Source organism: Chelmon rostratus, chromosome 20, assembly GCF_017976325.1.
Source record: "Chelmon rostratus isolate fCheRos1 chromosome 20, fCheRos1.pri, whole genome shotgun sequence".
NCBI classification, from domain to species: Eukaryota; Metazoa; Chordata; class Actinopteri; order Chaetodontiformes; family Chaetodontidae; genus Chelmon; species Chelmon rostratus.
In genome coordinates, this window is record NC_055677.1 from 21,140,851 (window position 1) to 21,285,029 (window position 144,179).

At 42.6% G+C, this 144,179-nt stretch overlaps 1 protein-coding gene across 1 annotated transcript; it reads left to right on the plus strand.

The window, feature by feature from the left end:
* The first annotated feature begins 24,107 nt into the window (after nt 1-24,107).
* Nucleotides 24,108-103,855, plus strand: LOC121624306 (matrix metalloproteinase-16-like). The gene is made up of 10 exons (XM_041961967.1): nt 24,108-24,584; nt 41,766-41,914; nt 43,739-43,861; nt 48,726-49,030; nt 73,362-73,523; nt 77,513-77,730; nt 88,734-88,872; nt 92,979-93,129; nt 93,656-93,771; nt 98,085-103,855. Exons 1-10 carry the CDS (start codon nt 24,459-24,461, stop codon nt 98,417-98,419), a joined length of 1,824 nt encoding a protein of 607 aa, XP_041817901.1. The 5' UTR covers nt 24,108-24,458; the 3' UTR covers nt 98,420-103,855.
* Nucleotides 103,856-144,179: the final 40,324 nt, after the last annotated feature.

Genomic DNA, 144,179 nt, shown 5'->3' on the forward strand with positions numbered 1-144,179 from the left:
AGGGTTTTAAGGATGGACTGACACATGGCTACTCTCACTGAGAAGTGTTCAACATATATGAATGCTTTAACATGGCTTGATATTTGCTAACATTAGTAAGTATACATGTGCAGGCATGAGTCAATACCTGTCCTTCACTGGACTGATATAGCTGTGTGAGTTTGTGAGTTTGAGAAAGATGTTGTGCTACTTTTTTGAAGGCTAATGTTTCTACCCGCGGTCCCACCGGGGAACATCATCATTTAATGTTTTTCAGCTGAATATGGAACGACAGCAAGCAGTCGATTAGCTTAGCTTAGCATAAAGACTGCAAGCAGGGGGAAACAGCTAACCTGGCTCATCTTAGCCCAAGCTGGATCTTCTTTGTTTAATCCACGAAAAGGCTGGAATGGAAAAAGAAGTATAAGATAAGCTAATTGCGTGCTCGATCACAACATTTTGAAGAGGAGTAAGCCCATGTACACACTGGTACATGCTGAACACACATGTTCCTGTGCACAGCCCTCCTCTGCACACAGAGTGGAGGCCCAGGCTGCTGCAGAAACAGTATTTCACCAGAAATCAATGAAACAAAATGTAGTTATGAAATATTCAGGTTCAGCCCCAGCCAGCTCTGATTTACAGCAGCCTGATGAGTGATAAAGGAAGCAATCTAAAGCAGACTGCTCCCACGAAAACTAGACCACACTCACTGCTAATTTTGCAGATATTAACTGGTAGTCTATGCAGTATGTTTGCATCAAGAGAGTGATAACTTGACAGATACAAGTTCTGATACACATTGCCATTTAAAAGCATAGGAGGTGTTTTCAATATGCTCTCAAGCAATTTTTTTTTTTTAAGGTCAATGAGGAAGCTCTTATAAAGAATGTAGCTACGTCTTAATCACAGAAGTATTTTTCAATAGCATCTGTTATCTTCAGGATGTTGCTAAAATCTGTAAGTGATGTTTTCACAGCAAGTGGGTGTTCATAAGCTTTGGGAGGCTAATTCCCTTTGAATAACAACACTCGCGTCTTGAAGGCCCACTATACCAGCCTCTAGGGGCTTGATGTTCATTACACCCGATTAAAGGAAAGGTTACAAGGAAACCAAAAATGACTTGGAGCCTACAGCCATGCCGGCAGTTCTGCAATGTTGTACATACAGCAGTCTGATCAGCAAAATGCTAGAAAACCAGCCTGGCAAATTGTTCACGACAATGCTATGATTCTTGGTTTAGCGAGCTACCATGCTAACATTTGCTAATTAGCACTAAATACAAACTACAACTGGTGCTGAATTTCATGACAATCCATCCAATAGTTGTTAGTTGTTGACATATTTCTGTCTGGAAGCCATCATGGCCACCCCTGTAGTGATGTTGCCAGATTAGCTGAAAAACATTCATCCTCTGGTGAACGTGAACATCTACAGCCAATTTCACAAGAATTCATTTTCAAGAAACCCTGTAACAACCAGATTGCTGATCAAGTGGAAATTTAGCCCGATTTGATGAAGATGAAGATGAACAATCAAAATCAGGAATCAACAGGAACCATAAATCCATTGCACATTTCATGGTCATCTGGCTAGAGGCTGTCGAGAAATGTTGCACTAGAGTCTGACGTACTAGCAGATCGACTGAGTGACGTTGTCAAACGAGCTTGTTTGCTTGTCCACAGCAGCGACCTTTTCAAAGTGGGGGTGGTATCGTTTGACTTTACATAATCGAACTGCAAACAGTACAAATGAAAATCTTCCAACAGACGGACATCATTCCAGATCCCAGAACTGATCTCTAAACCAAGTTCATTTGCTTTGATCCTTGATCCTCCTCTATCCTCCCTCTCTCGCTCTCTCTCCTTCCCTCTCTTTCTTACTCGCTCCCTCTCGCTCCCTCTCTCTCTCTCTTACTCTCTGTCACTCCCTCCCTTTCCCTCTCTCTCTCTCTCTCTCTCTCTCTCTCTCTCTCTCTCTCTCTCTCTCTCTCTCTGTCCAAAAGCCCCAGAGGAGTTTGTGAAACACATCAAGGAGATCAAACAAGGACCCTTCAATACTGACAGCTACGAAGACCTTAAACAGGCCGAGCGAGAAGGGCTGTGTGTGTGTGTGTGTGTGTGTGTGTGTTTGGAAGGTGAGATCCTGAAAATATGGAGAGTCATCAATGAGTGTGTGTCCTATATTTGTGCGTGTATCCACTTTATGTGTGTAGAACTAGAACTTTCTGTATTGCATATTCTTATTCTGTGTGTGTGTGTGTGTGTTTGCACAGGACAAAGGTCCTGTGATATAGGATATGAGGAGCAGAGTGTGGGGAGAAAGAGAGAGTTGGCAAACCCACTTGGCCAAAATTGCTTCCAGCTTTAAAAGAAAAGAGGAAATACCATTCTGGGAGAGAGATCCTCTGCGTCTGTGTTAAACATCATTGCCATTGTTCATGTCTGCAGAGTTTAAGCTGAAACACCTGCTCAAAGAGGCCCTGTCAAGCTGAAAAGCCAGTTTTTCTCTGTTCATTATTGAAGTTTGTCTTTCATACAAAAAGATTTAGACTGGAAAGCTGTCATATAATTTCCTCGGTTAACCTGCCGGGACCATTAGCATTTAGTTCAGCTTAGGAAGGCAGAAATGTTCGGCAGACTAAAGCACGCTGGCAGTTTAAGCAGGAAATCACAAGGATCTGTTTGTATTAAATATGTGCTACAGTTAAAATCGTGAACATTTAGCAACTTTTTCAGGCCACTCTAGCAACTGTTGTGTTTTTACAACTCGCTGTAGAGGTGGGCATTCAACAAGCTTACATAATCCACAACTGCTGAGCCAGTTCTTTACTACTACTACAAAACAAAAAAGGCTTGAAAACTGAACCCTCAACTGGTTTAGTGGGTTTAACAGTTTGCATTATATTATAATTTGTTATGTTTTTTGAAAAGGACTATGGAAGGTAATCTTGAATCGTGAATGAATTTAGTCACTTGTGGCGCACACTTTTCAGATTCACGCGTGCAAGGCAATAGCTGCTGTAAGTGCAGTGAGGTTATGTTGTCAGTGTGTTGGTGGTTGTGGAGGTTTTTTCAACCTGCTACTATGAGTAAGATTAAATTTAGGTGGAAACTTGGTGATATTGTGAAGCATCAGCTTTTATTCAGGACTTTAGGTGTCAGGTCTCATATGTAATTTTCCTGTGATGTACACGGCCTTATAAGCATGTTCATTTTTTTTATTTTCTGTGTGTGTGTGTGTGTGTGTGCGTGTGTGAAGGAAAACCATGAGGCCATGAGCGACACACCATTAGTGTCCCTTTATAACATGAAACATTTGGGAGGACCCATCATGTTGTTTTGCATCCCACAAGGAGCGATGAACCTTATTTTCTGTCCTGTGGAATCCAGCGCTAACGTTAGCAATCCCACATACTTAGCGCTGTGTTCATCCTGCATTAAAGAAAGCAGTGGGCCTAGCTCATGAAGTAGTCTAACTTATGCACAGAGTCACGATGGCTGCTGATTAACTGACTGTATGTGTTGAAACTGAAGTGGTAGTACAAACAGATTCAGCACCCTCCAAGAATATATACTAACACCTTCCGTAAGGACTCCTGACATCTGTATTTTAACATTCCTGGCCGCAGCCCTGTGGATATGAAAGTTGAAAAGCTTTAACATTTCTGTTAAAATATTCGGCAGACATTGATTGAAAGGATCCGTGGAAGCTCAGTTTTAGAATGTGCTGCCTGATCCAAAGTACAAATGCATTTTTGTGGTGAAGCATATAGAAAGCAGCTGAAAGGCAAATCCCATTAAATAGCTCCACGTCTGCCAAGAAAGAAAAAAACTTAAGAAAAAAAACGAGACATTTCCTGAAAAGAGGCTTGTTGCTGATAAAATCAAACACATATGTTTTGTACACGATGCCAGTGATCACGAACAGATCAAAATGAGCTGAAACCATTTGGGGAAAATGTTTTTTTTTGATGCCTTTTGATGATGATCAGTGGACAGGTTGTGATGCCTTATGATGATCACTCAGTGGAGGACACAGTTCAAACAACCCACCTCTTCTTATGTGTGATTCTGCGGCTCCTCGTCTATTTCTTCCTCTCCACAGAGGGCACAGTGCACTCAGCATCTCGTCATCGGCCATTTGGGCCCAGACTGCAACACCAGATGGATAAAACAAGAACCTTTAAGCCTGTGAAGGAAAGAGAACATTTTCTAACTAGCGAGCTAAGAGGCAGGATGTTTTGACACATCCAAATACTTCACACCAAATGGCGATTTATACAATCAGCTCATTGATTATGAAAGATTCATTTTTCCACAATATCAGCAAAAGACTTTGCAAGGGAAGGACGGTAACTGCAATTTGCTGAGTTATTGATTAAATAGTATGATGAATTGATCACGATGAATGTGTGAAATGACCTTAAGAGCAGAATTTAAACTGCAAGAATTATTCTGAAAGAATTATTGAATAAGGAGGTCAATAACGTGACATCATCCTGTTTATATTGAGCTTTTCTAAGTAAATCACTGAATGTCTTCTGAAAATGTACTTTTCCTACTTGTTGTTATACAGTATATCACATATGTGACTATCCTGTGAATGCTGCCGAGAACTGCTGTATTCCGATTCAACAGCCTTCATGCATCTGCAAAATGACAGCTCGTAAACACCATTATATAACCTTGGTGCTAGCTAGTTTCAGTTTTCTCCTTCTACAAAAAGCAATTGCCATGTTGCTCTCTTTTGTGACCTTCAGCCAAAGATCCTCAGCGTGTCCTCCTGTTTACCTCTGAGTAGATGGCATTCTTCACTGTGTCACTTTGTGAGCCAATCGCTTGTACAAAGAATAAGCAGTTTGAAGGCATACCCTTGGGGGTGGGGCACAATTAACCAAGTGAGTCTGCAGTTGTAAGCAAGGATATGAGCTAGGATCCACATATGGAGGCAGCAACCTTTTGGTCGACCCAATTAGACTGTTGCATGGTGAAGGCGTCATTGATAAGCGGAGACTGTGGCGATGAGGCGTTCGCGCTGCGTTACGACGACAACACGAGGGTCAGACATTATCTGGCGAGTGGACGTTTGAAATGCTGCTTTCAGCCGGTTTACTGTGAAAGGGGAGCAGAGAGAAGAAAAGCAAAGAGTCAAGGAGAGTGAGATGAGATTGTGACGACAGGTCAATGGAAATCTCATCAAGGGTCTGTCAGATATAAGTCAAAGGCTGTTGACAAGACCGAGTGTCATACGCTGCTATCCGACCCTCCCTCTCAGATTTACAGCTTACTTGCCCTTGAGAAACTTGCCTTGAGACACACGGGGGATTGGCGGGAGCAGAGCTTGAGTCTGTACTCCAGCGTCAATGCGGTTAGACCGAACAAGACCTCTCAATGAAAGAAATTCAGAAACTTGTGCTTTCAGCTGAGGCACAGTTAACTGCACATATTGAGCTCAATTGTAAACTGTCTCAGTTGACCTCCCTCTTGAGACACAGAGTGGCATTTCCCACCCAGTGAGTGTCATGCTCGTTGAGTCAAATTCTACTCAATTACTCCCTCCTGTAAGTGCACCATGACACCATGAAAATATACAGTACTGCAGGGCTTGCAGGAGTGCAGGGAGATGGACTCACTCTGACAATATCCAGCAGAGTGTCTGGGGTTGATAACACCCATAACCCCCCAGTGTGTCCGATTTTTCAAGGTTTCACAGGGTTTGGGCGTAAAAACACTCCCCCAGGCCAATCATTCCGGCTTGATTTTTATGCCACAGTATACTCTGACTCCATAAAACCATGTCCTCTCGTAACTGGCATTGCTACACAAGCAGCAGTGTATTAGGTTTTTATTGATGATGATTAGGTGCTTTTCTTTTCCTCTAGCCACTTTCATGGCTCCTGCCTGCAGCAAGCGACTCAAACAATCGGGAGTTAATGTCTTTTTATAGTGGTGGCTTCATAACTCCTTTCTGCGTATTAAGATTAGGTTTATTATTATTGCTCTCATAGGTGCACTGTCATCGTAAAAGTTTCCCCAATTCAGTGATGCACAAGTTGCGGTGATGGCTACAGTGCAGGCTTTCAGCAAGTTCTGACAGTTTGCCTAAAGGGGAGATAAAAAATAATTGAAGAGCAACCTGTTGTTTTATGATCCTTTCATATTTGTCAGAAAAGAAACTTTGGAAGACTTTCAGCTCTCACTAATACCACGTTTTTCACTGCATAACAACTGTTTTTGGCTACTGGCAAACAGTTTGCTGGGTCATTGGATCTAATGTCTAATTTGCGACTCTGTTGGAGCTCTTGTGATGCCTGGGAAATGTAAAGATAATTGACAATCATCCTCTTGAAAACGCACTTTGAAAAGTTTGTCTTCAAAAGCAAAAATGAAAGGAAAGGACCAACTTGAGAAAGAATCCTTGAATATTCCTATAAAAACGCTCAACATTCAGCTCATTATCTGAACACCCACTTTTCCTCACTCTGGCTTCTCCTTAACTGTTTTCTTAAATTTCTGCTCACTTGGACATTATCACCTGTAAAGTTATAAAGTTAAGTTAGGAAAGTTCTGGAGAGTTCTATGATGGGTTCCTCCTTGTATTGCTGTTGAATTTTGATCCTATTCATGGGAGCAACATTTCATTGTTATTTTTGTTATATTCTTCAAAATTAACCTTATTTGCATGTAATATCTGGAGCAATAGATATGTCTTAGTGTATGGATAACCTGGGATCTGGGTTATCCATACGGTATACTAATTGGTATACCGCATGGATAACGGTTAGGATTGTTGTAAAGAGGACATTTTCCGCAGTTGTTGGATTGTCTTCTTCTGCTTTGTTTTCTTCCAGAGGACAGTTGATTACAAGCATTAAACAGGGCATAATTCAGGCCAAGACATTTCTACATTTTCTAATCTGAACCTGGTGCTTTGCCAGAGGGCATTAACTGAACGGCCTCTAAACTTTCCTCCCTGGTAAAATGCACATTTGGATGAGCCGGTGTTCGTTCGCTGACAGAGCAGGCTGAGAGCCCCTGTCCAAATATGTCATTAAATCTTCTCTCGAGCCTTTACTTCACTCGGAGGTGAAGAGGGATTTATAAAAATCATGAAATGTGCTAGTCATGACCAGGGGAGCATCATCTCAGTAAAAGGTCCCAGACTTTTCATTCTGCTCTGTTTCCAGATGATTTGTAGCAGGCTGGGCCTGCTTCCAAATTGGTAGTATTTTTGTTTATTTCCAGCTAATTTATTGGCATGTTCAGTGCAGTCAAGACTGCCGAGTTTGGACCGTCTTTCCAGTACGGAGGGCTTTTTCTCTAAGAGAGATTACTCAAAAATGAAGTAGCCTATTCAATCTTCAGTAATTGATTGTTCCTGAAACCCTCCTCCCAGCAGTGACTCACATGTTCAAGTGGTGTGCATGAGGCTGGACCAAGAGTGACACACCATACAATTCTGATACTAGCTTCCTTTTTAGCCCTTTCTGAAACCAAAAATATGAAAGCAAAAGGGATGGATTCAAATTGTTTTTTTGCGTCGTAAGCCGCAAATGTCAGCGTGATCGATTAGCTACCTACAACATTAGCCTAGACCAGCGTTAATCTCACATCTGAGCTTTTGGAAAACTTCTTCCACGGTGAAGATATTTAGAAACTCTGTTTGCAGTGTTGATGTGCAGACAGGGAAAAAAATGCTGCTAATGCTACTAATGCGAAGGCCTTCGCCATAGTAGGACCAGACCTTGCAGGTAGCCCACAGTAATAGCTTTATTTCAGGCTTCTGATTGGCCAACAGGTCTTTAGGGTTAGGGTTTTTTGTGTTTGTTTGAACAAAGGATGCCTGTGTACGTATGGACTAGGCATTAGTCCTTAGGCATTAGTATTTTTTCTTGAAGAAACAGGCCTCCATGTTGCAAGATAAATATTCAAGAAGTCTCAAGGCAACTTATTTATCCACCCATGAGCTGATAGAGCAGTATTCCTCTGTGGCCAGATGTTGGCCTTGGTTTAAGGTCACATGTTGTTGAGTGAGAAGAAAAAGCTGTATTGTACAACATTAGTTTGCAGCTGATGTCTGGACAGCATGTGAAGGAGGATATGTTTTGAAAATGACCTGTAATCCAATCCAAGCTCCCCAGTTCCTCCCTGATGGGATTCCCTCGCCGGACTCTGTTGTTTTCATTTCTGACAACATGCTGAAGCACATTTCATCTCCACAGTGAGCGACCTCCTGCACAGGATCATCCAGTGCATGTTACACTGATGTTGCTGAGCCAGGTGCCCTCGCTCAAGGGAGAACATGCATTTTTAGCACGGTTGTCTCCTGTGGTGAGCAAACCACAGGCTTTTACAATAACAAGCTTTACCAACTGAGCTGCACAGGATCATCGCTGTGTGCTCTGATTATACTGTCTCACTGTCATCAGGTTTTCATAGCAAATCATAAATGAACAGACAAACAAAAGCGGTCCTGAAGTTGTATTTATCAAGGTTATAAATGAGAAGAAAGTGCAGAACTGTATGTGGAATAGCTCAGTTGCACAGTATATTCCCGGAGTTAAAATATCCCCCGTTAGCAACCAGTTCATTATGAGTTGCAAATGTTACTGTCATGCATTCACACTAGAAGCATTTAGTCATCACATCCAATCTAAACAGCTGAATCACACAGTGCAAAGACAAGCATTGTAACTGTAACATTTAGTGCTCTGTGACGTGTGTACTTCTTTGGGTTATAACCTGCTTACAATTTAAAAGACCTAAAACAAAATATATTTTCATTAAGTGTATAAAGTACATTTTAAGCTGCATTTTAAATACAAAAACACCAGTAGCTCAGCACTGGCTGTCTACGCAATGGCATACTTCAGAAATGAAAAGTCTTAATGGGTCCAACTGAACTCGACGACCCGAGATCCTACCGGGACCCATGTGGGATCGAATCCACAATTTACATGGTCGATCGGGTCTGGGTGCCAGGAAGGGTCTCGGGACCTCAGGTCCATTTAACATTATGTGTAATACCCAAGTGGATCCGAGACAACGCTGATCATGATGGAAATGCAGTGTGTGTGTGTGTGTCTGTGTGTATGTGTGTGTGTGTGTGTGTGTTGCTGCGAAGAGTTATAGTATAGTTCAAAAGGTCAAACAGGTGAAGTTATCGTTATTAGATGCAACAAAACTGCAAAGCTGATTCTAAATGAGTCGCATTTGTCATCTGTTTTCAAATAATAGACAGGTCCGGTTTGATTTGGTTTTAGTAAATTTCTGTTTTTTTTTCCCTTGAATTTTTAGACCCATAAAGACTTAAAGGATAACTTTAGTTTTTTACAACCTGGACCTTATTTGTAGCATTAAATACGCCCATTTACTCACACAGACAACTTTGGTGGCATTTGGAGTCGTTTTGGAGAAATTAGCCCCAGAGGAGCGGCGCGTATTTCCGTGTAATGCGAGTACTCGGGGCATCCGTGCGCAGCCTCTATATAACGCATAATCTGCGGCGAAAGTCGTTCATATTCCAATATTTTGTTATGATATGCTGGTACTATTCCCCTCTGAGCTGGCGGTCGGCTAGTTTAGCTGTTGTTTGGCACAGCTATGGTTCGTTATAGGTATTCGTAGCTGACCGCCGCAGAGTCAGTCGTGTTGTGGTTGGCTGCTCGCAGCGCGCGGCGTTCGGTAATGACATCATCCACGTCAGAGGCAGTTGTCTAGAGACGCCGGATGTTGATAACATGCCACCACGGGCTTTAAGAGAATGTATTGAATGGCACCGCTCAGAGTCTACAGCCATGCTCGCAGCTCTGTGAGTTTTAGTTATCTTTTTCACAACCTTAGTTTAGCATGGTAGCATGCCAACATTTACTAATAGGCACTGACTGAACTGCAGCTGAGGCAGGCAATAACATGAAATATTGACCCGTTTTGAAGATGGTGCCAGACAAAAAAATAAAATAAAATAAAATAAACAAGGGATCATTACTAACATTCTGGGGAGAACTTGAATGTCTTCAAAGTTCATGGTAATCCATCCATTAGTCATCCAAACATATTCACTAGTCATGGATCAACAGTGTCAGCAGGCTCTGTCCTCTGGTGGCCATGTCTAGATGATAGTTCATGGCAATCTGTGTTGGACCAGCTGACCTAAACTGCCAGAACTTGCTGAAAACACATATGTGTTTTATGTGTGAATAAAACATTGTGCACACATATATATTTACAGTGTGTATTGCTGCAAGAAAACATGGCTGCCATGTTTAACTTTCAATAACAGCATCACATTTCCTTGGTGTAACTTTGCAGTTAAAGCAACTGTTTATGGTTCTGTGCCTAACTGCTTACTCTACTGGACACAGATTACAGCAGACGGTGTTCATTGATATTTTTTTCTCTTTCTGCCCTGCAGCAAATTTTTCTGTAAAAAGTAGGGTGCACAGCTAAAGCTTCCTTTGCCTGCAACGGCTCCATCTGGGCACCAAATGACGAGTGGGTGGAGAGAGGGGGAGAGAGAGGGAGTGAGAGAGAGAGAAAAGAGAGACAGAGAAAGAAGTGTGCAAAGTGACCAGAGTCCCACCCCAATGTCAGCTCTGTAATAGAGACAGATTGTGGTGGGAGGGACATGTCCCATTTCTGAGTGTGAGTAACACTGAAAGCAGATGACAGCGTGATCTCAATCAAAGAGGCTGTCAGGGATGGAGGGATGGACAGAGAGAGAAAGACACAGACACCAACGTAACACAGCACACACAAAAACAAAGACCTTTTTTAAGTGGGGCAAACCAAAAATGAACTGTGAAGTCTAACATCTGAATTTGTCTTTGACTGTGTGTAAGACAGTATAAACTACAGTAGCATGGCAGCTATTCTTCACATTTTTTCCCCCATTTTTTAAAAGAGGATAAAATTGTTTCTGGTGCGTTTCCCATGGCAGCCGCTGACTGACATCTGAGAGCTGCTGTTGCTACTGTAGGAGACCTGTTGTCAACCTCTACAGTGAGCTACTGACTGAAGCACGTCAGACTTCAAGCCTGCACACCCACATACCGTTAGCTGTCAGCCATTAGAGATCTGTCGCTACGCAACTATCAACGTTTGGTAGGACCCTTCGTTCCGTCAGGTGTGCGTTCCACCCAGAAATCTGTTTAGTTTAGCTTGTTAATGTTTGCACTGGTTCACACTACATGCTACTTTTTGTTCATGTTATCTCAACACCTGCTGAATCATTGGCAGCTCGTGCACACTTCGTGTAATGCTTGTCCAACACTGTCAAAGCTCCCTGCCACAGATATTCCTGCACAGGGTTTCAAGTTCAATTTGAGACTTTTCAGGACTTTTTTTGTACCATATAGCCAGTAATTTACTATCTGTTTCGCAATCATGCCAATCAAAGTATGAAAGTGCAATGGACAGTTTCTGCTGTCATTCACCCATCGATTCCTTGCTGCTGCAGCTAGCAGTAATAACAGTAGTAACATTGTTTGCTAAAGGTTTGATGGCAGTAACTGAAAGGACATTTTGACACAGAGCCTGTGTTGAGAGAGAGCGAGTCAGAGTGTGTGTGTGTGTGTGTGTGCGTGCGTGTGTGATTTCTTTGCAAAAATGAATTTTAATTCAAGCCCACACATTCAGAAAGTGGAACAGACTAATTTATTGACCTGCTGAAATATTCTGCTGCTCTTAGGCTGTTAGCATGTTTTGAACTTCTGTAACCACCCAGCAACCCAACACACGGACAGTCATGTGACCATGTGGCACCAGCAGAGTGATTATGCTACTCCCACTGGGAACATCTGCCCTGCAGCTGGCAACAACACTCGATACCCACCCAGACAAATGGTTAACGACCCAATCAAATAATCCAATTCCACCTGGCTGTTCAAATGAGCAGCTGAGCTGCTTGGATGGTTATTAGCCATTGATTACAGCACTCACAGATTGCCTATCATAGCTTTAGATAAAGCTCTAAGCACCCATGTGCTGCGTACCCATACTGGGTCCAATGGATAATAATGCAGATAGCAGTGTTCAGGGTTGATAGTGACATAGCAGCCGAAGCTGTTTGGCTGCCAGCGGGCCACCAGTGGAGGACAACATTCATTAGATTCATTACAAAACAGAATGGGAGCAATTGAGAATTATTACTGTCAAATATTACTGTTTGCTTTTATAATGGGGATTAATGATGACGAGCGAACACACAGAAAAGCATCCGCATACATTCACACACTCACGTACCCCAGCAAATTGATAAGGGCTGCATACTGATGAAATGAGCTCCTGCACTCAGAATAAGCAAGAAACCAAGGATAATTACAGCGTAGAATCAGAAATCTGCTATAAGCATCGTGGGAGCCTCCATCTGCATACAGACACCGGTTTGTTGATTGGTTGAACTTCTGCATCTTTGTTCATCTTCTGGACACCCTCTGGCTTCAAATTATTCAATACATAGATAACATAATATTTGCAGATATCGTCAGTTGTCTGTTTCAGACAAGCCTGACCTTTCAAATGAATATGTCCTCTTATCACGAAAACGGTTTTGATGGATGTGTTTGGACCTGTGCCGCTGCCACGCTGCATACAAACAACAGCGCTTCCTTCTGCAGCGTTTTTTCACTGCGTCGTTTTGATGTGCCTCGCTTCGCGCCAGGAGCTGCTCACCGGGGCCACCTCATCATCCCTCGGGAGGAGATTGCTGACCTGCGTTGCACACTTGAGACAGCCCAAACGGAGGATAAAAGTCTGCTCCCCCACCTGTGGTCATCAATCCTCACCTAATCCACAAACCTGTCAGGAATTACATCATGAAAGATGTACAGTCTGTCTGTGTGACACCATCGGCTGCTGTCATGCTGCTCACCTCCTCTATTTCTACCTATCTATACATCTGCTGAGGCGTTTACATGGACACGGAATGTGAGACATTGTGTCCTCAAATGTTGTAACATGACCATGTTTTTAATAATTTTATATTGTTTAATTGAGATATTTCAGTGAAAAAACAAACTAAGTTACTAACCATTCATGGATGCGTGTCGAATATAATTAAATTGTCACCTTCGAGACATTCAAAGTTCGCTATGAGTTTCATACTTTATGTACCAGAGGAAGATCACACTAACTGGATCTGACTTGCAATAAAAGGCCAACTTACAGTAAATATCAGAGGATGTGACCTATTACATCCTGCGTGCAGGGATCCAACACTGATGCAGCACACACATAAACACGTTGTACATCATCCTCACCACTGTTGGCAGTTTGGTTTATGAGTCAGGGTCACAAGCAGCAGGTGAACTTCCTGTGATGCCGTCACATGTGTTTGTAGGGGGGCCGCCAGGAAATGACACGTTGTCTAGGGGTTGATGCTGCCAGGTTTCGCTCCGACAACAAACACACACACACACACACATACTTTGTCAGCGCATGTATCTATCTGTGAGGCTCCCATATGTTTCTCTCTATCTCTGTGTTGTCGGCCCTTTAAGACACGATGCTTGATGTCATTTTATTCATGTCTTCTCCACATGGACAACATGCTCGCAGATATTTGATAAACTTGTGAAAAACAGGCAGGGCATCAAAAAAAAGTTCATCATCTGGGAACCCTGAATGTCTGTTAAAGATTTTCTGCTTATTTATAGATGTTGAGATAATTCACTGAATAGTGGGATGTTTTATGTACATTTGGGGACCATGAGGGGACCAGTGTGGCTAAACATGTCCAACTATTATTATTCGAAGAGTTACCCACTAAAGCTTGTCACAGTCGTCAGGACGGTGTGAAGTCTAGCTGCAGTGGAGTGTCTGACATCACGCTGCTCCTTTGGCACTCTCATGTTAGTTTTAAGTCTGAGCTGCAGGTGTGCTCTATAAAAGAAATATTTTCAGGATTGCACTATTTGGTGTTAACAAGCACGGCAAGCCCTCGCTCCTTTCCTCTAACTCCCAGTGGTGTTTCCACTTGCACCATCTGAACGCTGGCAGTGACTTCAGTCAGGAGTATGTTCTTGTATCTGTGTCACAGCGAGACACGGTACTAAACCCTCTGACTCCTCACCAGTGTTCCCAATTCACCCGGCTCATTAGCACGGCACATTTCCTGCAATGATCACAGTCTGGAAGTATTTCTCTTCATATCAGCAGTACATCTGCAGCATAGCCTCCTCATAAAGCGTTTCTTTACTGTTGGAGCAATTTTGAGTTAAAAAGCCCAGGGCTTTTTGCTTACAATTAACATTTTTAAAGGCCCCTAATGTCATAACACCTTTGTTTTAATGTGATCATTCATCTGAGAAGCATCTGCAGGATAATGGTTTTCCCATGGCGTATTTTCAGCTCACGATTATTCTTGGCCCAGGGCTCATTTAGCCCATTACATTTTTTACATTTACATTTTAGACGGGTAGCTAACACTTGTATCTGGAGCTGCTCGCAGTGAGCACTGGAGAAGACTTCACAGGAGATTGGAGAGCACATTACCAGCAATAAATACATCATTTGAAAATTATGTAATCATGAAGAAAACAATGTGCTGTATATGAATGCTTTTAATGAGAAGTGTGATTTAACCGATATTATTCATCACCCTTGCTGGCTCAATCCAGCACTGAACTAACAACAGTAGCTTCTGATAAGAAGTGTCTTTCAGCTCATTGTTTTGATAACTTAAGTGTTTTGGTTCACTCTTGCTGCTCTCGTCAGCGTCACTTCTCAATGCAGATGTAAGGTTTCTGTGAAAACGCTCAGACAAACCCCCTGTATGCAACCTGCCCTGCACCAAATGGCAGACAAACATTTAGCGCCTAAAAATTGGTAAGACATAATTACCTCAGGAGTTGGTGGAGACCAAACCCCGAACTAAAAGGAGAGTGAATCTTGGACTTAAATCTGTTTAAATGAGTGCAGGTTAAAAGAGGAAACCATGAGGTGAAGATGTCACACTGCCTGATTTTATGAATAATTTCTCCATCATCCAGTATATTTGATTTGTTCGGTTGTCTTTTGTTTCACGGTAGATCAGCTACAGATTAAAGGTATTTACAAGCATATTATAAGGTGACACCGTAACAAGCAAACAATGCTGAACGCTTTATTTTATGAGGACAACGTTATGGCAAGTAGTTTGAAATGGCATAAACGTGTTATTTGATCCAAATTTTTTATTTGTCCACTGCAGCTTATCAAGCTGGAGTTGTGAATATGAACTGATGCAAACTGTCAGTGCAGTCGACATCGTTGCTGAAAGTGACTGTACTTCCTGTACACTTTTTCTTTTGCTCCCTTGAGCTAAACTGACAAAAACTTTCTGTCTGCTAAGCCTTGCACTTCTTCACACTACGTGAACCTGGCCAGTCTGGGCCAACAATTCAGACACATTTCAAAAATCATATGGGGCCCCGACTGGCCTGGAGCCTGGTCTGCAGTCAGCAGGGCTACGCATTCACTCTTCAACCCATTCAGACTACAAGCTAATCTGTGCCGACAGCTGGGTTACTGCAGTGCCACTCAGCATAAGAATAAAACTCATCTGGTGTAACGTAGCATTAATTCATATGCTAACTGTGACAGGTCTAGGCTAACCCGCAGTCTGCTTTAAAATGTTCCTGTGTGAAAGGGTGCTATGCCCAGAGCCAAGAACCAATTTAGCACTCTGAGAAGATCAGTTTGAGAAACGCTTCAGGGAGCTATAATCAATCATAATTCCTAATGTATTGTGGTGAGTGCAATGCTCATCTTTCTGCTGTGGCATTCCCCTCACTGCTGAACTCGCACCATTCAGCTTTTATTCAGCAGTATTTTGAGGTGGACGACAGGCGGCGAACGGCAGCCGCGGTGCTGGAGGTGGTTGATCCATCACCGGGAGTATTCCCACCTTAACACCAGCTGCATTAAAACACATTGACCAAAGTCTTATGTCATATTACTCACACAAAGCCTGTAAGTTCCCTCTGAGTCTTAGGTCAAAGCCAACTCCTCATTTCCTCATTTCCTCACACACACACACACACACACACACACACACACACACACACACACACACACACACACACACACAGACATTTGAAGAAGATGGTGCAGATATCATTAGACCCTGACTGGTAAATTATAGATCAGTTGGCAAACACAGCACGCTCTCTCTCACTGTGCTAGAGCATTTTGAGCTTCTTTTCCACAACATTTTGAAAAAAACACTAATTATGAAAAATATATTGGCCACAGTAATTTATACTCTTCATATTTCTTGTCTTTATACAAAATACATGTGCCTCCAATATTACTGGATCTTCTTGAGTTGTATAAACAGTAATTATCACCATGTCAGGATGCAGAAAGCGATCAAATGCCATATTTTATACAAAATCTGCCTACCAGCTCCTCTAAAGCTCACTTATAAACAAATAATATCTTCTTTGTTTATCATCCATCCATTCCGCCACTCAGGATAGTGGCAGAAAGCTAAGCAAAGTAGTCCACACTTCCCCCTGTCCAGCAAGGTCTTCCAGCTCTTCCTTGGGGATCTCGAGGCTTTCTCTAGCCAGGTGAGATATATTATTATTATATTATTATATTATATATTATTACCAGTGTGCTCGGGGTCTACTCCAGGTTCTCCCAGTCGTGTGTGCCAACACACCATGAGAGGAAACTCATTTCAGCAGCTCGTATCTGCTCACGACATATATCAACAGGCAAATTGCGAGCTTCGCATTTAGGCTCAGCCACCTCTTCACCATAGCGGTCTGGTACTGGGGAACAAAACCGCAAGATAGTTAGAAGTTTTTTCACTTGTGGCACCACCTCACTCCCAGCCCAAGGGAGCAATCCACAGTTTTCCAGCAGAAAATCATGAACTCTCATCCTGATCACCTCACACTCGACTGCAAGCCTCCCCTGTGCATGCTGGAGGTCTGATGAAGCCAGCAGAGCCACATCATCTGCAACGTGCAGAGATGTAATTCTGAGGTCCCCAAACCAGACTCTGTCCTCCCCTGACTACAGCCTGAGATCCTGTGCATGAAAATTACAAAACAAAAGCAGAATCAGTGACAAGAGACAACCCGGGAAGAGCCCAACCTCCACTTAAAGAGTACTTGACCTCAGACACAGCTGTCACAGCAAAGCATAGAGAGGACATGTTGTGGTTTTACAGGGTTTTATATGCTGGACTGTTTCTCGACAGGGTGCAATAACTCCCTGTTTCCAGCCTTTATGGTAAGTTAAGCTAACCGTCTGTTGGCTGTGGCTTCATAAGCAAGTATTTCCCAAAATGTCAAACTGTTCCTTGAAGCTCACAGTATGTCTGCCATTTCAGAAAAAAAAAAAAAAAAAACACTGCAAAAGACAGACTCCATGCCTCCACGCAAACTGCATATATTTTATATCTTGTCGTTAAGTGCAGGAGACTGGAGGTAGCCATTGCCTTCTTTAGTCTTGTACTTCCCCTCCAAGTTTCTCCCACTGAAGTTATTAACAGCTCTGTTATGGCATCAGCCTGCCTTATTCCCACAAGCACAAGTTTGAAAAAAAGACCAGAGGGAGAGAGACAGAGAGAGAGAGAGAGAGGGAGAGGGAGAGAGAAGAAGGGGGATAGAGAGAGACAGAGTTTGCCAACAGCGCCAATCGACCTACTTCCGATTTTGCGGTGCGGATCAGTTTCAGGTTTTTGGCCATTGGCTGGCTGCATGGTACGAATGTTTACCCTGTACAGGAAGGGTGGAAACATTTTTGGTGCAGAGCAGAGAGTCTGGGTTTTCAGAGCCGCTGTAACCACAACCAATCACTGGGGAAAATCTCCCCAAAGCCATTTATGTGTGTGTAGGTGTGTGTGTGTGTGTGTGTGAGTGTAGTGAATTAGTTTCCATTGCCCTGACTTTGAAGCTTACAGTTTCTAATCTTATCAGATCTATGGGGAGGTACTGCACAACTATTTTTGACATTGCAGTTGCTATCTAGGAGGTAAAGTCAGTATGATACTGTATGTCGCTTGATACTATCAATATATGGTGATGGCAATTTCTCAGCTGGGTGTCCATTCAAATACACAAGTAAGACACACAGTGTGAAGGACATTGATTGACCAAACTACTTTCCTGAAGTGAGCAGTGATGTTTGCCGGTCTGAAAAGCCGATAATCTTTAATTCTTTTCTAAAAAACGACGTGTGAAGTAAGTATAAGTTTTGGGTTTATTCTCCACGGTGTGTGAATCCATCAGGCTTCCAAGTTCAAACATCTGAATCAAACATTTTCTCTGTTCCACCTTCATTTTATGGTTCAGCCCAGTCAGGAATTATGTTCCTATTGAGCAGTTTTGCACATTTACCTGCAGTGCCAGTGTTCAGTGCCAGCAATGTAAAGTATGTGTCCAGCAATTCAAGGTGATTTCAATTTGTTTGGTTTTGTGTGTGTGTGTGTGTGTGTGTGTTTTTTCCCCTTCTTTCCCAAAACCAAATTCTGGAAATTTCAACTTTTTATTGTAATTGTTGCCACTGTGACTAGCGGTCATCCTTGTAGAGTTCGGAAAAAAACACACACCAGAGCGGTCAGAGCACTGCTCCTCTCGCTGCCCTTCTCCCTGTGCCTCCATTCTTTATTTTTCCTCCCTCGTTTCATTTAGCTCCTCAAATGTACTCTCCAGTCTGAATAAATATGGTGGGCCATCAAAGTGAAATGACTCACAGCCATCATAATAACAGTCCACTTCACTTTCATCAGACCAAAGTGCTACTTCTGTAGCGTGCCCACACACTAAGACAGTGACCAACACCCTCACACATGTAAACAAACTGGCGTGTAGCAGGCGTGTAGCCGGGTCAACCCAGATGCAGATCCCTGTTCAGTTAGCTCCAGCAGCTGTCCACAGGGGCTACGCTTCAGTGTTCACTCAGGGTCAGGGACTGTAGCTCCACCATATGATAATAACTGAAGTTCAAGAGGAAGAACAACACTCGATCACACCAAGGTGGCTCCTCCAGCCTCCACTGATGAATTCCACACACAGACTACTTAGAGTGCCAACTCCACACCTCCTCTCTCTGCCTTTTTCCCTCTCCCTCTTTATCTTCCTGTCTCTCCATGCAGGCTCCTCTTGTTGGGGTTTTTGTTTTCATCAGCAAAGAGAGCGCCAGCACTCTAAAGCCAAAAAAATCCACTGTCTTCTCCGCACGCCTTCAACTAATCGACTGCCAAATCAACTGACAAACCTTGTATCTGAACAGCTCATCGTCCATCTTTTATGTGTTCTGAATAAACCAACTCAAGCTGCATGAAGTTGTTCTTGAGTCTGCCCCAGTGTGTGAAGCATGCCACACTGCTTTGTCACCTTCATATTTCTCAATGCAGATAACACGGACACTATTGCTTCTGCAGAGTGAATCTGGTTTCTTGCTGGTGTGAAACTGGCTGCACGACTAATCTTATTATGTAAATACCCAATCTGTTCACAGCGATGGCAACGTGTGGGCCGTAATCAGGTTATTTTTATACCGAGCAGACCCATTTCTGCTGTTTGTCTGTACGTCTGTGTGTCCAAAGCTTAAAAAAGCCAGTGCCCAGCTCGGATGGAGCCACGTGGCAGGGACTCGCGTCACGGCTGGGTTAACAGAGATCAACTCTCTGCCTTATGTCAGAACTTTCTAGAAGGAGGTGCAATCAAATCAGTGATGGGCTGTGATCAGAGCCAGAGATCCAGATGTGTTGATTCCCTGTGTCATTTGGTCCAGAGTGCACAGCCAAGCCATGACTCAAAATGGCAAAAGTACCGTTTTCTACGGTAGTGGACATGCAGTGCCATGGTGTGGTTGGTTTAATGTCATGTTAGAATGCATGCATGAGAAAACTGAAGTGTTTTTTTTTAACTTCAGCACGTAGCCTTGCAAGTTTCTGTTTGAAACGTGAAAGGATTCGGTGCAAGATGGGAAAAAAATGAACTAACACTCTGCATCTTTTATTGAACTGAATGACTTTGTGCACTGGCAGACTTGAAATCCAAACTTCTATAAATCCTCTCAAAGAGGAAAAATCAGAGCGCGAATGAAACACATGAAGTCAAACATTCGAGAACTTGAAATTACTTATTTTTTTAAAAACAGGTTTTCAGTGTATTCCTACAAAACCAAGAAACCTTTTTTTAATAAAAATAGTGCAATATTGGGAAAGAGACTTTTTTTAGATAAAATAGTGGCAAAGAATAACCAAAAAGTAATGCTGACAACCAGAAACTGTTCATGGTTTGGAAGGATTTCCATGTGAAAGAAAGCAGCCCTGTGAGGGTGAAAAGCACCCCGAAACAATTTTGGGTTCAGACCCAAGGAAAGTCATCCAACTGTGTAAGAGGCTCTTGCTGGAATCGAGCAGTTATTTCTTACTGGAGTGTTTTTAACTTTCAGCTGGCTTCGGCCGGCCGTACGATAACACTGCAATCAATCCGAGACCTTGTTGAGAGGGCGGCTTCTCACTGTGCTTCCAAGCCGACCCCGGAGCCTCATCTGGAGAGAGAACGTGATCTGATCCTGATCCCACCCAACCTCAGGAAGCACATTAGGAGCGAAGCAGAAGTGCACAGGAAGTATTCATCCCCCAGAACAAGTGTGCTATCAGTTTTAAAACACCTGAAATGAGACAGTCCTTTTGGGAGACCTCAGCGCTCCATTACAGATCAGTGCCCTCTCTTCATCTTCCTCTCCTTCTCTTTTCTTTATTCCTCTGCTCGGGGAAAAAGAGAGACAGACGGGAGGCTTTGGATTCATGCTGCCAGGAGATCCAGGAGGTCTGACTGGGAGCAGATGCAGCAGTTATGAGACAGAGTCGTGTTTGGAAAGAGAGGCTTTGAGGATCCTGGCAAAGCTCCGTGCTGGTGGGAGGACCAGTTGGAAAGGGCCAGAACCTTTCAGAAAGGGCATTCAGGATTATCGAGTGAGAGAGGAAATCATTAAGAAGAGGAGAGGAAGAGCGAGAGAATTAGGAAAGGAGAGGGGAAGTCCGGATGAGAAAATTATTCAACCAGCCAACAAAGTTCTGAATGAGCACAAGGCGGACAAAGAAAGGAAGTCAAACTTTCACACTGGCAAAATAATGTAAAAATGTACCACAGCTAAGAGCAGTGAAATTAATTCAATCCAAGGGACACAACTTCAGTGTCCCAGCTTAGCTGCCATGATTCCTTTTTTTGCTGTGATCATGCAGTTTACTGAGAAACGAATATACAACCAAACACAATGCACACCATCTTCGCTAACATAAAGGGCACACAGATATTGTCAGACATGTAACATGTGATAATAAAGACAAAAACTACCACATCACCTTAATAGTAACTGCTTGCTCTGTAGCTCCACAGAGCTCATGTCTGTACGCAGACAGAAAAGGATGACTCAGAGTTAATATGGAGATAAACACGAGATGGTTGCACAAACTGCAATAGTATCGAGGGGGAAATGTTCAAAACCCCAAGAAGGAATTCTACAGTAATTTTCAGATGAGTGCATAATTAGCTTTTAGCACCCAGCAATCTGGTCAGAGCCCTGGTTTTGAGTGAGGTGGTGGATATTTTTACACAGAAACCGGCGAGGAAGAAGCACCTGCTTTAAGGTAAGACAGCTCACACTGTTACTTAGTGTTTCTGGCTGTTTCATGCATGTTGCAACAGTCTGTGCGATCAGCGCTGTGGTGACCAGTTGGAAGTGAGTGGCTGTCGCTGATGGAGGTGGCAGACTGATGGCTTTGGATGGAAAATGAAAATGTGTTTCTTTTGTCGACTTACTTCATTTCTGATGAGTGAAGTTTGGCACTGAAAGAGCACACCAGGCACATATCTAGTTTCTGCATACTCTGATGTTAAACAGACGGTAAAAGCATTTTCACTCCTGTTGATGTTCTATCCAGAGCGACGGGGCTTCTGTGCTCTTACCTTGTGCAGCAGGTCAACAGCAGGAACTTCATGTATGCCGATGTAACTTTTTTAAATACTAACATCACGTGTGTGGGTGAGGCCTCTGTGTTTTAATCTGTACTGAACGTTGACGGCCTGAGACAACTGGAAGTCTTTTCTCACAATCTGTGGAGCCAACTTTGTGTGGCCTGCGGTAGCACTACTACTGCTACTATCTGCTGTTTCCTGCAAAAAATCCATGTTTCACGTTAGTGAGGCCGAGCTAAAGCCGACAGATGTCTAAAGTCTCGCACGTCACAAATGAATTCTACCTTGAAGCAGACATTTTATTGGTTTCCGGCAAGCCGTCCATCCGTTCTTGCACTATTGTGAGTGAGAGGATATTAGCAGGATCTCACCAGAGAAGAAATGAGATCTTGTCACATTAACTTGAATCATGCTGTGATTTTAGTGTCAATATTCTCATCACTTATGAGGTGAGTCAACCCTCTCTGTGTCTTTCATAAATCCCTGCAAATCTAAACAGGGGCTCAGCTGTGCAAAAGGTAAATCTACAGTTCATAAATCTGCAGTCACGCAGTGTGAACTAACGGCTGTGTGAGTCAGCAGACCTCAGAGCACAACATATCCTATATGTGCAACCCGTGATGAACTCACATGTTCACGGTGTCAGAAAAAGTTTCTCTCTTACTGTATCAAGATGTGCATCGAATTCTCTGTGTATCGTTAATAGTCCTGCTATGATTTACAGTGAGCATGATAATGTTTGTTTTTAACATGTAACAGTGCGTCCCATAGAAACAACTCATGGATCGCACAGGAGCCAAAAAGGTCATCAAGATAAGCAGTTGTCTTCCCGACCGTAATGCTGCTGGTGTTTTTCAAAACTTCAATCAGAGTTTTCTGTTCAGTGTGATCAGTGAGAATTCCTCAGAGTAAGGTGGTGAGGTCTGTGTGTATGTGCAAATTGAAACCTCATTAATGGTGTGGCTACCTAAGTTTCCTGTGGCATGCACGTGCGCGCGCACACACCACACACACACACACACACACACACACACACACACAGTGACACAGACATGCACTTGCTCTTATCCCTTGGACTTAGTCTAAATCATTGATCTGGCTCATTAGACCTGACCCTTCTCTATTATCTGAGGAGATTAGAGAAAGGCTTTTGCATTACATACAGTTTTGTTTGTGTATTATGAGAGAGCCAAGCCAATGTATCACTCTTTTACAAGTCGACAACTAGACAATAGTGTGCTCTACGCATACAAAGATGATTAGACCTTGATGAAAAGTTTGCCTGTAAAAGCAGGATCTTGAAACGTTGAAAACGTCAGATGCTCTACAGTAACTGCAATGACAGCTGACGGCATCATCGTCACCTACTGGAAACGATGCTGAAACAGAGCGGAGACTTCTGGGTACCAGAGGAGACTCACAGACACTGAGGGTCTTGGGTATTTGAATAACCTCTGGATCTATCATCGCCCTCTAGTGGTCTTAAAGATTTATAAAATAGATAAACAAAACCCACACACAGGCAGAAATACAGTAAAACAACATGCTTTGGTGTTTGTGTTAATAGAAAGTATAAAAATTACAAACCTACATCATATAACAAGAGGGAGAAAAAAACATTATTGTAAAGAAAGGATGTATACATAAAGCACCTGTTTATTTGAAAGTTCTCATAAAACTGACAGTGTTTTAAGCAACTGGCTGAACTCTTTTTTTCAGGAAAAGGGTACATTTGCAATAATAAAGCAATGCTTCAATCATTTTCCTAATTTTTAATTCTAAATAAACTCAAAATAAACCCAAAATGAGTACTTTCCTGAAACCTCTAACTTACTATTATAATGCTAGCAATGTGTTTGAAAAGTGTAGTGATGCGTATGAGCTATACTCCTCTTTTATTTCTAAAGTTATGACCGGAGGTTGTCTTTGTATTCTCTGTGACGCCGGTCCTGGGTTTTAAAAAGTATTTTAGTGTTATATTAGTGTTAATTTACATGAATAAATCAGACTATAATGCAGTGAGTGGAAAAAGCAGCGAGGCTGTAGCTTGTGAACAGAACTTGAAACAAACAGGTCCGGGCCGCGCGAGCTGCTTTTATAGGAGCATTCGGATCAGGAGCGGGATGGGGGCGCTCGTGCCAGTGCGCACATGCGCATTCGGTGGGAAACGCGATTGAAAACGGGCAGCTATGCCGCGCGGTGCAGAAAACGAGCTGGACGCGTCCGCTTGGAACAACGGCCGGCGTACCGGAGGACTCACCCGGGGACTGCAGGAGAGGGAGGCGGCTGACAGGCGTTAACAGCGAGTCTTTCCCCGGGGACAACCTCCTCAACCATCCTCAAACCGCGGCGAAGGCAGCGGCGCGAGCGGTCGACGAACCCGCTCCTTCTCCTCCTTCCCTCTCCTCTCCTCTGCTTTCGGCACCGCAAGAGAGACAGCAGCGATGTTGCCGCTAAACGTCTAGGATTTCTCCCCGTTGTCCGTTTGTTTGACGCGACTGTAAATAACACTGCTCAGAGACTAGAAGCGACAACAGCGGGTTTCACTATGGTTTTACTGGCGGTCCGCAGTAGGAGATGTGTTAATAGCTGCTGTATGGGGACGTTATGCTTGCAGTTGTTGCTGTGGATTTTATGCGCCGTGAACGGAGAGGAGCAGCCGTTCAGTGTGGAGGTAAGAGCCGGGACCGTTGTTTGTTGACATGACGGCGTTTCAATGAAGGAACAAGAAACGTGCTTCCCCCCATTAGTCTGCTAGTTTAGTCCTCTCTCCAAAGACGAGTGTTTGTGAGGCTCATTGTAGCTCATGCTCGAGTCTGTGTTGATGTTTCAGTAACAACAGGGTCTTTGTGAGATGTCCAGCTGGGTTGTTCTTCCATCCCTTTCTCCACTTTTTAATTCTCTAGGAAAGAATATTTTGTTAATTCAAACAGAATATTAATCAAAGCAAAATGATTTTATTTCCTTCCCCATCTGGGCTTCTTTATGTCCTCTATAAACAGCTGCTTAATTTCACTATAATGCAATTTGATAGAAAATGTCTCTAATAGAAGTGTAGGCAGTGAGTTTAAATGTAATTTTAGTGAACTCTAGTACTGTTATCTTCCCATGTACACTCTACACACCCATGTAATTCAATATAAAGTCAACATCTTCAGTCAGTGGGGCAAATCTTCAGAGAGGGTCTCATGGTGAGGTCTGTGTGTTTCTTGGGGGCTGTCACTTGAGAGTTTTAAGACAGAACATGAGAACCTCCACTTCAGGGCTTTCAGATAGTATCGCTTACTTGTGCCATTATAACAAAAGCTGTAAGGCTTAATTCTGCAGAAAGAGATCGTATGGGCTCACAGGCAACATTGTAGGCAGCTAGATGAGATTTTAACTGAGAAAAAAAAGCCTTCTTTTCAAAGGGAGCTTTTATTCCGATCTGATAGCCCAACTTAATGGATTGTTAAAAGCCTCCGGGCTACAAGTGTTACGCCAATAAACTTTAACACTCAATCAGCCTTTAAAAAGAATCAGTGTTTATTCTTTTTGCTTTCTTTCAAGATTCTGCAGCACTAACACGAGCTTTCCTCCTCCAAGTAAAGAGACATGTTTGGGTTTTATCAAGGGCACATCTGTCTATTTTACGTCCTCTTTTATTTCCAGAGCAAATCACTCTGCTGTTTAGCCAAAGTTGAATGCAGAAGGCTATCATAAAGTGTGAGACCGCAACCCCTCGCCGTCTCTCACACTTGGCTGCGCACACACAACAGAGAGACGCCACACAGGAACACACTGGCATGTCTACTGACAGTCATTTAAGTCCTACATCCACATACCCACATGATTTGCAAGCTTGGCGCGCCACACTGTTCTCTTTGGAAAGGCAGAAAGGCAGGGAGCAGATTTAGTCCAGATGCTACAGGTTATTCAGCTAAAATGTCCAAGCTTTCATGACAGAAAGAGGAAGAAAGTTAGCGATATGTCTTTGGTCATCTTCACTTGACCATGTTCCCCTAATGTGACCAGAATAACCTGAACTCCAGGCCAATCAGATGTGAAAAGCCACGCCGCGCTTTTCAATAAGATCCAGCCTTGCTCTCTGCAACAACGCATAATCGACAATGTAAATACGAGCAGTTATTGACTGTGGCTGGCATTATAATCACTGTCATGTTTCACATTCCCTTCTCCCACATCTCTTCTGCCCTCACTTGTTATTTTCCGCTCCCAGGCTCTGCATCCGATTTCTTCTCCGAGCTTTTCTTTGTCATGCTTACATGTGAACATACTGTAGTCAGTCTTTTCTCTGTTATGTTGGCTACTTGTACTTTAGAAATCTTAGAATTGTAAGAAATTAAGTCTGTGGCCGCCACGTGATTTGCAAATACATAAACTCTAATTCCTTTGGCTTTTAAATGCATGAGATGTGTGCTCGTCCCTGTGGAGTAAAACACAGAACCTTTGCTTTAGACCTTTCACAGAAAAAATATTGCACTACTCGTCAGCCTATGTCTGTACAAGAGTAGAAGTGTCATAAAATGAGATGTTCTGAATGTATGGTGATGGCAGCCTCGTGCTATGCCTGTCATGTAGGATGCTGCTGCGCTCACACCTGTCAGTGGATTATCATGCCAAGAGAATGTAGCTTTGAACAAATGTACTCACAGTAGTTTCATATCTGTGATGACTGTGTTTCCAGCTTCCTGACAGGATTTCAAAGCTTCCATTCTGGGCTTTTCACTGTAACGTGAGCCATTTATGGCCCCTAATTTAACCATCATTATTGTCTTGGGCATCCCAGCGGTGAGACAACTCTAAGTGCTGCCGGAGAGAGTATGATGCACATTTCATCCCTGTTATCTGCAGCGACTGAGGTGCCCTTGAGCAAACTTTAAACTACCAAACATCAGAGTGAAGCTGTGCCAGGCAGCTTCTTGGTGTAAGTGTCAGTGAGCGTAGGACGTCAGTGGACATGAAAATGCAAACTCAGTTGTCGAAAGCTCCATCCAGCAGCATTACGTTGTCGTTAGACAGCATACAGCCAGTAGCAGGGTGTCCCACTGTGTCTGTGATGACAGACTCAGGCTGAACTGAACTGGTTTCCCTGGAGCCACTTACTGGACTTGTTATGACTGTGTGTGTACCGCAGGTTACAGAAGGTAATAATGAAGAAAGAGATGAGTGTTGCCTCTAAATAGCAGGTGTGGTTTGAGGTGGGGGGTCACATAAACCTGCCCTGTAATTGCTGGTCAGTCTTGCGGTCTTTTAGAAGCTTTGCCCTTTTGAATGGCAGCTTCAGTGCTGACTTCCTGGATTTGCCTTCATGGCTGAGCTCACTGTATCGTCAATTTTCTCCCTTTCTACAATTTTCTCAGCTTTGGATGACGTTTTACAGACAGCCTTTCACCGGGTGATGAAACAAGTAGTTGATGCTTGTAACACCTCACTTTGTGCCTTGACCACACGTAGATTAGTTAGATATTAACTAGCCAGTAGTCCGCCATTGTTGTTGTTTCAGATGTGTGGTAGAGTTGATGAAATCGTCTTCTCCCAAATGCTCAGCCCAGTCGGCTTGCTGCTGAAACATTTCGGAAAAGCTCCTCAGCTTTTGTTTATCCGATTGTCTTGCCTGAAGAAGTAATTTTCTCCGCAATTTAGACAATGTCATTAAAAACAACACAGCCGCGAGTTCATTTCATTTGTCTCCTTGTGAGTATTATTTTCTCTTTCAATCCATATTGATTTTAGATGAACAAGTAATGATGCAGAGCGACAGCCAGTGAAGTCAGTCTCCGTAAGGCCACATACTGTAGGTGGGCTGTGCAAGCAGTGGAGCTATCTTGAGTTATGTGTATCATCTGTTTTTATATAACACAGAGTAATTAAAAGAGAGATAATGGATTTTTTAATCTCTTTCTACTGTCTGCGGTCTGACAGCATGGAATTTCACTTGATATTGCATAAGAGTTTTCTCCACTCAGTGCCACAAATGCATAGCTAGCCTGAAGTGTGTTCATCCATCCTCCCATTTTGTCTAAAGTGGTTGTTTTGAACTGATGCTTTAAGGCTTTCAGTTCAAGATACAGCGTCATATTTAGGAGATTCAAAGGCCCGGAGCACTGCTGAAACTCTTACCACTCAGCTGGGTCTGCATTGGATTGATGCTACCCTAAAATTTATGGTTTGAGCTTTGAATTCAGGCCCCATGTGATGTGCACATTTTAAGAATTTGCAAGCGCTGCAGCGAAACAGGAAAATATTCATCTTAAAGGCTTTTGTTTCCAAATAGTTTAGTTACATAAAATCCTTGTTGTATCACTCACAGCTGCTTCTGTGCTCTGTAGTCTACCTTCTTTTCACTCTGTTGGGATTTGTGATATTTTGACTCATGGCTGATTTTTCTCACCACAGTAGTTTTCTCTAGGAACACAACAACAACAACAACAACAACAACAACGTGGAAGTGCCAGAGCCTCATGAGCATCGCATTGCCTTGGTTACACTCAGTATTTCACAGAGAGGCATCAGGTGCAGCGCTTCGCTCTGAGTCACGTTAAGTGTTGTGAATCATGCCACTGTGCTCGCCAGAGACAAAGCAAAGTTGCATTGTCAGAGATCATCTGCTGTACAACAAAGGGGCTGCAAAGTTGCTCTGGTGTACTCCATCTGTTAACACGTCCTGTCTCAGACGGATGAATGAATTGATAAAAGCTAGTTTGCTGAGACGTCACTGACAGTCACCAATAATTATTACTAACTCCACCAAGGACTTTGTGTGTTCCCTCTGTCTGTCTGTCTGTCTGTCTGTCTGTCTGTCTGTCTGTGTGTCTGTGAGGTACCTCAAAAATCTCTGATCAGATTTCTGTGAAATGTGGTGGGCAGACCTTGTGTCAGAAACGTTAGTGAGTTTTTGACTTTTAGCCACAACTATGAAACTGATGCAAAGACAGACTTCTGATTACAGAGTCTGAAATAAGATAACATCTGTGTAACATAGAGTAAAGGAATATGAATATTTCTGTGGGTGTGACAGTTCATCAAATGCTTTTTGTTGTTGTGGATTTCAAAGCTGTATTCAGTACTTGCTGTCACAGATGCAGTGCTAACAATGCTGGTGTTGCCTCAAAATAATCACATGACCAAAATGATGGTACTGCAGTGCTAATCCAGTGTTAATGTATGTGTACTCCAGAAGGAATTGTGTTGTGATATAATTATATTGATTATATTATATAGTTCAATAAAATTCTATTCTCCAGATTAAGGATTTGATTAAGGAAGAATCAATTTGCATTATTACAGACAGTTAGATGTGCAGACCACTTTCATGTCTGTACGGTAAATTTGAAGCCACGATCCATCGGCCCATTATCTTAGCGTAAAGACTGGACACAGGTGAGAACCCACCAGTCTTGTTCTGTCCAAAGCTCAAAAATACAATCACCAGCACCTGTTAAGATCACCAATAACACATTTTATTTTGTTTATTAAGCTGTGTCTAATTAATGTGGAGTATGTTGGAACTATGTTGGAAACACGACCACAGGAACCTCAAATCACAACTTGTCATTTTCATATTGGTCAGCTTTTCCATTAATAACTCTGAGCAAATTATAGTTAAAAACGAGCCAAATTAGTTTTGAAAAGTTTCACATTTAAGTTTTGTGTGAGGTAATTTATGACAGAGGTTCATTGGCTTGAACATTAATTTAATTATTTTGTCACGCCCCATATCAGGATACACAGCATGTCGATATAATGAGCTGTTATTTTTTGAGCCGTACACCCAGCCCTCCTGCAGCCCTGTAACCACTGCGTCTGTTTTCAGCACTATGGTAATGCTAAGCACAGTCTGTCCAATGCATCCTACTTAGTCCTGTTGTCACTATGTGGGGAACGGGAAAGATTCATTCCTGTCACAGCTCACGTTACCATTTGGCATGCTCGGCCTGTGAGTGGCATCTGAATAATGGAAAGCAACTGGTGTGTGTGTGTGTGTGTGTGTGTGTGTGTGTGTGTGTGTGTGTGTGCGTGCGTGCGTGTGTGTGCAGGTGTGGCTTTTTTCACTTCCATGCATTTTTGCTCTCACTTCTCAGTGTTTGTGCATGTGTTCATACTTAAATATAACTGAATACAACTCAGACTGTGTCAGAACAATCTGAAAGATCTTATTTACTATTTTTGGAGATAAGTGTTCACTGCCGTGGTGTTTTTGTGCTGCATTTCCCAGAAATCACTTGGCAGTCAAACAGTGTACATGGTACTTTGGTGTGTTTTTACTTGAAATTTCTCTTAATGAAGTTTGAATGTTCCTTTACTTTCCTGTGCCATGATGCTCATCAGTCCTGGTATGAACTACTTAACTACTCTACACAGTGGTTCAAAATGTGAACAAAACTAAACTGTTACATCAATTAGTGACAGTCTTCTGGCTTTTATTGACATGAAAATATAGTTTTATTTTCTTAACAGTTTTCATCCTTCTCTTTAACAAAGTAGATGGTACATTATTGCTGTTTCTAGCAGCCATATTTTCCACCTACATACAGTACACTTTGCATGTACGAGCTTACCTCCTGTGTCTGAGTGCTTGCAGGCGTATTTATGGGTGTATTTATACTTGTGTGCCTTGCCCTCGTTTCTCACTGAGAAATCGTATGGATTGCAAGCACACAAACACTCACACGCCGCATTCTTGACGTCGTTTGGCTTTGATACGAGAGCAGATTTCAGAGCCACTGGGGTGTCTGTGTCAGTCTGTTCACCCAATCCTAGAGAAATACACAACACCTGCACTGACCTAAATGATTCATAATCACACACACACACATGCACGCACGCACAGACACCACACACACACAAACATACACACACAGGATTTGCTTGAGCAGCCACTGTTTTGTATTGTTCCAAATCTTTCTCCCTGTATGTCAACGCAGTCTTTCTGTCTGAAATGTATCTTTGGTCACAGCTTACTGAGCTGTTAAATCTTTAATGTGACTGACAGCTGCAACATTAGATGATGCCAATGGGGCATCACATGTAAGGCTGTCAATTAAGCTGTTGACAGAAACGCTCGGGGATGTGTGAGTGTTTCTGTGTGTATATTTTTTACGCAGCACAGTTTTGTGGAGCCACGTCAACTGTTGTGTGTCTGTGTGTATTAATGTAATTGTACAGCATCATGTTTGAATATGTGATTACTGTTCGCCCACAAATCAACACAAGTGGAAAGCTGAATATCAATCAGCTGTATGCCCTGAGATCAGCTGGTGTTAGATGTCATAATCCTCACACCATCTTTTTGTCATTTTCCAACATCTTAAGTAATCAAAATGCTTTGGAAAACCCCAAAAGATTTTCCACTAGAAAAGGCACTGTTCTGATCAGTATGTGTGATCTGACTGTGACATTTTTGGGTGACATTTTTGTGACATTTTGTCCTAATGGGGCCACTGACATGGTCAACATGGTGTGCATGGAGTCTTTTTTTCAGTGTGTGTCTGTGTTCTGTATGTGTGTAGGCGTTAGCCGCTTAATATGCAGCAGTGCCCTGTTGAGCCTTGCGTTGCATCAGGGCCGTGAGGTGCAGATGGTGGTTTCGGTATCATCATGTTTAAAAAGTTCACAGTATGATTTCAAGTAGATCAGTTAAATTATGTGTGTATGTGTGTGGGTTTGTGGTTACTGGTGTGGGCAGCAAGGCAGTGGTTGCCTTGACGACCCTGGCACACTCGCCAGTGGTTCGGCGTGTAACCGATGAATAATTCAGGGTGGTCAGAGGCGGCAGGCTTTCCCAGCGGGCCGGGATCGTGTTCCCACGAGTCACCTGTGGCGAGAGCTCGGGTCACTCCCAGCTGCTCTGTCCCAGCTCTGTTTCTGGAAAGATAAATCCACTTTTTACCCCCTCCACCTGCCGCCACCCACACGTTCTGTCCTACAGTCAGGAAGAACCGTGTCGGATTGCTTGGCATACAGATCTCTGCCACGCTGAGTGCTTAGAAATGTAGCAAGTGGCATTTTCATTTTCAAAAATAGCAAAGTAAAAATGTTGGAGAAGTGACATTTGTGGCACGAATTAGTTTTAATTTTGTCACTCTTGGTCTGTTTTTTTAATGAGCGTAACCCTGAAAATTAGATCTCATAAAGAAATATGTGATTTTTCTTATTAATCTCCATAAATACCAGGACTGGAATGAATCCAAAATGTTTTTTTCTTAACTCGGTAATAAGTGGTGGTATAAAACTTCAAGGTCTTCTCCCGCTGGTTTTCTCTGCTAGCAGGGAGCTTATTGTATTCACTCAGTATCGCTGGCTGTAAATCAGTCACTGATCAGATGAGTGGAATGAAAACCAGGAGGGCTCTAAGGTGAGCACTGACAGGAAGTTGCTCATAGCCGAGGAACTTGTTGGCATTTTGCAGCCTACAGGCAGATTTAAGGCAGCGTTTCTGTCCTGCCAACACATCACCTGTCACACAGCTGTGTCACTTGACATTTGTGAGATTGCACCGAGTGGCATATGGCTCGCAATTGGGAGCGCCGTATCTGCTGAATTAATGTGAAACATTATCCTGGAGTTGAAGTTACCATTCCCAAAATAGCCGACGCTTACTGTTAGTTTGACTATACCAGATACAAGAAAGAAAATGTGTGAAGATGCTCATACTATGATTTTAAAACAAATACATAATATGTTACCTATTTGTTTGGTAGATTTGGAGACAAAAGAGGCTAAACAGCTAAAGTAGAAGCCAGATGCACTATGGCGTTACTAATGTTGCTGTTGCATACAGTGTGTGTGTGTGTGTGTGTGTGTGTGTGTGTGTGTGTGTGTGTGTGTGTGTGTGTGTAAGTATATATGAACTCTTACAAACATTCAGAAATACTATGTGTACTCAGGGTGAGTAATACTGTTAAATATACGAGGTGCAGTTTATCTCATCTGTCCCATTCTGCCTTTAAACCTTCTCTGAGTAGCAAATGCTTGTAAACACGCTTTACTCTCATTGACGTCTGTGACAAACCTGCTCTGATCAAAAGCACAAATGAAGAGGTGTTAAAGAACGGCCTGAACCTAATTACCTCCAGTTTTGCAGTGTGTGTCACAGGACCCAGGGTGAGTGACAGAAAATGTTGCAAAAACTTAAGAAATAACGTGTGATTCCAGGCACTGTCACAGAAAATGATGCATGAACTTAAGATTTGACTGAATCAAAGGAATTATAGGCCTCTCGGTTTCTCAAAGTTTCTTTTGAGACCCAATTTATGGCAAAATTTTCCAAAAAAGGACTTAATGTCTGTGACACTAACATATTAAAGCCGTGGCCATTTCTTTAAACCTAAATCACTTGATCTCGCCCCAGTTTTCATACTTCTCATGAAATATTCAGCCTTTTTAAAGTTGCAGTAATGTCAAAAGTAGACCCTCACTGTCAGACTAAAGCTAAACATTCATGTTCACAACTTGCCATGGACCGTGTGTCAGGCCCGCACACAATTAGGACTCAGATGCAGAGACTTTAAATGATCACAGCTTTTATTAGCACGTAATTCCAAACCTCTTCGATGAGCAAAGGAACAAGGAGCTATGAAATTATATATATATATATATATATATATGTATGTGTATAAATTAAAACTAACACAAAATATACTGCTACAAACTGAAATCGCTCCCGAGGGAGGAAGAACACAACAGACTAACATAAAACAAAACCTGACTAGAAGATCTATCGAAATAAAAGTCGCTCTTAAAAAACAGAGGAATACTTACGCTAAGTATGAAAAGTCTAACAAACAAAAAACTCTGTTAATGAGGACTACAAAACGTGTTAGCTAATAAAAACGGAAAAAGTCAAAATCTGAACTACTAAACTTTACAAACAAAAACACTCACGAAGAGGACAAAGGAACACGTGGACGAGATGCTGTGACTATGGGAACGGGACAAAGACGGGCACGGGTGAATCGGCTGTCAGACTAAGACACACTGGCACAAGACAAGGGAGACACAGACTATTTAACACATGGAGGGTAATCAGGAACAGGTGGAAACAATGGGTAATCAGGACGGACACACCGATGACACAGGAGGATGGGCAAGTGCTCTGAAATGAGAGGAGAGTTAGGCTTTCAAAATAAAACAGGAAATAACTAGACAAAAACCCCAAGACGAGACAAACCTCACCACGGTGTGACACCGTCAATGCACATGTGCATGTGCTGTCTCTGCAACCTGAGGAGACTGAGCCCCTATCAGCTGATCAGTCACAAACGTCACTATCAGAAGCCACAGCACGCCGTTGGCTCGTTTCAATGCCGACACGGCTTCCTGAGGCACGTCTCATCCATAATGGAGTGATTCCATCGCCTTGCAGGTTGGCCTTTTGATGGCACCCATCGGCTAATTGGCCTGCCTTCTGTTCGTCAGGTAGCGGGCCAAGCCGGCTGGTTGAGAGGCGGTCTGAGGACATGAACGCTCCGGGTTCACCTCAGTTCAGTGCTTGTGTGAAGCATCTGGATGAGGACAAGCGCTCTGAGTCACTCCAGTACCGTAGCGCTGCTCTCCTGAAGTGTGACGTCTGTAGTAGAGTCTGAGTTTACCTGAGATGACTTTGCTGCGTCTGTTCCTGGGTTAGTCTCTCTCCTGACAGGTCTCATACAGCTATGGTTGGATAAATGTATAAATGTATAAGCGCACGTGTCTTTTTTAGGGAAGATGTGTGGGCCAAGATTTTGAACACCAGACTGTTATTTTCGTAGTGTAACAAAGGTGAAAATGAAATGTGCTCTGTGTGAAGAAGTGTGTGGAGGAGAGAGAGGTGAGGCCGGGCTCTTCCTGCATCAGCAGCATGAGAGAAATCTACTTCAAAGTGGAGTGAAATCAAGTGTGGAGAACCCAAAATAGGCACTGATGCATTTCAGACATTTTAGCCTTCATCAGGGCATGGTGGTGGACTCCTTATCTTTGCACTTCAAGAGGGCCTCGATTTCTGGAGCAGTTTAACCTCATTATGGCACTCCGTTCTTTCCGGAACACTCGCTTTTTTCTAACAGTGCAATTATTAGATTACACACGAGAGACTTATTTTTGTTTCGTGATGTGTTCGCAGTTGGCTGCTTTGATTCAGCTGCATCATGATGTGGCTTAGAGTTGAGTGAATGGATCAAACCTACACACCTAAATTATTACTGATTTGTGAAATCATTTTTATCCAACAGCGACACGTGTTTCCCCCCAACATGTTTATGACTGTGAGACGTGTCATCTGTAGCCTGTTTCCAGTGGCTATTTCTTATTTTCTGTTCAGTTTCATTCCTAAAGGCATGGATTAACATTTTGGTAAATGTGCGTGTCATTTTCTGCATTGGGTTAGCTTAGCTTAGCTTAGGTCTGCTTTTACTGTAGGCTGTGTGCTTAGCTAAAATTAGCTAAATGATGGCTGTAGCTACATATTTAACAGCCATGCAAGAGTGTGGCATCAATCTTCTCACCTAGCTCTTGCAAGAGTGTGAGTAATTTTCCAAATGTACAATTAATCCTTTAATGCTCCTATCCAACTATTTCTTTCTTAGCTCAGCTTTCATGGCTTAAATACAGAGAAAGAGATTCCCAGTCAGCTAATGTGTGGTGTTTTTTTTTTTTTTTGTTTTGGCTGAAGACAGTATGTCAACTTTAAATGGACAAGAACGTAAATGCACCAATGTATCATTTTCTGCTTTGATCCAGAGAACCGAGCTACTGATGTGAACATTCATCTTAATATCCTCTCATTAACAATTCATGAGGCTTTTCTCCTCGTTATGATCTGCTCAAAATGATGACTGTGCCCAGATGACGTTGTAGTTCCTCTCATATTTTACCTTTAGCTCTATTTGCAGTACTATTACTGTGAACTCTGGTAGACCAGTGAGCCACTTGCAATGCAGCACTAGATGAAGTATGGTTACCATTCTGAGTCGTTATTATTACAACAAGGAGTCCAAATTGCAGCTCTATTGAAAGGCACCGTCTATGCTTACAAGCTGCCTCGTTATCCTTTTGCAGAGAGAGGACTGGGAGGAATTTCTGTCTTATTGAATAAGGAGGCTGTCGAGCTGGAGCCTCCTGCTCTCAGAACTCCCTACATTGGCTGAACAGCGGGAGCCATAGATCACAGAGAAAAAGAGTGAATCAATGAGAATGAGAAGAGGCCAGCAGAGAGGGAGGATAAAGAAAGACACAAGGACAGACAGCAGTGTGAAAGGTAGAAAAAGCAACAGAGCTCAGTGCTGATTCAGCAAAACACAGTTTTAGGATCGACTCTTCTCTCTTGTATGAACAGAAGATGGGTCATCTATCGTGGAAGTAGTGAAACAGTGGGAGATGCCTGCAGTCCGTTGTGTGCTGTATTGTAGGCAGTGGAAAATATCTGCTGTAAGAAGCTCAACATCACAGACCCTTCACTCTCTTATGATCACCTTTTTTGCTTCTTCCCAAAAGAAGTTATTGTCATACTATACTAACATTGCTGCAGTCTTAATATATTTGAACTTGCAGCTTGAGGGTGTGGATTTTGACTCTGGAAGTGCAACTGTGGCAGCTTCTCGTGTTGAAAGGTTTCTGTGTGACTGATGCACTGAGGTAAAACACAAGCTTGTAAGAGAATGTGAGGAGTAGCAAAGCTGCTGCTGTGGGCTTACGTCTTGAAGTGATCTGAGATCAGTGTCGCAGAGATATTGAATGTTTGACTGAACAAGAATGGTTGTTCTAGGTTAGATGCACAGAAGCGTCAAAGAGGAGAGGTTTAACAAAAATGTGCCTATTGGTTGCATTGTGGGATATGTAGGATGTGGTGTTTTTGTACCTTGACCCACTCTCAGGACTAAAAGTCAGGTCAAAAAGTCTCCCAACTTTAGTGAAGCGCAATTCTAAATGTTAGAATTCTCCTTTAAGCATATAATCATATTCAATCAAAAAGTACTAATGACGTTTATCATTCAGGATCAGCAGCCACATTTTGTTTAATCTGCAAAATGTTGCCAAAGAGAGACCAAGACAGTGCCCAGAATGAGTCAGCTGACTCTGGCTGCTGTGATTGTACAAAGTTTAAATGAAAGTAATGGCTGCTCTGACAGCTACACCTTCCCTGTCATCTCTTTGTCTGTCCATCTCATTTTCGTATGGGACACTGAGCAACCCCTCACCTGCTGCATGCAGACACACACACACACATACACACACACACACACACACACACCATTCAATATCCTGTCAGTGTCTGACTGACGGACATTTCTGAGCTTTCTCTTTCTCTGTTGCCTCTTTTAATACATTTCTATATCTGATAATGGCACTGTGGTCTGGAAGCAAACACGTCACACCGCCCCACTTAAAGGGCCAGTTCAGGTTTTTTGAAGTTGGCTTGTATGAATTACTTATCTACAGTCAGTGTATTACCTGCAGTAGATGGCTGTCGGCACGCCCCATGTCTGTAGAAGCAGCACAGGTGTAGGAAGCTATGCAGTGTACTGCTGTGGACGGGGGCGGCAGCAAGGCATATTTTACCCCCCCTGAAAAAGGCCCACCTCAAATTATTGTCAGTTTAGTCATAAGAAGTTTGTCTGCTATATTTAGAATATTTTCACCGCTTTGCCTTGCTGTCAGAAAAGATGTTATTTTGTGATTTCAGTGAATCCAAAATGACCCTTTCAAACATCAAAGTCACACAAATGAAGTACCTGATCGAGGCAGCAGTAGACCAGAAACTCCCAGGTTTTGCAAGTAAAAAGACATCAAGGTAAAGCCCTGGGAATATTCTCAATATAATGGTCACTTAAACTTATATTTGATTTTTTTTTTTTTTTCAGCATTTCATGCACACTTATTTCTAGAAGGAAACAGCTAAAAATCTGTACATACATTTATGAATATACAGCAATGGTGCAACTATGAATGCAAATTCATTTTAAATCAGGACAAAGTTTCTGTATGCTTTTGTCTGTGCTGAAGCTTCTCTGCCGGCACAATCAGGTCATACAGTATTCTAAGGCTGCAGGGGAAAGACAGCCCCACAGCGTTTAGATTTTAGTTTGACTAAATATGCAGTGCCACGTCTGAACTGTGTACTTTTTCATCGATATGTTTTTTGTTTTTTTCCTCTTTCGCCTTAAAAGCAGCACGGTTTTCACTGGGTCAGTGGTTATAGGACAGAGCCAAACGTGGTTACACTGAAAAAGCTCCGATGTCAGAGAGGAGATGCGAGGGAGGGACAGAGATGATTACAGGACAAGACGGAGGAAAGTAGACATTAGGAGGAAAAGGAAGGGCAGTAGAGAGAGACATGGCAGAGAGGAGATGTGGGAAAAGCAAACATGAAGCATAGCAGAGAGAAGATCTTACAGCCTGTGTGATGCTTGTGATACCCGCTGGTTAATGGGATTTGAATGACTCAAGCTTCATAATGGGGCCATGAAGATGATCGTTAAGCATGCCTGTAATAGAGTGTGAATATGTAATGTAAAGGTTGTGCGAGGTATAATCAAATTAACAATCATAAAGCTGAAGATTTGGAACTTGATTTGGGAAGTTAAGAATAAGAATAACTGCTGTCTATTTGAAATGTGTGGTCCTCCCCTCTCCGAGATTCAGCACACGATTAAAACGTGGCCTTTCAGCTTTGCATGCTGGTATTTATGACACTTTTTAACAGGGGAAAGATATGAAACTGTGGGGGGAAAGTAGCTCAGACCAGACTTGGCAGAGTGCTACAGAGGCTCAATCAATCATTTGTGCTTTTCAAACCTAAATCATAGTTTCTGCTTTCTGAACCTTACTTTCAGCCTTATAAATCCTGAATTTAACTCATACATTATGGCTCTACCAAACCAGATTATCACACCATGCCAGATCACAACTGTGCCCGTGAGTGTGTTCTGGAGAGAGATTTGCTTGTTTGTGTTTGAATATGTGTGTGCAGCATGTGTGGCGATACTGAAGCATTATGTAGTGATTTTTGTCATGTTTTTTCATGGCTGAGCCCTCTGTCAGTGCCATCAGGCATCACTGTGTGTGTGTCGGCGTCCTTGTGTGTACAGCTTCTTTGCGATTGTCTCATGAATGTGTGTCCGTCTTTGCCAAAAGCTTGTGCATACTGTGTGTGTGTTTGCGTGTGTGTCAGATTTCAGATCTGTAGTTTCAGTACTTGAGCAGACGAATGGAAATCTCACCCATGCACACATCTGACACACATCATAACGTTATCACCCACTCATTGCTCATTGAGTGCGAGAGGAGGAGGTGGGGGGGGGGGGGGGGGAATAGAAAAAGAGAGGCAGTGGGGAAATCCATGAAATAGACCAGAGCACCCAGCAGAGAAAGATGGAAAATGAAAGAAAATGAGGGAGTGAACAGGTGGAGGAAAAAAATGACATATGACAAAGAGGCCGGAGTGTGCAGAAAGGTGCGAAGAAATGTGAATCATGACACGTGCATAACATTTTGACATCTGCCACAGTGATGAGAGTTGTGCATGATAAGCCGATGCGGCAGAGTGTGAATCTGTGCATGTGCCTACCTGTAGTCCTCAGGGGACAGGTAGGAGGCAGGCAGAGCAGCAGGGATTTGTCAGTGTGCCAGTCACAGCACAGATAAGCTAGAAAGAGGAAGTCTGGCTTAGATACTGTAGGTTCCTCTCTCTTTATCCCTTTTGATGGAAGCCTGAAAGATTTATGTATGAGTGCATTTGGTGTTCTTTCTGTTATATCTGCTGTGATACAAGATTCAGTTTGGTGTAGAATTTGATTATCATGTAATTTGGTACCACAGGGAATTAGGGTCCACTACTACTTAGTTGGAATGAATTAATTGAAAGTTGAACACCGTCTCCCTAACTGCCGTCATGTACCTGCCATTAGTACCATTATTTAGTCCTTTCCAGGAACCTTTTTAATGACATTGCAGTTACGTACCACTTGATTTCTTGGATATTATAGGAAGCTATTGGGACCAATCCTAATTTTTCTCTTTTCCAGATTACAATTATTTTTCATCTCTCTTGTTCAGATGAGAGTTTGATGAGAAGTTTGACACCACACACCATATCTGTGCAACAAAAATGAAGCTGGAGCCAGCAGCCGGTTGGCTTAGCTTAGCACAAAGACTGAAAACAGGAGGAAACGGTGAACCTGGCTCTGACAAGCGGGACCGAATCTGCTTACCAGCACCTGTTAAATCCAGAGAAAAACAGAGGTTTTTGTGGTTTCATGGTTATGTCCTGGACAGGAAATAGTCTAGCACATCATTCTTTGTTCTTACAGTTTGGTTTTTGTCCACATTAAACAAAGAAGATAACTGGATCTGAATTTGTGAGCTTTAAAGGTGCTGTTGGGCAGATATTATTTTTGAACAGCGCCACCATTTTATCCCCTGCTCCCAGTCTTTATGCTAAGCTAAGCTAACCATTTCCTCATTCCTTCCCTCTAGTATATGTAGACACTGCCAGAAATGAAATGTTATTTACTACTGACAGTCCCCAAGAATAACGTGACTGTTCGTCTACCGCAACCAAAAATCACAAGGATTGCCATCTTTTCCTGTTGTAACAGGCATCTTTTCTGTCCCTGTTTTTTAAATATGTGCAAACAGCCATCCAGAGAGTTTCTGAAGAGCTCATTGTTGCTGCTGACACGAGACTCGCTCACAGTGACAAAAGCTGTAGACACACAGTTGTTCCATTGTTGAATAATGGCTTGCCTTTTATTGCTTTCTCCTCACTGGCTCTCGCACCATGCTTCCCTCTTTGTGTAGTGAATTTAATTCTCAGTGCGTATGCTGTCCTGAGCAGCAAGCCTCCATAATGACTGAAGCAGCTCGACAACACTGTGTATGAGAATAGCGCTCACGTTTCACAGCGCAGCGCTGCTGAATGAAGAGTAGAAAAGGTTTGAGGCAAATACGCAGCCTGGCAGTTCAGACTTCACTGGGTCTTTATGAGTCCAGGCCAGTGTTTTTGTGTTGTGTTGGTTCCCTACACTTCAAACAATACAATTAATTTTTTATTGGTTTAATTTTCTTTTTATTGGTTGGGTGGCTTTGTGTTGCTAAATGCAGCAGTTGAAGAAATGTGTTTACTATTTTTATGATGAAGACAGAGAGAATACAGAGAGACCGGGACCATCCAAATCCCTAAATCCTCTTCTGTGGGAAAGCCCAGCCGATCCCCCCTCTTCTCTCTGGTCCGAAGATCTGAGCTGTGATTCCCTCTGGCAGCGTTTTATAGGGACACTGAAAGCTCTATTCCGCCAAAGCTTTTCCCTGACAAGCCAAATGACATGATAACAGATGACATTGTGCACTTTAAACTTGCATAGAGAGATCTCTCTTTCTACTTGTGCTCCTTTCCTGACCAAAACGTCTTGAAAAACGTGCCTGCTCTGTTACTTAAGATCTGTTATTTTCTGATCTTTTTATTATGCAGTACCTTGATGACATTTAACAGTGTTCACGTTCACGAGTTCACGTCAAGCAGGAAAATATTTTCGATTTCACTGAGTATATTGTCTGCTTAAAGGGCTTTTACTGCTCAAATACGATAAGTTTACAGCTGGCAACATGGGAACACTTACTACTGTTAGCCCTGTGCTGCTCTGCTGAACCAGGTGTGGACTCCAGGGCAGGTATTAAAAGTATAGTTCAACATTTTAGAAATATGCTAATTTGCTGTCTTGCTGGGAGTTAGCTAAGAAGATTGATACCACTCTCATGTCCGAGTGCTAAATATTTATGTAGCTCCTGTGTAGATTCTGTTAGCTTTGGAAAGACCTGTTTTATACTAAGCTAAGCTAATTATCTGCTTCTCTCTCTCTCTGCATGTGTTTGTCCACAGGCATGGCTCCAGAGGTATGGTTACCTCCCTTCTGCAGACCCCAGAATGTCAGTGCTGCGTTCTGCTCGAGTCATGCAGTCCGCTATTGCTGCCATGCAGCGCCGCTACGGCCTCAATGTCACAGGGACCCTGGACAGCAACACTATAGAGTGAGCCGCACTCCTTTAAAAATACCTCTAAAGATGCACAATATGGGACTTTGAGTGCTGAGCTGTGTTTATGATGTGTTTCCTCTTTATAAAAATTTGAACAGAAGCGAAGTCATGGCCAGTTCCACATGTGGCCTATTTTAGGAGTTGAATGTTATGACAAAGCAGCAGCAATGTTTAATTTAGTAGTGTAAATGTTCATTTCTTGTTTATTCAAGTTCATAGGTTTTCAGTGAAATACCAAGAACAGCCAAAAGATGCTGGATTGATGCATAGATGATATTTTAAGTGGAGTGAACTACATGTAGTGAAGTGATTAGGAATGGTTAAAAAATGTTGCTACGGTTGTTACAGCCACCAGTGTGTAGGATTTAGGGGGTTTTATTTGCAGAAACGTCATATTTCATTCCTAATTATGTTTTCATTAGTGTATAAACACCTGAAAAGGGAGAGGGCCTGTTGTGTTTTTCACATGTTTACCAGCCACCATCAGGGAGGGAGAGGCGAGGAGTATTCAGCAGGTCACAATCTGCTTCCTCACCGCCGGATGTCACTGAGTCCTACACACTGGACCTTTAAGACTCTCAAATTGGTCTAGACATCCTCAAAATGGGGGACAAATGCCCGACGAGTCTCTCATCCATCCCTTGTTTTGCATTCTGGAGGCGAACAGAGTCATTTTGCCAGACACAAAGTTACCCTGACCCAGATTAAGTGGGGCATTTTAAGTCGATCAAAGGAGCCCTTTACAGAGAGAACACCTCCGTTGTCAGATGAAAGGCTGCAAAATGTCAAAGTAATAATACTCAGTAGAAGAGAGCGTAGAACAGGCTCAGCGTTTGGCTGCTCCACGTACGATCAGTCCGAAGTGAATGCAGCAGCCATGAGCAGGGGTGGGTTTAGAGGACTGACTCACTCATTTGTAACTACAATGACAAGAAGAGTCTCTCTGATTGCCTGGCCTACATACACATGGATGTAGTGGAGGGTAAACCCACCCAAGGCTTGTGAGAGGTATATTTAAACTAATCTATTGCAAGTGATTTTAGTTATGTGAGGATATCAGAAATAAAACACAACTGACAATATGCAATACTCGTATTTACAGCTGTATGTTCTACTGTAGCTCAGATTTTACAGTTATAACCCCAAGGCTCTAACCGGATATCATTTTACCTGCAAATCTAAACTAAAATCAGTGTTCACTGACATTTGTCCCCACCAACACTGAAATACCATCCGCGCTACAAATAGCAATGAGCTCAAATTGGCCACTGGACTGGAACATGGCAATGTGGTGGCCAGCAGTGTGAATGCAGACTAACATCTGTCCAACCACTGGGCTGAAACAGACTGAAATGTGATAAGCTGACAGTTTGCCTGTTTTTTTTTTCTCTCTCCTCCTCTGCTTCTCTTTGTCGATGTAGCGATACCACGATAAGGTGAGGCGTCCTTTGTGTGTAATACATGAATGAATATGCACTGTTGTACAGTGGGAATTATGAGGATTTGCATGTGCTGTGTTTAGATTTTTAAATAACAGTGATGACGTGTGGTGCATTCATACATTATCACGCGTGTTTTGTATGTCTCATTGGTCTTCTGCCAACACTTACCTATTGGAATTGCTTTTACATACAAAAGCACAGAGGCCTCATCAGTAAAATCTGCCTCTGTTCCAAAGTGTAAAGAGCTCAGAACAGGTTTCTTGTCACCATGTCATCACGGTACATCACTTTTAAATTATGCTCCTGATGACACCTACAGCTGAATGATCAGTATATCCTCAGTGTTGACTGGTTGCCTCCTTCATTTTTATTGTAGGTGGATGAAGAAGCCCAGATGTGGTGTCCCTGACCAGATAGGAGGTGCAACCAAATTCAGTGTCAGGAAACGGCGGTACGCCCTTACGGGACAAAAGTGGCAACACAAACATATCACATACAGGTGGGTGGCTTTTAGATATTCAAGATTATGTTGATCAAGTTTGTCAACCTTGACGTTCCTCCAGTTCCCATAACCACCCCGATATGCACAGACATCCAGTCAACTAGATTCATCCAGTATGGGCCAACAGCCACTACGAAATAACTATGATCTGAGCACATGCAGATACACACAGGCATGTTCACACAAACAGACCTTCAGGACTTAACCAGTGTCGTTGACCTTTTCATTGAGTTACACTTTCCTTTCAGAGAGACAGAAAAAGAACCTTTTCTTATCCTCCCTATCTGCCTCTTTTAAAACCTGTGTCTTCTACCCTTGATGTGGCAGCTTGTTGTAAAACATTTGACTGTACAGGTTACTTTCTGTGAGCCTTTGTGCGCCAGCATGTCCCCATTCACACTTATGGAACAAAGGAGCAACTAATGAACACAATCAACCGTGTTTGGACTTACATAATGGACAGAGTGGTACCAAACCAAAGTTGAACATTATTTTAAGACAAACCATTACGCACAAGCCAGACCATGTTCTTCAAACCACAGACTGTAGAAGAACCAGTCAACAGAACATGAAGCGCAAATGGGAAAAAAGTGTACATGTAAGAACCATGCATGCATCAGAGATCCCATCACCGATTTCATAATTCACAGGAACATTTTCTGACATGCAGCTACATGAGTAATAATGTATAGGACAACACGCTGCGGTTATATAATATTTCTGTTGATTTAGTCAGGTCGCTAGCCCAGATTCTGTAATGTTTTCTACATAATATACTGCTGCCTGCCTCCAGCTTCATGTTTCATGGGATAATCCTTAAGAGGTGGGCTTGTTTTTTATTTTTTGCTCAGCCCTTAGGATAAATGTCGGAGCAGTATTACATGCTGAATATAATCTACAGTCGTGGGTCAGTAACCTACAGCTGAAGTAGGGCTGTATATCACTGATGGCAGAGCTGTCCATAATCACGCATTGGGCTTCATTAGTGCTTGGTTCATCATTTGAAAAGAAGAAAACGAGCAGGTGTGATGAAGAGTGGAGGGGTAGATAGGTGGAGTTGAGGCGGGAGGGAAAGAGAGCAGTGGAGGGCGGGTGCTGGAGGAGAAGCAGCTGCAGAGTGAAAGGGATGAGCTGAGGAGGAGAGGAGGAAACCCCAGTAGAAAGCAGAGGGTGCTCTCTGACAGATTAGGGTTATGTAATAGGATAGGAGCATTTTGAGAGCGCATGTGCTCATGTGTGTGCATGTATGTATGTGTGTGTGTTGCACAGGGATGTGTGCCTAGCCTCCAGTCAGTAGTCAGATGTGCCTGCAGCTGCTCCTTTTTACTCCAGTTGGTGCAGTGGAGGTAGTTGGGGAACGTAACACGTTAGACATCATTGAGAGAGCCATAATCTCCTTAGAAGAGTCTGTGTGTCACATTTCCATATCAATTACTCAGTGCCATTTCAGATGTTAGAATCAAAATGTTATCAAAAATACAAGATTTCAACTGTTTTATACTTCAAAAGAATAATGAAGCTCACAGCAACAACTTTGATTTCACAGTTAATGCACAGTTGTATGCTACTCCCATTATTCTACCAGTGTAATGTGAACCTGAAGTTATTTTTTGACCTTGTCAGAGTGTTTACTGGCTATTGAAGTATACATTGAGATGCTGATGTCTTTTGTCTTCTGGTTCTTTCAAACAGATGCATGCATATTAAATCAAGGAAGAGGAACAATCGGCAGCATCTTTGTCTCAATTAATAATAATAAATACTGCGCTGTTTCACTTCTGTTCTTGAAGCTGAAGTAAGAGTGCGCCACACTTAGTAATATAATTGAATGTGTAATTGTTCTGATAGTGGCTCGGTTGGATTAGGTGCATCTGAAAAGTTCTGGATTTGAATCCAGTTTTCAGCCTTTGACTGAGGTCATTTCAGTCTCTCTCCATCTTCTCTATTCCTCAAACTATAAGCTGACCAGTCCAAAAATAAGCGTTAAAGAAGATCGATGACATTTGAAAAGTATAACAAATGCATGGGCGCCCTCTCTGTGTGGTAGCGCCCATGTAGCCACATACACTACTTGCTGTTGGGAGGCACTAATTAGCTTTGGCATCCCTACTGTTCTCCCTGCATGCAGGTACCATTATGGCACATGAGTTGCATCCGGCATCATTATCACCTCACCACATGACGTTTAATATTTAATCTGGCTTCAGAGCAGGTTGGGATCCTTCCATGTGTTTTGCAGCTTTTCCCTGCATGTGTTTCTCTCTGTATCAATCTTGCCCTCAAAATAGGACTCACATACAGGCAAATGGGTAATAGAATCAAATGGAAACATCGCTCTATTCCTCAAGAGGCCACAGCTGTTGGGAAGGCCTTTCATTGTAACTCCAGATAGAGCAGGAAAAGGACATGCACTCATGGAGAACCCTTGTTGTGCTGCAAATTGTTTTCTTCTTTTTAATCCAAGTGAAAGCATTTGTACTTTTTGTAGACCCTCTCTGGATCAGCTGGCTTTGATTTGAAAGCAGAATTTTTTCCTTGTGTTTATCACCCTTCATAAGCACTAAAAGACAAAAGAGACATTTTGTTTTGCCTCCAAAAGTGGCCTAAAACAAGGGGGCACTGCTTACACCACAGCCAACCACTGCACACCCGTTCAATTAATGCCCAAGATTGTTTCTGTAATTCAAGAGTACTTGCAAATCTTGACATGTGAGCATTTACTAGCACTTATTGTCTGGCAATTGAGGCCACGCAATTTTCAACCAGTTATTCATCACAATTTATGTCCCTTATGACAAATCTGATCACAATCAACAACAAGCCATCAAAGCAGGGTTGTTGTTGCTTTCAGCTCGTGGCCCTGTTGATTATGACGGGGTCCCAGCTGATCAACTCTGCATCTGAAAAATGGAAAAATGACACAGCACAGTCTGAAAACATTTTGAGCGCGAGCTAGAGATGCAATTCATATGTTCATGTCAGAATATCTGCTCATCTGTCGATTTAGTGTAGCGGTACCAACTCTGAGAGATGGAAACAGCGAACATTTCAGTCGCGTAACTGATCAGCTGAAGAAGCTGTTTCTGCTGTCAAGAAAATTCCTGAAGACCCCTCCCTAGTTGTCTCTGGTTTTGTTTCTTCTGCTTTGAGGTCTATTGGTGATTGGCAAACTACAGAGACCAGTTAAATTCATTCCTCCAGGTCCTCTTTCATCTTTGCTCAACCTGCTACACTGAAAACTGCTCACTGCCACCAAAAGCTCCCTGCTCCTTTTCAACCAATACATTTCTGATGGTTTGTTTTTGTAAACTTGTCTTTTAAAATGGCATATATTCCACTTCTTCATAATACCTGCGAGTGTGTGTCTAGGGGCCTCTCAGCTCTGTCAAACCGAAAATCATTAGCTGAAAGTGAAAGTTTTCCCCAAACCTTAGAGCATAATTAAAGCAACACTTTGCTGAAGTGTTAGTCAGCTGTCAGCAAGTCACTCTTGAAGGAGCAGATAGAGAAACAGAAGCAGTTGGTGGTTTAGTCTAAGCAATTACAACATTTTAAATGAACATCGCAGGCTATTCAGTGGCACTCTATTTATATTTCATAACCATCCTTTATGCTTCCCTTTTCACTGAGTTTGAGTCAATAATTAATCTGAGCTTACATGAAATATTAATATGCAGTATATAAATGTGCCTTGCAGCAGTCTACACATCATGCAGACGAAGATGAGCAACAGTCAAAAACGAAGTACATTTAGAAAATATTATTCTTATTATGGAAGATGGCAGCCTGACAGCCAAACAGAGACGCTGTGGAGAGGTAACATGGAACGGGGAACAAAGGAGAGGAGCTGAGGAGAGTACACCAAGGAAACAGGATGGATGGGAGGAAAAAAAAGGGAATTCCTGAAACAACATGAAACACCTGAGCACGAAGACCTTAAAAACGAAATTGGCAGAGTGCTGCACACTGCAACATTAAACTTATCAACTGAACACAAGCCAACCAACTTTCCACCTAACTCCGATGCTGCACTGCGGGCATAAGAAGGCACCGAGTATTGTGTGTTTACGAGCGTCTAAGTTGGATGATGTAAACTATACCTATCCGTCTATCCCGAGAGAGGAGCCAAATTTTAATAGAGCGTGACACTGAGATATTTTTGGAGCAAATGAAGAGGAGAGAGGTTTTTCTGATTGCCCAAACCAGACTGGGGCTCTCAGCAGGCAGTGGGCTGTTGATAATCCTTAATTAGAAAATAAATTCCAGAGGCAGGAAATTGTCCCATCCTTTCCACACCTGCAGCAACTCGAAGCCGGCAGGGGAGGATTCAGCTGTTTTCTCTCACAAATCGCTCCATTTAGCTCTCTGTTGGCGAACACGATGAGCGTGAAATGGCAGCATGCAGGGAAAACAGTGATAGTGACAGATTTTTTTTTTTTTGGCATAGTGTGATCATGTAGATTGACATGCTGAAGTGTCCTCCCTTTGCAGCCCTTGTGTTGGTAACTGTTCAATTAAACTGACTGTATTGTTTTCTATTCCACCATATCTCATGATTCAGAGGAGCTGGAGGCTGTTTACGTTGCCTGATTAGATTCTAATCTTTCATTTTTCCTCTGTGTGGACATCCAGCAGAGTGAGCTAGTCGTAGGTGTGTTTGCTTTACCAAATGCGTGGAGAACCCGAGAGTCTTATCAGACCAATTTACAATAGATTTGCTCATCCTGACAGTTGAAGGAGCAATGCCAACTTGAGGCTCACTGCGGTATAATGATAAGAGAAAATGATCTGGCTGTGTGAAATGTTTAGAAAGGCTTCTAGTGTTTTCCCTGTCTAACTTTTCTGGCTGGTGTCTCTGCAGCATAAAGAACGTGACACCTAAAGTGGGTGCGGAGGAGACCCACGATGCCATTCGGCGAGCCTTTGACGTTTGGCAAAATGTGACGCCGCTGCGCTTTGAGGCTGTGCCCTACAGCGAGCTGGAGAGGACCAAGAAAGACGTGGACATCACCATTATCTTCGCTTCAGGTTTCCATGGCGATAGCTCGCCGTTTGACGGCGAGGGCGGCTTCCTGGCACACGCCTACTTTCCAGGGCCGGGAATAGGAGGCGACACACACTTTGACTCAGATGAGCCGTGGACTCTGGGAAACCCCAACCATGACGGTAAGCGTTCATTAGTACTCATGAGAAGGTTTATGATGGTTTTACACAGGCTGGTGAAGGAGATGTTTATGAAAAGAGGTCAGTCAGTCTCGCCAGGGCTCTCATTTCTAAAACAGTGGCTAGGATGGATACTAGAAGTGTATGTGCGCACGAATGTCGAAAATGGCGTAAGTAAAAAAAAATCGTATTTATAAAACTGTGCGTCCACAGACCTGCAGGCAGTGTTCCTTTTCTAAATCACAGTACCCCTGGAAATGTGCACACATGGCTCAACCTCATGTCCCGCCCTCTACACGGCCACATTCAAACATAAACGGTCACTGCAAAGCACCACATGAATGTTGATGCATATAAATGAGCCTGCTGATCAGTGATATGTTTACTGCAAGGACTGAGAGGCAGATGAAGAAAATACATTTTTCTGACACAGACATCAAGATGCTCGTGGGTGAGGTGGAGGTCAGAAAGCCACGGCAGCAGCCTCGCAAATAACAGAAAGTGGAGTGAGTAGCAACACCTTCCTGCTGCAGTTAATGCAGTCAGCGCGAGAGACGATAAAAAAAAGTGGTCAGATCTAAAGGCGGAGGCACGAAAGAATTGCATCCCACCGTCAGAGCATGTCTGCTACTGGTGGCGGCGAAAAGAGAGCTCGCACCGCTGGAACCACAGATAGCCTCAATACTCAGGGAAGTAAGGGTGTGTGGCAGCCACCGCTGTGTCTTCAGTGCACTCCGTGTTCCTGACAACCACTAACAACTAAAATCATACCTGTTGATATGCACAGTATCAGGAGATATTATTTCAAACTATTGATGCTCTGTGCTGCAATTCTTTCATGCTGTTGGATTTAATCGTGGATTTCTACACCGTTAGTCACCATACAGTCCGACCCCCTCCTCCGCACCCTGGGGTTGGAGAATATGATGGTGAGACAGCACTGATGAGATATTGAGCTGACATGATTTCTCATTTAAGTTGGCTTGTATCTTTTCAAACTGAAAGGTGCTCATGGAATAGTTACGGCCCACTGCAAGTGCACGTAAAGGTAACGCCGCTGGCTGATGGTTATGACAGCGTGGATCTATAATTAACGTTTGATATTAAGTCAAATTAAAGGTGTGAGAGGCAGCGAAAGAGTGAGTAGAGCACTGACAGCTTAAGTACACCACCAGGATGGTGAGGGTGCGTTGCATATATCATATGTTGTAGTGAGAGGAGTATGTTGTGAGTGTAGGTGCACACTCACATTGACGGTGTCAACTAGCCTACAGACTTCACTTCATTAATAAAATATTATTTGCCATTATAGCTCAAAGGTAATGCTATCACCTGTCACTCCCTGGATAGCTACAGGACATCATACAACACATTTTATTGCTGTTCCAGTAATCAGCCCCAAGGAAAACGAATAGCTGTGACACAGTATAATCCTTCTTCGTGTATTTTGTTTGTCAAGTCATTTTATTTCTGTAGTCCACACATAGTATCACATTTGCCTCAGATGGCTTTAACTCTCTTTAATGTTGTTCTGTGGCAAAATAGTCTTAACTCAATGATCCATTTATTAACTTTGATCAGGCATTTAACCACATCTCATGGTCAACAAATGGCGTGTGTGTGTGTCATGTTTGAAGATGGCAAAATTAAATTTTTTGCTCTAGTTGTCATTGGGAAGAGTGAAAACATAGCAGTGATACTTGGTAGATGTTTTTCACTAGTCGTGGTCTTTCTGCCGCCTTTAGGATTTGTATTCCAAACTGGAATTTTTCCAATTTCAGAGGAAGTCAGGGAATAATATTTAATTCAAATTCTTTGGTACATTTGAATATAGCCCATTCGATTTCACAGCTTGTGCCATGCATTTGTTGCCTTAAGTTTTCCAAATTTACAGTGCATCTGCTCTCACTAAACCACAGATCTGAGTCTGATGCATTGCAGTGTAATGCCTGCTGGTTTTGCTGGTCCATGTGCTGCAGATTGTCTGTCCGTACTGGTGCGATTAAAGTCCAATCTGTTGAGGCTTGCTCAGTCCTCACTTTCTCTAAACATCTTAGCCTGCTAGCTGTTGGTGATAATCACATCACCCCTCACTCCACAGCGACCCTGAGCTCGAGCTCGTGCCGTAGCTGAGTTCTTGTCCCCAGAGCTTTACAGCTTGTCAGGCCGTATGTAAGCCTTTAGCAGGGTCTGTTTGTCATGCTATAGTGTGGGTTGCATGATGAACAGCTGTGTTGCTGTTTAGCATTGTGATGTGGTCTAACAGATCTCGACTAGTGTGTGTGTGTGTGTGTGTGTGTGTGTGCGTGTGCGTGTGTGCATGTGCGTGCGTGGCAGCCAGCAGCCAGTCGACCTCTCAGCCCTGCACAGCCTTCAGTGTGGTAATGAAAGGGCCTTGTAAGAGAGTAGATAGAGAAACAGGTGGAGGAGAGAATAGAAGAAAGAAATAAGATATTGTAAAAGACACAGAGTACGAGTAAAGTCAGATAGATCAAAGAAAATCCACACAAGTGGTGAAAGCTAAATGGATTCTTGGTGAATATTCTTGACTGGACGCCTGTCGCAGCAGGGCAACATGCAAACATCAACATCCAAATTTGTCTCTCAGATTCTAAAAGATTGATGTTTTCATCTTTCATTGTCGTCATTAAATGGAAGGGCCAAGCCAGCCCTGCTGTCCACTGAGACGACTCAAGATGACTCTTATTGAGTCATGAGTTGAAGCAATGACAGAGACGACTGAGCGAGAGACATGGAGACGCTCTCAAGAAACAAGGACACAAATGAGAAGGGAAAGAAAGATGACTTACTAGAAGGAAGATGGCCGAGATAACAGAGAAGGAGAAGATGAGAGAGAATGGCAGAGTATCTCTAGACAAATATTGGAGGTTCAAGAGCTCACAAGAGAGACAGACGTAGAGGGAAAGACTGAGAAGGCAGCGTAGCGAGAAGTAAAGAAAACATTTGAAGAGGAAAGGGGAGAGAAGAGAGCAGAGGAGATGAGTGGGAGCTGTTGAGCACTATGTGTCAGAAATAGAAGTGAGGAAGTTGCTGTCGAAGACTGAATTTTAAGTAGGAGTGGAGGGCTTTTGTCGGCTTAGATAATGTGTTGTGAACGGCTATATTTAAGGCTTTTGAGAATGAGTACTTTGATCGAACTGACAGGAACCACTGATGCAGGTTGAATAACACAACGGAAGTGATAACAATAAGCAAGCTACTGCTGCATCTACTGTTTTATTGACCTCATGGTCCACTCATAAAAACTCATATTAAACATGTTTAAACACACATATGTAGGTGGAGATCCACCCTCAGCACGTGTATGCGCACACACACACACACACACACACACACACACACACACACACACACAGTGTTGTCATCCCAGTCTTGCAGGAGGGGTAAGAAGCTGTCATTTAAAACTATGGTTCACTCCCTTCAACACTCACAGACACACACTGTCTCTCTACCCCTCAATGCAATATTAATACAGTCCTGCTGCGGCCCACACTTCTGTGAAAACATCCCATAATGCGTGTGGTTCTACTCCGCACTTTCCAGCTGGCTTTCTTGCCAAATGTGAACATGCACTGGCTGAATCCTGACTGCTTGCCGTGGCAGGGGGGGGTCTTATTCCTGCACAGTCACTAGTGTTACGCTGAGATAGATTCCTGAAGCCTCATACAGCTTAAAGCTGCCAAAAACCTGTTTTTGTGCTGAGATGTTGAGTATCTTCAAATGTCACAATACTTATGCCAGAAAATACAGATATTAGGTACTCTGTATTCCAGCCAGATTGTTTTTTTTTTTTTTTTTTTTTGTCTTGGCACAACAGCAACACCTCTGAGGCTGTGTGACGATTTTGGCAGCCGAAAACTAAAAAACATGTAAGATAATAGTGCTGGTAGTCTTACTGTAGGTACTACTAATGATCAAGCACAGTCATGTGCCAGCCTGTGCCAATGTACCAGTGTATTAATCAGGTTAACACATCATGACACAGTCTCTTGTGATGAGATACTCTGGCTGCAGCATTTCAGAGTCAGCGACTCTTTCGTTTCTTTCAGCAAACACATTTAAGCTCAGTTTAAAGGCCAGTTTATACCTCTTTGGCATTGAGAAAAGGTGTGTGTGTTTTGTTTGTGTGTATTTTGGCACACGCTGTTTAACCTTAATTGAAAAATACATTGTAGGTTTAATTCCTGCTTTTTAAAAATGGACGTCTGTTTTTGTGTTTTTTTTAAGGCCTGATAGGAATACTTAAGTATAATATAATATATCATATATTGAACATAATATTCACTTTTGACATTGTAATATTTCACAGTAAAGATATCCCTGAATAAATATACTTTAAAGTTGAGCTATACTGTATCAGAAATGAATGAAACAGCAAATAGAAGCACAAATATTGAGCAGGAAACATCATTAAATCATTTAGAATAATATCTACAGACAAAATCACATAAAACTATAATTAGAGCCAACTTCAGCGATGAAAAAAGTCAAGTATACATTAAATGTGGCTAATAAAATAATTGAGCTTCTGCAGATTCTTTTTGCCTATAGTATGTGACAGCAGGTATATTCCCCTCATCACTTACACAGATAATCCTAATGTAATTCAATTATACAACATACCATATACTTAAAATTATATTGTGATGAATTTTGATTTCAAAATGAACACATGTTCAGATATTGTCTTTACTGCGGGCCAGGTATTGGGATAGACCTACTGTATGTGTAATCAGTGCAACTGCAGCATATCCATCAGAGGTGGATGTCACTGACCGGCCATCATCAGGTTTTTGATTGACGCCATATATCAGCCTGACCAAAAGGCTGTAACAGTGAGTGAGTTGGAAAGCAGTGGTGGGCACTGAGACCAAAACAATCCTACACTCTAGATTATGATGGTGCTGTTTTCTAATTGAATGTGCCAGAATGGAGGCAATGGAGTGAAGTTAAAGAACAGGTAGAACAGGTAGGTTGTTTGGACCAGTGGTCCTCAACCCCCGGTCAATTGGTACCGGGTCGCACAAGAAATAATTAATTATTTCCGTTTTATTTTGAAAAATCTTTTATTTTGAAAAAAAAGCGTTGACTGGTCTGAGTGATAAAAAGGCTGGGGACTACTGGTTTAGACTTTTAAATTTGTGTCCAAGACATTTTTTTTATACCTGTGCACATGTGCACAACTGTTAGAGGAAGTCAACTTGGTTATATAAATATGTAGTCAGATGAAAAGCTCCAACTCCAAAATACATTATTTTGATAAAAACAAGTATGTAGATGTTCATTTAATCTAAAAAATCTTTACAGAGGCAGATAATTCCATATATTTCCAGTGCAACTAGTTTCACGGATTTGTAATCCATCCATCATCCCTCTTGTCTCTCTGCTTGTATCCATGCTGTGGAGGGTGGAAACAGCTGGGAATGATGTAATTTCAGGTCATAATGTCTGTGTGCTTCTCTTCCTCGTCTGTCTGTCTTTTGGTCTCCCTGTCTCTCCTTCAATTTGTGTTTTAAGAGTTGCAACTACACACACACGGTCGATGAGCTCCTGTCCTGTAAGATACCCGTGCCTGTCATACCTAATCCCCGCACACTGTTGTCGAGAAGGATCAGTCATCGTGGCGACCGTTGCCAGCATCCCGTTGCAGATGTTATTTTAGTTGTTATGCATGATGACGTCACTGATGCACGCTGGAGGATTAATCCTGGTCTGCATGGAGATAAACACTTGCATACTCGTGTTTAAGCACTCACATATACACTTCCCATCTCTCTCTCACACACACACTTATGCATGCATGCGCTCACACTGTTTTGTCTGCACCTTCGCTTACTCTGCAACTCAAGCATCTGAGGATAGAGGATTACTCAGAAGTTACAGTCAGTGGCATTTTTAGCACACACAGCAGAATCAGGTTCTTATTAGGATTAGCTAATGGCATTTTAAGAGACTTGGATATACAGTATGCAGCAGCTGCTTTCTGCATGTGTGTGATTTGGATGCTTTTATCACATAGAGGAGAAAGTCTGCAAAGTCAAACTCATTGAAAAAGGCAGATAACCACACTAGCATCAAGAAAGTCAAGTAACAAATGTTAAGTAAAACAATTTGTCAAGATGTTTTAGATTTTAATTGTTTTCCACCATAGAGTGCCTCTTGGCTGTTGGAATAACTTCCTCTTGTTGACTCACTGCCTCATCACCTTCATCAAGACAATGATTTGACTGAACACATTATTATCTCAGCCAAGTAATCAGAAACAAAACCCCAATCATTATAAGCACTTTGCTTAGTCCACAGTCTTTTCCTTTGATCTTCATCTTGATCTTTTAATTTGATCTCCTTTCCTACCATATATGATATATATCTATATCAAATAAATCTGCATGAATTAGCTTCTGTCATGCAACAATCAGCTTGACATGAATATTTGAGTATTGCATGCTCCAGATAGTTGATAGTTGTTCAATCGTTTCATTTTTGGAGCCAAAATACCACAAATCCCTCCGCTCCAGCTCCTTAAATGTGAGGATATGCTACTTTTTTCCCTCTCTTTTACACCATTGGGAATTGAGTATCTTTGGTTTTTGGGCTGTTGGTCGAGCGAAACAGGCAATTTGTCAGTTTAATTGATAATGAAGATAATAATTAGTTGCACTCCTGCATGCATGTAAACACACCATGGCCGTGGCAGTTTTTTGGACTCCACTTTCATCCACTTGTTATCTCAGCTGGTTGTCCTCTAATAGCAACATCATCCAGGGTTTTGAGAAAAAAATATTCACAAATGCATTCAGTGTAAGCTGCCATGTTGCTGCAACCATACTTGCTTGGAGAAGATCCGAAGATGTAACCAAAATCACGGTGGATGACAATGTGTTGTGGGTGGGGGGTTATGCAGTTGCAGCACCTTTAATGTAACTTTGTGAAGCAGAGACTGTCAGCAGCAGTGTTATTCGTGCATCATGACCACTGAGATGAGTGAACTCTTCTTCACACTAAACACTGTCCTCTATGCTGTGTGTGTCAAACCCCTGTGCCAGAGCCTTTTTTGTGCAGCATATCATGCCTGAGCACCAGAAAGTGACGAGGGTTTGACACAGTGGTTTAGAGAAATCCTTTTCTATGAAGACTAACCGACGGATTTACCCATTTCCATCTCCACCCTCCCTCCCTCCCTCTTTACCCTTGTGCACTACAAACTGTGTGTGTCAGCCTTTGGTGCCGTTTTAAAACAACGGAGCTCGCAGTCGAGGCATTGGATTTGTTTAAGCAATATTTAAATAAACAACAGTGGATTAGAGGACCAATTTTTGCTTGAGGAGGTTGTTTGTGGGTTTCATGCCATTGTAATCTGTTCATATCAAATTGGTCTTGACACTGACAGAAATACTAAAGTGGATATCTTCAACCTGGCAGTTAGCAAACGCAGAGTTGCACTTGACATGTACATACATGTAGCTAATGTATACAAGAAAGAGCAACATCCTTGTTGATTTTTAAAAAATTGAGCAACGTCCCAGCTGATGCTGAAGGTAGATAACAACACTGTTATGGAATCTCAAACCTGTTGGCACCTTACACATCTGTGTGTCTCAATATGTCCTTTTTGAGAGATGGACAGAGTTAGATATTAAGAAAAAGCACAGCGACTGGCATGTTCTGCTCCTGTCGCTCAGTCTGTCTCATTTTATCTTTCACTGTGAGAATTCACACAGTACGTTATGTACAATGTTAGGTGCTAGCTTATTATAGCCAGGATGATGCATGACGGATGAGAGACAACAGGGAAGGAATGCACAGAGGGGGATGATCAGCCAATATCCTCATTGAGAGTGCAGCATCCCTCGGGGCAAAACAGAGAGAAGTGGTCCTGGCGCTCCTACAGATGCCCTACATTCCCAGACTGCTTGGCTTTCGAGACTGTGAGGGATCAATAGATGGAGGGGTAGATAGGCGCATGGGAGGATCAGCTAAAGACATAATAGGTTGTGATGGGGAAGGGTAGATGTCAGACAGGAAAACTATGCAGGGAAAGTAAGAAGGTGAAATGTGTTGTGGAAAATTTTTCCACAAAGGTAAAATCGGGATGCAGAGGCAGAGAGGAGCGGATTGTGGAGGGATTTAGTGTGAGCACAGGATAAGGATGAAAATAAAAGTGGAACTGGAGATCGAGATGATTAGCTTGTCTTTTCATCAGAGCTCAACGTGGCATGGCTGTTTTGAAAGGGAACGCATTTACAGGAGGCATTTTTCTTTTTTTAATTCAACAGTTTTCAATTCCTGTGCAACAAAAAGGGTGAACAAGCAGACGCTCATCCGCGCTTTACCACAAGGTCATCTTTGTGGGCTGAGGGCGCTGTGTTTTTCTTTGTGAGAAATCAAAGCGGTACACGTTGGAATAGATAAGACAGATTCCATTTTGACTTTCAGTCACACTGAGGCTGATTGGATTTTACCAAAAAAAAAAAAATAAAATAATAAATCCAAACTCGACACCAGGAAAAAAAAACTTTTATTGCCGCCACTGCATACCATGAGTGTACACAAACATCCAGTCTCACCCGCGGGTGACTTATAAGGCATGGTATGCCTTCAAGGAACTCCAGCCTCCAGGAGTGTAAGTGAAAACTATGTAACATAACACAGCATACGAACTAGACCTACACACAGGAAATGAGAGATTCCTGGGCTTTATTATTTTCTTCACCGTTGCCCCCAAAACGAACCAAAGAGGTTAGAAAAACAACAGTCACAGGAGGAAAAATACGCCAAGAATTTGTGTTTCCCGGTATTGGGATTAGATAACGGGGGCTGAGTTGGTGGGGCACTCAATAACAGAATGATGATTGGCTAAGGGAGGGGGTGTCTGTATGTGCTCGACATTGATCAGCTGATTGATTGATGGTGACAGGAGAAAGCTTGGCTCCCTGGCCTCCATTGGCAGAACGGTTTATCATTGACATCCAATCCTGTAACTTGATTGTACATACAATGGCCGTCATTCTGGGCATTTTTACCAGCAGACAATGAAAGAAGATCAATCTTCGGCCTCTTAGCACTGGACAGTGCTGGCATTGTTCGAGGACTGGCCTCCGTCGAGTCAGGTCATTGGCAGGAAAGAGAAAACATAAGAAAAGGAAAAAAAAGAGGTGTTAGAGTGAGTACAAGGGAGGAAAAAGCAAGAGAGGTTGAGGAGTAGAGGAGCATATGGTGTCCTTGCAGGTTTATTTTTAGGTTGCTACTCCAACTGGGTGATGAGGAGGAAGCAGAGGACTGTCTTTTCCGCCCTTTTTGTTCCTGCCTTGTTACTCTCGCACTCACTTTCTCCATGAAGTTCAGTGGGTGCAGTTGGCATGACACTTGATTTCTTTCCAAAACACTGTTAGAGTTAAAATATTAATGACTACACAAAAGCTGATGGCAGAACAATAAAAACAAACCTGATTCACATATGCAGGTGACTGACTAACTCACTTTATTTGATATTTCCTGCTTGCTATCCTTTTTTTTTCAGGCAGGCAGGCAGTAACATCTCTAACGGCCAGCACTAGCCCAGAGTGAACAGTCTCTTTTTCTTGCTGTCCAGACATTTAAATTACAGTGTGTAATTCCAAATGTTGGAAAGAATGTTTTAGGAAGTTAGGTTTGTCTGGAGCGTCTGGACAACCATGGCCATTCAATTTGTACGTCGTCATGGTCTTTTTTTAGGTTTCTTATCAGGTATTTTGGCCAGTTTGTCTGCCGCTGCGTGCAATTCCACTTTGTGTTTGGATTTGTTGTTCCATTCCCGCAAGTGATGTATTTTTGTTCTTCTTCAGTTATAATTTGATCTAATGTTCTGAGTGAAAGCCTCCTCAGTGGCTTGTGTGTGTTTGGCAAAGATTTGTTATGTCAAGAGGGGACTCTGTGTTCTTTGCAGGACAGGCCTCAAAAGTATTAAGAGATTGAGGCAGTAGAAAATTCTTAGAATGACAACGTTTTCTAAGAATTTCCCCTGGTAAAGATAAAGGTTCTTCACAAGCACCTTAGCCCTTAAGAGAGCTCATAAGGTGAAAAACTGTTAGGAGTAGAGAGGAGGACTTTTAACAGCCTTAACAGTTTCTTAAGCAGAGGAGAAAATGTCAGAAAGACCAAGAGGTAGAAGAAATGACTGTGAGTCAATGAAATGCCAGATGAAATGTTTGTAGTTGACATCATTCATGATGTGCTCACATCTCCCACCCAGGGCAATAACACGATAACGGAAGCAATCATGGAAGTTGACAAAAGCTGAGCCATTTTTCTTCTGTTAATGGGTCTATCAAATAGATGAAGTATTAGAATTACCATCATTGTAAATAGATAAACAAAGTAAAAAAATATAAAAACTATCAGATGTGACTGGGTTACTGTGCAAGTAGCACAGGCCTGTGTTTGTAGGTTACTTTTAAAGTCTGGCTTACAATTTATTTATTCATTCATTACATAAAATAGTATTCAAAATTACACCATTTCTTAATAGACTATATTAGGCTGCTGTCCATTCCATTCCATTATCACTAAGAGTGCACTAAGCTAGGACCCCTTGCTAGAAATTTAAGTTAGCAGCTCTCTGAGTGTGAGTATTCTCAGAATGTTTGATCCAGTAACTTTGCTGGAGATACTAGAGCGCCACGCCACGCCATGCCACGCCAAGTCCATTTCCGGTATGATTCAGTATACAGTCTCAACATTTTCTGGTGTTCTGCAATGCATTGTTAAGTGTATTGTTTTGCAGCACCTCTGTCTGAGGACCAAGTGAAGCTCTAAAATGGTTAGGAAAGCATTTATTGTTTCCTCAGAAGTGGTAAGACTGTGTGACCCATTAAATACAGTTTATGTCTAGAATCTAGAACAAGTAAAATTGTAAAACTACGCTATAGTTTTCTATTTGATTTCCAGCTCTATGAAATTATCCGTTAGTTCCTTTTTAACATAGATATTTTTAGAGAATGAGTTTTGCCTTAACATAAATTGTTGAGTTGTAAGACTGGCCGTAATAACAGAGAAGAAGGTCTCATTGAAGACCTCCTTTAGTGAAAAAGAAGCGTGTCATCTGCATGAAGAAGGACTTTGTCTTAAATTAGACAAGGTATTTTTAATTAGGGACACGGGGCAACGTCCCGAGTCACTGGCTCCTACAGCTATGAAATAGCTGCAGGAGCCAGTGACTCGGGGCGTAGCCCCGAGTCACTTATTACTATCCCGCGCGTTTCTTCTTCTTCTTCTTCTTATTATTAGGGACACGGGGCAACGTCCCGAGTCACTGGCTCCTACAGCTATGAAATAGCTGTAGGAGCCAGTGACTCGGGACGTTGCCCCGAGTCACTTATTACTATCCCGCGCGTTTCTTCTTCTTCTTCTTCTTATTATTAGGGACACGGGGCAACGTCCCGAGTCACTGGCTCCTACAGCTATTTCATAGCTGCAGGAGCCAGTGACTCGGGGCGTAGCCCCGAGTCACTTATTACTATCCCGCGCGTTTCTTCTTCTTCTTCTTATTAGGGACACGGGGCAACGTCCCGAGTCACTGGCTCCTACAGCTATTTATTATTTTTCATCTTCCTCCAAGTTTTCGTCCTCAAACTCGCCCCGCAGCTTTGAGAAAACCCTCGCAAATTATATATCAAAACGTGTGTATTGTTCGGGATCGGTGTGCTATTACTTTTCTCAAATTTATCGCAGTTTTTCGCGTCGTAAGACGCGAAAAACTGCGATAAATTTCCCATAAGAAATGAATGGGACGGGCGAAAAAAACAAGATTGAAATTGGAGTTTTTCAAACATCTGTAGCTCAGGCATACATTCACCGAGAGACTTCATTTCAACTTTAAAATGTAGACCCAAGTCTGGTCTATTGGTGTGTTCATCCACATTTTGATTGGTCCTATAGTTTTTGATCAGTCACTGTTCAATGACAGTGATCGTTTGGCGGGAAATTTTGAGATTATAATGGGTGTGTATTGCGCGGAATGTTCGTGCTAGAGTGCGTGCTAGAGTGGCACAGAGTCTAAAAACGATCTGAAAATCTTCTCTTTTTCTCGTCGCTACGGCCACAAATTACACTCTACACGCATAATTTTGGGCTCATTTTGTAGACAAACTTGTCCTCTTTCGTGTGATGTCCTCGAAAAAGCCGAGAGACTTACTGAATTTAAATAGTGAGACGTTTTGTGCAGCCAGCGCCCTCCTGTTCTCCCATTAAGTCCCATGTTAAAATTCAGAGCTGTTTTGTGAGCAAAGCAGAAATGCCTCCTGTCTTTAGATCGCCATAAAACGAAAAGTTGTTGTGTCAGGAATAAAACGAGGAGATGGCCGGACTCAGGAAGTTCTCGGGAGTCCGATGATCTATAGTACACTCTGATACGAGGTACGGTTCTCTCACCAGAGGATTTAGTTCAGGAGGTTCGCCGAACCCAAATCTCACTGCATACAATACAAACTCCTGTTCTCTGAGTCACAGAGTCTTTTTAAGTCGACCATTTTGTCATTTTTCTAAAGAATATCTGGACATAAAACACACGTACATCTGGCCCAGACTTGTCCGCATCTCACAGTGTAATCGGTTTTTTGATAGCAGCTACGGTTTTGACACAATCGCAAGTTGTTCGGAAGAAACCGACAGCGAAAAAGCCGCTTTTCAAGGGAAGAGTTTAACAGGTGCAACTGTCATTTACACACACACCGGTCAATAACCCACGCACACACATCTGCAGGACAACAAGCCTGAGAATGATTATCTTAACGAGCTCAGTCAAAACAAGGGCATTGTTTGAAAACAATCTCCATCCAACAAACAGTTAAACTCAGCTTCACCAAGCGCTTTGCCAAAAAGGTTGAGACAGTAGTCACACAAACACACACACAAGCAGGGCTAACCAACAGCTAAAAAGTGATTAAAAACAAGCACGTCAAAACTGAACAGGAACAGGTAAAAAGTGGGAGAGGTAGAGAGGTAATTATCAGCAGGTGGGGCAGAAGTTACACACGCACACAAACAAACACACACACACACACACATTCAGACACACATATACCAGACACATCTCCATGTAGGAGCTGGTTGGGCTGCTTGTGTAGTTCAAGCAGACACACACACACAAACAGACGAAGACACACACATACGCAGTCACACACAACAACAGATACATAAACACACACACACAGACAAATGCATAATGAAAACCCCATCCCCCCGCCCCCTTGTTAACGCCGTTAGCTCTGTTAGCTCTGTTAGCACAGTTAGCTCTGTTAGCGCTAGCGCCGTTAGCTATATTCGCACCGCTAGCTGTTAGCTCAGTTAGTGTTAGCTCTGTTAGCTCCGTTAGCATTAGCTCCATTCATGTTTATTGATTCAGTTCATTAATTCATGTTAACAGAGACATGAAGCAGAGGAGAGAAGCAGACACAGACAGCTGAGGTGATCAACAGAGACAGACAAGGAGAAAGCCACAGAAACACAGCTGAGAGCAATTCATTAATCAGGGACTGACTACCTCTGATATCTGCCGTTTTCTCAATTTGCAGCCTTTTTCAATTGTCCGCTGCTTCGCCATAGTTTCTCCTAGAGACTTCATTCAAACTTTAAAACGTAGATAATTTTGTCGGCTCAAAATGACCCTCGGCACATTTTGATATCTCATACGGTTTTCGAGCTATGACCATCGAAGGCCGACGTAAGACGCAAACAACTGCGATAAATTTCCCATAAGAAATGAATGGGGAAATTTCCTCAAATTTCAGCCTTTTTCAATTGTCCGCTGCTCGGCCATACTTTGTCCTAGAGACTTCATTCAAACTTTAAAACGTAGATAATTTTGTCGGCTCGAACACACCCCGTGTCCCTTTCAAAATTTCCCAGAGGGAATTTTCTAGTTTGTTTTATAATGTGTCAAAGCCAGTGATTAAAATATTTCTAGAGATAAGAACTGATATCAGATCTTGTGTTTTTGTCTCTAAGCTCTTGCTCAATTAAAGGGTAACACAGAAAAGTTAAATAATTCCACATTCTTTCAAGGTTGTTCAACTTCTCAGAAACCTTCTACAAAGATCGTTAATCTTTTCAATGTCCTTCTGTCTCTACCCTTGCCCCTCTTTCCCCCCTTCTCTCCGGCTGCCTCTCTCTAACTCGCGAAGAAAATAAATGGGGAGGATCAGATGCTTTTTCTTGCCATGGGAGCAGATTTTTATCGTTTACTAGAAGCATGTGTATGTGTGGTCCTGAGGACATCCAGCATGGTTACAGTTGAGCAGGCAGCAGAACAGTATTGATGGTTGGGTTACTGTAAGTAGAAGAATTTGTGGGAGGACACAGGCAGCAAAAAGAAAGGTACAAAAACACAGACACACACACACACACACACACACAACTAGGCAGTTTATCTCAAGGACGCAGTGTGACAGTTGACATTACATGATGTAACACTGTGATATGATACAGTGCAGTGTAATAGATCAGCAGAGGATACTGATCCAGTGTAGGATCCAGTCTAGGAGCATGATTTGATGCATCACTATATAGCACAATACAGAGACATATGTTATACAGGATAAAGCATGCTGTATATCTGTGAGATATGGTTATAGATAGCACACGGTATGTTCAAGTAGCACGTGAGTGTTCTATGAGAATTTTTTTGCCCTGGGCTTCATCTCTCAGGCAACATACAGGCTGTCCTCACCAGTGATTGGTGGAGGTTGTTGGGGCTGAACATGCCTGACAGGATGAGTGCAGATGCTATTCAGGGACTGGAAAAACACTGCCAACTGCATCTTTTTCGGAGAGAAACATGAGTAATCTTGAAAAAGAAACTACAATTTAACATCTGTCAAGTATGATGCAGTACAGGACAGTGGTCTTTTGAGTAAAAATGCGGATACAAAATTGAAACGAAATGAAACTACATGCAATTTTATGTAAGGATAGTGCTGTAAGAATACATCTTCTTTGTGTTGGATACAGCACCTTTAACACAGTTAATTTCCATCTATGAACGTTTGAAAAAGAAAAGATTTCAATCATTGCATCACACTTTCACAAAGAAAATAAAATCAGGAGAAAGAAAGCAGAGATACCACCATGTGTTCCTGCCCACCGGGCTGCCACTAGAAATAGACGGCCGCCTACTGACAGCAGCATCAACTTCCACGTGGGCGGCAGTACTCTCTTCCGCCCCCACACACGAATAAGCACACGCACACACGTACACTCTCAGAAGCACACACACGCACACAAGTCACGCACCTGGGGAGACTTGCCCTCCCACCGGTCAGTCAGATGCTCTCATAACCTCGTACCCATAATCCTTAGGAAACAAAAAGTGTAAACAGCCCTGCCCAGGGTGCGTTTCCCTCTGAGAACACACAGATATTATCACAGTTCAAGGAACATCACTTGAGTCTTTAGTGATGTGTGATATGTGCTGTGTTTTACTTTGAAAAGATGAAGGAGCCGTTATTATCAATGTTACACATCTGCGAGTGAACATTTCTAGAATCTTCGAGGATGCTTTAGCACAGCTGTGACCCACTGAAGCTCACGCTTCAATCCAAAATCTCACCCTTTGTTTCTATTTGGATCACAAAAGGAAAAGTGGTTTTATACAAACCCAGACTGTTACTTGTAACCTCAGGCTAGAAACTCTGTGACACATCCACAAAGGCAACATTTGCCTGTGAATATCAGATTTGTAGTTCTGCATTATGTAAGAAAGTCTCACATAATAATGCTCCTGTTGATGTAGTCATAAAAGCAAGAAAGGGTTTTCAAAACTGTTGTAAAGCACTGAAAATTTTCTTTTACTTCACTAGAAAAGGCTTTGTGCTCAGAAACCTGAAAGGTTTGAAGTGTCAGTCAAGGTGCAGGCATTGAAAGGAGACGTAGCAGTTAAATAGATGAGCGCAGTTAACATATCATTTGATGCATAACAACTGAAAACTGCTGAAATGTCAGTTAAAGAATAAGAGATGAAGGGAGTTGAAGTGTAAAATATGAAAGCAGTTGAAATGTCAGCTGACGTGTGAGTGGGAAAAGTAGTTCAGATTTCAGCTGAAGTGGGAGCGCTGGAAACAGTTGAAACAGACTGAAACTTCTTTCAGCGCTTCCAATTTAAATGCTGCTTCTCCTTCTTTCAGTGTTCCTATTTCGACTGCTGCTTCAACGTCGACTTTGTAGAAACAGTTGACAGGAGAAATGTCAGCTGGCAGCTTTGGAAAAGCAGTGAACGTTTCCTTTTTCCCACAAGAAGATAGAAAAAATTACACAGGACTAAGAAGCTGCAAGCCAGGCGTTTGTAGAGGCTGAGGTTTGCAGGGCGTTTGGTGGGTCATCACTTGTTCACTGAACTTACCAGAGAATCTAAATGAACTAAGGAGGGTCCAGAATGATCCTTTATAAAGTGTGTTTACCTAGACCAGATTAAAAGAGGACAAACATTGAAGAAGTATATAAGATCTGTGCTATATTTCCAGGTTTTGTAGTTTCATTAAAAATTCTCTTGCCATTATCTCTCCGTCTAGTTCACTGGTACGAGCTGAGTTTACAAAGTTTTCTCCAGCATTCTTGAGCTGAGGTAATATTGGCCTCTACTGTGTCCAGCTGCAGAAGTGTGTGCAGGCTTATGAAAAGCACACGTGAGCACCATCCTTGCTTGCGAATACATTATTAATGATTAATGATCACGATGAAAATGTACACACATCCCCGTCTCGCTCACAGGTGCTGCACAAAGATAAACATGACAAGAATAAAGGATGTCCTTTCCTTGGCAGCAGTTTTTTCCTCCTTTCTGCTGGTTTATTTACCTCGAGTCCACTGAAACGGCCAATATTTGGATCCCTGGCAACGTTCCACACACAGAATTTCAGGCTGTAGCAGTCTCTGTAAATAAATAATTACTCCAGTGTACATATGTTGCTCCCATCAGCTGGGGTTTTGTTCTCTGACAAGCTTGTGAGAATTAAGTGTAAGAGATTCAACAGCACAAGTGTTGCTCAACCAATGTCAACAGCCTAGAGCGAAGGGAAGAATGAGAGAGGGGAGGGGGGCAAGTGGAACAGAGACTGTTCTCTATAGGATAGTGTAGCTCAGACTTTGATTAACACTGGGGGTAACCATGCTAACAGTGGAATATCAAACATTCCAATAAGAAAAAGCTAGAAAATGCTAACTTTGGTGTGAAGTAATTTGATGTTATTAGATTTAATTAGATGTAAAGATGTATTGCTATTGAGTATTGTGATCCTGTTGCAAGTCAATATATGGACTTATTGTGATTTTTGTGTGCTTTTTTTTTAACACTAAACTATTGATATGAGTTGTTTTTCCAAAAGCAATGCACATCACATGTCAGTTTTTCAGCATTGTTTATATACTGCATCTAAAAGTGGTAAATTAAATACTTTTTGAAATGAACTGCTCCATGCAGCTGTTCGTCCTTATCAAGCTAATGCCATGAGAAAGAGAAATAAAATAAGATGTTAGACCGAAATGAAAACTGCACACAGCACAGATGTGAGCCTTTAAATTAACATCTTTCTCATATGGAATTGAAGAGTTTGAGTTTTGACCCTTTGAGGTTGTTGCGGCTAGTGATTAAACTGCACAGTAGCAGATTAAGTTAGCAATGTGAAGACAGCAGCTATTAATTCATTTCCACAAAGCATGTGCCGTAAAAAAAGAATCATGATACGGTGTTTTCCAGCCTAATTTATAGTGGGAACTAGATACGCATGAGGACGTTAAAAGCAGAAAGTCCAAGTCCAGACCATACTGTACATGTAATTGAAGGGGTAGCATCTTATGCAAGATTGAAATGGTCATAATTAAAAATATAGTCTTTTGCAGCTGTGATTCAAACCTTACTGATACAGAAAACCTTTCATAGCATCAGAAAACATTAGAAATTTAAACAAACATTAAAACAAGGCAATATATTTTTTTTTACAATCAAATAAAACATTCATCCTCATCCAGATGAAAAATTGAACTTCTAAGCACTAAGCAATGACAAAGACTGTTGCTACATTCAGCTAATACCATGGCTATGTAAGCTAACATAAACAAACCTGAGACATTTCTGCATAACAGACATGAACAGTCTGTTCGGTGGCTGTGTGACTTCTTCTGTTCGTCACACCATGTTTGAGCGTTATATTTTAGTGTTATCCTAATTGTTTTGTGGCTCCAGTGGCCATGAATGGGTTGAGCAAAGGTGTTCCAGTCTCACTTTAATAGCTGTGGTGGTAGCCTGTGTGATATACTGTATGAATGAATATTGGTGGTAGGGTGCCACATCTAATCCTGATGGATGGTTGCAGATGCATTATTGATCATTATCTATCTAAAACAGCATTTTAACCACAAGTCCGGCCTGCAACAAACAATAAATGAATGACAGTTTCACTCCACCTTGGATATGTTTGCACATGTGCTATTGTAGTTTGATTTGGTGAAATGCACCAAATGGCACACTGTGGGTTTCTGTTTTGTCCTGTGAGGGTATGTTGGAAGCAGAGAGATTGTGAAAGTGAAGCAAACAGAATGCACCATTGTACTTTGGCTGCATTCTTCACAATGGGTCACTCCGTCAAGTCAGGCACACGGCTCTGGTTTGACAGCCAGCAGAGCTCTGTGAGCCCAGGGCCCTCTGAGCCAGGCACTGAACCACTGGGCTGAGATCCTCTGGCAGCTTGTCAGTACAGCACAGCACAGCACAGCAGTCCTGGGCGGCCAGTGCTCTCATTGACTCACGCTCTGTTTTGCTGTCTCTGCTGCCTCTCTGGACTCTCTGCTTTTCCTTCTCACTTCACATATCTGCAGCTTCCTTCAGGGTCAAGGTTGTGCTGATTTCTGATGACGTACCGGTTCAGAGAAACATCCAGGGTCAGTGTTGTGAACTTCACCTCGGCTAGTGGATTACAGCTGATTTCCTTCCTTTTCCTTTTCCTGCTCTCCACCGTTGAGCTCTCAATCAGTGCCAGGGACAGTAAAATATCTAACAGCAGTATCACCAGCTTGCTTCACATTTGAGCTTATTAAAAACCAACGTCAACTCTTAGACTAAAGCTGGTCCCTTCTATTTAATGTTACTAAGGTTCGGCATGAAGAGTGCTTTGACATGAATGAAAGATTTTTATTGACGCGACTATAAAATAATGGGTATTCAGTCCATCTCATTCTTATGAATGTGATATCTCAGGAATGTGATATCTCAGGAAAGGATGCAGGGAATTTCTTCAAATTTAGCACAAGTTTTTGGATTCAAGGATCAGCTGATTAGAATTTTGTGGTCAAAGGTCACTGTGACCTCACAAAACACATTTTCAGCCATAACTCAAGAATTCATGCTGTTTATGACAAAGCTTCACACAAGTCTTACAGGATAAAATGAAGAAGTGATGACATTTTATATCCAGAGGGTCAAAAGGTAAATTCACTGTGACACGATAATGTTCTGCAAAAGCACTTTTCTGGCCGTTACTCAACGGACAGAAGGGAAGGTTGTGACCATATTTCACATTTGGTCAGATACTGAATTGGTGAAACTAATCTTGATACCCTTGCAGTTGCAAGGGGGTACATGGCAATGGATTAACATAAAGTAGAAGCAGTTGACTAAACTGTGTGGCAAACTTCTTAAAATCTTATCCACTTTAGCATAATTGTGTTAAATACCATCCAGTTTGTAACCAATTCAAATAAACACATTTGGACCATGATGGGTAGTGTTGAAGAAGGAGTAGATTCATCCATCAGGGCTGTCGGGGAATACCAGCCAAAGCAGGTTAGGAAACACTGCCCTACAGCCCAAAAAGGTGTTAATTGCATTTTCAGGAATGTTCCTGAAATTGCATTTAGCACCTTTTTGCATTTACTTCACCATGCTGCTCTGTTTCCGTAAGTTTTTCCAAGCCCATTCCTGAAAGTGCAGTGTCAGCCACTCAGGGACTTGCGGGAGCTGAACAATGGGAAACATTTGAGGTCCTCTGGGACAAAGAGAGTGCTTATGCTTGCTAAGACTCGGATGGCAAAACAACAGCGGCGAGATAACAGTAGTAACAGTCGCAGCTGTGTTTTCCAAATAAAGGGTGGAAAAGTTAGAAATTGTCTGTCTCTGCTGGGCATCCTCGTCTGTACAATGGGAGGGGTGAGGGTTGTTACAGCTTTGTTTGCAGGCTTTCGCTAGTTCAAGATGTTGATATGGTGTTAACGTCGCAAGGGGATGTTGTATTTTTAGAATCCTCTCTGACTGGAGAGAAAAGAACTTGTCCCTTGAAAGAGCTTTTGCTGGACAAAAAGCAGATGAACATCCGAAAGGTCGGGGAAAACTTGTGTCCGAGAAACAAACAAGTGGACGGCCTTCCGGTCACCCACATTTGTAGCCGACGCAGAATGTCATGTGTTGAGTGAAGCACGGGCGTTTCGTCAAACAGCAGGAAGCAGAGAGGGTTACAGGCCCCCGGAGGCCTGCGCTGACAACCTGAGCCATTACTGCAATTGAGTAGCGGTGTCCAGGGGCCCATATCTGATTTGTGGGCTGGTGTGTGTTTAACTCTGTCTGTTTATGTCTGAAACCTGGTATTCCCGTGTCACGTGTGCCCCCAGCCAGCAGATGGTCTGTAGCAGCGGTGGCATGTGCAGGGAGCCGGTAAATTATGGAGAAAGGGCCAGGTAGAGGTTTCTGGTTCCTAATCACAACCCCTGTTTACTTTACTGCAACCCTGTGGGGAAAGACAGAGAGAGGTACGTCTGATCATAAATCTCCAGTGACTCTCCTCCTCCACCTCTTCCACTCTATCTTTCCTCCGTTATTTTTCTGGGTGTTTTTTTTTTTTTTTGCTTCTCAGCTACACTTTCTCATTAGCAGCAACCTTGACCTATCCCGAGGAGAGTGTCGGTGAGACTGCTGCTGCCGCGGGCTGCCACTGTGATCATTGCCCACTTAACATGGAAAAAAAACCCCAAAATAATTGAACAGTGCTGGTATTTTTGGGCTTTGTTACTTGAAATGCAGATTTAATACTTTAAGTAGTTGATGGGATGAGATATTTTATGCTAAATTCCTCGCCAAACCAGTGGATGTTGCGGATGAGAGTGATGAATCACAGTGTGGCTCACTTTCTCTTCTTTTTCTCCCACAAACAAACACAAAAACTGTTGCCCTCAGTGGGTTATCACACAGGCCCTGCAGAGCTTTGTAATAAACTGGCATTGTTTTCCTCAGCTGTATCCTGCTGCTGAAGCCCGCTCGCTCCATTTTCTCCTTTATGTTTTGTGTTTGGGCCTGAGATACAGCCACTGACAGGAGGGTGACGTTACAAATGCCAAGGTCAAAGGCTACAGTTGTACAATTCATCATCTCCATCTTTTGTGATTGCTGGAACATTGGAACATCTTACAAGATAACAAGTATTTCCGAGCCTTATCATTTTTCTCGCCTCAGTTTTTCCCCTTCTCTTTATCATCCTGTTGTTTTTTTCCACTTCCCTCATGCAGCTATCACTCCAAACGCCCTTTCTCCTCAGTTTACCTCACCCTTTTTTATCTCTGTGTTTATCTACTCCTTCGTATCTGTGTCTCCCGCTCATCTCTTCCTCCCTCCTTTAACTTTGTATCTCGCCTTCACCTTGCTGCTTTTCTCTTTCTTGTACACTATCACCTCACATTACCTCTTCGTCTCTTTCATTCTTCACTCTCTGCCTCATAGCCTCCCCCGTCACTTTCCACGCTCTGCCATCCCCTGTGTAGCCTCTGTATACCATCCAGCTGATAATTAGCCAGGCAGTACAAACTGCCTCGGCTTTGTTTGCGGCCCCGGGGCCAACAGGATGTCCCGGTCTACCACAGCGTGACTTACATGAGCAGCCGACACAAAGTGACAACGCTGACCTCAAACGGCCCCAGGAAGCAGAAAGACTGACTCAAGATTGAGGAATGGACCAAGATGGAGATGGAAAAAGACAGACAGTCCTTCAATTCATTCATACAGCTGATGAGATCAGAGCAACTGTCACATGAGGATTTCAGCACTGGTACAGCTCTGATGTACTTCTTCTGTAAATGAAGAACTTAATGCACTTTAGCATTAGACATTGTAGATTTTCATAGCATTTATTTTTTTAAGAAATATTTTGCAAGCAGGCACTCTGAAAGTTTTTGTGCCACCAAAGCAGTTCATCTGTCAAACCATTTATAATGTTTTTGTGCCATAGGTGCTATTATTTTCCTCATTTATTCATACATTTATATTTATAGCTATATACTGTGATGCACTGAGGCCTAATGAAGTCTTTAAAGTCAGCCATTGCATCTCTGTCATTACATTAAGGTCAGTGAGTTTCATATGATTATAGTCATTCAAAACGTATGCCATCAGCCATATGGCTTCTGTAGCTGACTGCGTTGACAGTCCTTTGCACCAACAATGCGTCTACCAGGCAGAAGAAGAAGGAGAAAACTACCGCTTACCACAGACCAGGGTCACAATTGTGTACAATAATTGCTCTTGACATCTGTACCACAATTAAGTCGACAATGATATTTTGGTGTTTAAAACTGCTTCATTGAGCACTTTAACTCCCCTGCTCCCACTGCCATGATAGGAGATGGCCCAAAGAAGGGTGTTCAGCTGCAGAGGAGCGTGACCCCGTTTCCACCACCAGTGATTCCTAAATCACTGAGCTGTTTCTCCCTTCTCTTTATCTCCTTCTCTTCTCCGCCTCTCTTTATTTGCTATAAACTCTATCTCCAGACACTTGTTCAATATTACAAGCTTGCATAAATTTTGCCTCACTTTCTATACTTCTCCAGCTTTTACAAGCCATCTATTTTCATTGGAAAAATTTGGCTGAACACAAGAGCTTTTTCAGCAAAATCGAGGGTTTTAATGCAGTCTGCCTGTCCTTTTACACCCATGCAGTGGAGGGCTTTACATCAACTCTATAAAGGCTCACTGACATTTACACAGTCAAATATACTTCCCGAGGTTCCAATTAAGCCATTTCTCTGTGGTGGTCTGGTCTGTAAATTCTTAAGCATTGTACTGTACCTGCTAAGAAGTTATGTGAATCACCTTCTGTATCTGCTGATGCGTTATTCATGTGACAGATTTGCAGCAGATAAGTGCCTCGCTTTAGTAGGAATGGCAATGAATAAGTGATACTCGTTTTCATTCCTGTCGAGTCTCTCTGTGTGATACGAAAGAGAAAAATGTAAAACTGAAGAGAAATGGCAGCGGTGTGAGCACCAGAGGGTCGACCTTGAAACTAAGAAATTTAGATGTTGTGCAAAACATTTGACCAACTCTGTTCCAAACTCCCATTCAGAAAGGCCTATTTTTTACTAATATTTGTGTTTTTAAATTTGTGTTTAAATGCTAAAAAATCATTTTGTCACAAGATTTTATTCATGATAGAGTATGAAAACCTTTCCTTTGAAGTAAAGTAATGACATTTATTTTGATTAGATGTCTCTCTGAAATCAGGTTAATAGCTTTCCACAGTGTGGTATTATAAATTATACAGAAGACATAGCAGTCTAACCATAATTGTATACCCACGAGTTTCTCAACAATGATGATGAGTTTCTTTATGGGTCTGATTTGACATCTTGGCAACGGATCAGAGAGGAGGTTGAGGAGGAGTGGTTTTTGTTGTTGTTCTAGTTGCCAGTGACGCAAGTTAAGGAACTTCAATGGGGCACTGAGGAGCGGCTTTAAATCCCAAACATCCAAATCTAATACAGTTGGGATTGGGTCGGGGCTTGGCTGTCAGCCACAGAGGGTTTCTGAGTCAAAAGGTCAACCCAGTGTAGTCATCGGCTTACCACGGCTCGAGACTAATTACAGAGCGCAGGGTTTTCTGTGCTCTGTGAGGGAGAGTGTGTGTGTATATATGTATGTGTGAATGTGTACTTGCCTGTGTTTCTGCCTAATATGTCCAATCAGTGCCTGTTCACTACATAATCGACTCATTAGGTGCATAAGTAGTGGATTATCAATGCTCATACACACACTGACATATGTTTGGATACATATTGTTGCGAGGACCCACGTGTGAACTGTTTTATTGTCTAACCCTGATCTAACCTGAATTTTAAAGGCTTTAAATCAGCCAGCACAAAAACTTGCACAACTTGGCTTTATTTTGAAGGAACGACACTAGTGCTGCCAAGCAGAGCAGGTGCAGTTTGTGAGAGATATAAAACGCTGCAAACACATTTTACTGTTGAGCACAGCGATGACAGACTGCTCTCTCTTCTTCTCCCCCCCCCCTTTTCCTTGTGTCTGTAGGTAACGATTTGTTCCTGGTAGCGGTCCACGAGCTCGGCCACGCGCTGGGCCTTGAACACTCAAATGATCCCACGGCCATCATGGCTCCTTTCTACCAGTACATGGACACTGACAACTTCAAACTGCCCATGGACGACCTGCTGGGCATCCAGAAGATTTACGGTAAGGCCCCCTTTCAAAAAATAGTACCATTGACTTCCCCCTCATAGCTACTTGCTTTGGGTATCAGTTGGTGAGGCCAATTAAAAGTCGATGGTGCAAAACAGCTAATAAGCTACGCTAGCTTCCTCAATTTTAGTTCTCCATTCCCTCAAAAGTCTGAACTGTCAGGATGGTTTGCCGTTGAACGGTTAGACTTAAACTGATTAAATTGAAATCTATGTATTTCACCACAGTATTTGACTTTTAAATGCCGGTGAGACCGAGCCAGAAGTTAAGCATCATAACTGGGTGTCTCATGGCTGGAGTAGTGTCTGCTCTCTGTTATTCTAACCCAGTTGTATCACAGGTTTGATAACCAGATAAAGCACAGATCTAAGATCTAAATTTAAGATCGTAGGAGGTGAGAGCTTCATCATCAGAGCACCTACACATTCCTCATTGACACACATTTTCAGCTGACAGATGCCGATTGCAGTGCTTTGTCTACTCATAAAGCTGATGTAGCTCAGAGGCGGGTGTATCAGAAGTGTGAAATTCAATTTGACGGTAAGAGATTTATGTAAGCATCAGTGTAGTCTTCATTTTTTACACTCTCAGAGCTGAATTAATAGTACATTAGGAAGGATGTGGTCTTGTACGTATTGTTCCACAAAGGTTAAATAGAATTTTTATGGTGTATTTGAATGTTCACGTTGCCATCTTAACCTCAGTTCGACATTAAAGGTAAGAAACAAGTTGGTAGGAAGTGACGGTATTGTCCCTTACAGCTGTCGAGGCTGTAAACCAGTCACACTCAGCTGCAATGACTGTGGTCTGTCACATGAATGGTTGCGCATGCACACGCGCACACACACACACACACACACACACACACACACACACACACACACAAAAGAACCTGCCATCTGCTAACATGGCCAGGGCACATCCCTCTGGGAGTGACAGACCTGGGCAAGCGATCAAATCTCTCCTCATCCCTCTCGTGTTTAACTCCTCTCCACCGCTGCCCCTCCCTTCTCCTCCCTGTTGTACCAGGAGTTGAAGGGCAGGACAAGTGATGGCAGCTCCTCTCTCAGTCTCATTTTATTTTCCAGCAGCAGTTGGCCTCCTTTTCTTCCTCATGGCAACCGCGATGCTAGATGTGGAGGCTAAACGGGGACAATGGTGAGAGCTGCACGGTCTAGATGAATGAACAGGGGAAAAAAAATGTGAATGAGCTCCCATACAGGTAGAGAGGTGTAGTGAGATATACTGAAGAGAATTATGGGTGAGTTGTAGAAGAAGCTCTACATAGAGAACTGGTTTGGGGCTGGAAATGGGAAGGAGATAAGATAAGATAGAACTTTATTGATCCCACGCTGGGGAAATTATGTTGTTACAGACAGCGGTAATAGCAAGATGTTGAATTGAGGACTTTGATTTGCAGTCAGTGGGAGCCAGGCAGGATCACACAGTGAATTGTGGGGAGAAAAGGTCTGAAAGGGGTTGGATGAGCTTGATGTTGAGGATCGATTCACTTTTATAGTTCTGGACATCTAGCGACTGGTTCTGTTTCTTGCCCGTGTGCTAAGGTCATAGAGTAGAGAGGAAATGCCTGCTGGTTCTATTTATTCCTCACATCACTTCTATTCCTGTTTACAATACGTAAGAAAGTAATTCTCTTGAGTAATTAACAGATTTAAGTTAACAGGATATTTATGGGTTAACATCTAATAAAAAGTTGTAGCAGCCTGCAAGTAATAATAGATAGTAGACCGATGTAATACATGGGCAAACATATAAAAGTTGAACTACCGTTGTGTTTTATTTGAATTCCCCATGGACAAATCAGTGTTTTCTCACTGAGCTTTGAACATAATGGCTTCCCACTCTTTTGAAGGGAACAGCTGACGTCCTGTTTACACATGCAGCAGAGTAACGAAAGCCCTCACATTGCTGTATTTGATAGTGCAGCCAAACAGAGGAGAGGAAAAAGAGACAGCACTCCAAATATCACAGTCACAATTACACTGAACTTCTTCTCAACAACCTAAATATATAAAGTGAGGTATAACTAGTAATTTATTAGTCTAGTAGCACACCAAGACAAATTTATAAGTGTTCGAGTGTGAGTCAAAGTGTATATTGAGTTGCATCATTAGAATTGTAGGATGCAGTTTTTTTGGAATCTTGACCCATAATAGGGGTTAAAAGTGAGGAATGGCTGGATTACCCTTTTAAGGACACTCAGACAGGCTCTTCAGACACTTTTGTTCTTAGTGGAGACTACTGGTTTTAATCTATGCTCCAAGAAGGCCCAAGAGTCTGCACATTTCCACTGCAGCCAATCACCACACTGATTAGATTCCTGTTCTTTGGTTTAAAGTGTGCTAATCAGTGAAATGAGCTCCTGTAGAGATTGGCTGGGCCTCAGTGGCACATGGGGGACCACTGGTCTAACCCGTGGACCCCCCTGAAAAACCACCGGAAGATTGGGAACAAATGTAGTGGTTTAGTGGCTAAAATTACAATTAGACTGAAAGACCCCAAATCTGCCAAATGGCATGTTTAATTTAGTTTACCATAATGTTATTGTGTGCGTACGCATTTGCATGTTTGTCTACACGTCCATCTGACTGCGAGTCTTCCCACTGCTTACATAACAGCAGAGCGCTTTGGCTCCACTAATCTGGGATGTATTTCAGGGGATTTAATTCAGTCAGTGAATGGAATCTCTTGTGCGGACCGCTGATCAGTTCTGCAGACTGGGAGATGTCTAAATCCTCTGATCAGCTAGTGTGTCAACTAGTTTCATGGTTTATCTTCTTTATTTCTTTGTTTAATTGCTCACTATAGATGGACTTCTTCACTTAAATGAGCGGTTGCTCATTCACTTCTCTAATCCTCTCTTCGATCTGACTTTTGTTGAGTCAGTTGTTTGCAGCCACTTTCAAGGTCATTATTTATATTTGCCTACATTTCACAGTGATACTTTTTGTGAATTAGGGTGGGGAGGGGGCGGGGGTGTCGCTTGTCACATTTGCGTCTTTCCTATTGCTGGAATTTATTCCTGCATTTGTTGGCTCCAATCAACACATGGCAACTCATATCCTTGTTTCACATTACACAGTGTGTTATACATGCGTCGTCATGTGCTCAGTTATTCATGCATACAACCCAAACACCTCCACACCTCTCCTCTGTTTCTCTCTGTATGTGTCTTGCTCTCTTTCTCACCATGGAAATCGTGAATGTGAAATGACACAGAGGCATGTCTGGGCCCGCATTTGCATTTATTTTAATCTCTACAGTGTATATGTTTTTTCCATATGCAATCTATTTTCTGTTTTATTAATCTGAACATACCATATTATGCTTTGGTGAGCTGAATCCCTACACCTGGCAGTGCTGACCTCTATCCACTGATATGCACATGGCCTCATCTTGTTTTCCTCCTCACTTCTCTCCTCTTCCTTTGCATTGTGCCTCTAGTTACAAGTGGAAAAGTTAACGTTGCATAAATGTTTAGCTCTCCTACAAGCTCAGGTTGCTGGTCGCCTGTAATAATTAAAGTAATTCACACTGAATTTGCCTTTTTACATCCTTAGGAATCTTAAAGTCTTGCTCACACAAACTAGTGTTCCTGCTCACTACATCCCACCTTACTTAGGGCTAATGCAAACAGGAGAGGCTGAAATTGAGATATTAAGTCAAACTGTTTCCTAAAATGTCCAACTACACCTTTAAGAGATTTGTATAACGTTGCTGAAGGACTTTAAACTTGTGAATAGCTCATTTGATATTTTTCTCATGCATTTATTGCCATGTGTTTACAGTGCAGTATGTTGTTATTTAGTAGGGTATGACCAGGTATGGTTCAGATTGTACCACGCGCCTCCAGAAGTAATGCGGTCAAAAAAGATGGAATTTGAAATTTCTGGTTGCAAATAGTACATGTTGCGGATATTTGTATACCAACAGTTGTGATCATTTTCTCTGGCTTCCTCCAGGGCCTCCTGATAAGATTCCTCAGCCCACCAAGCCTTTGCCGACGGCGCCCCCTCCCCGCTCCCATCCTCCTTCAGACCCCCGCAAGCCAGACAGGCAGACACGACCTCCGAGGTTGCCCCCAGGAGATAGACCGTCCCACCCCAACGCTAAACCCAACATCTGCGATGGAGGTTTCAACACCCTCGCCATACTGAGGAGAGAGATGTTTGTCTTCAAGGTAAGTGTAGAGTCTTTGATATCAAAACAAACCTGAAGCATTTCCACATTTTGTTTGTTTTGAGGAGTCATTTCGAACCCTGGAGCTGTCCTACCCCAGACGTCTCTTAGTGGTGTAAGAGCACGGCAGTCAGTCTTTGCAGGACAAACAACCTTGTGAGACCCCATTGTAAGGGTAGTTTCCTCCCATATTTTCAAACCAACAATAAGTGCCTTGAGAGGAGATTTCTGGCTATAACGTAGAACTTAATCGGCTGATACATGCAACAAAAGAACAACTTCCTTGATCCCTTGATTCAGACCGATGGAAAAGGCCTGTAGGTTTGAAAACACTCTGCGACAGAGAGAGAGTGCTTGCTAAAGGATTAACTAAATATACAGAGGGTAGGAGCTTTTCCGCTAATCTGCTTCATGTTCCGTATGTGCATAATGTAAAAATGGCTCACTTGGATGTAATATAAATTATTTGGTTGGAGTTTTTTTTAAGTTTTCTACACGGTCATAGAAAAGTTGGCTGGAATTGTTAGGAGAGAAAAGTTTGACACTGTGGTTATAGCATAGTGGACTCTCCTCACTTATCTTAAAACCAGTTCTTGTGTATTTCATTGCCTAATCAAGGGACTTATTATGTCTAAAATTAGCTATTTCCATGTTACTCAGAGCCAATTGAGCAGGAATGTGGACAAAATGTATATTGTGCTCAGAAGAAACACCATGCCACACTGCAGCACAGATTTCCTTTATCCCAACAAGCTCAGCCTGGTTTTCATTCCACTGCAAGAGAAAAAGTACGCATGTCCCTTAATGCATCTTTATCCTTGGTCTAAGCTCAGGAGCACAAGACCTTGGCAACATGCAGTAAGGAATAGAGAAAAACCTTGGGGCACCACAAAGCTGTCCTGTGTTCTCCACAGAAAGGAGAAAGAGTAGCTGTGATGCTTTCTGTGAAAAACTGTATTTTTCTGGGGATATAAATAGAAAGTATTCAATGGTTAAGTAAGAGGCTTGTGGAGCTAGGGGAAAGCCCTCTCTGACCTCTCTGCCACCCCTCTCTGAGTGTGTTCTTTTAACTTCAACAAGTAAATCTTAGGACCAGAGCTGCTACCTGTGAAGGTGTTTAACCTAAATTAGACTCAAAGCTCACACTGTCTCTGTTTTTTAGTGGAAGTAACATCGGCTTGTTAGAATAGTCTAAATACAGCCCCAGTATATTTCACATGGTGTCTGCAGTTGCTCCTGACAATCACCATTGCTGTCAGCAATGGGCAGCAACCTGGTCTGCTGGAGTGATGAGGATGAGGGGATTTCAAAGTATCAGACGTACTGTGGAGACAAAAAGGACTTTTCAGCTATCAGACAACCTTAGCATGAGTATGAGGCCTGCTGGGCTCTGAAACACCTCTCATGTATCTGTGGGCGTGAATTTGAAAGTAGGGCTGATACTGACAAAAACTGACAATGCAATGTTGTTCTTACATATTGCAATCTGAAAAATGCAGCATTTTTCACCAGTTGACTTAAATAGCTCTATATGGAAAAAAATAATTATTCACCAACTTTTTGTGGCTGGTTTTTAAATGAGAGGGTTACCAATCAGAGTCCTGGTTGACAAATAATCAATATAAAATAAAAAAATTAGCTCCATCAAACAGCACAAAACAATAAAGCAAACAGGAAGTAGCAATGAACTACGCATCACCAAAACCTACACTGCAAAAACAAACAGATCACAACTTTATTCAGTTTTCAATATGTGTATTAAATCAAGCAAGAAAAGCAATATTGGTGTGGGTGGAGAAACTGGACTGGAACAAACACACAACCATTATTCCTCCTCCTGGCTCGCTACAGTGATGCTGACTGAACAATGTGATCTGAGGGTGAAGGTTAAGCTACCTCTCCTCCACCGACCAAAAAACATGGATGCAGTGTGTCTAGTGGCTGCGTGTCACTCACTAGCAACTAACTCTGCGTATCCAAGAACCCTTAAATCAGAGCAAATCATATCAGACATACTTACTTTTAGATTAGTCGTGGAGCATGACGTGTTTGAGGTAATTTGCCTTACTTGACATTGCGCATCCTGCATTGTGATCGCACCTGCACACATAATGATGTTGATGCTGATGTGATATGTTGTGCAGTTTGTCTTGGCACTGATTTTTGAAAATGAATTTCTGTCACGTGAGAACAGCAGCTGCTCTATGCCTCTTTGACATAACTAATTAAACATCCCTTTGACGTTGTTACCCTCTAACCTGTCAGATACTTTTCCTGATAACTGTGTTTGGAAGTTTATTTGTGAGGATTTGATTTTTGTTTTGTTTAATTTTTTAAGTGATGCTGGGATCCCCGGGAATCGTGTGTCAGGCATGTCTTTGTTTTGGTGCCATGCCAGTGTAGAAAAATCTTTCTCCTGCTGTACCTCCACCAAAATCTGACAGATCGTCTTACAGTGAAAGCAAAACCGGAAAAGTACGATTCTGCTGATTCTCTTCTTTCTTTTGTAATGCACATTGTATGATTATACAACACAGTAAAAGTTTTTAGAAACCTTTTGCACACACATCTAGCTGAGTTTATAGTAAAAGTGCTTTGTCTTGTGTGCAAAGTACATCTCTAAGTACTCTTTAAAAGCTGATCCTCAAAGACCACCCATGTCAAATGCTGTTCAGCATGATCAACATGCGTCCCTCTCTTTGTTTAAACTCTCCACTTACTACAGCCAGCGTTCCAATTAATACAGCAGATGAAATGTACATAATTAACCCCTAAGCAAAGGGGCGGTAAGGTATTACAGTATGCGTCTTCAGTAGTGCAGTAGTAGTGGAATGAGTTACGTGTGTTGGAAAGGCTATAACCAGACATGTCTGTAATCCATAATTTAAAACAGATTTAGAATTCTGTATAATTTGAAAACAGAAATGAAAACCGGTGACATTAGATAAGTAGGATTTCCTGTAATTGCTTGTGTTAAGTTGGCATCGTCACTGATGTGAAGAGGGGGCTTTTCGCTCCATCATTTTGAAGGCTGTGATGAATGTTCCTCTCTGTTGGCGTTTTGAAGTAGCAGCAGCTCAAACTTTTCCAGAGGCATAGAGGAGTGGAGGGGAAAGGCTGCCACAGAGAGGTGATTTGTTACAGAACACATGTAAGTGCAGCTGTAAATCCACCGTGTTCACCTCATTAGGACCACCAGTAACATTATGACTCACGAGGATTTGCTCACCCTTTTGCATGATCCACGCCAGTGATTCAAATGTGTTAAGTAAAGTGAAATCAATAAGGGATCACAGGTTTGACTTGGATTCACTCTGTAAGTGTGTTTCACAGGAGGAGCAGGTGGTCTTAATATTTCTTGATTCTCAGTGAGTGCAGTGCCAGTTTTCTCTGAGAAGGCTGAGGTATCATGTTAATGCTGTCTTTTCTCCTGGTAAATGAAGCTGCCCAACTGTAAAACGGTCGATCTGGAATCATAATTACAGCTGTTTGTGTTACTCCAGAGTTTGATATATCCCCTTCAGAGCATGCCAAGGTCTATGCATTAGACTGATGGCTGGACCGAACAGGGATGATTTACAGCTTGTGCTTACTTCTTGGTTTAGTTTTATTTGAAATTTTGACTCTTGTTTCTCTCATTTATAAGGGTGATTTCTTCTTCTTCTTTTTTTCCTTTCTTTGTTCCATTATTCGAGTGATTGTCCGCTTGGTTACTTGAGGCTGTGGCTCCGTTTAGCCTGCATGGCTTGGCTATACTCACCATCCCCACTTGATGTTTTGGAAGGGACGAGTCAAGCCGATGCCAAGTCATTATAGCAGAGATCTCAGCAGTTTCACAGCCCCCCGAGGTCCACAGGTGGTCCAGCGATGTAAAGTAGAGGGCTTTGGAGAGAAGGCGTGTTACATTTGTACGTTTACAGAAAAGCCCTCATTCATGCCACCGCTCTGAAGATTACTTCTGTCAAAACTTTGGATGTGACATTTCCTGCTTGCTTGTTTCCTCACTTTGAAAGTATATTGAACTCTGCAAATTTACAGATGGCCTCCGCAACCATTTACATGTAAATTGAACTTTTTTTCACAGTTTGCAGTAAATAGGATGAGGACGTTTGATCAAAAGTTTTTCTTCCTGTGTTAGACTTTCAGAGCTTTTTCGTAGTTGAAGTCTAGTTAGCGATGTGCATTAGGACAAGCCCCTGCACCCACAGGGCTTTTAAAAAAATGTTTTTTTCACTGTATAAAATGGTGAAACTAGCGATGTCACTTTGCCCTAAAAGGACAGTAGTAGTGCAGCTCAATAGGAACTGCTGAAAAAAGCTGTTCCCTTTGTAATTCTATGCAGTCGTGAAGGCAAATTTATTTCATATAACAGCAAGACTATGGTACGTTATTAACAGTGTCAGGTAATACAATAACAAGTAGCAACAAATTACAAATTTACCTCTATAAAGTTAGCATCTTAACTTAGTGCTTGTGCAAACTGGATCCTACACTTTCCATAATTCAACCTAATAGTGTCTTTCATCAGACCCTCTGCTTCTAAACGTCCACTTCTTTCGAAGCCCACACCTTTAATTTGTAACGCTGGCCTTCTGTTACAAAATTTAAAGCTTAAAACCCAAGCCGATGTGACCCTGATGACATCATCAGGGTTTTTATTTCAAACTTAGGAAAACAGCTTTAAGAACCACAGAAGACATGACAAGACAACTGTGTCTTTTACACGCTGGGCAATAAACCTTGTAACTCCAGTAAAGGAGGCAAAAGGTTGTACAGTAGGTTTAATAAGGTAAAATGTATCAACCGTATTGGATTTTGTAGTGTTAAGCTCAGCATTTGTCCCAACAGCAGTGAAAAGTGCCTGATTTATTGGAGCACGTTAATCTACAAAGACAGGTTAGGAGTCATGCTTGTTAAGGTGGTAGTTTTACGGTCGATCATTTTTCTCACAGTGGGGTGACAGAGGGTCGTTTAAGGTTCGCAGATGATTATGTATGGCAGTGTAGATCCAGTGTCACCAGTAAATACCTCACTGAATTACACAGCTACTGCTTTTATGATTGCAGGCTCAACTTTCTATGAACCCTCAAACCATATGGTATCCGATTGGATGTCTATGCATGTGCATGAGCATGCATTAATGCAACCAGTTTTCCCTTTCTCTTGTACCAAAAGTGTACTGGACTGTGACCTTATCCCTTACTGTCAGACAATGACCAGACAGCAAGTTATGAAGAGTCCACTCATGTCCCATTAGGCTCAAAGTGTAGTAAAACATATACTCTCAGACGTCATCCAGCAGACGTCTGGATTTGAGTTTATGGCTCGGTGCTCTCTTGTCAGTTTGTAGAGCCAAATAATCCAACAAGGGCTTTGGAGTTTTAGACCAAACATTCCCTAAAAATACCTCTCTTGAAGCCTTGATTTTTTCTTAATGGAGCAATTATTTGGAAATTCAACGGACACACTTTACAAGAAGGGAATGCAGCTACTGAGACTTACAGCCCTATTAAACCAATCAGAGGGCATTGTTTAAAGTGCATGGCACAGGTGCGTTTAGGGCACATCCAATGCCACTTTTGCTAGTTCAGCAGCACATAATCTGGGCGCAAAATAAGCCGCAAGGTGCCGCCTGCACTTGTTGAACTTCTTTTTAAATGGCGGATTCGGCAAGTTGGAAAAGCGAACAGTTTTCTGCTGAGGAAACGGGTCTGGTCTTGGGGGAGCAGACCATCTAGGAGAGCAGTAGGAATGAACCAAAGTCCCCTGGTGAAGCAGTCATAGAAGGATGTTACTATATGAATAACACCAGGTTTAAATCAAGGTTTTTGTTGATCACTTGCCTTTTGCTCCTTCAAGATAGCAATGTGCAAACAGTGAGCCTGACCACGCCTCATTGGTCAGGGGTAGTCAACTGCCCATGGGCACAAATGGGAGCAAACACATTTGCGAATTGACAATATGGGCGATGGGCTTGAACATGACAACTGCATTGGTCGGAAACTAGCAACACGTGTTTTCTAGAGAGAAGCTGAGACTTAACAGCCATTTAAAACCAGTCAAGTTCATGTAAAGGACCACTGTTTAACAAAGCTTTTATGTGACAGTGTTGAAGAATGCAAATTTTTGGAAATCGGTGGTTTAAGAATGGTTGTATCTATTGTTAGAATCAGTGGTTGAATGCTTCAAGGTCATTTTATTGAGTTTACCTCTGCTCTCATTCAATAGTGCTTAATTATGATGCATGGTTTGCCAGCCCAAAAGTTTGTAGCTGCAGACCACTGCACAGATGCTGTCAGAGCCTCTTCCACGGCCTACGGTCAGGTATAAGAGAGAGAAAAAAACCTTCCCTCATCAGGGAAGCTCTCATCATGAGACAGTCTATAATAAAAGAAACTGCCACCCTCGTGTGTCCCTCCTCCTTCCTCCTCCTCTTCACTACTTCTAAGTTCACTGAGAGACCTTACTTCCTTGATATGGACAGATTTAGAGCAGGGGATTCTGGGACACCGGAGGGTGCCTTGCTGTTCAAGATCGTCCACGTGGCTGCTGATGTTGGACACTTGCTTTGATTCCGACATCCTTTAATGAGAACACAGTGGCCAAGTGGACGGAGCTGTCCACTTCTCTCACTATCTTTCTCCTTTGCATTACTGTGAGGAAAGAGATGGATAGTCCTGCAATAGCAGGGTGTCAGAGAGGGGTCAGGAGAGTGTAAAACAAAATACATTTTTAGTGGCACCAATTACATTTTTAACCGTTCAAAAGTCAACTATAGCAAAAAAATAAAAAAAATAAAAAAAATACAATATTAAGTTAATGAATTTTAGACATTAAGGCTTTTCTTCTGGAAGGATTCTTACACACCCTACACAGAGACAGATACAGATGCAGCCAGGACACAGATAGCTTAGCTTAGCATAGCATAAAGACTGGATGCATGGGGAAACGTTTAGCCTGGCTCTGTCCAAAGGTAACAAAATCCACCTACCAGAACCTCTAAATATTACTAATCAACACGTTAAATACCATTTGTCTAATCTGTGCCCTCACAGAAATGTGAAACCAGGTTAGCTGTTTCCCCACATTTCCAGTCTTTATGTCTCCTGGCCCTATAATCTTCCTTAGGGATGAATGTTTTTTGTGGCTTTGCAAAAACATTCACGCCTAAGATAGACAAGATATATCATATAGATATATTCCTCCCAGGAATATATATCTTGTCATGAAGCCAGCATTCTTTACTGAAAGTCAAGTTTGTTTTGAACCACAGAATCCTTTTTTTATATTTCATTCTTTGGTATTAATTTTCTTTTTTTCTAAATAATAGAAATGCAGATGAAACAAAGCTTTCAGAAGGCAGCTGGCCACCCTTTTTTTAATGAGATGATTACTGTGTGCTAGGGAATTTTAAGCAGAACCGTAGCCATTCTGGCTTGCATCTCATTCATTTGTATTAGTGATATGAAGTACAGAAGCATTGTTCTACGCTGTTTTGTCGTAACATTATCAATCTGCACTTGATGTTTCACCTTTTGAACGCCCCTCTTCAAGCTTACATGTGTAATTTAGCTGCCTGCATATTGCACTCTGCTGACATTTATTAGATTGCAATATTTTGCCACACATATAAACCGTGAAAGCCATATTAGAACGAACAATAATGAAAAGAAACAGCTGCAGGTTGAAGAGTTGAACCAGTGCGGATCAAGGTCATACACCAGTATTTACAACAGTTGCAGTTATGTTAATGAGGTTTGCAGAAGTTTTGTTCCAGCCTGTGAGGTAGCTTTCACCTCATGAGAAAAGACACAAGTACACATCTGCACACACGCTAAAAAAGCCAGTTGATTTTGGTCGATTTTGGCAAGAAACCCCGATACACACTGTGATCTCAGGCTTCAACCCTAATCCTCATGCCTCTGAATTATTTACACCTGCATTCTGCTCTCAGTCAAACCAAGCCAGTGCGTGCGTCACATTAACCGAGTGAGAGGTCCACAACACTGTGATCCTAACACCGCTGCCTGTCATATTCTCACCTCTTCACTCACACACAAACACACACATGGCAGCAGCAGATGCACGTCCTAGGTTGACCTGGATGTGTGCGATGATGAGGTTTTAGGTATAACCTCATTGTTAATTTCAGGTTTGACTCTGATTTTTTTATTCCTCAGTTGGCTCTTTTTTGGCTTTTTGAAGTCTAATTCTTGGAAGTTGATAAACAGAGGTCCAGGTGTGGTGAGAGCCACTTGTTGGTGATTTGACTTAATCGAATGGAAGGTGATGAGAAGACACCAGAATCTGTCTTTTGTCCAATATCTAACTGTGAAGGTCTATGTAAGAGTGTGTATAACAGACAGTCAGTGTGCAGGGAATAAATATATTATTGCTCAACTGGAATAGTTCAGTTCGTTCAGTTTTTAACACATTTTTATTCCTGAAATAATATCTGCATTTTGGCCAAATTAGGTGACAATGACTATAAAAGCATTATAGTCAATTAGCATCTTTCTCTTTGTCTCTTTGTGTTTTTTTTCGTTTTTCTCTCTCTCTTGTCTGTTTTTTGTCTCTTTTTGGTCACTTTGCATCTCTCTGTAGTCATTTTGCCTCTTTCTTTGGTTGTTTATATCTTCCTGTAGTCATTTTGAGTCTCTTTCAGTCATTTGATTAACTTTCCAACAAGACATGTAAACAGTCACTTCAAACAGAGACTCTGACCCAGGAGAGAGGCCGTTCAATAATCCTTCCATGGCCATTATGTTTGCACAATAAACTTTGCCAGTTGTCTTTCACACTAATCTTACAGTACTCATTACTTGATCATGTACAAATATCTGTTCATTTCTGTATGAATTCAAGGCAAAGCAGTTATCGTCATTTGGCCTTTCTGAAGCTAAAAGTTGTTTGTCAGCTCCTGCAGTACAGTGATGTGTTGTACAGTTTAAACTTTGAGCTCACACAACTCTCAGGGCCATTTCTGCAGTCTGCGTTCCGCTTCACAGACTTTCCTCAACGCTGACAAAAACTCATCTATAGGGACAGTTGTTAATGCCGCTGAGCTGTCCAGAATTTATATTCCTACGAAGAGCGTATGGTAATTCAACCTTATTGCTCTGCATGCATTATCATGCGCCATGAGACAGTATGCGTGACAAACTCTGCACTGCCCTTTCTCTCAAGGCACAGAACATGAACAATTTGAGGTATAATATTTCCAACTTCTGCAAAGACTAAACTTGTTGTGATTATTCTAGACATTTCCGTAATTGCAAAGTGTCGGCTGAAATGTTCTACAAGTGTGCTCGTCTGAGCTTAATTTTCAGAGTGGGAGTGGGACGACAGGGTGGGAGAAAGAACATTTTCTCTTTTATAAAGGCAAAAGGATTCAAATGGGGTGGATTTCACAGTTTGATCTGTTTTCAATTACCGGGCCAGGCCGTGCACAGGAGAAAAGAAATGCTGAACAAATGAAATCTATGGAGGCAGTAGGTATAGAGCGAGAGAGGGAGAGGAAGAGAGGAGGAATTGGAATGAGAGACAAGGGGAAATGAAAAGAAAGAAGAGGAAGAGTCCAGGGAGAGAGGAGAGTCCCAGAGAAACAATTGGATTAGACAGAGAGAGAGAAAGAGAGCGGCAGAGAGAGTGTTTGATAAATGGGCTGTTTATTTAGCTTTCACTGTGAATGAGGCAGGGTGTGATGATGTGTTGTCTCTTCTCTCTCTGTCTCGGCGTCCCTCGCTATGAGGTCAAGTTTTTTGGCCTGAGTGTTCAGGAGACGCAATTGGCCGTTCATTGCCAAAGGGTGGGACATCTCACTGAGCCCTAATGGCTTTCGCAGCTGGGTCTCCCCCAGCCCCCCTCCCTCTGTCATCAAGTTTCATCCAACATCAAAAAGACACACCTTCCAGTTGGCCGCGCTCACGTTTCCCCACCCCCCCAAAGGAAATCAGAGACTCTTGGCTTCCCATAAAGCTCCTGGCTATCACTTTGCCCTGGTTATGTGATGGTTTCCCCAGTCTGTTCAGATTCTGCATGCGTAGCTTTCCAGCCACCCTGAGAAAGTATATGTAGATCTTTAAGGTATCTGTGCTCTCAAAGCAGCTGCTGGAGCCTGAATTCACTGCCAATTATTTACTGCCAATTATTTACTGCCAATTATCTTACAATATGCAGAATTCATTAGATATGTTTTTGTTTAAGATGCATCGCAAGTACTGTACATGTCTAAACACACATACACACATACACCATACACTAGCCCTGATTGTGACTCTCTGAAACACAAAAGCAAGGGTCAATGACTCTGTGAGGGGTGGGGGTGGAGAAGGTAACGAGAGAGGCATTTGCCAAAATCTTCATCTGTGTAGTAATAAAAAAACAACAAAATTACTCCAGCTACAGAAGTTGACAGCTGCAGTTATAGTAGGTGATTTTCCCCCCAATGAGATCATCCAGCACCAGATTGAGGTGAAGAATACGCTGCTCTTGAAAACCTCTAAAAGCGACACAAAGATGATGCCAATAAATGTTTTGGTTTTACAAGAGAACAGACTCCAGGGATGAGGACTAAGTAGCCCTTTAGCCAGATGTACATTTGCCAAACCATGCACATCTGGTTACAGTGCTGCTCCAGCGGTTTAGGATTGCACTTTTATTAAGTTGGGGGACTCAAGGGACACGTTAAAACAACAATAATCAAAAAAGAAGCAACAGAGGCCAATATAGCCAAACTTTTAGTTCCTGTTTTGTGTCGAGACAAGATCCTAGATTTTTGCAATTTTTGATCAAGCAAATCATGTCCAATTCATGGCAACCCTGATGACATCATCAGCGTGTCCAGAGTCACAGCAGATGTCATGTGACAGGCTTGCTAGTACTCCATGTGTGAGTAAGCTGAACTACATGTGTAAGTCAATGGGGTTCCCCCTTGAGTCATGTTTGACCTTGATCAGGCTTTTCTCTGTTTCCTAACAGCCTCCTTCTCTGTCTGTGTTTCAGGACCACTGGTTTTGGCGGGTGAGAGATAACTCGGTGATGCCAGGATACCCCATGCTCATCAGTGTTTTCTGGAGGGGCCTGCCGCCCAAGATAGATGCCGTCTACGAGAACAGCGAGGGCAAGTTTGTCTTTTTCAAAGGTAAGCCCACACTGCTGCTGTGTAAAGCTCTTTTCTATGTGATTCATCTTCATCCGGTCCAAATATTGTGTCTGTGCCATCCTGCTTTAATTTGCTTCTCATGTTATTCGTGCACAGTAATTTCCTAGATATGTTCTGTGTACATGGCTGTCTTTTTATATAAACTGTATGCAGATGTATTTTTAGTATTCAACATCTGCTCTCTACGTGTGTCCATACTTAGAAACAAACAGGGGGGGTTTTATCTTCAATAACTGCAGCATCTTATAATGCTCACTCAAAGAACTGCCTTGATCTTATCTGTGTGTGTGAGTTCAGTGTAAATCTGTGCAAGATTAAAGCAGTGTTTTGCCTACTTGGTTGGAAAATCCACCATAATCCACCAGTTATGACTTTTAATAATACTGGTGTTAAGTTCAGTGGTGGGGGTAGCTACATTTTTTAATTTAAATCTTCATCTGTAGCTAAACATAATTACTTTTCATAATTCTTGGGAATCACAGCTCTTGTGACAAAGAGCTTCAATACATGCTGTCAGTGTGTGATGGTCTCAAATTCAGATTTTGTACCTTTCTGAGGAGACTTGTCTCATATTCAAATCTAGACTGAGCCAGCCCCAAAACACTGAGACTCAAAGCTAATTATGTCTAAAGCCGAAAAGCCACTTAAAAGAAACAGCAAACAAACAAAGCGGCCCTGTAAACTCCTGTTTATACTCCAGAGAGGACAGACAGAGGGAGGGGGTGCTGGTGAAAGGACACGTAGGTAAGCAGTGAAAGTCTGCTGAGATAAAAACTACAAATCTTTACTCAAAGACATTTCTATTTTCAACACCAAACAATTCCTGGAAATGCAGACTGCTGGCCCCACAAGCTCTGGATGTTTGATTTCAGTGCTTCATCCTCCAGCCTGCTCTCTTTCTGGGCCGGGTAGAAACGGGATTCCACACAGATTTAGAAAATTCATACTAGCGGACTACCATTTTTCATTTGAACATGCACAGCTGATTTCCCAGAAGGCCTTATTCTGTCTGTCCCCATTTGGAATAAAAAATTAGGAAGAAAGTCGGTCAGAAAACAAAATGCAGCACTCCAGGTCCTTGTCTAACCAGCCGGTTTGAATATTCTCTAACAGCGCCTCGTCTGATGAATTCTCCGAAAATAAATGCACATATGGAGGCTTTAGAGTCTAGTTTGCACTGAAGTCATGGCTGAGACACTGATTAGCTCGGTGCTGTAATGGCCTCGCAGAGCAGGTCAGTAAGCAGACACCGCTGGTCTACATTAGAGATAGATTCAGCATGTGTTCTTCATTCCTACAGTGCAGTTTTGTGCCAAGTTTAAGTCCCTGTTTCCATTCATCTGAGACACTGGGTATGCAAGTCAAGAATATGTAGTCCGCTGATTGTGTGACAAGTATATGCAACAGTAGAATCAAGCCTATTGTCAGCTTTGCTAATCAAACTCACAGTGTCTTTACAGAATCCTCAGTCACAGCTGGATGAGAGCATGCAGACAGATTTTGAAGAATTACACTAAAATGTTGTATATATGTATAAATATGACTATTTGATTAGCCTAAATCGCAAGATAAGAGGTTGCATTATAAATTCAAATTAAATTCATCAAGTTAAACTTTGGGAGTAGCGAGGTCACACGAAGACACCCTACGCATGCAGAAAGATCCATACGTCAATATGCATTTTCCTCCCGGGAGGCAGGATCCAATCAGAGCTTGATTGGTGCTGAGGACAGACAGAGCTGCTTGCTTCATTTACCTCATGCAGACATGTCTGAGAGCGTGTTATTGTAGATTACAGCTAGACCAGTGAATCAGCCGGCCCAATATGTCTGTCAATATAAGCGTATTGCAGATATGCCAGCACGTGTATGGACATAATGCCAGTGCAGAAATACCAAAGATGTGTTTGATGTACGTTTGTAACAGTGTCACCATCACCCAGTCTGACCTGCAAAGAGTAGTGACAAGTTTATTTTACCTGGTAAATGTCCTGGTCATATCTTCTTCCCCCTTCGTCAGTATTTGTACGTCTGTCAGGTATTTTATACTTGACTGTGACTTATACCTGAAAGTGTACTGATCATTACATTTGAGGGTTTTCACCCCCTCTGTTCAGTTTTAAACAGGATACATTCAATCGCAGTCACTCTGGTGTGTGTCCGTATGACTGTGCATAATAATTCCAGTCCTCGTATGTGTGGCTCACTTGGTTGTACAGTATATGTTTGCGTGTGGCCTGTTTTATGGAGGAGGGGTCTCTTTTTGGAACACATCTTCATCCTATATAACACTCCTCATACACTGTTGAGGGCAAGCAGGGGATTAGTCGTGACAGTGCAGCAGATGCCGGAGCCGCCACTACATCAAAGCAGCTCTCACAGCTCTGAAGATGGAGCCAGACTTTTATGTGGAGGGCTATGCAAGTCGAGTCCAATTTAAAAAAAAGAAAAGAAAGGAGAATCCCATTTTATGTAGGATAGAGAGAGAAGAGTTTTTTTTCGCAGCTCTATTAATAATATGTGTGTGTGTGTGTGTCAGGGCCAGAGGAAGTGTGACCCAGAACGAGTGGAGCACTGTAAGAGAAAGAGGTGAAATGACAGGAATTTCCTTTCCAAAAAGAGGCCACTACACTCCCATTTACATTCAGCCAGCACTTTGTCCTACTGTTCCTTCCTCCACCTCTGCTGCATACTGTCAATGCTTCTTTCAGGTTAAATGTCAGATGCGTGGCCTTTAAGACGCAGGAGAGTGAGCGTAAATCTCGCAGAGATCGTGTCTGCTTTATTTCACACCCACTTCCTGTGCTTGTGAAAGAAAAAGGGTGCAGGTCATCTTAAAGCTGACTTTGCAACAGTTCCTTATTGGGCAGGAGGGAGTGTGAATCCAGCTTCAGTTCAGCTCAAACTGTCCAAATGAATAAAAGCCAATGTATTTTTGTGTCGGCCAGGGTTTATCTACCATTTAAATAGAGAGAAATGGAGCATATTGTTTATCCATCTTCTGATTGTTTCCTCCACTAGGAAGAGTCAGACATACACATACACACCCTCTATATTTTCTCTTCCTTGTCAGCCTCTTCATGTTTTCTCTTCTTAGTTTCCATCTTTACCCCAACACCTCTCTACCGGAGGGGTTTAGATCCCAAAGAGAGACACATTTATTTTTGTGAGTTTGTTAGAAAAGCTTTTCTGTTGTACAGATATTATCATATTCATAGTCTTTGTGATGAACATTATTTCCTCTGCATGGAATGTTGAATTTTGTCAGCTTACAGCCTCATTCTAATGATTGATCAAGTGGCAGTGATCTGAAAGGTGAATGATAAGATGAAGTAAAAGCTGTATGTGACATGAGAAAGTAAAGAATTAGAAGCCAAAATATTTGGTATCTTTTGTTTCTTCTTCCTTCGTCACTCCACCTCTTTCCTTTCCCTCTCTTGTTACGTATTACCCCTCCACCCACCCACCTCCCACTTCATCCTGGTACAGCCTCCACCTCTACCAGTGACAAAGAAAAGCACTTCCTGGGGTCACACTGTCAGAAACGTGCTGTTTAACCCAATTACTCCATAGGAAGGAGGGGTGAAAGGGAAAGGAGACGAGGGACAAACAAGAAAATGATCATAAAAAACATGACATGATTTAAATTTTTCAACATTGTCATCAAACTCCTCCCAAAAAATATCCTAATGTTAAGGTATTTGCTGGGCTCCTTGAGGCGAGGAAACCTTTAAAAAATGTTTAAATGTGGCTCTGTGGCCGCCAGTTTTCCCACAAGGGTCGTTGCTGTTTCTCTTTATCTCAGCTGAGCAGTTACTGGCTCAGTTTTCCAGCGCTGAAAAGTTCCCAGAGTACCTCTAAGCAAGGGCAAGGAGAACTTGTCACCATGTCTGTGTCCTATTTTAAATTAGGGAAACGTCAACATCAAATACAGTAATAGAAGGCAACAGGTTATTGCCTGCCATTTGTTGCAAGGCTTGTATCTGTCTGTGTAAATCTGCCCTTCTCGCGTGTCTCTCCTGGAGGGTAATCCCAGCTGTTGCTTGTCCTTCTAATTTATTTCTCCCCGTCTTTCTTGATGTGCAGGCAAGCAGTTCTGGGTGTTTAAGGACACAGTGTTGCAGTCTGGATACCCCAAGGACATCGCCCAGTTCGGCCACGGCATGCCGGCTCAGAGCATCGAGGCGGCCGTGTGGTGGGAGGACGTGGCCAAGACCTACTTCTTTAAAGGCGACAGGTGGGCACAACAATGTTTGTTTTCACAAGCAATAAGGAACCTTTAAAAAATGTCTTGAATTCAGATGTTTAGCAGCTGCAAGTCCCTCAAAAATGTCTATCCAAAAAAAATGCCAAAAAAATATTCTGTCTGTCTGTACAGCCAAAGGAGCAGGAACAATATTAAGCATAAATATTACCATTTCACCTTAAGTTTTAGTATTTTTTAATTAGTGACATTCCTCCAAAATCCCTCAAAGGTGATTTAATGTTTTCAGTCTTCAAACAAGCACACAGTGTGTAGTTGTCACTACAAAGATGTTTCTGTAGGTCATGATTAACATCACATTTCTGTTATTAAAATACATGCCAAGACCCCACGGTGAACTTTGACCCCAGCCTGGGAAACCCTTTTGATTTTGACCAAGACAGTTACACCCTTTCAATTGAAGTCAGCTGACACAAAACCTGTGCCAAATTAAAGCAGAAGTTGACTTGAAGCATCTTAGTAACGTGTTTGGTGACCATGTCTTCCTGTGGCTCTTTAGGTACTGGCGCTACAATGAGGAAATGAGAACCATGGACCCTGGTTATCCCAAGCCAATCACAGTGTGGAGAGGTGTGCCTGATTCGCCGCAGGGGGCCTTCGTCGACAAAGCCAATGGTACGATTTGTCCTGCCCGATAGTCTGATTTGGCAATAACAGCGCGGTTCATGTGCCAGACAGCATTGATTTCAGCTGGTCACTGGCACATGCTGTGCAGGAGGTAAAGCAGAGTAGCATTGATTGAAATTTGCCCCAGTTATTACACTGAGTCTCAGTAAGTGGCACACTTCCATACATGCAATATCAGGGCGAAAAGCCTGATGGAGTGTTTGTGTATGGTGAATGAAAGATGACAAGAGGTCAGTTTATCCAGAAACGCCTTTTTTTTTTAGTTATTTTGAATTGTTTCACAAGCAGAATGTTCCATAATCAGTCCATCCTGCTCAGTGTGCCATAAGACCCAGTTGGAGCAAGATTGTGGAAAGCAGAAAGGACAAGACCACCGCTGGGCACTCATTCCGGTTTAAGCCAGTTGGCCGTCGCCAAGGGTGGGAAGGCGGGTTTTAGAACACTCAAAGAGCTCCCCCATTGGCTCGTGCGATAGTGTGAAGAGAGAAAATGCTTTTCCCATTGGATGTATTATGCCAGGTGGGTTCGGGCCTGGTCTTGGCATCGCCTGGGTTGGAAAAAGCAGGGCAGGTGGTGCTGAATGCTCAGGCCATCTGTGCTGCAGATCCGCTGCCAGATCTGTAGCCAGGCGTGTCTGCCGGTGAGGCCAGGTGGAGCGGGCATCAATCGGAGCATGAAGGGTGGATTGGTATCCAAGGGGGTGATGGGTGTTTGTGTGCATTACATGTACTTCCAGTTGTACATGTGTTGGCCTGCATTTATTGGCGGGCTTGCTGTTTGTAGAGACAGAGTGTCAAGTAGCACGCTCATAACATTGACCCAGATAACCAGCCGTAATTGAGTGTGCTGCCGGCGATAGCGTGCGTGAGGCAACGCGTTTCAGAGAAGGAGCCTCAGGGTGATGTTGACCTGGCTCTCACCCACGGCAGCTCAGGCTGTCTCACCTCTCACCCCCACCCCCACCCACCCCCTACCCACATGCTCGTCACAGGACTGTAGGTTTGTGTTCAGCAACCTCATCTATCTGTTCTTCATCTGGACCTTTCTGTCTCTATGTAACACTCCACATGTGTTGCATGTGCAGGAGGGGGGTGTGGCAGAAGCTGCTGCCAGGTAGGAAAGAAAAAGAAATTCCCCAGAGCGGCTGCAGTTCTTCAGCTAATCACCTGAACTCCAGATGAGAGATTGAAGGGGGTTTTGTGTAGATTGGCTTGGCTGTCATTGCATAAACTACCACATGTTGCTCAGACTGTAACTGCTCAGGTTCTGATGACCAAGCTGCACCTCTTCATGAAACAAACTACCCATCAACTTCTTGTCTATTTATGTCTCCAAACTGAATTTGTTTTGATTCGAGTAGACTGATGCCACTCTCTATGGCTGGGAGTCAGTCATCTTAGCTTAGCATAAACACTCGAAGCAGGGGGAAACAGCTGGCCTGGCTCATTCCACATCTTAAAACTGGCCTTCCAGTGAGTCTAAACACACTTATTAACAAGTTATATCAAGTGTGTACAAGTTCAGAAATATGAAAACAACAAATTCTGGCTTTAGACAGAATTCTATAGTGTTAATATAGGAAGTCACTGCTCTTTGCTCTTGTTTGCCAAGGAACCGTTACAGCACCTAACTGCCTGTAAAAGACACAGTGTAAGAGATACAACACGTAATGTCTGTAGCATTTGTGAGCTTTCTATAGACAGAGTCGAACTATTTCCCCTGTAACCAGTCTTTATCTGCTAAACTAATTGTTTGGCTTTCAGTCAAGTGTCCTTCCCTGATTCATCACGCTTCTATCACATCACCCTTTCTGGAAGAAACCGAACGATTCAGCGATACTGTATCTATGAGCCTCGAGTACCAGCGGGTCATTTAAATGAACAGTGAACTGTGTTGCTGACCTTGTTGCCTATGCTAGCAGCTGTCTTCCTCGTGCTTCTACTGCCTACATGCGCAGGAGGCAAACACCGGCACCTGCGTGCCCAGTGTTTGCGAACGGTCATGTGATACGCGTTTTCAGGTTAGTCTGGATGGAGATTATTTCTGACACGGTGGTAAAACTCTCGTCTGCACGGAGATTTAAAACGAACAGGTATTAGCGTGGACGTAGCGTGAGCTAATTACTGCCGGGCTCAGTCTTCTCTTGGTCACGACAGTGTCTGTCTCATTTCCTTCTGCTTAGAAATGAGTTGCAGGGTGTCGGTTGTGTAGGCACACAGTCTGCTGGGCATATATAGGAAGCAATTGAAAAAAAATACACATGAATTTAATTGTTGTTACAGTTCCGTGCTATAAAGAGTCTTTTTTACTCTCAAACTCATATGAGAAGACATGTGCAACAGACTTCTTTCGAGATGAATCTTTTAAAGCTTCGTCCTGCACCTCCTCACTTCTTCACCAGAAACATCTTCACTTAACAAGTGATTTAAGAAGCCCTGGCTTCTACAATAATCACCCCACCATCTGACCGGAAATTTAGAGCATTTTCTCCCCTATCTTCCCAGGGACGAGTGTGCATAAATAATAAATCTTGAGAAACAAAGTGTAAAGGGGTCCAGTGAAGAAGAGGAGAGCTGGAGAATTCACCCAGGCTGTCATAGTCAGTTTCACAAAGCATATATTTTCCCAACAAGCATTTCAGAGACAGTGGCTTGCAGGAGGCAGCGAAGTTTAGTGTCAACCCAAATAGACACAGCATTTTCACAACAAGTTATTATCATGGCACAAGAAAATTTGTCATATAAAGGCTCCCAAATGTCATTTCACTGCTTTCTTCAAACTTGACATTGTTAGGTTACAATTTATTCATTGTCAAGGTGTTTGCTGCAACGGTATCTGTGCTTGATAAAGAATTCTTTTTTTTTTTTTTTGCTTCTGTCACCATTTCCATTGCTCTTGACTCAAACACAGAGGGACCCAAGTGAAATATCGCTGACTTTTTCATCAAAAAGTCAACACTGACTCACTGTGTAAATAGACTTCTGGTTTTGTGTGACATCGGGACAATTGCCTCAACATTTCCTCGAAAGAAAAACTGCCACTCTTGTGACCTGAAAAGCACCACAGCAGCTTGACATTTGCTTTGTGATATTAACTGTGGGGTTTGGCTCCTGGTTGGGTGTGTCCTCTCTTTTATGACCAGCTATAATTAGTCCTGAGGGACAGTCAGGGACATCTCAGCTGAGCAGTGGAGCTGAAAGGGAAACAGTGGCTGAACAGCAGAGCAGCACACACGCTTGTTTGAGGTGCGGCTGTGTTGCTGCACTGGCAGGTGATCGTCAGTTCGATTTCAGTTCCGTCTGTCGTCGTCTGGTGACAGCAAAGGCGCTCGTCCCGAGGCAGAGTCTGTTCAGTATCATAATGAGAAAGAATTCAGTGTGAACTCAACTTTGCTCTGCTCGGCAGACGTATGAACAGCCGTTAACACAGACAATAAAGAAAGTCAATCAAGTGATTTTAGTGTGTTTTGACAACCAAAAGTACCACAATGGCTCCAACACTAACAGCAGTGCTGGGATGTAATGTTTAGTACGCTCAAGTACAATTTACTTGTGCATTTTTCCATTTTCCAATGCTTGCATGACTGCACAGAAAACACTGTCTTGTCTGATAAAATGGGATGCATTGTTATAGCTGAAGCTACACAGCACTGTATAAAGTAGTTAAATCAGCTCCATCTCAGCTGGCTACAACTTTAGGATGCTGCTGATGTGTTAATGCCTTAGGAATAATATTCCATATAACATATAGCCCTTAAAAGAGCCAGCCTGCTGTATAATAAGTACTATAGTAAGTGTGCACTTACACTCCAGTCTGGTTCTGAATCTGAGTACTTCCTTCACCATTGAATAAAAAATGTATGTTTGGCCAGTAAGACACTTGGTGTGACTGGTGACCTCTCCATCATCTGAAGTAAAGTGTCAGTGTTATATTCAGTTTATTGTAATACAGAGTGACGACTTGTTGTGCAGTTGTCTCTCTGGTTGAGCTTGATTCTAATTTTAAAGAGCAGTTTTGTTGACCTCCAGTGGTTGAGCTGCAGTGTTTCAGAGGTTTACTCCAGGTTGTGTCTGCACACCATGACATCACTGTTGGGTGTGGTTAGATGTGAAACAGAGCACACCTGTGACCAGATCCAATCACAGCTACATCAGTGATGCTGAGTTTGGTCAGAGGTGAAGCAGACTTGAAGCTTTGAAGCAGAGAGGGCAGCGAGACACAGTCTGGTGTGGAGTTACTCTTAAAATCTCTTCAACGGGGTGCTTACAGGGTTCTGTTTCTTCTTTGTTTCCCTACCTCAGGTTTCACCTACTTCTACAAGGGCAAGGAGTACTGGAAGTTCAACAACCAGTTCCTGCGCGTGGAGCCGGGCTACCCGCGTTCCATCCTCAAGGACTTCATGGGCTGCGAGCTGACGCCCATCGATCCCGCCCGGCCGCCGACCGATGACGGCAACTCGGACGTGGTGATCGAGCTGGACAATGAGGCGAACACGGTGAAGGCCATCGCCATCGTCATCCCTTGCGTGCTCGCGCTGTGCCTGCTGGTGCTGATCTACACTGTGGTGCAGTTCAAGAGGAAGGGTACGCCACGCCACATACTGTACTGCAAACGCTCCATGCAGGAATGGGTCTGAAGCAGCAGAAAGAGATGAGAAGGTGGGGTGGCAGAAGAGACAGGTTAAAACAGGATGACAGCCCCCACTTCCACAGAGGAGGACAGTGGACTTTGGACAACTTTAGTGAAAACACATAGCCATGCCTCCTCCCTTTGGGTGATCTGATACCTTGGTTCAGACCCGTAGAAACAGCCAAACAGCCTGTCAGCGGTCCCTCACGCAGAAGGTGACCCCAGGACTTAAAGTCGACTTCGTGAGCCCCCAGCCTTTTTAACAAACAGGGGAGCAGGGGGACAGTTTGCCTGAAATGACCTTCAATCCCAGTCAAAAAAAAAAAACAGGAGGGTCGGCATCACTTTGTATCTCAGAAACTTGACTTCCTGCCCCGTTCTTCTTTTAATTCTTTGCCCGACTGCTCTTAATCAGAAGGAGGACTTTCAGGGGGACACGCACTCTTCCCACGGGGCACTGCATTGCCATCTGTCATATCAGGTTGTTGATTAAACAACAGTTTTATATTTTCTGATCTTGTCCCCCCCATTTCATACTGCGCTGAAAAGATAAACACGACTTAATCAATCCCCTTTCTGTTCTTTTTTAACGTTTTTATTTGAATTCTTTTCAGAAAGGAGGTCCTCACTGTTCCCTTTAACACGCTCCTGAGGAAGAGACCAAACTAAACCAAATAATCAATTTCTCTCCAAAGAGGATCACTTTTTTTTTCTTTGGCCTTTTCTTCCCCTCATTTCAGTTCATCCTTCCTTCTCTTCTCTGGATCCTTGCAGCGATTAAGAGTCGGGGAGCTCTGACTGTTGTGGCAGTCTGTTTGAGACACAGGGGCCAAATTATTCTGCAATATTTTAACTCGCCTTAATTATAGATCATACTACTTGTGCTTGGTTTGCTGTTCTTGGAGTTGTTGTTTTTTCAATTTGTAAACCGCTTTTGTTTTTATTTGTTTGTTTGTAACAGAAGCTAATTGTGAGCTTCCTGTGATTGGTTTTTCTTGATTTTATTACGTTACCCAGAATTCTCAGCACTGGCTTGCTGAGCCATTCTGGATAAAATATACAGTTAGGGTCAGCCTGTATTGAGAGTAATGTATTGTATCGTAAAAAGATGTCGGAAGGTTCTGGAGTTAAGCCACTATTTTTGTGTGTTAAGATATTTGTTACTGTTACTTTTATCATTTCCATCAACGGAAGTCAGGCTGATTATGAGCTTGAGAGTCTTGTTATTGGATTTGCTGATGTTATTTTGTGTCCTTGGCCCATATTCCCCTCAGTTTAAAGACGCGTGCATCCAAAATGGTCATTCTGTATGGTTATTTGTGAATGGACAGACCATTTTTTAAAAGAATCCTGTTAACTGCCTTGTTTGAGAGAGCTCACAGTTCCAAGAATGCTCTTGTCTCCTGACTGAGGACCCACAAAGTGAGACACCAAGTCAAGATCAGTGCCTGTGTCAACGTGCATGCAAGCATTTACATACTGTACATCCAGCCGGTTCTGCTCAATGTGGCTTTGGAACCCCTCAAAAGCTGAGGAGGAAGTTTTCTCTTGAAAATACTGTTTGCATTTATTTTTGTACATTTGAAGTGCACCCCAACCCCTTCCACCTTCCCTCCAGGTACAATTAAATCTAAGAAAAAAAACTAAGAGATTCTAGTGGTACATGTGGGAAATCTTTGGGAGATCTGATGAGTGATTGGCAAATCAAATTGGCCTCAACAAACCAACTAACCATAGGAAACATGTAGTGTTGTTGCCGTCGTGGCGAGCATCTTTGAATGTGTGTCTGTTTTCATGATCACATACTGCTTTTTCCTTTCTTTCCTGTTTTCTGCTCAAAACAAATTGGACATGTCACCATGACTTCTTTGTGTAAGACTTCGGGACAATGGGGAAACGTGTCCTGACAGAATGAATAAATTGATCAATATATGATTAAGCGCTGCCTCGAACTCTCTTCTCATCTTTGAACTTGTGTGGAGCGTATGTGTGTTCAGTGAGCATCCCTGCTGTTTGTACATTTGTCTCCCCCACGTCTGATTTTGCTGACTGTCTGCTTGCTATGTTTGTGAGCGTCTAGGTGTATGTTATCTGCAGCTGTTAGATGCTGTGAATACAGCAGGGTGGTGTTCAGTTTGGTTTGCATGCAGTCCGGATGGTGAAACTGGGCTTTGAAACTTGCAAAAAGACGGAACATGAACACCCAGAATCTGTGTTGAGTGCTCGTGTCCACCAACCAATTGATCTCATGACTATTTACTGAAAAACAGAAATTTAACATTCATGACACCACAAAATATGCCATGCTGTGCCTAATACTAACAGCAGCATGCTAACATGCTCACAATGACAATGCTGATTTGCAGGTATGTTAATCATGTTCACCTTAGTTTCGTATATTTGCGTGTTAGCATTTGCTACTCGAGTACAGCCAATGAAATCTATCTATTATTGGTGCATCTTAATTCCAAACAGGAACGCATTTGTCGTGTCCTGGACTTTTGGGTCGACGTTTTTTACATCAGCCACCAAAGAAATCCTGGGAAAAGTGTACTGTTAATGTCAGTTTACAGGCTAAATAGCTAATTAGCTGCTCAGCTGCAGCACACTAAACAGCGTGTAAACATACCCGCAAATGTCACCTGGGTGTGATTAGACGCTGGTGTGGTCTTCACTCTTCAATACCAATAACATGCTGTCTGCCCATGGCACGTATGCTACAGTGCAAGTACAGTTTGCCCTGCTGCCGTCAATCAAACACAGGCAGGGATGCGCCCCACGACCCTGCTGAAATGAAAAGGACCGTTTCTGCTAGACCTTTCTTCTTCCTTTTTCATAATCAAACTATTGCCAATGCATTTGAGTTCAAGCAACTTGTAACTTGGCTGGAACCAGTGTGTCCTAAGAGGACAGAGGGCTGGCACACAGTACATAAAGATATTGACTCAAACTGCAGAGAACTCTGAACTCCAGAGATAAACCCAGCCAGAAGCAGGAAAGAAAAACAAAAAGTAGCATTTGATCAGAGAAAACTGTACACATGTTGATCCGGGCCCCAGAGCTCAGCTCCTCTGGTGTTGTGTGTTGCTGTATTTTTGGGTGGCTTGTTTAAAATCAGTGCTTTAGATGTACGATCCCAGTGCTGCCATTTATTGTGCATTGAATGCGAAACAGGAGCCGTCTACCGCCCGCTAGTGTTTATTCAAGCTTTGCTGGGACACATTTGACATATAGTTACTGACAACAAAGAAGGTGTAAATCAAACCAGTTTACACAAACTGAGTCTGTGTATGTGTGTGTGTGTGTGAAATTACACTCTTAGGGATAGCAGTTCATTGGCTCTCATCGCAGGACTGTTCAGTGGTGAAATTGCCTCTCTGCTTTTAGACAAAGGCATTATATGGTCAGCTATGTTTAGACTGGTGCTTTTTCCTGAGGTTTTGTCTCATTGTCTATTCTCTCTCCATCCCTGCGAAGACAGACTTTGAGTGTCTGTTCCCTACAGATGTGCATACTGTATGTACTAGTCCTGTAGTAATGATACAACAGTTAAGTGTTAAAAAGCCAGTCAGCAGTCTTTCTTTTACTTCTATTTGTTAATCTGTGTGTACATGTGTGAGCGTGCTCTGAGCAGAGTGCAGTGTGGGTGTTACAGAAGTAATAAGTTGGTCCACAAACCCAATCTTGCTTTGCCCGCCTGTGCGTATCTGTATATCTGTGTCTGGCTTTTTATAAGTGAATCTCTTTCTGCATCTTGATCCTGTGCATGCTTACTGGACTGTGTGTGTGTGTGTATATGCGTGTGTGTGTGTGTGTGTGTGTGTGTGTGTGTGTGTGTGTGTGTGTGTGTGTGTGTGTGTGTGTGTGTGTGTGTGTGTGCGTGCGTGTGCGTGTGCGTGTGTGTGTGCGTGTTTGCAAGCATGTCAACCTCACAACTGGAGCCAGGACAAATCCCCGTGGACTCAGCAGCCTCTTTTGCGACTGCCAGGCTAAAACATTGGTGCTAAACTGACCGACACTGGCCAGGGCTGTTTTTCTATGGTGCTATTTTTGTCAGCCCTCCTCCTCCTCCTGTCACTGGTTCAAAACTTGAGTGATTACAACGAGAACCAAAGTAATAAATTTTCATTTAACCCGAGTCCTTACAGTGCACTGCTTAATGGCCCCCTCATAGGTTAAGGACCGTATATCCTCGTGGTGGTCATTAGCACGGCACAGTGAAGCAGCTGAAAGAAGCTTGTTGAAGGTCTGAAGGGGTCAAGCTGCTGCTCTGGCCCACATGAAAAAGGTTAAAACATATATAGGGAACACACACTGAGATTAATGGTTGTTTACTTGTACTGTGTTCTGCAGCAGGGAGGCCAGCGGATCTTCCATATTCAGAGACAACATTATAACATCGCTTGCCAACGACTCATGTTGCCACTTTCAGTTTTCATGTGTTTGTTGGATCATTCTGTTAGTCTGGTGACATTTAATGTGTGTACTGTATGTGAATGACATCCCAGCACCTCCTTTTCTGCTCGCTCAGTGTCAGAATTGACTCTGGGCTAAACCTTGGGTCTGTCAAGCTTTGGCTTTCTCCATACAGCAAAGCAGTGTGCATGGGGCTGTATTCAAAGAGTCGTGTACCTCTCTGCAACCAAAATCACAAGATAAGAGGTGTAAGGAATGAACATGAGCTATTGTTAGCACGTCCAGCCTACCTGCAGTAGTGATTGACCAAGAAGGAGATCATTAACCGACGAGGTTAGTTGTGCAAAAACGTTGGACGTAGGAAAAAGGTTGTGGCGGATGAAACGCAGCGGTTTCACCCAGGAGACTTACTAAAAATGAACACTGACTTATTATTGTAGACTCAGTTGACTGATTGTTCTCAGTTTTTAGGATGTATAAAGCTGCTGAATGGACACTGAGCCCTGCTCAGCGCTACATACTGCTCCACCCTGAGGACACACGTGAAATACCGCCTTACGCTTTTCCATATAATACTTGGGACTTGAGACACCTTGTTACAGGGTTCTCGTTTTAAAACAAGTCAGCTGGAAACACCACAAGCAGCCTTTTCAAGCATTTCATGGAGCTAGCATTAGCTTGATTAGCTAGCAAATCAAATCTGCTAGAAACAGCTGTCATTTCAGGCAGCATGTTCGCTGGCTGGACATGAGAAGCCAGCTTTGGTTCAGGAGGTAAATCTGCCACCGTTATCTGTAGAAACTGCACATGTCCCGTGTGAGAATGGAAAGCTTGACAGGCACAGCCGCCGTGGGGGATGGGGCATAGCGGATGGTCACTTGACCTGTCATGTCATGTCATGTATGGGGAGGCACTGTGGTGACATCCATTTAAGAAAATGTCTATTCTTTTTCTCCCATTTTTCCACTGAACGTCTCTCCGCATCGTTCCTCTGTTGTAGTTGTCTTTTGAAGCACTGCTCTGTCGATCAATAAACACATTTGAAAAGATGTTCCCATGCATCCTTGTCTTGTTCATGCCCGCGTCCATGCATGCATGGTCCCGACCCGCCGCCGTTCCCCTGCAGGAATACGGTCGAGCTTTCTCTGTCGTTATATGACAGTTTGGCAGGGAAAAGTTACAGATGATCCGCAAACTTTGCGGTTTCTCTGAAACACCTTTTCTTACAGGTATTTTAATATTAAACAGCCGTGTTGGGGATCTAAAATGTATTTTCTGTTAACTTTCCTTTCCAATTTTCTGATCATATGTTGGCCTTTCATGTCATTCCGCCCACATCAATTCAGAGAGTCTGTATCATTCCTTCATAGACGTGAACAGCCATGTAATGATTTTTTTTTCCTTCTTGTAGAGAAATAGATAGTTACTGTCACTCTGTGAAATGTGACAGATGAAAGCCATCTTCCAGTCTCCTCCTAGTCCATTCAGAGGCACAGAGCATTTCTCATACCACAGAATAGACCATCTTCATACGTCCTCCTCTGTGAGGACAAGAGAATTCAGACGGAGGATGAGACACTGAAGTTTCTAACACAGCACCATGTAATGACAGTGAATGAACAAATCAATGACACCTCTCTGCTGCAATACACCAGCTCTGCATCTGCAAAGAAATACCCATTTCTGTGTCTGCTGGCTTTGAATGAGCTGCTCAGACCAGACGAACTTGTAATCTGTTTCCAATTTCTATCATTTCCATCACTGGTTCCAAATGTTTTTTTCAGCTGCGCACCTTCTCGCTGAAATCTGCTTAGAATAACACCTACATGGGTATGAAAACATACTCAGGGCACACTGTACGTTCCAGACACTCAAATGAGACACATTATGCTTTTGTTGAAGGTTTTTTCTGCACTGTTGTAACAGTATTAGATTCTTTTTTGTAATTGCTGACATTTTGTTTAGATTTCCCACCATGTTTTGACGGAGAGCTTTCTGGTTTCTGATTCTCCAGCTGTCTCCGGCGCTGCTGTTATGCATGCTATGTTCACATCATTAACTGCAGTGGTATGGGGCTGATGGGTTGAACACAAAGGAAGAGAGGTTCAATACAAAACAGACGAAGATGAAGTCAAGAACTACTTCTTTTCTGTACTTTTACTTACTCCCTGTCGCGTCCATTTGCCATCCCTCCTAGTAAGCATTTAGCTTAATGATACTGAGGGCACAACATGGCACATCCAATAAATAGGCTGCTGAGGTTGGAGCCGCAGGCATTATCTTGATATGTAGATTAAGGTTATATAGATTATAAGGTAAGAATTATTGGGTGCATCTGCTCATAAAGCTCCATTTTCACCCCAGACTTCTGCAGGCTTATACCAACTACCAACACTACTACAGTTAATAAAAAGATAACAATAATGACATATTTCAGGAAAGGACGATGACAACTTGCAACTTAAATTTCGCCCAAAATTCATAGTTACTTTAGTTGTCATAATGGTGATTATATGTCTCTTTGAACAAGACTACAGCAATGCTAACAGCTGTGTGAGACATTTTACCATCTTAATTTAGCATTGGTATTTGCTGATTAGCACTAAACACAGGGATCACCAAAGTTATTACAATTCATCCTGAAGGAAATAAGAATCTCTGAGCCAAACATCATAGAAATCCATCGAATAGTTGTTGAGACAGCTTCCTCAAAATCATAAATGTCAACTCATGGAGGTGCTAGAGGAACAATCTGGTCAGGAAACGAGTAGGATTTATCCTCTGGGGACCAGGAATGTCATGTCATTCCAATTTCATGTCAACGCATCCAAAAGAGAAATTCAAGACAGGACCAAAGTGATGGACCATGGACAGACTGACATTACCACTCCTGGAGCCACACTGCTAACAAGACTGAGCATAGCTTTAAAAAATTACATTTAAAAAAGCAGCATCTTTTCCTAAAGAGGCCCCATTCCTCTAGATTCCACACAAGAGTAAATGTCTGGATATTTTAGTAAAACGACCCATTAAATAGTGATTTAGATGCAGGAACATTGGGACACAATTGAGCAGTTGAGTAGTTAATGGAGAGCTCACAGAGCTCAGTTGACTCATGTTGCCAGCCTTACACATCTATTGTACGAGCCCCTGTGGGCTTGTGTTTTCTCTTCTCCTGCACAGGTCACAAGTTCATATTTTGTAGCGTTTGTCCTGCAAAAACCAGCGCCGTGAGGGGCCTTGTTTTTAGACATATTTCAAACCATGGTCTCAGGTGGCCTTCGCAGCCATGCAACCTCAATTCACAGAAAAGGGCATCACACATATGACCCTGTCCTGCTCTGAAATATGAGCTCAAGGTTAAGGTCAACAAAAGATGCTTTACTTATTGTTGTTGTTGCATGAAAATGTCCAAAATGTCGACCTCAAAAGAGCTGAGGAAAACCAGCCTGACCTTCTGTTAACCTTATCTCAGCGAAGCATTTTATGTTTTGAAAGGGCTTCCCGATCCCAAAAGGTCTAAAAATTCTCTCCTATCCCTCACACAAATGTGTAATACTTCAAGTAGAGTAAACACATAGAAAAACATCCAATGTCAAGTTTTTCTTTTAAAAAAAATACAAAACAAAAAAAAGACAAAACTGGGGTTGTTTCTGATGAGGTCTGCTCGGTGTGTATTGGAGTGTCAGACATATTACAATAGTTACTACAGGATTTGAAAGTAACACAGCGAGTCTGATATGCGTAACTGTGTCAGCACATGCAGGCACCAGATCCGTGAAAAGCTCGTGGAAACGTTGTACTTTAGCTGTGTTTTACTGAAAAAGCTGTTTTGAATCACGGTAAGTAAACTGATTCAAGCGGTCATTTTTATTTTTAATGACAAGTTATGCTTATTGTTGCATGCGTCATAGTCATGATCATGCAGCAGATTAATTAGTACTTCCCTAACACATCCTGAAGTTTGTCACAGCAGACTTTTTCAGTTTAGAAGCAAGTCAGGTTTAACTGTCAGGATACTGTTACAGTATTTAAAATGTGTGTATGTCATATTGCATCAACGTAATATGCCACGGTGAGGAGCTACCTTCCCTCTTTATCTATTTGAAGAGAACTGCACACCAAACTCCATTCAAAAATTGCGATGTTGAATCACTGTTACCTTTTAAAAATGACGTGTTACATGTAAAAGTGTGACTTTCATACCAGCTCTCCCCTACCATAGCTGGGGATTAGCATGTCCAGCTATCTACCTTACTCTCTAACGCAGTACCCTAACCTAACCCAGTGTCACTTCAGACCACGCCATTTAATACTAGGCTACCTTATTTGTGGGGTGACAGGTTACGTTAGGATGAAGCATTCACTGTCTTCTGTTCCTTCATTGTGTGGGAACCAGCCATGGATGCTGCTACGGAGTGCGAGCTAACATTAGCAGCTCTGTCCAGCCTTTTGGTCTCGTTTTCAACTAGCTCATGAGGCTAACATCAGCAACAAAATCAACGGTCGCTGGGTAGGAGTGAGAATCCTGCTTTTGTCTTCCTCTTTGCGAAAAGAAAACCTGCTCAAAAAACACCATTAAATGACTTGTATTTATTCATATTTTAAAGTTAATATCAACTAGTCTGCAGAAAACAGCTTTGCCTGTTTCTCCTTCATGTTCTCGTTATTGGTTGAAATCTCCATAGAAGGCCAGGCTGATAAGATATCGTTATGAGACAGGTATGCAGGATAATGGCTCAGGTCAACACACTGTCAGCGGTGGACGCTGTGGAAGAAGGTCACGGCGGCATGAGCCGCTGCGGCGCTTTCAGCGGCTGCAGCAGATCGCATCTCTGTGCGCCAGGCTGCAGTCCCAGATGACTTGTCGTCCGTGGCTTTACCCTCCACTGTCCTCTGCGTCCCCGCGGGACTCTCATTAGTGAAGCAAACACATTCTCCACTCTGACTTCCATACAGACAGGAGGAAGGAGGAGATGGAGAGTGGGAAGTAATGATCCGCAGTGTCCAGGTAAAATTAGCTCCATTAATCACACCATTGATTGGTCACCTGCAGAATGCAATTCCCCGTCTCTGTCTCCTCCAAGAGAAGCAGTTATGAGCTCTGGAGACTGCCACGGATGTTTGCTTAACCATAAATGATATGATTTGATTGCTAAAAAGTCTTTGTTGAAACGTCTTTGTTTATCTGGAGGCTCTGTTCTTGCGCTTTTTGTGTTTTTCCGTCTTTATAGGAACAATCGATACCTGTCTCCTTGTAGATTAAGAAGAATCGGACTTGAAAACTTCCTCCATCCCGGGCTGATTCCAGAAAGTGGGACTCAACAGCAATTTGGCCGAAAACTTTTAAATCTCACTCTCTGCATCATCACCTTTGTCCTCTCTCCTTCCTCCCCCTGATAGATTTCCTGCCGGGTTCTTGACCCAGACACAATGAACTGTTTTCATTTTTTAGTGGCCAGATTCCAGAGTGGGAGTGAGACAGCTTTCCCCTTGATTGATGTCCACCTTTCAGAAAGATGTATGAGATTTCAAATGGAGGGGCTAGAGGGGCCATTACTATGCATCAACCATCAAGTGCCAAAATACCTGCAGAGACTTAAAAGAAACCTTTTCTTTTTCTAAACCTGTGCCAGATTGCAGCTTTTTTTACTACACAAATACAACGGCAGAAATGTAGGACTGCTTCATTTTTGCAGTTCCTTTCTGTCTTTCTTCCTTCAGCCTCTAATATTTTTATAAACAGCTTGTGCAGTGCAATGCAGCCACAGTTGCACCACCCCAAAACCTGTTTGATGCCTCTCTGCTCACACTCCTTATACAAGCTAGAACAGAGTGCTGTCAGTGAGGAATCACATGATCTGAATAAGATCATCAACTTGATTTGGGAATTAGGGAAGTGTACTCGGACTTCAGATGCCGCTTTAGATGCACATTTTACTTTCAAATTGTGGAGTTTTCTGTCTCTTTCTGTTTTTTTTTTCACACATTGCACATTCATAGAGGACAGTCCAGCACCTCCAGGGCCCGTATTAAAATTCTGCACGCCCGGCTGGCATACCGCCGCTGAACATGGCGCCATGAAGCTCACCCGCAGTTCTTTTGTTCATTATGAATTCCTTCTCTTCTCACCCACAGTTAGAAAATGAACAGCTAAAAAGGGATTTTCTACATTGCAGTTGTTCACCTAAATGGGTCTTTGAAGCAGCATTTGTAGAAATCAGACAGACAAACGTATCATTTAGGTTTGGTGGAAACAAAGACAGGAATGTTCTTTGGCATTTCAGTGCTGCACACCCCAAAGTCGCCGCACTGAACATCAAACACTAGCAAAACCGTCCACTTCCTCAGTGATGATTAACAACATAACATTTTTTGGACAGTGTGAAACCCTTGCATGTAATGTAGGTCAGGAAAACTCAGTTTGTCTTGTAGGACTTTGACGAGTACAAAGAGAATTATCAATATTGATGCATCGGAAGCTGAGCTGTCCTCATTTTTATCTATTTGGCCAAGCTCCAAAAATGTTGGATCCTAGATTTCCCATGATGTGTCACTGGTATCTTTAAAAAAAAGTCTCAAACCAAGCAGAGATAACCCTGATGACTTTGGATACAGCTGTTTTCATTACTAATTAGCACAAGTCAAAATGAGCAGACTGAAGTTTAGAGGAGTGTCCCTTTACTACAGATGCACTGAGGCTAAGAGGCTGCATCTGACCTTTACTGAAGTGGATACATGAGCATGAGAACACCAGAAGAGCAAAAATATCAGTGTATTTTTTCCTGCATGGATTCCACAGCTTCCTCTTCCAGTGATAACGTTTTATCAGCAGGAGACATAGGATACAATCTGTTCATGTTGAACACTACCATTTCTGAGGACCTCAGCAACAAATCGGTTAAATCAACACACCCCAGACATTTTCCCTTTTTTTCTCTCTTTGGTGATTATTTTCAGTGAGTGGAAACTCGGGTTCAGGAAGTGTTACGCATTTCAAACAGCCCAGAGAGGCTGGCTGCATGGCTACCCGCTGGCGGTCCACCTTATTTGCTTTCCCTTGCTTTGTCTCAGGCCTTGATGTGAAGATAATATGAGGGGCCTGCTCAGGACTTTATTTCACTGCTACAGCTATGATGGACCCCTGTTTGTTTCTGGGGACAGTTTCCTTCTCTGTGCTCAGCAGAATTTTACTCAAATCTCAGGCAATTAGGATAAGATCTATGGGAATTTATTAACCTCGAACACATCTACTGCTGCAATATCAAACATAAACACTGCACTCTCATAAGTAGACATCAGCATGGCTTATGTCTCAGAGGAATACATAAAGAAAAGGAAGTGGGAGTTAAAGTCAGATGACAGCAGGCTGTATGAGACAAACGACTGTGGGAAAGACAGCGGGAGCTCTGTGAAGCAGCCAACCTGACTTAATCGGCCCTTTGCAGAGGAGATGTGGGCTGCGGTCTAGTAATGTAAAGTGCATGTATGCTGTACTGTGTGATCACAAAGGAGCTGACTAAGGGCGATGAAGAGTGTAGCCACATGCTGTTCTACTTACAGGATGTATGGTCAGTGGACTGAATAGCCTGAAATATGTTTCTGCGTGTATGCAGCATGTGTGTGAGTGTTATGTCTGTGCTTTCAGTATGACTCATGAGTGTCCCGGTGTGTGTGTGTGTGTGTGTGCTTGCATTTGGCTTCAGCTGCCAGGCCACACACACAACTTACTCATGGCCTTTGGCTTGTATATGTGTAAGGCACATGGCCCATAGAGTCTAAGTCAGGTCAGCTTACAGGCATCAGATCACATGTATTCTCAGCCGTGACATGAACAAACACTCGGAGGGTTGCAAGGTGTTTGAAACTAGAAAAACAAGATTTATGATGGATTGTTGTAGGTGGACCTAGATTCAGTTTTCAGTTTACTTATATATACAGCAGTGGTGGAAGAAGTACTGAGCTCTTTCACTAAAATATAAGGAACAATACTGCAGTGTAAAAATACTCTGGAACAAGATGTCCAAAGTTTTATTTTGTACAAAAGTAGTAGTAGTTAGTTAGTAGTAGTATAGTTATAGTAAAGAACTCATTATACATAATGTCCTATTACAGGATAATGTATATTATGGATGCATTAATGTGTACATCATTCTAATGTTGCAGTTGGTAAGTGTGAGGCTGCTTTATTTAGGCCTACTTTATCCTGCGGTGAATGACACCATTTGGACATTTCTAGCATTTGGAAAGGTTACCCAAGATCTGGATCCTGGATCCTTGATGCAGTTGTGTAGTTTTTGAAGTACTGGCAGCATCCAGTTCCACTGATGTGTTGCTTCGTGTGCCTGATATCGATATGTGGGCTGGTAGGCTGGAGAAGGCGCTGTCCATCACAAACTGCCTGCTGTAGTTTTGCTCTGGATAATGTCCAGTCCAATGTGTGTGTGTGTGTGTGTGGACTGGGTGTTTCCCTGTGATCTTGATTCACATACACCTGCTTCCAGCGCCGATCAGCCACCACAGCTGCAGCTGATCTACAATCGTTTACCACAGGATAAAAACCTCCTCTCTGGTCTTTGTTCTCACTAGCCTGGTATCAGGTCTCGGACACTTTGCTAGCCCTTGATCTGGATTGCTGCTTCAGAGTTTGGCCTGGGCTTGTGTCTCAAATCTGCTACATCTGTCCAACTAAATTCCTTCTTACCGTTCAAATAGTCTTTCGTCAGTTCAGCCATTAATCGTAGACCTTAGCAGGCTCTCCTTAAATACAACTGTTAAAGCTCATTAATGCATCTTGTTAGAATGGACTAGTAATGGCAACATTACTACTGATAATATTTCGGCTTAAATGAATTCAACCCCTCTGCCTTATCAAACTCTCCAGTTGTGCTCCACTTGGCACAACTTTATAAATTGATTTAAGTCTTCAAAATGGAATTTAATTATTAATGATTTCAGTGGCAGGCAGGATAAAACTGTGCCAGTGCGCCGCAGATGGCTCTTTGTAGGAAAAACAGTAACAAGTATCACAGGACAGCCGTTCATTGAGCCTCTACTGTAAACTGGCTGCAGCTCAGTGTTGTCACCTGCACAGCGAGGACACAGAGATGTCTCTTTACAGTATAAAGCAGAGCTGCGGAACTGTGCCGCTCAGCAGACGGTGTGTATTTATAGTAAGGGGCTGTGTTAGCGGTGAGTAGCCGAGGCTCTCTGACAGAGTTACTTAGCAAACCCCTGTGGGCTCACACTATCTATCCCTTTTACAGGGAAGTCATTATAGAAGTGGATTATACACGACAGCAGAATCTCATTTCCAAACCTCTCAGGAACGCAGGCTGAAACGTTTGGATTAAAATTCTCGGGCAAAGCTTATTCCAAATATGAAACATAAATTTGCACTCAATCTAAAAAGCTCTGTACAGTTACATTTTTAACTCAGAGACATGTATTTATCAATAAGTAAGCTGCGTTTCTTAGCGGACAAGCCCAGCTCTATTAATTCACCCTGGACTGCGAGCCAAAGCCTCGGACGGCACTTCTTGTTTGATAACTGAAGGCGTCTCAGATTCTGATCTGATTTAATCTCTCCTCTAATCCCGCTGCACACACACACTTTGACCTCCCAAATTTATGAGATGATTATCCAACTGTCTCGTTTTCTCATTTCTTGTGTGTTTGGGAATTAAGGCTTCAGTCATGTCAAGAAAGTGGATTACAAACAGTGTATTCAAACACAGCTCCAAATGTGTTCAGATGATATTTAGTGTTGGGGTTTGATTGTCAAAGCAGCAGGTTTTTACTGTAAATCTTATATCAGCAAGTAAACTAAGCATTGGCCTTCATTTACTCTGACATAGAAATAACTGCTGTTTAATCGAAACACATTAACCCCAACTCAATATTTAGCTTGACTGCATTTGTGACGTGACCCAGCAAGGATGAAAGGATTTTGCAAAAGGGTCATGGACTCAGGGTCAGTCTTGACATTAAAAGAACAGTGAAAATGATGTGAGCTGGAGCAATTAAGATGACTAGAGATTAGCTCAGATGACAACCAACATGGCTGCGGCTAACAAGTATTTCCATTATTGGTTGATTTGGGGACTATTTCTTTTTAATTACTTGACTTGACTGTTTGTGCTAGTGCTTCTCCATACCTGTATTAACATGGTGGTCTAGCAGCAACAAGCCTAAGGCCGCAATTATGCACAATATTAACAATTTTTTTATTCCTATTCCTATTAGCCCGCTGCCTACATGCATTTATGTTGACGAGTGAAAAGTGACGAGTTATAGTGAAAAGTGATGAGTTGAAAAGTGACGAGTTATATTCATTAAAGAAAATTGATGAAGCTGATTTTGTTGTTGTTTTTAGGGTGATGATGCCATGACATATGACAGACATTCGAAGCTTCATTCAAAACCCTAACAGTAAAGCATGATATTCTGCACAGCCTTACATGTGTCTCATATATACTGTATGCAACTACATCTGAGCTTATTCTCATGTTTTTCTGATGGACATTACAGAAGTTGACCACGTCTAGTAGAGGCAGTGGGTTTCAGAAAAGGTCATTTGATGGCCTGTTGTACAGTCATTCAGCCTGCACAGTGACCATGACTGATAACTGTAATAATGGTGCATCTGTAGTTGCTTTAGCCTCACTACTTCCTGTCATAGCGACGCAATATTGTTGAGAAATGTAATAAAGAAATTGCCTTTATCTGAATCAGGTCATTCCTTCACTTGAGTGCTCTCAGTGGTCACAAAAAGTCCCCGTCTCTCCTTTATTGCCTTCATGAAAATTACTTCTATAAAAGAGGCTAATTAAAAATTGTACTAATTCTAACACTGACTATGGATCTTATCTTCGACAATCAGTGCATTGCGTCAAAAGCAATTAAGGAAACTGGATGGGCTAAGTTGGCTTTTGTTCCCAAGTCAGTTTAATTAGAGTGATGAATAGTGGAAGAACCAGGATCTAAATGCCATTCAGCACAGAACTCATTGGATGGAGGGTGTTTTGTGGAGTTTGAGAAAAACGCTTTGTCTTTGTCCTTTATTTCAAACACTTGAAATAGCTCTTTGGTAGTGCTTTGCCAAGGCGCTACGGTGGAAGACTTGCTGTGGAAGAGGAGGCCAAATATTAAATTATATGCAACATTTGCATGCTGTGATACACGGTCAGTCTTAAATAATCACATGAAGTTTATTTCTCCCTTCTGATTCACTTTAATTACTCCAGTCATGTCCTCATTTAAGTATGAATGCTCCCCTGTAGATGTAAATATTAAAAGGAACAGGGAGGCAGTCTCATTGGTCAGATAATGAAGATAAACACAACAAAGAGTCCATGCTGTAATTATATTGCAATATTTGAATCCCAGAGTATGTATTTATGCCATCTGTACACCTCTTATCCCTGAGCAGCATGTTCAGTGCCACAGTCCCATCTCTCCGTGGTCTGAATAATTCAGTCTCACTGATTCCTGAGGCTGTGGTCACTGTGGCCCTGAAGTGGACCCATAATGACTATGATTCATACTGTTGTATCATGGCTTTTATAACTACAACTCCGGTACAATGAGTACTGAATGCATTTACGTGCGCGTGTGAGTGTGTGTGTCAGCAAGAGAGAGCAAGACAAAGACATCTCATTTACTCATTTCTCTGGAAATATCGATCCAGCCCCGACCACTGGAATAGTTTCCACATTATACAAGTGGTTCAGTAATGGGTCCAGTTCTGAGGAATCCTCTTCTTGGCTTCATGTTGCAGTGATTCCCCTCAGTGACATCTGAACTGCTTGCAATGTAAACAACTGGAATGTCAACATGGGGTTTCCCATGAGTGATGCTGTGTTGTGCAGCGATGGGACAGTATGTTGAAAGCGTGTTTCTTTATCTGACACTGTATGTGGTGGATAAGAGATGGAAGGGTGAAATATTATTGAGCATTCTGTCAGTTATCTGGGACATTTTATATATATACTAAAAGTCGCCTGGTTATCCCAAATCAAAAAGTAATAATGTTATTGTATCTGAAGACACCAGGCTCGAGGCTGAAGGTTACATTAGCCTTTAGTAAGATTAGTCCTGTTGCATCATGGGTATGTAGGAGGAAGAATGCATGGAAAAAGAGATGATACCTCTGGTCCTGCTGAATCGATTTCGATCCTTTTTTTAAACAGTACGTCATGACTCCTACACTGTTATAGGAGTGTAACACTAAATATGTGGAGTACTATTTTAACACCAACCTGCAGTGTAATGTTTAACGGCACAGCTCTTCTCGGTCTCCACGGCAGTCGAGCCCATGTTGCAGCTAAGTTGCCATATTGCAAACCTCCATTATGTGCCTTGATGAAGACAGAGCCTGTTAACTCCGTATATGATCGAACATGTGATCACGGTGGATGATTTAATATGATATAATTGCATCCTTATGCATAATTTACTACAGAATAACAAAGCTTTGATGCAGTACAAACAGTGCTTTATATGACACTATAATGTAATTGTTTGTAGCAGAGCATCAGCCACTTCCTGGATTCACTTTGTACAGTTTGGATGTTCAGGTTTCTGTTCTAAAGAGTCAAACAGCTGATAGATACAAGAACTTATAATGTCTTTTTCTGTCCTACTGTAAATGTCCTTAAAGCGCTCCTTAAACCTGCAGTGCAGAACTTTTGTCTCCCCCTTCTGGCAGTGAGAGCAATTACATAAACACTACCGACTTTCTTATGACGCCATGGGTTCTGCCATACACCTAGCTGCTGTAGCCTACTCTGTTGCTATGGTCGCGCCATCCTTAAGCTCTGACAAACCTGTCATTGCTGTCTCTACTGGTGCACCAGCTTGGTAAAACTGCCACGGACTCCATATTTAAAAACGGCGGTGATAGCCTTAATCAACGCTGTGTGAACTCGCTCGCTAAGGCTCGATTGTAACAGACGTTCATCTATATGCAAAAGTCTAGCACGGCAGGTTCGAATGATGCAGCGTCCTCCAACAATGAGAGCTACAGCCAGCATTTCTGCTGTGATAACTGCCTTGAAATCCGTAAGCTGCTTAAACTGACTGCTTAAAGAGACATATGGTGAGTTGTAAGTAATTTGATACATTTATTGCCGCAGGCATTTTTCCACTCTCATTAGTTAGCGAGGCAGATATATAAACGGGCAGAGAGGCTGAAATGAAACAGAGGCAGATGGAGTAATCGTTTAATAGTGGGATCACCACTGGTGCTCGTTCATACAGCTCCACTGATATCCCTCAGGTCCTGTTGAGCCAGAGTGGAACAGCACGTACAGACAAACACTGTCCTAAACAGACCACGCTGCACTGATATGTAGGACATTCACAAATGAGTCAGAAATGATCTTCAGATTTCCTCAGAGCCTGGGCCAGCCTCCTAAATGATAAATGACGCATGGTGATATTCAGCTGGCTACTGAGACAAATGCATCTTACACACACGCGTGTCTTTTGTGTGTGTGTGTGTGTGTGCGTGTATAGTTCACCACTAATCATCACAAACACATACATATGCAGAAATGGCTGCAGCAACGGCGATGATAGATCATCTGGACACACAAACCGACACACATACAATGACAGATAGATGGCATTCCTCGGCCAACCCACCCCATTAGAGCTGCATGCTATCCTCCTCTTCCTCGGCTTGGTCCACCAAACCTCACCCAGGGGGTCAACAACAATCTAAATTTCAATTAAAGTGGAAAATGCCGCTGATAGAGAGCGAATGAACGTTGATGCCGCTTCGTCTGAGGGTTCAGGTTTCAGCGGCTGCTTGGGAAAAAAGCATTTGGGGCAATTATTTCATTATCTCAAATCCGCTCACAGCGGGCCGGGGTCACAGCCCCGGCTGAGATTAGGCGGAACCACAATTATTATTACAATTAGAAAGCAGACAGCACCAGCAGAAGTGTTTGGCCCCGGGAAAAACCGAATGTCAACTTAAGACTCTTATTAGAACGCTGAAGGTGAAGAGAAGATTGAGAATGCAGAGAGAGACGCGGCAGGCTTGGGAGATGTTTTTTTAATTGTCTGTTTTTCATGTTGCTCACAGGCTACAGCATGCAATTTATGCTTCATAACAAAGCCTGAAGTTTAAGGAAGGGCTTAATGAGTTGAAGAAAAAAGAGAAAAGTGAAGTCTCTCCCACAACTGCTAAACATAAACTACAAGTTAAACTGCATAAAAGCTAAATGGAGAGTTGATCTGAGAACTAATGATCAGATCAGAATGCATAACACATTGATCAAGTCAACCTGCAAGGCTTTGTTGAGCTGAACTGGTGAACTTTGGCTCACTGAACTAGCTTTGTCTGTCTTAAGAAAAAGACACTGTCAAGCTCAGATTCATTGACAGTTTGGGAAAGAATAACAGAGACAGATTTGATGCCAAGAGCGTGAGAGAGGAGCACCCCGTACCTAAGTAAATCAAATTTGCATTTGTATTACAAATTGAGTGGAGCTGCATTTCACTGACATCATGCCTCTCCAATTACTGTTAACAAAATAAGGGCGCAGCGCAGATCTGCCAGTGAGAGATCAAAGAGGGAAAAGAACAAGATGTGAGGTTGTGGAGAGATAGAAGAGGTGAGTGGAGATACTGAAAGGGGGATTTCAGGCGTACAAGGCTCTTTTAATCATCTTGGTGAGCTGATGGCACAGTTTATAATGATAACAGTAGCAGATTTACCGTCCAGCCTCTTGATTTCAGGCACAATCCGCAACGATTGATTTACCATTTTTGGAGCTTGTAGTCTTCAGGCCAGCATCATGTGACCTGACCCGAGGCAGTTTCCACTTCACACAGCTCACTCCGGACATGCAAAAGTCTGCCCCTTTAAATATGCACTTGATGGCTACATACATGAAACTGTGGTAAAAGACTGACGTTAAAGCTACATGTGTAAGTTATGCTAATGTTTGCAGTTCAGATATGGACAGTTTTGAGACACAGTTAATGCACTGGTTAACACAGTGCTGCTCATAGGGCCATGATAATAAAACAAACCTGTCCATTCGAGCAGCAGCTCTCACATGGGTCGAGCACTCGTTGACATGCTGATCTCAGTCTTTCTTTGCATGTCTCTATTTGAAATAAAAAAAAAAAAACATAAGGAAATTGGCAAGTGACCAATCATTAACATCTGTTTGTCACAGCCATCATTTAGGCAGCAGCAGCCGAAGCGGATTGCATCGCCAATTACATCGTCTTCGGTTTACAATATTGAAACCTGTCAAGGAAACATTTCAACAGGTGCAAAACACTCTGTGAAGGCAAACAGCGTGTGTGCTTTGATGCTAGTGGGCTAATGTACACATGCACGCTCTTTCATAATGTGAATTAGTTCTACTTAGCAGCGCAGCTGAGATGCTATTAGGGTAGACTAGCATCAACCGGAGGGTTTTTAGTGAGAGAATAATAATTGGGGATTTGAAGAGGTCGTCCTCCCCACTAATTGACTCCAGCTTGGAAGTGGACCCCAGTTGATAGTTTCCCAGCCAGCTCCTATTGATAGTTGATATTAATGTTGGGGCGAGGTACCAGAGATGGCTTTCAGAGACGGCGGCGTAACTAGTTTTTGATTTGTTTCACCGCGGGGAAGGAAATGGAATGAGGTCTCCAGTGCTGGTATGTGTTTCCAGCACCAAGAATGCATAATGATAATCGTCATCATAACATTAGCTTCTAGGCGTGATAATGTTTGGAGCTGTGGCGCTAGCAAGAGCTAATGGGAACATAATGACTGTGGGTCTGTTTGCGAGGAAGCGGGACCGGTTTGGTGTAGAGGAGAATGCTTTGTCAGAGAGGAGAGGAAGCTGACTGCAGAACAGATACAACATGTGGCTTCACACAATGAAACTTTGACGCTGGGATTCCATGTGACCATCCACCCATTCACATTTCTCCTAACTGCAGGTGCAGTCTCGGAGAGTGGTTTTAATGTACTGAGATATGGTTCATTAGATGCTGTTACTGATGATATTATCACATCAAACCAACACTGTGTAGCTCATGCATGCTTATGCATCAGTGTGATCCAGTGCAATCAATATATTTTCATTGTAGATCAGCAATAACGATGCATGATTCGGATTTCTATGTATTGTTGACAGAATACAGGACCCAAGTGCAGAGAAAACAGCACAAATATTAGTCCTCAGAACTTTATATTGACTTCGCAAAACACAAACACCTGACAAACTATTGCCACAAAGGACATAAATCACTCACTCCACTGGCCACAGACACTAAGCAATTAGAAATCACTCTCTTAAAGTACAGTGTGGAGAGGCAGCTGTGTTCAACATCACTCCCTCGTTCACCCATTCACTATTCACTCTATGTGAGCTGGAGTCATTTTGTGTCATCGCTGACAGGTGTAGAGTCACATGACTATAAGTTTTGCCTGTAAAATGTGACAGATTTCAGCTCAGGAAGTAGAGCGGGTCGTCCATTATGAGTGAATAAGTGAATCAGAGGCAGTATTGTAAATCACTACGCCTGTTAAGGTAGAGAAGTGCTGTTTACCGCTGTGGGGTTGTTAGCAGAAAGTGTACGTGCCATAGTTGTTCCAACGTGGGTATTGTTGAGGAAACGCCAGCATGTAGTGGCTGAACAGGGAGACAGTGCTCTGTGTTATAATTAAGGAGTGTTTTCAGACGTATAGTAGGGAGGCTGTGTAAGGAAAATGATGAAAGTGATGAGATGAAATGCAGTGTCGGCCTTCAGTCACAGCGGGAGTCCACCTGCCACAGCTCCAGAATCCAAACTGCAGGAACCTGCAGCAAGAAGGAACCAAAGCTCACTATTTGACTGTTTTAGTTTGGATACTGGTTCCAACATAAAGGTGCTTTCGTTTTATTTCAGGACTTGGCACATGTTTTGCCATGCTTTCTGTCTCCAAACACTGAAGTGCATTTAACCCAACTGTCAAATCCAGCTATTACAACATTTTCTGAAAAAGTCTTTATTATTTCATATTTTATTGCTCACTACTCTTTTGCAAAAGGTAATCTAATTAAGAACCGCTGCCTTTTCCCATTTCGGTGCTGGGCCTTCACCAGGGTTTACCAGCAAGTAAGATATAGTTCATTATGTAGTATGTAGAATAATATATACCATATCATTCACCAAATCATATTTACTTACTAAAATTATACTTCAAGTTTCACAACTTTTACTCTAATTAGCAGCACTAATTAGTGCTGGGACAAGGTTTTTAGTCATACTTTAAACCTTCTTTCCAAAAATTTGCAGTTTGTAAACAGTGCTGCCATTTATTGCAAAATAACAAAGATGGTTGCATATTGCATCAAACTCGGTTAGTAGGAGTGATTTTCCTGATCAGACTTAAGAGGCTACATATAATTAAAATCAAACCATTTTGAGCGATAAAGGAGAAACCTTGAGCGTCATCCATCCTTTAGCTATACCCGTGCATCCTTACAGGGTTGTGTGGGGCTGGAGCCAATCCCAGCTGACAGGAAACGTTTGCCAAATGTACGAGCGTAAATCTCCACTGAAAGTTATTCAGTGGGCTTCAGCCTCTCCTTCCTGTCTTCCTTTCCATTTTAATTAGCAGTCAAAGCCGTCAGCACTGATCTCTTATGATGGAGAAGTCATGTGGTGTTGCCACGCTGCCGGAAATCAGCGCCGAGATAATCAAGCTCAATGGAAGTGGATGCGGCAGGTCGGTGGGCAATCAGCGCCTGATTAGGAAGCTTTTTGACTGAATCGACCCTCAGCGGTAGAACTCATTATCAGACTTTAGCATTTAGCATTCAGATATTAGTTGTCCTCTTTATTCAGTTCAGTTTTAAATGTACCTGGGAAATGCCCCACCACTCGCCACCCCTCAAAGGCACAAAATCAAGATGTAAGTGGATAGTTTCCCACGTGTGCTGTGAGCGCTTTCGAAGCATTGTGCCTGAATGCACCACGTTTGCAAACAGCATTCAGATGCAAACAGAGAGAATTCAGTCCAGTATTGACTGATTTTTGACTGGTGGTATTTTCACTGACCTTGGGTCAACTCTGAAGTAAAACCTTATCTGGCTAACCAGCACGTGTTGACTGTTCTGTGCGACACCTGATCTCCATGTAAACATCACCCTTTGCTTGATTAACTTTTGAGATGGCAGAAAGTCTGGCTCCCTATAGCGCCTTACCGCTAATTATTTATAAGTCCCAGCAATATGGATCTGAAGTGCTAATGAGATGTCACCCGCTGCTTTGGCCCCCCTCCCTTCAGCAGCAGCGGCAGGCCTCAGTGAAGGTTTTAAAAGCGTGCCATCGGTCGACACGTGCCGTGGGCTCAGCTGCCGATGAGGCCCCGCTCATTGATTCAATGTGGCTGTGAAATGGATTCAATTCTTTTTCCCCCCAGTGTCTCATAATAAATTCACCAGGGTAATGATAGGTGTCTGAGCTTGCTGTACCCAGAGAATGTGGCTGTTTATCAGTAATGGCCAGCAGTTTTCCCATTTGAGTTCACACAGGGCTCAGTATACACCAAGATTACCCTTCTTTACCCATCTCTCCCCACTATTACCCTCCTCAGCATCACTCCACCCTTACATCTGTATCTCCTCCTTCAGTAATCCTTCCTTCACTTTTTCTCTCCACCTGCCTCTCCCTCCCTGTATCCCTTCCTTTACCTCCTCCTTCCGTCTTTCTCCCCAAATGGTGCCATCAGTCCTTATTGAGGCCATTGCCCAGGCTCATCACGCAAAGTGCCGCTGGCTGCAGCTGAATGCATCTCTATGGGCTAGCAGTGAGAGCCAGGGGACAGGCCGGAGGATACATCTGCCATGACAGTAATGCACTGACTCAGCGCTCAGTGCTCAACAGTGTGGCCCGGACAGGCCCCCGAGGGGTCTGTGCACACGTACAAACATGCACACAAACACACACACACAGGAAATCAAGTCTGCAGAGAGGCGAGCATGTGGGCGCATAAACAAGTGCACAGGGAAACTTTGTTTAGATAGGTGTCCGGAGATTCCTAAATGTTCAAGAATATACACATGTACATAAATATACAGAGAGAGAGCCGACTGTGCACCGGGACGCTCCCGGCCCCTCCACTGTCTCCTCTTACGTTCACATAGAAATCCAGACGACAGCCCATTTTCCAGCGAGCATCTGGAATACAAAAACAACCATCGACCCTCTGGCCACTCGTTCTCTGCCAAGATAAAATTTGCTTCCTTCCAACAGCATCTTCTGTTTGCCTCTCTGTCCCTGAGCTTTATCTCCCTCACATCATCGTAAATTGCCTCCTTTGTGAAATATACAGTGTGAGACGGAGTGATTCTTAGAAACACGCACACACACACGCACACACTTTTGTGGGGACACTGGGAGTGCTGCAGCTGTCGTCCTAACAATGATAAATGGGAAAGAGACAGGTTGAGATGGTTTTGTCTCTGTTTGCGTCGGCAGCAATTGTCCCCCTGAGCAGAGCAGTGATAATGCCTTTAGTGGCTCAATCTCCATCAACTTCACGAGCAAAGTGTGCACAGGCATGTGTGCCGGGGCTCACGCACACCATCGCTGTCTCGACCATATGTCGTGATTCCCACGTCCCCTCCTCCTTCCTCCTCCCTCCCGACTGGCCTTGAGTCCTTCAGCTCATCTCGGCTGCCGCTCTGTCTTCTTGTCCAGTCTTTGTTCCTGTTTGATGTCAAGGCCGCCTTAATGAATGTCCCCCCCCCCCCCGCACGTCCTCCTTTCCCAACGCCACGTGGAAGTGTCATAGATCAACAAACGCTGGGACAGCGGGCTGACGGGGAGAGCGCTGCAAAAAAAGGCGATGGTAATATTAATTTATAAAAGAGATTACTCACGCTTTTATTTAAAATCGCTTTGTGTGTCCCCTTGTGGAAGTTTTTACACTCATGAGCCAAGAACTGAAGACTTAATTAAGATTTAATAATCAGTTTTGCCGTACTACAGTGTTGATAGACTCCAAAAAACATTGGATTGGTAAAGGTAATCCATCACTGTGAGTAATAAACTGTCAATCACATGTTGCAACATTGTGTCAGAGCACTAAAATGAAGCTATAAACCATTACATTTTGTAAGGAGGTCCAATTTCATTTAACTGCAGGCATTTGGAAGAAAAGACTCTTTCCAAAATCAGTTTGATTCACCACATGTGGCCCAATCCAGGCTTTACAGTATCTGATCATCCCTCATTGCTCTATCTCACAAGCTACATGCTAAAAGAAAAGAAAATGTTAATAAAAAATTGAAAAATTGTTATTAGCATCAGGCAAGAGAAAAGAAAATGCACTGAAAATCACCCAGAATGACAACAGACAACACTGAGGGAATGTAGGAAACTAGAATAAATTTGCCAATGAGATAAAAGTCTGAAACATACTCTGCCAGTAGTAATGAAATCATTTCATTTATGTCCAAAATGAGTGCCAGGACCTTGCAACATGCACAATCGGCGGGATAAAGACCGTGATGGGACGATTCAGGTATCTCCTCAAATGATGGTTAGCCTTAAAAATGGAAACAATAAAGTTTAACTGATTTAATTTCTTTTTTCAGCAGCAGCCTGAGAGGTTTCTGGAGTTTTTGTTTTTTTGCTTCTGTCACATTTTTACTCGCTGTCAACGTGTTTTCCACTGCAATATATTAAGTCCTGCGCATCCATGGAAACAACACAATCATGGCTAGATGTAGGGAGAACTCAAAAATGTCTTTTGTGCAGTAAAACTGTTAGAATGCCATAAATCTTTAAAAAGGCAAGTTAAATTTATTTGATTATTCTTTTTATAAGAACTGCCGATGCAGAACTACACAATCACACGCACAATCATAACCATGACAGGAAAACCGTCTGAGGAGTGGAAAAGAAATTCAGCTGCCTCACAGCCACGACAGCTTGTCGCTCTTGAGAGGCAGCATGAATGAACTGAACATCTTCTCCTCTGCTGCTTAGCCTTGGCCTACGTGGCCCGGGCAGAATTAATTCACACAAATTGCGTGTTGGTTCGGGTTTGTTTGAGCCTGATTGCTGTGGCAGCCCCGCTCAGTAGGACATTAAACTAAGGTGGTTACTTTTTGCAGTGCAGAGAGAGTGAGAGGAGGAGGAAGTGGTCCCGGCTGACCTCTCACTTGAAGCCAAAGAGACAGTAAAAGCTCATCTGTGTTTGTGTGCTTGGCAGCAGGCAGACCCTGTGTACACACAGCCGTGGAGGCCTAATAATATTTTCCAAAGGAGATGAATCTGTTTTTCTTTTTGTGGTTGCTCAGACGGACCTCAAACCTTTTTTGCTGAACTTATGGAACAGATGGGGTGGATGCTGTTAACAGCAGGTTCGCTCCACGTTCCTTGTTCTGCTTGTGATAGGAGTTAGTTGGCCTCACAGGATTGATGGACGGACTCATTTGCAAACAAACTGTGTTTACTGACTATAGTTTTACAAAGTGTTCCTGAGCCCATGTAGTAACCTCCTTTATCCAATCCTGTGTTCACAAAGTGGTGATCCTCTCTCCATCCTCGCTTGTGAACGACTGAATCTTTCCAGGATGCTCCTTTCATACCCAATCATGATGCTATCACCTGTTACCAATCTACCTGTTTACCTGTGGAATGATCCAAACAGGTGTTTTTGGAGCATTTCACAACTTTCCCAGTCGTTTGTTGCTCCTGTCCCGACTCGTTTGAAACATGTTGCTGCATCAAATTCAGAATAAGCAGATATTTACAAAAATCAATGAAGCTGATGAGGTCAAACATTTAATGTATTGTCTTTTTTGTGTTTTCAGTTGAGTTTACTGTTTTATCATGTTGTACCATCAGCTTAAAAATGTCAGACCTGCAATAGGAAACTTTGTTTGAGGAACATAAAAGAGTCTTAATTGTAGTTTCAGTTGTTCTTTTCTGGGATGCAGCTTTTTCTTACTGCTGTTTCAAGATTCTTCAGTGTTTTGCGATTAACTTTCAATTTGCCACTAACTGTGCTCAAAGGATTTCTTCTAAAAGACTATACAGACATCAGAGTTTATGTAGGGCACCTACTGTGGGGTGCAGCCACAACACCACAGTAATGGGGGGAAACACTGTGCGGCTGCAGCCCTGTTTGTTCGTTTAGTCCGATTAAACAGAAGGATTATTACATAGAAATCTTTCCTTCTGCAGTTAATGTTGAAAAGAGAGCTAATCTAATACATTTTGATGACAACGCCATACATTATTGCCAATGTATAGAATGTGTAGCTTTTTTAATTATCTAATTATTGATCTCAATCAAATCAAAGGCATCTCTGCAATTAGATCATTTGATGCTTACAGGAAATAGAATTTCAACTTCTTCGGGGAGCCATCTAATTGGATTTTGACCAATTATTACGAATATGAGCGCATAATTGTTTTAGAAAAGTCATCAGCTGCCACAGAGTATGACCTGAAGAGATCCAGACTGCTCTAAATGACTTCAGCGAGTCAATTCTGTCCGACAAAGAAAGGTTACTGCAGAGAATGAAGCAGCGAAATTTACTGCATGAACATCAGCGCCCTGACATTACAGCACCACGAGCAGGATGAGATCGTTTTGCCCGCGGGCATTCGGCCCATAATGCATTGGCTGCAGAGGCCTGGTTACCTTTGCCCAGCCTTGTAATTAGTCAGTGTTTGCCAAGTGGTGGGGAACAGGGAAACTCAGAGGGAAGTGATTGAAAGTCAATGCAATAGAATGAGTCGTATTGATCTCTGTCGCTGATACGCAGTGGGAGAGGAGACACAGGCTGGCAAATGACCCCATTTAACTATAATGTGTAAAGCCCCAGTTATCGAATCACCCCTCCACATACAAGTCAGTGTGCCAAACTGTGCCTCTGCACTGCAGAATCATTACTCTCATAAGGACGCGTCCCTGTTGGGTAGTAGAATTGGTGATGTTATTATCACATTTTCCTCAATAACAAATAACTACTGTGATTTGTGTCTTGGTTCAGTAGTTTCAGTGGTTTAATTTCAACAGTTTGTTGCTGTAATCACGCCCTGTAAATGATGCACTGAGGCTAAGTTTACCCAGGACCTATAATTTTCTTCATCCCAATTTGTTTTCATCAGGATCAGTCATCTCCACTTTCGGCTCAGCCAGGCAAGCTCTCAGCTTGGCCAGCTACCATTAAGCTGCTGTCCATGTAAGTGGACGTGGCATTGACTTTACAGCACCAAGATAGAGACAGGATCCAAAGCTGTCAGGTCTGACTGATGGTTCACAGGGACAAAAGAGCAAAGACATGTATTTAGTTAAAGAGCAGAAGAAGTTAAAGAGCAGAAGAAGTCATTTTAAAGTTGTCCCAGGACAGGAATAATGACTAGAATTAAAATGTGAGATGATTTATATCGTCGTATTTGGTCAGTGCAGAGAAAAGCATGTGAATGTGTGTCCACAGTTTCTCTGGCTGAAATTTGTTTTTCAGCATTTGGCAAGCTTTTCTCCATCTTTTCAGCCATTGTGAGCATGAATCACTGTTTAATCAATTAGTGGCACAGAGTAGCTTAAAGCCCCTGAAATCCCAGTTACATGAAATATTCATGACAAAACAAACAAAAATCAAAGTTAAACTTTTGAATAAATCGGTACTCCCACATTGTTTGACTCACAGTGGACAGTTAAAGAAAAAGGGTAAAAATTGTTGCAGCAGAACCAGAGGTGTTGTCTATTTTTAGTAGCCGCAGTCTTCCTCCTTGTCAAAACCTGGTGACATCACTGGAGGCGTCTGAGCAGACTTTGCCCGGCTCCCTCTGGAGCTACAAGCTTTCTACAGCTTCTTCACAACCCGTTCTCACTCTCGACTCGTCACATACGGAACCTGGTCAGGACCCCTTGGTATCACTTAAGTCCCCCTTAAGAATAATTTTTCAACATGCGTGGCAGTCTGATAGACTTGTATAGAAAGCCTGTTCTCACTCCTAACATGTCACATGATGGAGTATTTTAGAACTTTTGGAGGAAAGTGGGGTGGTTGGATGGGCTGAGCACAGGACCCTCACCTACGAGACCAGGGTTCATGAAACCAAAAGTGAAGGTTGATTTCTTTTGTAAGCAAGCAACCCACAAACCGTCAAATACTGTTAAAATGTGACTGGTGTGCGAATATGTGACATGTGAGTTTTTTCTTATTATTAATCACATGTTTCTATATTTCTATTTTGCCTGCGTGTAGAACCCTCATATTAAGAAGCGGATTCAGGCACACATGAAAACACTGCATGCTTCATTCTAGAGGGTGAAGATCGAAATCAGCGAATGAAAAGAGAGAAAAAAATGTTCCCTCTCAAAGTTCCCAGGCTGAAAATGAAACTTCTCTCAACACGATTATTATAAGAGCATAAAAACAGGTGGCTGTGTGTGTGTTCTCATGCAGAGATCTGGTAGTTGTTTGTCAGACCCTCCCAGGCTGTCTGGCATGCCTGTAGGTCATGGTTGGCTGTCTTCAATGACACATCTGTCTCTCTCTGAAAGCCTGGCCCAGCAGTCCAAAGAGCCAGCTCTGGTTACCTGAGGGGCCTCCCCCGTACTCTGAGCCCATATCAAAGCAGAGAAAGAGGCCACATTTCAGACGTCCAGAGGGAAGAGGGAGGGGAACTGCTGAGAGACTGTTTTGCTTCTCTTTACTTTGGATACATCTCAATAGTTAGAGGAAGTGCTCTTTCCATGAATCCATTACTTTAGTTTTTGTCACTCATAAAAGATATCGCGAAGAAAAGCTGAAGGGGCGAGGGGGGGCCTTATTCTGCTGAGCTGCACACCAAGATGACTGAATGATTGACCTTCACCCAGAGCAAATGACCAGGTGCTGACAGTCGTCTGTCAATAATAAGCCATGATGAGGTGACATGTGGCCAAAATATGAAGAAACAAAAGACACTCCATGCACAAGTGTGTGTTTGCGTGCATGTGCACACACACACCTCCCAGCAAAAAGAGGCAGTGGAGGTAAGAGAGGCAGACAGACGGTAGACTGATGAGATGCAGGTTCAAGGTGAGCATCAAGACATGGCTCAAACAGCGCTCGCATCTAATGCTGGCAGTGTGTCCGTGTTGTATTTGAGTTCATTATTTCAGAGTTCGTCTGGGGCTGTGTTTGGGTTCCATGCTTCACTTAAACTAACCGTGGTGATCCCTGATAACCGCTATCATTAAGCTGGGTACCACCTGTCCCTGCTAACACTGGAGTATCCACCTACGAGGCAGGTTGTCAGCCACTACTTTACAAGCCACATGATCAGAACCGTGAAGGAACTGCTGAGATGAGATAAAACCTGGTTAGGTGATAGTAACCGTATTTTGATCTGCTTATCACTGCTTTGTTTTTTCTCCTTATTTTTTGTTTTTAATAAAATGGATTGCACAGCAACTTTGGTGTGCAAAACTGGAATTTAATTGCAGAGGCAGGTGCAGTTTCAGGAGCATGGTTTCAGTGTGCTGGTCTGCTTTAGAACATATTTCAGCTACTGAGTGGATCAAATTTAGTATCGTTATTGCATGCAGAGGACAAATCCTAATGACTTTTGTAATTCCTGTCTTTTCCTCTGTGGTTTTCAGTGTCTCTACGACTATTAGATGTCTACATTCCATCTGTATTATAAATTGCACAGTAATTTTGATTCTTCTTCCCCATACCTACAAAACTAATGACATTTCCATCAACCTCAGCCTAAGTGGAAAATGTTAGCTTGCTAACATGCTAAACCTAGCTGGTTAACAAAGGAAACATCGGAATGTCAACATGGTCAATGCAAGCATGTTAGCATGCTGACGTTGGAATTTGCCTCAAAGCGCCGCTGCACAGCGTCACAGGGCTGCTAGCAGGACTCTTTCAGTGCTCGTTGGCAGAATGGCACACATAAAGACCTCTCAACAACACACAAACGCCTTTGTTTTATTCCCTCAAATTTTGCTGCAGGAGCTTGTGTTGTTCAAAAGCACCTTGTCAGATGTTTTCCATGAGGGGAAAGTATCAATCATATCCACACCAGCATAATCTTAAGCATGTCAGGGATTTAAAAACACATCTTTTTGACTGCAGGACTACTTCCCAAAATCTAAAGGTACCACCAGCTGAATGTGGAGCCAGCTGTGAGCTTAGACTTTGAGGATGGAGACGTCCCAAGGGCAAAACAAACTCCTTCCCTGCAGCCACAACACACCTCAGCAGATGGATCATTTAGTGGGAAAGCAAAACACTTTTTTCCCATTCCTCAATTTTGCTTTGCCTCTATTGCTCATATCTCCTGCATTGCTATCCACATCCACATGTTCTTTCTCATTTTCTCTGATTTAGTCTCCATCAGGTCTTTCTCTCTGGCTCTTTCGCTCCCTTTCTGCCCCTCCCTCTGCCTGCTGCTCCAGCTGTCTGGGATTGTCACAGGAGGGTCATCAGAAGATGCTCATATATCCAGATGCCTTCCATTACAAAAATGCATTTCAGAAGAATTGGCTTTCAAGGCAACCATGCAAGACAGGGCCGAGTCGAACATCGTCGGGCGCTTTGTAACATCGCCGCCGGAACACCAGCTGGCACTCATTTAATAGCCCATTCGGTCCCGAGGTGCACCTCAATCCCCAAAGCTGTCAGGGCTCTTGACGTGATGGAAAGGTGGGTAACAAAAACAAAACACCTAGAGGGATCTCACAGAGTATGCTATGACACCATAAACACTCACAAAATAATATTAACAAGAGGTTTACTAATCTCAAAAAGTTGGCAGTAGATGATAAAAGGCTGTTTGCTCTGTCTCGGATGGAGTTGTATCAACATTGGTGTGCCTGGGTGCTTTGGAAAACGACAGAAATCTCAATAAATAAACATTTCTCATAATGCAGTCCCAAATGTTACAGTTTCACAAGTATGAAAACAGCATGAAGACAAAGTCTCCCTACCAAGGACTGACCTCACTTACATCGTAGAAATGACGACTGATGTCCTACAACCGTGCAAAGCGAGGCTTTGCGTTCTTGGATATATTCCCCCCCTCCTGTCTCCCCGCTGAAACACGACCGCTTCTCTCTGGGTGGAGGCATCCTGCAAACAGCGGTGTAATGTCGTGGAACAAACTCCTTCTAGGCTCAGAGTAGCAGCCCATTTTGTCTGCTCAATCTACCAGTCAAAGGCTGACAACGAGATTTATGAGTAAAATAAAAGGCAGCCATCGGCTCCGGGTAAACAGCAGAAGTCAAAGGAAGAGGAATATACGTTTTTATTTCATTATTTTTAAAGGGACAAAACACGAAGTACAAAAGCAACTGGCGAGAATCAGAGATTTTTTCGCATTGATGCATCCAAAAGGCCTCCCAAAATATCAGAGCTGCCTTTGAGGAGGTGCTGAGTGATGAAGCAAACGGCAGGAACAGTTCTCAATAAAATATGGAGTGTAAGATAGACTATTTAATAGCATGCCATTCAGACTGATCGGACAGCATATAAAAAGAAACATTCATTTCCCCACCAGGACCATCACAGGGACTTTTATTTCTCACCAGATGTGAAAAGTATTATCCAGTAAGGATGTACATATACGCACACTCAAACGCAACACAATCGGCCTTCATGGAGGTCAAGATGATCTCTGCAGACAGAGGAGGGAGGGCTCTGAAACCCTCATGGTGAATCTGAAACAGGTGTCTCATGTATTTATACTAGATCTCCTTCAACAACACACCTTCTTCCTCCTTCCCTCATCCCTACCGATGCTGGGATTTACTTTAGTTTGTAACAAACTTAAACATTGAGCTATATCCTGTTTCAATTCCCCTATCCCCTCTAGTCATTATTCACCTAATTACCGTCATCCAATCCACCAGTTCGTGTGCTCTTCCTAGCATGTAACTAACATCACAGCACTGTACAGTGTTAGTCCTCACTGACAGCACAGCTAGGCTCCAGGGAAATGCTTGATTACCTGCATTATATTACTATATTCTGTGTTCAATGATTCTTGTGGGGCGTTAAAAATCTAATGATACTGTAATGATCGAGCTGAGAGGCTTGCTGAATGTGCACCCCCTTGAACCATGTATTTCGTATTATGGTCAGCTGCCTGGGAAATCGCTCCGAGCAGCGGTGTAGGGAATCAATGTGGATTACAGGATAATCACAAAATGGGTGTACCCTAAATACACCGGTAAGAGTCGCAGCGCGGAGTGGAACTCACAAATCTTGAAGCACGACAGTCTGTCAGAAAGCCACCCATTGAGAGTTTCAAACCTCCACAGGGCCAGACGTGGACAATGTAATTACACTTTCCAAAATTTGGAATTCCTCGTTGCCACCTTTAGTGTCACATTATTGATGTATGACAAAGAAAAATGTTTGGGGGAGAGGAGGGGCGAAGGGCCCAAGAGGCTGCAGTGTTCATTGCACCTCGAAATAACAATGCGTTGGATGATACAAACATCCTGACAACTTTGCTCTACCAGTCGTCAGGCAGACACTGCTATGTTTGTCTTGTGTTGCACATCAGTGGAAATGCCATGGGAATAACTGATATGAAAAGGGTGTACTTGGGAGCATGAATGTTCTCATCTAATTTAAGGATGGATCAATTCGATCCACCAGATACGTATCTTATTAATAAGATCAGCTTTTGGCATGATGTGACTGATCCATATTAAATACAGTGTTTTTTTAGAGCATCATTATAAACTTAATTGGTTTTGCTACCAGACACATTCATGAAGTCAAAGCAGGACTCTGTTAGTATCATAATGAACCTCAGCCAGATGTTATTTTATGTAAAACCACCTCAAGGAGGTCCACGCAGTCAGATTATACATACTTAAAAAGGTCACTCCAGTTCACTTCTCAGGAGCAGAAAGCAGTTCTGCTTCTGAGAAGTTGTATAAAAAAGTAATGTTAAAAATGTATATTAACAAAGCTATCATAAAAGTTTATTCTTCTGATCTGGTAATATGTAGGATCCAGTGTTTAATGGATCTACTCGATCCACAGTAGAAACTAAAAATCAGGGTATCTATGATTTCTAACACCTCCATGTCACTTCTGAGTCTTTTAACGTTACAGAGATGCAATCCTCAATCACTTGGACGACATCAGATTTACAGAAAAAACACAGACAGATACCCTGAGTTCAGATATGATAAGATAAGATAAGAGCGGTGCAGGAGGAAAGCTTTAAATTTCAGTGTTCTTCCTATGGGGATCATGAATACACAGAGGAAATCTCTTTGGAATCCAGCAATTGATTTATGAAACAGACAATGGATCCCGGTGTTGGTCAAGAAGAAACTTTGACTACATAGTGACATGAGTCAAAAGGGGGATCACTAATATCCTTCGGAATCACCCTCTAAAAATCTCAGAACAAAGAGATAAACAGACAGACTGACTCGCCAACACCACCATCCTCAGCAGGGAAGGAGTATCCAGGAAAGAAGTGTGATAGAGGCCAATTCCTGAGGAGCAGAAGACAGAGCATAGTTGTTAGAGGCTCTCAAGTAAAAACAAAATGTGGCACATGTATGTTTGACAGTAAGGCTGCACAGATATACCAAAACCTCTCACAGCCGTAATCAACTTTAGCAGCTCTCATTATGCCACGTTTGTATACTCGCTTAAATGAACCTGGCTGGCTGGAGGATCACACATAAAATCCTTCTCGTTCCTTAGCAGTGGTTGAGACAGTCCCGCCCATGGGAGAGCAGAAGTGGGTCAGGGATATTATTTGGATGCCTGGCCCATTATTTGATGAAGTGCTTAAAGTTTCCCTGAGGTCTAAGTTAAGATTCTCTAATGTGATTTCCCTCCTGGCTAATTACATCATGAATAATTTGTAGCCAGTCCAGCACTCTGGCTATCACATCTGGAGCACAAATTGATAGAGAGGAGTATAAGTGTGTGTCTGTGTGTGTTTGGGCGAAAACATAAAAGAGGGAGGGATAAAGAATCAAACAGAAAAGAGAGGAGATCAGTCTTGGTGACAGAGGAGTGCATGGAGATGACAAGGTAACTGATGTAAAGTCAGAGCAGCAGGCTAAAAGGGGCCATAAAAATGGGCCATTCACTAGACTGCAGACGATAATAAGACAAGATAATGCATAGCTTTCTAATAAAATCTTTATGAGAGTGAATCTATGCCGGAGCTCTCGGTGTGCAGATCACTCACTCTGGCATTAATATTCCAACTGTCTGCACGAGCTGGTTAGTTTTTACACTGTCACAAAGGCTGGGTTGCAGTTTCTAGCCATGTGAATGAGATATTTGTAGGTATTTCTTTATATTTGCACATTAGGCACAGGTTGCTACAATGTGTAAGCAACACAGCAGACTTGTTGGCAATATTCTGCTTTAATTGGATGTCGGCTTCTACCTCCAGCACGGTGGACATGATATTCTACACTGATCAGTCGTGGTGCAGCCACCGCTCAATACTTCATTCTCAAAAGACAACACTGGAACTGTTTGAGATGAGGCTAGATTACAATGCCGCAGCTCTACAACAAATGTGTTTGTTTTTGCCAATGGACGAGTCGCTCGTCTCATCACTCAGGGAGAAGCAGCTGTGAGAGGTGCCGCGGGGGGAGGAGCTGAGCTTGGGAGGCGAGCCGAGCTGCGTGAGGCGGCTCCGCTGTCATCCCTTTGGGTGTTTTTGACGCCGCCGCTGACACTGTGTAATTTGTTTCCTTTCCGTTGTTTCATTTTGTCATCCATCTAATCGAGACGCTGCGCCGGTGTGTTTTCTTCCCTGTGCCGACATGTAATTGGTTTGCGAGGTGGCTTTTTGTCTGTGACAGTTGTGCAGTATATGGTGAAGATTAATGGAAACTGTCCCAGGGACCCCTTTAAAAACTGTTGCAGTGCCGTGGCATTAAATGGGTGTCTGGTTCAAAGGGTTGAATAAGACAGAATGAAACTGTGGTTTTCTATTTGTACTTTCACTCCCGGTTATCAACTGTGCTCTTCTGTGTCTGCTGCATGATGCCTCAGGAATGTATGTCTGAAATAAGAAACAGGTAAGCCAGCTAAGCAGTAAGCCAACAGCGTGCAGTGTTTTCTCTGCATGTGCTCAGGGATGCTTTCACTCAGGATCGCTATCAGGGCAAAGCAAGACAGGTATGGACCAGATGTGACCAATGCAAATCAAATAGTGTCTTTAACAACCTCATCATACAAGCAAGGCTGCAAACTGACTTTTAGGGCCATCCCTGGCCTCATAATTTAACACTGATCCCAATCAGTTCCACGCATGGAGGTATGCAGGTTTAAAAGCCTGGGAGAAGCGAGCGCTGGTTGGGTATCAGCAGATACCATCAGTGTAGGTGTTGCGGTCACCAGGAACAAACAGGATTGGTGCATCCCTACATGTGATTTGTCACATGAACTTTTTTGTGAAAAATAATGCAAAACTTGGACTAGACTAAATCAAAACCCACAAATGTACATCTGTATCCCAGTAGGAAAACAAGTGACCAAGACAGCAAACAACAGGATGTTATTCAGGAATATAGGATGACACCACAGCGTTTCACTCGGGTCTGTCATTTAGACTCATAGGAAGGGTATATTTTAAAATCTCACCCAGCTTGAAACCATAAACACACACCCTTGAGTAGCATGGGTGTGTTTGTTGTGGCCTTCACTGACAATGAGATTAAACTGCATAGCGAAAATTGGAAGGCAGTGTCAGCTATAGTAACGCTGTGTATGCTCGATGCATTTTAAACCAGCCAGCTAAACGATGCCAGACCAGTGTCGGGTTTCAGGCTTGATTCAATAAGAGGTTGCTGCTTGTGTTCGTTCCCAACATTTCCTCATTATGTTGATAGGGAATCCAGAGGGCTTTACGCTCCCTTCTCAACATATTTGCTGTTGCAAATTACTTGTATATAAATGTGTGTATGTATTTCTAGAAGGCGGGGTTGCTTGTGATGAAACTGAAATAACCGATGGATACACAGTTGATGCTATTTTTTTTTGCCACAATCTTGACACAGAAAGATACAACAACAAGCTGTCCAGTCCTTTTCAGTTCAGCTTACACATTAGAATGAGAGAATCAGAGTTTCATCATCAGCACTCTGATTCTGGATTCTGATGTGGATTTTTTTTGTCTTTTGTCTTGCTGCCTTCAGCCTTTTCTCATACGAAACTTGTCTGCTTGCAAACAAACACATAGCGACCAAAAAAAGTCTCATCTGTTGTTTCCCAACAGCTGGAAAAGTGAAGAGATTTCAAGGGTGGAAAGGATCCTTCAGCTAAACTCAAAACCATCGTCAACATCAAAAATGCTCCTTTTGTCATAGTCATTCTTAGAATCTTGAAGGGGCTTAGCTGGAATTTTTTTAGCTCTGTGCTGAAGTCAGCTTGAGCGACAAGAAACCAAGAGGGTTTATTGACACTGTTCAGCCGTCTTTTCTTGTGCCCGTGCCTTAGAGCGTCCCGTGTCTTTATCTGTCCCTCACATTGGTGGTTAAGTGACAGATAGATGAGCTGAGCAGAGGACAGCAGAGGGAGATAAGATGACAACGAGGACTGAGAGACTCAGGCTGAGGGTGACGCGTGGAGAGGGGGATGGCGCACTGACAGAGCCTCAGGAGGGCGGACAGACCGTTGAGAGGAAGAGGAGGAATGCCGTGCTCATGAGCAGTGGCACTGAGGAGACGAGAGCGTCACAGTGACAGCGAGGGACGAGAGGAAGAGCTGTAAGGGCAAAGAGCTACAAGAGAACACTGGCCTTTAAAAGCAGAAAATTATTCTTTTTCTTAGCTCTATTTGTTACTTAAATGTTCAATTTCTGTCTACGTTTCCATGGGGAAAGTTGCAGTTGTTTCATCTTACTCCCAAAACAACATTTTTGGAGTTGCTTCGCTGTAAAGTAAACTTGTAGTGGTTTTAAGTCAGCTGCCAGACACCAAAGGAGCCTTTAGTGGCACTCAGCATCCACAGAGCTACAGTACTGCACTTAGATGCACTTTGATGGCTAATTGAGTGTGGCAGTCAGTCTTATTCATTCTGTAGCTGGCATCCTTTTATTGAATTAATTTGCAGTAAAATATAACTATTGGCTGGAGGCCCCAGTATCACTACATAAAGAGGACAGTTAAAAACTCATCAGTGCCAGTGATTCTTCCTAATCTCGCTGTTGTAATACAGTCGTATCTCAGCTGCCAAACATCTCACAGACTCAGGCTTTGTCATTGGACATATACTGTATGCTGATATGGGTCTATTTTTGACTTTCTTTCCATGGTTTTGGTGACTGGATTGTTCGTTTCACCTGAGTGCACAGATTTCAGGATTTTCTGTGCATTTTTGCTGTATTTTGTTTCAGTCTGATGCACGCAAAGTCAAACAAGATTAGCTTTCAGCACAGCAAGCAGCAAGCAACTGTCAACACCAAACATCTGCAATGTTGATGGCCAATTTGCACAGGACAAGAAGTCAACGTAAGAGGTCCATTTACAAAAATTACAAAAATGTACCATCACATGGTGTAAGTTTCTGCCATTGATTTTCACATACAGGCTTTAAACAGCAAAGTACTGAACACAGTATTGAATGACTTTAAAGCGCAGAAAGTGGGAGACTTCGAGTCTCATCCTGACATCAATCCAGTTGTTACAGAAACATGACAAAGTTGGAGGGAAGGTGGGGAGAAACTGACAAGGAAAATGTGGCTAATCTATATGCTTGCTCCAGGACTGAATACATTATCACACCACCCACTGGATAACTAATCCTGTCCACAGTGGGCAAAAGACAACAACATCCACCTAAAGCTACGGAGGTCTCATACAGAGGGCTAATTTGGGCCTCAGCAGTAGGAGCAGGGCCTTGCACAATGCTGTGGGTTATTTAATATATTTAATGTTTCCAAAGCCGTTCTGGGAAAGGCACTGTGGAATTCATTCATCACTCAGTTCTTATTTTTGCTCATAAAAAGCCTCCATAATCAGCATTTAGCAGGGTTTTTTTCACAAAAGGTGCCATATTTGTGTCACATTAGCTCTTAAATGACTGTGTTTTGCAGAAAGTGTAAATAAATCGAAATTTACGATGAAAGGATTTAAGACCAAATCTGTCAGTGGGAACCTTTTGATGAATGAGTCATGAGACCAGCAAAAACTGGCAGTGCTGATGCAGCCGGGGCACCTGGCTGCATGATATCCGGCATGAAGGCTCGCTGCCTTAAAAATGTGAGCTAAATGCTGTTCACACCAGCCTTTCAAATGCTCCTCTGTGATCAGTGGAGTTGCTCGCTTGGAAGTAAAACTTGAGTTTAAGTTAGGTGATCTTTGCACTGTGAATCAGCGCCATTTACCAACAGGAGGCTGTCTTTGCTAACCTTTGAGGGACACAAAGTCCAAAACTGAGATTGTAGCATATTAGCTGTGTTGCTCCGTTCACCTGCATTTAACCTCCTCTGACAGACTCTAAATCGCTCCAGGAGACATGGTTTGAAGACAGTGACGAGACAGGAGTCGATGGTACAAATATGCCTCCTGAATAAAGTGTGTAAACTCACTGTGCTCTTTGCAACGTAGCTACCAAGCAGGCTAACAGACTGTTTGAGAGCTCATTATCTCTCACTACTTTTTTCTTTCAATAAAAATTTGTTAAATTAAATTATATACAATTCTGTGAGCAAACAGCCCAGGACAGAGAAAATAAAAAGAAGCCCGAAGAGCTGTTCCTGGCTTGTGCCAGCATGTTTTTGTTAGCTTCCAGGCTTCACCAACTAGTCTCACCAAGCCTCCAGAAACAAATATTTTGCAAGGATGCATAGATGGATTTTTTTTAACGCAGATACTCTGTTTGACATGTTTGGAGCATTAATCTCAGTTGACAAAGTAAACACGGGTAGTGCGGTGCTGCTCGTTTTGGGAGAATAATCATGTAATATTCCCTCAACAAAGTGCTGCCATTGAGTTGACCAAAAGCAGCAGTGTGGAAGAGAGAAACCAGCACTCAGACAGGGAACCAGGGCCAGCGACATGTTCTCCCTCTGTCTTCTCTTCACACACACAGAGATTCTCATCACCCTTGGAAAGCCATCAGATAGCAACCACAGTGGTTATTAACCTCTGCACAAACCATAGACCAACAAGTTGGCAGCCGGTCTAAAGAGTCATCATGTCTTTGATGAGGTTTTAAGGTCCCTGGTTTGTGGCACAGAGGAAAGCTCACAATCTTAGGAAACCAACATCATGGTGCAGCAGTCTGCAGTTAATCGCCTTTCAGTGTGTTTATTTTCCCATTTGCATCTCCAATTATCCTGTGAATATTTCATTTTATGTACTATACTCCTTCCATGGGCAGTCATTACTCAGGGATTAAACAAACAGTGCAGACAAAGGAAATGAATTTGAAAAACAATTTATTAATGTTATTGCTATTTCCTCATGTTTAACTGTTTACCAAGTAGCCACTGGTGACACTTCCTTTTGGCACTATGGCTCTTGATAATGTGAGGATTTTCATTGTATGTTAAGGGTTGAAAGTCATATTCACAGTGAGTTCTGCATATTGCATTATTCATGCGATCCTTTTGTTACATTTCAGGTGAAAATAAATAAGCTGCTCTGACTCTCGAGGATCAGTTTGATAATGTAAAAAAACATGTCAAATGGCTGTGTAATAAAAATGTTTTCAGGTGAGTTGTTGGGACTTGAATAGTTTGAATCAGTTAGGACTTTATTTTCTCTTACATTCTTCCTCTGTTTACAGTGTTTTAAGATGTGTCTTGATTGCTGTTGAATGTTCTTCACCACATTTCTATTAATAAAAAAAAAGATTATCCACTATTATCTTAGGCCAACCCAACACCCAAAATCCCTCAACTTTCACCGTCATTCTACCCAAAACCAGTAGAGCAGTGAAGCATTCGACGTCTGTCTGGAAGGAGCCACTTCACCAGAGGGCTGTATTTGTTGGTTTGGATGATCAAGGCATATTGTGTTTATTACCATATGGTTTTATTTTTCAACTGAGCCAGTGGCCTGAGGCCTGAACCAGTTTCTCTGTTGCTGTTATGCTATTATTTTACAATGTATGTCTGCCCTTAGTTCTGAATTTAGAAGTAGGCCTAACAGAGCCCAGACGGTTGACTTGACCATCTCTCTCGTCTGTTTGCGTCAAATTTTTATATTCAGAGGTGTAACTCAGTCAAGCTCAGACTTATGAGCTCAGAGGCTGTTGTGTGCGAATTAGATTTATTCACCATGAGAACTGAAAAGATAACATTCTACAGTAAAGGCTCAGGGTTTTTTCTCCATTGCTAAACACGTCAAAGCTAGCCACGGGCTAGTTCTGCACCCAAAACAAGAGTACACTATAAAACACTGTGAGCTGGTTCAACTTAAAAACCAGTTTCCCTGCTGCCTTAAAAATTTGAATCAACAACATTTTGCTTGAATAATGTGTTCAAGGCCTTGTCATGACTTGTAAAAATGTGACACTGAGTTAACTGAACTTGAGAAAACAACTTCAATAAACTTGACATGTTAAAGGAAACGTTTAGGGAACATTCGCTTTCTGGCAGAGAGTTAGATGAAGTGGTAAACCGATACCACTCCATCATATCTGCATGTTAAATATAATGATACAGCCAGCAGCCGGTTAGCGTAGATTAGCAAAAAAAAAAAATAGAAATGGCTGGCCTGGCTCTGTCAATTAATTGATGCAAACCAATTGAAGATACATCGAACAGACAACTGATTATTAAATCAAAGCTCCAGCAACAATCGATGACACTGAACAAAATGGTTATGTGGTTATGTTGGCAAATGTCCAGAAAATCCAATCCAGTGAAGTATTTAGTACCAAACACTTTGACAATCCCTGAAAAGTTGTTTTATCATTTCAAATTAGCTGGCAGACTGCAGTAAGCATGCAAGCAACATGTTGGTCTCAAGATGACCACAACACTCTGATCTTTTGATTGACACCTCACTTGACCAGTTCTTCCATTTCATCTCTGCAGCCGACAATAGCCAATATAGATTTCCTGCATAAAGATATAGATATTTAGATATGAAAGGCCTTTTTTTGGAGAACACCTAGACATAGCATTAGAAAAACACATTAAAAACATTCAGTTTCTGTAGTAAGCATGAGGATAAGACTTCATGCTGTGGTCCCATTGTGTTTTCCAGCTAATAAGACCCAGATATAGTCATCTGCAAACATGTATTTGCAAGAAATATCTAGGTAGAAAGAAAAAACTACTACGTTAGTGTGTTCGACCTTCTATTGCTCATTGCCACTTGAATTTTTTGTCTTCATCTTTATTTATTTTATCCAGGTTTTTTTGTGCTTTTGTTAGCCAAAAAAAGCTTTGCTCTTATTAATTTACCTTCCTTCACTTCTGAGACTCATAATAACACAGAGATCACAATAAATAACAATAGGTCGACGTCTCATTCCGATTTCCATCACCCAGGTCTTAAGCACTACAGAGCCGAGATACACAAAAGTGAGGTATCCACATCAATCACACACACACACACAGATGCTGCTCAACACTCTCCACCTGCCTTGCCATGTCTGCCAAATTAATCTGTGTGAGGAGATGAGTTTGGGATGAATTCATCTCTACTGGATGAGAGAGCAGCTCCCATATGTTGGGCCTGCTGGGAACTGGAGAGCCGTATCCTTATTTCCCCCGAGGCGGCAGTCGGTGTAACCCAGACCGAGGCATGGCGGCACTAAATGGAGTAGAGATAGGGGAGCGTTATCTGTGGAGCCTGCTGAGAGCATGCGCGCACACACACACACACACACACACAGAGCCAAGCAGAGGTTCATATCCTTAATGTGACCTGCTTCTCCTTATGTTACCCGGTGTTATGGTCGCTTCTTATCTTCTGCCTGTGAGACGGTGGAGCATCTGAGGTGAACTATACTGTTGGAGATGTCGTCTTGAATTTAAATCAACAAAGAAGCAGAACAAAGCAGCTCACAATGTTCAAAATAAGCCTTTCCATGATGAAATGAAGGAAAGGAACAAAAAAGCAACACAGCAACACCAGTCTGAAACACTATGCAAGATTGCAAGCTTCATAAAGCTACTGTGCTGTATTGCTTTACTTTGTGCACAAACCATTTTACCAAATGCAGTAAATGTAGACAGGTATGTAGGAGGAATTATCCAAGAACGAGCTCCCCCACACTGTAATTTCACCTGCAAAAACAAAACTTATTGAAGGTAATCATGTGAAGCAAACTTTGAATCAGATGATTGGTTAAGCTATTTAAACGTTAATGTATAGCAGCCAAAAATCCACCAAAATCCACTAGATACATAATTTCCTATGTTGAGACACTTCTCAATGCATTATTATTACATCATTACAGCAGACTGGCTCAGAGAACAAGCTAACACACTGTAGGTCGAGTCCTGATTTACAGCAGTAATACAGCTGTATCAGAGGTGTCCTAATGCACATGTCAACAAACAACTTGCCAGCCAATGAGAGTCAATTATTGGCTGTAGTGTAAACTATTTTATTCATTGTCAGCCACAGCCAGTCACTGTGGGCTGTAATTAAATACCACATAATGTAATGTTTGCTAAATGAGAAGTGAGTATAAAATGGGGGTGGTCTGTAAAAGCAAAAAGGTTACACACAGCGTAGACGTTATGGACATGAATCAAGAGCTGTCAAAATAAAAGGGAAATGCATTCATCATCCACCACCTCAACCTGTGGAAAACCAAATTCTTTAGCTTTTCAAACATAAAGCATGAACTTTCAGATGATCCGCCTCAGATGCTGATGCATTAAGAATCAGAGGACAATTATAAATGGATTTGTCAGTGTAATAAAACAGACAGAGTTTTGGCCATGGCAGTGTTAAGCCCCAGCAAACGTAAGAGACGAAGCAGCCTCCCTGGCCCCTCGCATGTTACACTCAACACAGCCATGTCTGGATATGCTCAACTTCTTTTGTTATGCTACAGCTGTAAAAAAGCACAGTACCATATGGAAGATATCACACATCCAAAGCCAGATTCAAGTTTCTCAGAGTTATCTCCAAGCATAATTTCCTTTTGCTCTTTACCCTCATGCAAGAAGTATCGCATCCAATGGTGACTTTGATCAAACGATCATCTTTTAATTATTTCACTCTGATTTATTCAGATTTCCAGGATCATTTTACGGTTTTGAAGAATGAAACGAATTCTCAGCCTTGACCCAGATCACAAGGACGCACATGTCCATGTACGACTTTTACTGGAGACATTCATAAGCCAAACTGCGATGGGGGAAAACATTACATTGAGATATACATCTGAGCACAGACTAAACACAAGGTCACGATTTATCATGTAAATATTATGGCACAGCTGTAACAAAGCTAATTCATATATGACTAGCTGGGAGGTTGTGGCACAACACTGCTTAAATGAACAATGGAAACTTACCCTACTTACCCCGCACAGTGTAACTACACATGAAAATCAAAATAACTACGGTTCTGAGAGCCATCTAATAGACAGGAAATTAGATGTATGAGTTTTATGCCAAACAAAGCAAACGCCGAAAAACAAATGGGTCGAACTGACCTATTTGTTTTGTCTTCTCTGTTGAAGTCATTCGAGCTCTATTTGGGTGCCTGTAGTCTGTAGGACAGAAAATGAAAACACGAGCGCGGAGACGCAGATACGGACAGACATTCGCTACAGACGCAAACACGCACACACAGCAACACAGAGGCCGGAGTATGATGAATGATGTTTGGGCTCGGGAGGTTGCACTTCATTAGGGAGGAGGACAAACTTTGTGCCAAGTTCAGTGCTCTGTTTATCCTTTCTGGTCTCTGACGAGCCAGCAGAGACAGTGGGAAACGATGTAAGTGTCAATAGCGGGGGCATAACACGTCCGTGGCTTGGCCAGACGCTCTCATACTCTCTTTATTGTGTTGTATGTTGTCCACACGGGTCCCTTAAAGTTAGCCGGTCAGCACTATGATGATGGATTACCTGTAAGCACTGGAAGTCAAGCTGGGTCTCATGTTCCCTCCAATGTCCTATGTTTATTATTGGACACTGTGTGGAGTCTTCTGTCAGCAGTCCTGCCTCAGGCTGTGCTGCAGATACAGTGAGCCTGCACTGGCAATGTCTGACTAATCAGCCACATCGAGGATTATGTTGTTTATTAATGCATAACTTATATCTATTGGGAGCTAATATACGTAGCTGCTCACACAGCTCTGTGCCACAAGTTGGCAAGTGACCAACATAATTATAAGAACTTGTTCATGTCATTATCAAGGTGTCAGATTTTCTGGAACACATTAGGTCTTTGTTAAGCTTTGTTCTTGTTTGTGTCCTTGTGGAAACATCACTGTCGCTTACCAACGCTGTACAAAATTCAAAGTCCGCATTTGGCCGACTACACTCCGAATGCCCAAAAAGTGCTGTTGCTCCTTCTTCCTCCTCCTTTTTGAGGATGCTTTGATGACTGACATGAACTTGGAGTCCACAAGTATCGCTGCTCATGCCAAGTGGACAAGTAATTTAGGTAAATCAATGAGTAGTATGATCTGCTCTGCAAAATGTGTCATGTTTTTTAGGCACAATGTGCCTAGGTTTGACACAATGTCACTTGCATCTTTTGAAAATGATTGTCCTAAAACCTATTGAGATAGAGTAGTTCACCAGCTAGCCCTGCGAGCTGGTGCTACCAAACTTCAAGAGCCAAATATTCAGCAAAGATTTTTTTGTGGGACAAGGTCTTGTTCTGACGTTTTCGTAGCGGTGGTCAGCATCCATCATCATCCCGGGATCCTACCTCAGAAAGCCCTTTGGTAATTTACCAGTGGCACTGATGTCTCTCCAACATAAGCTATAATAACATCTCTAACAGAAGCATATGAGTCAAAAACCTAATCTTGCAAAACGGTTTTATGTGAAGGTAAAGCAGCGTACTTGAGAAAAGTCTCTTGTATGCACACTAGCATTAGTGGAATGAGAGCATATGAAAACATTGTTCTTGTAGATTGCTTTTGGTAGGATGTGTTTCAGCAAAAGTAAATGTAGTCTACCTTTGTCTCTTGCTCTCTGTTTAGCAATAAGGTTCTCTGGCAGCACATTATACCTCTGCTTTCCCTGCAGCAGCCACAAACACAAATCAGGAGCTGAGGGAAACTGTGTTGCTGTGGAGCACAGTATCATTCAGAGAACAACAATGGCATGCGGAGTGGAGCAGCTTGTTCCCTTGACAGTGAACTGAAAAGTGAAACATTTGCCCTATTGTTTAGTTTCCTCCATTCACAGGAAGCGGTGGAATAAAATGTAACAGGGAAACACAGACGA

Bases quoted from the DNA above. Each gene is read 5' to 3' on its own strand.
- LOC121624306 (XM_041961967.1), top strand. From the start codon at position 24,459: ATGGTTTTACTGGCGGTCCGCAGTAGGAGATGTGTTAATAGCTGCTGT. The intron at 43,862-48,725 runs GTGGGTGGCTTT...GTGTCTCTGCAG, and splicing joins CACAAACATATCACATACAG to CATAAAGAACGTGACACCTA. The intron at 77,731-88,733 runs GTAAGTGTAGAG...TCTGTGTTTCAG, and splicing joins GAGAGATGTTTGTCTTCAAG to GACCACTGGTTTTGGCGGGT.